General features: G+C 50.5%; 3 protein-coding genes across 4 annotated transcripts; all 3 read right to left on the bottom strand.

Moving 5' to 3' along the window:
- Positions 1 to 6,478: 6,478 nt before the first annotated feature.
- Positions 6,479 to 22,348, bottom strand: UBAC1 (UBA domain containing 1). Of its 2 annotated transcripts, none has more exons than XM_063409265.1 (10): positions 21,964 to 22,348; positions 17,953 to 18,073; positions 17,666 to 17,739; positions 16,883 to 16,990; positions 16,207 to 16,324; positions 15,454 to 15,562; positions 14,086 to 14,317; positions 13,183 to 13,269; positions 12,354 to 12,492; positions 6,479 to 10,147 (listed from the first exon to the last, which is right to left on the bottom strand). In XM_063409265.1, the coding sequence occupies exons 1-10, from the start codon at positions 22,099 to 22,101 to the stop codon at positions 10,032 to 10,034; spliced, it is 1,242 nt and encodes a 413-aa protein (XP_063265335.1). In that variant the 5' UTR covers positions 22,102 to 22,348; the 3' UTR covers positions 6,479 to 10,031. The 2 variants fall into 2 exon arrangements, with proteins under 2 accessions (XP_063265335.1, XP_063265336.1); XM_063409266.1 differs by having other exon boundaries at positions 16,207 to 16,309; positions 21,964 to 22,347.
- A 15,640-nt stretch (positions 22,349 to 37,988) lies between these two features.
- On the bottom strand, positions 37,989 to 94,178 carry NACC2 (NACC family member 2). The gene is made up of 6 exons (XM_063410142.1): positions 93,984 to 94,178; positions 56,853 to 57,776; positions 47,930 to 48,097; positions 45,343 to 45,448; positions 44,693 to 44,790; positions 37,989 to 43,073 (listed from the first exon to the last, which is right to left on the bottom strand). Exons 2-6 carry the CDS (start codon positions 57,712 to 57,714, stop codon positions 42,568 to 42,570), a joined length of 1,740 nt encoding a protein of 579 aa, XP_063266212.1. The 5' UTR covers positions 57,715 to 57,776; positions 93,984 to 94,178; the 3' UTR covers positions 37,989 to 42,567.
- A 15,983-nt stretch (positions 94,179 to 110,161) lies between these two features.
- On the bottom strand, positions 110,162 to 114,175 carry TMEM250 (transmembrane protein 250). The gene is made up of 3 exons (XM_063409670.1): positions 114,017 to 114,175; positions 112,694 to 112,864; positions 110,162 to 110,853 (listed from the first exon to the last, which is right to left on the bottom strand). The coding sequence occupies exon 3, from the start codon at positions 110,788 to 110,790 to the stop codon at positions 110,326 to 110,328; it is 465 nt and encodes a 154-aa protein (XP_063265740.1). The 5' UTR covers positions 110,791 to 110,853; positions 112,694 to 112,864; positions 114,017 to 114,175; the 3' UTR covers positions 110,162 to 110,325.
- Positions 114,176 to 127,636: the final 13,461 nt, after the last annotated feature.

Below are 127,636 nucleotides of genomic sequence, written 5' to 3'. Positions count from 1 at the left end.
ACATTGCAGGAAATCAATGAATAAGTGAAAGGCAGGAGAAACAAACAAGAAAAAACTCTGATTGGATTCCAAAATGCAACATCTTCCCCCTGCTCCTGGCTGTGCAAGGTGCAAGAGCCCAGAGCAAGATGGAACATACTCAGCATTGCCATCCCAATAAATCCCGTTGGGATTGCAGAGCAGTACAAATCCCTGGCACAGGAATAGCCTGGCATCCATCAGCATGGCACAGAGCCCTCCTCTTGCCATGAGCTGGCACGTGGTTATCCCCAAAAACAACACCCTGATCCCCTGCTAAGCATTACCTTTGGGAGTTCACAGCCAGCTCAGCCAACCCTTTGCAAAAAGCTGTTACGACACGGAGATTTCACCAAAATGTTTTACATCCATCGCACAGAGGGAGGGTGCACGAGGGAACAAATCCGGAGCCGCCTTGTTCCAGGTCCCCCAGGGGATGCACAAAGGCAAACGCTGCCTGCCAGGTCCTGGAAAATCCATCCCAGCCACAGGGGGGATGTACCTGACCCAGCATTTCCCATTCCCTGGGGCAGATTTGAACTGTGCAATGCAGGAGATCTTTTGAGGACAGGGCTGTCATTTCTGGATTTTAAGGCTTCTTCCTCCACAAATATAAACCTTCAGCCCTGGGCTGAGGGGCCAGCACAGAAACTCGCTCTGGGTGATCTTGATATGCTTCAGTCCATCAAAAAACTGCCTCAAAAGCAAATTAAAGCTCTTCTAATTCCCCCACGGCAGGCTCTGGTGGGGGCGGGCAGTGGTTTCCCACTGCATTTTGCCTCGTTCCCAGTCAGTATTTTTAGCTCCTGCTCTTCTGGTGGGATGCAGCTCCCGGTTCCCCTTGCTGCCAGCTCTGTGCCACAGCCAAAGCCTTCACCTGGCAGCCGTGTCCCCTCCTGCCCTGCCTGCAGAGAGGTGCCAAAGCAAACACTGCCCTCCTCACCCGCTTGGGCCCCAGCCAGCTTGCACATGCTCCAACACTCTTAAATCTGCAGCCAGAGAAACAGGGGAATGTACAAACTAGTCAGAGGGATTGAAACATCTCCATGCTGCTCATCTGGGTCTTATTTACAGCCAGAACTTGAAGACTGTAAAATTGAGACCCCAAGCAGGAAACCAAATCCTGCCAGAGTCTCTGATCCACCGCAGCGAGCTCTGACTGATGGACTTCAGAGCAAACTCCCAGGATGAGGGGTGGGCAGAGGCAGAGATGCCACAGCCCAGGGGCACACGGTGTGTCCATCCCTATGGCAGAGCTGGGCACACAGGGTGTCCTGCCTGCCCTGGGGTGCCCATCCCAGATACTCCCCACAATCCCTTCCAGTGGCTTTGGCACCTCCCGAGGCTGGCAGAGCTGTGGGCGGGACACAGCCCCACACCAGGACGGGTCTGAGCGAGAAGAGTGACCACGACACCATGAGCAGTACCCGGGGATGAAACACAACCTGGCTCCCGTCCTGCTGGGACAGGGGTGACCCCTCTGTCCCCATGCACAGTGCTGCTCCCTTGGGCCACGGGGTGTGGATGCTGCCCACCCGTGTGGGGCTCTATGGCCCTGGTGGCCCCGTGCCCTGCCACCCCTGCCCAGCACCACCCTGCCTCAGGCTCCATTCCCTCCCTGATCTGGCTGAGAGCAGCCCGTACCTCTCATCCGACCCTGGGAACTGGGCGAACTGGGCTGATGAGACCCCCAGGGCCGCCAGGAGCCCGTGGAGAAGAGGACCCTGCAAAGGACGCCCACACCCGCGGGGCTGGGGCACTGCGTGTCCCGCTGTGCAAACACACGTGAGACCCCATCCGCCCCAAGACCCCCGGAGCAGCCCCCGACTGGCTGAATCCCCCAGCACTCACTCACCGCTGGCCGCCGCCGACATCCTCTCAGCCTGGGGGGTCGCCGGGGGCTCTGGGCAGCTCCCCGCGGCATGGGAGCCCATGGCACGTCCCGGGGCTCAGCGCCGCGGGGCTCGGTGCCCTGCGCTCCCCGGGAAGCGCCGGGGGCAGCGGGGCAGCGCTGCGCTCCCCGGCATCGCCGGCATCACCACGGCAACTGCGGCTGACTCACGCTGCCTGCCACTGACATCAGAGCTGCGGAGGAGGGGGCTGCGGGGCGATGCCGCCAGCAGATATTCCCGCTTTGGTTCTGGTTAAAGATGGAAGGGTTTGTGCAGGGAGAGCTTTCAGGTGCAGCCCCGCATGGCAGAGCCACGCCGGGATCTTGGCGCTTTGTTTTGCGGGAGAGTCGCGGAGTGAGGACGGGGGAAGATGCTGGAGCCCATCGGCTCTGAAAGCTGCCCCAGTGCTGGTGGCAGGGCGGGACTGGGACACAGCCAGACGGACAGATGAGATCCCGCTCCCCCGTACTGCCCTTGGACTTGAGTTCTGTTCCAAAAAAATCCCAGATTAAGGAAACCAGTTGAGAAATTACTTACTTTGGCTTCTCTGGTACCAGGAATGGATGAAGAGGGGATGCATTGGGCCCCTCGTGTCCAGGCAGATTTTTCCTGCACATCCTCCCTCTGGAACAGTGCCCTGCAGTGCCGGCATGGTGGGAGCTGAAAAGGGACCTCGCTTGGAAACCGGTCAGGAGCAGGCAGGAATGTTTGCTGGGCACACACACAGGGGGCTCAGGACCAGCACAAACCAATGCTCCACACACAGACAGTTTTCAGAGGGATTTGGCAGCACATTTTCTCAGAGCTGGGCTTGCTCATGTGCCATCTGGTAGCCACAGCAAGGAGCACTGATGGCTCCATCCCCTCCACTCACAGGCTCTATTAGACTGAGCCCAGTGAGGCAGAGGAATTATTTTTAGTGGCATGAGAGTCCTGCACGAGGCTCTGTGCTGAGCAAGAGTGATGCAGCAGCTACATCACCTCCAAAAAATAAACTTTTATCAACCCTCCATGGGAGCAGCCCCCAAGGCTCACAGCCCCAGGCAACACCCTCCACCAGACCCCTCCCGGGGGCTCCTGGGCATCCCTCCTTCCATGAGGCTGGGATCAGGGAACCCAACACTCAGGGCTTTTATTTTTAGCCCAGCAAACTATAAATACAGCCCACGGTAACCCATGGGAATCTGAGGGACTGCTCAGCCTGGGAAGTGACGGCACCAGGGGATGCCAGAGCTGCACCACCAGGGCTCCAAGGGAAAGGCTCTGTCCTGTTCCAGACACCTGGGCTGGATGGAAACACTTCAAACCACTCAGGGATTGGGCTCCAGGAGGAGTGGGCTGCTGCTTGTCGCTGACAGGAGATGGGAGAGGAGGCATGGGGAAGGTTCAGTGGAGGCCAAAGCACAGATTTCAGGGGGGATTATACATTTTTCCTTTTTTTTTTGGTGAATGTTCCCGTGTGGGAGCAGGGGAGGAAAGTGCCTGTCTGTGAGGAAGCCAGGAGTAGGGGGGTAGAGGCAGAGAGCACCCCATGATTCATCCTGGGCAGCCTGGCAACCAGCTCCTGTGCAGGGGAAAACACAGATGGAAGAGGGATGCTGCAACACCGATCCAACAGCATGGGAACAGCCGGCTGGTGTCCTTGGAAGGATGATTTTGGAGGTCTGGACTATTCCCTTCTCTTGCACACTTCATGGAGGAGCTGTGTGGGGCTTCTGGGGGTCCAGCTCTCCTTCCTCTCCAGCCCAGCACAGGGGGAAGGGGCTGACATTGTTCATGGCTGAAGCAGCAGGGTCAGCACAGCCCTGGAGCCTCACAGTTCCAGGGGTTGTCCTGCACAGCCACACCGAGGAGGAGCTCAAAAAATAATCCAGCCAAACTTGGGGTGCGTGGGAGCTGCTGCGGGTACAGGACTCCCGGGCACAGATTCCCTGGGGAGCAGCCCTTCCTCAGAGGACAAACAGAGGTTCATGATACATAAATGTGGTTTATGCCCGAGTTAGGGCTCATAAAAGCCAAGAAACCACATCATGCATAAGCACGGCAAGTCTACCATGAATAATTCAGTCTCGGGGTGCAGCAGCAGCCACACACCTGCACAGCCCCAAGAGGCTCTGGCAGCCCTCACGGGGATTAGGAGCACATCGTGCACCCAGAGCCTGGCTGGAACCAGCTCCTGCTGCACAGGCTGCTTCCCAGAGAGCTCCTTCTGCAACTCCTGGTGGATGGGTAACAAAACCTGCTGGGACTCTCCCTACGACACTGGGGAAGCTGCACTGCTGCACCCTGGGCTGCAGGGCTGTGCAGGACCCCACCATGCAGGGTTTGCAACCCACCTGCAGCCCACTGCTGGATGTGCTGCTGGGGTCCAGCACCCAGAGCCACCCAGTGACCTCCTGGCATCACAGCTCCGAGCTCAGGCCTTTTATTTGGGCACCAGCTCCTCTGCCAAGCATCTGAATCACAGCCCTGGCTTACCCTGATCACCTCTCCAGGTTTATTTCAGTCCAGCGTGGTGTGGTCCAGCACATCTCGAGTTACTGGAGTCCCTCCCCCAGCTGCAGCAGTGCCCGGATTCCTGGTGACACAGGATCCGTGGGGCTCGGGCTGTGCCCAGCTCAGGTCACACTCGCTGGCGCTCACACCAAGCTCACACACGTACACTGCTGCCCTGCCTTCTTCCCAGCCATCTTCCAGGACCCACATCCAGCTCACAGGTCCTACAGTTGAAGTGAAAGCTTTTGAATTACAAGTAATTTCTCCCTTAATTCTGCTCCAAACCCAATTTCCCTCTACCAAACCATCCCTTGCAGCTTCCAGAGCTGCTGCTTCCTTTGGCCAATTCCTCTTATAATAAAATCAATTTTTAAAAAAGGCATGATCAAGCAGAGAGCACATGACAGGATTGTCACCAAGGGGACGGCAGCCTGGTCTGAGCTCGCTGGGCTGTCAGGGCACAGGAACTCCCAGGGGAAGCATCTGCTGCTTCCATCTGTTTCACAGAATCACAGAACAGTTTGGGGATTGGAAGGAACCTCACAGATCATCTTGTTCCACTCCCTGCCACCAGAGCAGGTTGTTCCAAGCCCTGTCCAACCTTGCCTTGCACACTTCCAGGGATGGGGCAGCCACAGCTTCTCTGGGCCGTTGCTGGAACCCTCTCCAGGAGGATCTCCAGAGGAGCTGACGGGTACAAAATATTCTGCTCCTTTATGGGACACTGGGACCATGACCACAAATTCATGGGAGAGAGTGGACACAGGCAAGGAGAAAACCCAACCCAGGCGCTGGGATGGCACCAGCAAACCACCCATGGAGGGCTGGGAACGACTCCTGCCACACCACTGTGCTGTCAGCAATGGCTCACCCTGCCCACACCACGATGCTTTTCCACAGCCAAATGCAGCCTGTGCTTCCCTTCCCCACACTCTGTGATGGGTTTGGGCCCTGCTGGAGGCGCCTCCGGGGCTGGAGCTGCTCCTCATCCCTGCTGGAGCACCCCGGGACACGTCCCTGTGCCGAGGGCACGCCAGTCACAGCCCAGCCTGTCACTCACACAGCAGCACTTCTTCATTTTTAAGGTGTGGATTTCTGCCCGGACCTGCTGTACCAGTTTAGGTTCAGAAGTGTCATTATGTGATGATACATCCCAAGCTGCTTTAAGGTAATTTTTTTTCTGTTTTAATTTTAAATTAGTGGAGAGCCGGACCTTTGAATTGTCCTGCTGCTGAGCTGTGCATTACAGACATCATGAATTAGGGCCTGACACCAAAACCATCTGCATTTAACACCACCACATTTACCAACGTGATCTGAGCAAGCAGCATTTTGATGTCTCACACTCTAATCCTCCATCTCTCACGGGACACAATGAAAATCACTCTGAACTCCTCAGCAGTTGCTGGAGCTGCTAAATAAACAGGCTGCTGGCAGGTTCCTTGCCCTGAACACGGAAAAAAATGCTAATTAATTAAAAAACCCAACCGCCAAAAAACCCCAAATGAACTCTACAGATTCTCCCTCCTTTACAGAAATAAACTCACACATTTACACATCAGCAGTTGCCTCCAAGGCACCCACAGAGGGGCCAAGGCTTGGAAGTGTTTCCCAGATCCCCCCCAGCAGCGCTGGCACCACGACAGCCAGATGGGAATTTTGGTTACATCACGTGCAAGTTGCTGCATCCCACCAGCTGCTGCCTGCTGGAGCTGCTTCCCTTAATGAGGGTTCCCTTGTTGGGAAAGAAAAGACTTCAATTTGTCAGTCAACAACTGTCAAGATAAATCCATCTTCACTGGCATCGGAACATCCCAGGGGATTGCCAGATTGTGCTTCACAAAGCCCTTGCAAGGGACCTCCCCAAGTGCAACTTTTCCTGAAAAATAGAGGAATAACTTCCAGGTGCAAAGCCAGCTGCTGAACCAGGATTTCATGCACAAACTCTGCATGACCAGCTCTCACACCCCTCGTTCTGAGAAAGAATTCCAGCAACCTGCAGGTCCAAGGAACACTGAACAACATGGATCCATAAACCTTTGCTGCTCCTGCAAATGATGGTTCCGAACACCTTGTAATAAATCAAAAAACTTTATTTTGAAGATATATTATAAATGTACAGCACACACAACATCAGTGTCTGGGGTTATGTGTGAGCAGGTTTAAAGCCTCAGCATTCATTCCAGCCCCGGCCGTGGGTTCCAAATCTCCACACAAAACAATTCCAGCCTGAACAGGTCTGGCTTTGCCAACACTTCCCCCTGACTTCCAGGAATATATTTCAGAACAGCAACTGCTTAAAATGATCACAAATTAGCAGCATTCCTTGCTTTAGGCCTGGAACATTTCTGCAGGGAGTAAATCCTGCTGGTTTTCCTGCTCAGGGAGAGGTGAGCGACCCACGCGAGCGTGGCCAGAATGAATCCTGAATTCCACAGGCTCAGGGACGTCTGCCCTAGTTTAAGCTAGATTTAAGAAAAGTAATGTTACACCTTAGGAAGAGCTGTGCATGCCACACACCGGCATCAGAGCCAGATCAGAGTTATCCTATGTGGTACCTAATTGTTGTATACACAGGTGAAATGAAAAAATGGGAAGTCAGTACCTTGCAATGTAATTTTACTGGTGCTGCCTCGTGGGAAGTGCTGGGTAGCAAATCACACTCGTGTACAGTTCATTAAGCCATGATAAAAATATGCAAATTAAAAATCTCTACAGGCCTCTGTTACCTGCTGCAACAGAGACACTTGGGTTTGTGGGGCTTCATTTAAAACGTGATCTAATTTCCTCCCTCTCCCCAGAGCCCGATATAAAACTATACCCAAATTCAGTAAGAATTGAATGCATTTACATTTACCAAAGTTCATGTGCTGCAAACAGGATCTGCATTGAAGATCTTCAAATCTAGGGCAAGAGGTCCTTAAAAAAACCCCCTTTTGCTACACCTGGATGTGGGGATGGAGGTGAGAACCACCATGAGAACATTCACGTGGATGCACAGCCCGTGCAGGGAGGGGTGGATTGCTCCCCTGCCCTGCCACAGCACAAATCCCTCTGAGGAGCTGTCCCAGAGAGGGGGATCCAGGCAGGATCTCCAGCCCCAAAGCTCCAGGACTCTCCCTCGGATGGAAATACCAGCTGGAAGCGCCGCTGTGCTGTTTGTTCATAAAAATGGTATTTATTATTCCAAGTAGAAAACCAGGGCTGTTACTTTGGATGAAACACTGGCTACCCTGGGCACAAGCCTTTGGGAAAATTGCCTCTGGAGCAGAGATCACAGTAACCTGTGCCTCTTCCACAGGCAATGTTTGCTGACAGCGTTGCCATACATTCGTTTGGTGCGATGCTTATTTTGGTGTGAACGTCTAAAAAAATGAAATTGTAACAGTCCTAACTAAAAGGGATTTCAATAACCACTAAAGAGTTGCTTGGATATGAAAATCAACCTCTGAAATGCAAGTTTGGTTGCAGGAGAGGAGGAAAGAAGGGGAGGGTGTCAAGGTTTGGGTCAGGTCTGTGACAGGGGGACAAAGTTTGGGTCAGGTCTGTGACAGGGGGACAAAGTTTGGGTCAGGTCTGTGACAGGGGGACAAAGTTTGTGTCAGGTCTGTGACAGGGGGACAAAGTTTGGGTCAGGTCTGTGACAGGGGCTGCCGAGAAGCAGCCACGAGCTGGAGGTCTTGGAAGTCGTGCAGGAGAGAACCTCACACCTTCCCAGAGGAGGAAAGCCCTGATGGCTGCTTTGGGAACTCTGCAAGTCCATTTTCCAGCTGCATGGAGAACACAAACGTCCTTGGAACGCTGCAAAGCCCAGGTTATAATTTCATATCATGTTGTCAGTCTATTCTTAGCAGGAGCCCACAAAAATGGTTTTACTGTCCAATTTGAACAGAAGAAGCATCTCTATAAAGCTTGAAATTTCTAAATGCAGAAGTAAATATTTCAGCAGCCATCAACTGTAAAGCTTAATATGAAATTACAAAATAAAAAAAAAATAGAAGAATCCTGGGATAGTAAGACAAGATAAAATCTCAGGCTGTTTTGATTTCCCCACCCTTCATATTAATTATGAGAAATTGGCAACTTCAGTGCCTCAGCTGCATAACAGCACAGAGCAGATGCCAAGTTCAGGCCAAAACTTGTTGTAGGGTTTCGGGTTGCATCTTGCTGCATTTTTGTTTAAAAAAAACTCCAACTGCACATGAATCCCTCCCACACCTCAGAGGTGACTTGCAGAGCTGCAAAGGAGCTCCCTGTTTGACAGGACACCTTTGTGCTGTTCAAGGACAGCGTCTCCACCTGGTTTCTCTGCAAGATTTGCCTCTCCTGCCTTTCCTGCAGGGCTGTGATGATGACAGATGTCAATCATGTTTCACTGAGTTGAAAATAAACCCCTTTTTTTAGCAGACTGCTAAAAAAGTAACACCTGCAGAGCCCAGTCATAAACACCAGCTGGATATTCACAGTGAGTTCTGTTCTTAATAGCTCAGAATTCCTCTCTGAAATCTCTCATCTTCTGGCAAAATAGGAAAGACCCAGCCTGACATTCTTGATATGACCATAGTAAAAATAAGTATAAAGAAAACCCACTTCTAACTCAAAGACAGCAATTTCAAGCATGCTTTAAATACCTTAAACAAGACAAAAACCAATGTGGTTCTGCTGCTTTACAGAACACCAGCAACCCCTCCATGCAATTCAGCTGCTTTTGCTTTTTTTGTAAACAGAATAAAACCCTCACAAGCCCCTTGCCAAAACCGTGCACATAAAAATGGGGAAAAAAACCACTAAGTGAACAAATCCCTCCTTGCAATGGGATATGGCAGAGTGTGAGCTCAGGAACTGCAGCTTGGGAATCCAAGTCTTGATGTGGTGAATGCTGTGGTGAGAGAGATCCTGCACCTTTCTGGTACCTGACAGAGAACCTCCTGCAAGTACAACCCCAGTGGGACTGCAACAACACTAACGCAGCAAATAAATAGGAAAAAGTAATGCTATTTATTAGAATTCCATCTCTGAATGATTCTGCTTAAATTAAAATGCCAGATAAACAAGCTTGGATAGAAATGTGCTTGCTCTCCCAAGATTTGGGCTTTTAAAAAACATTTCCGAAGAATCAATTCATTTTTTTTAAAAAAGCAGTTTTGCAGTTTGATAAAAGCCATAAATTAACACTGTATGGAGATGATTAATATCCTATGCTAGTGGTCAGTGACCTTTTGTAAACACCAGCCAGATCCTAGCAGAACTGGCCAGAAAACTGTCACAGGCCTTTTGAACGAGCAATATTTCTTTCCAACAATCAGATTCTTAAATGTTTTCACAAAACCTTTTTCCTATTTTTTTTTTTTTTTACATATATACTTTATTTTAAACCTAATACCTGAAAACATAAACAACCCCTCAAGCCTCTTCCACTAACACTAAAACCCACAAGGCAACTCACTCCTGTTGGCCGTAACTACGAAAGCTCTCATGTGAGAGAACCCCTCCAGCCAGGATCTCCCCCCTTCCCTCCCTCCCTCCCTTCCATCCACCCCTTCCCAGCCATCCAGGCACCCTCCTGGGGACGTGGAGGGGCAGTGAGGGGCAGGGGGAGGTGGCACAGTGCACTGGCAGCTCCCTCTACGTGCGGTTCAGCGTCTGGAAGATTCGCGAGATCTGTAACATCACCGGCCCCGTCTCGGGATCATTCATCCACTGAGTGCTGTTCAAGGGGTTTTCAAGCATATCCTCGAAGGCTGCCAACAAAGAGGGATTGCAACAGTCAGTCCTGCAGTGTTTGGGAGGTTTCAGGACAGTGAGAAGTGGCTGCAGCTCCAAGGCAGTGCCCAAAATGGGGGTACACGTTGTGCATCCCCGAGGGTGAAGCTGCAGGCCGTGTGCTTTGCTCCTTCCTCAGCACTAAACTCACTGCAGACAGTGATTAAATACTCAGCCTGGATTACAGGCCAGCCCACAAAACCTCAAGGACGTGGGGTTGAAAAGGTAAAGCCTTAAATGCGGCCAGGCCTCGGTTTCCAGGATCATGGCACAGAATTTATCCATTCCTGAACACTCTCCTGCAGCTCCTCCTCTGATCAAAGCTTTTCCCACACCCCAGCTTGGATTTCTTGCCTCAATCTCCTTTTTCTCCCTGGTACTTGACCAAGACAGCTCATGGAGAGCAGAGTCACCCTGCCTGCTCCCTGTGCTGTCCTTTGGCTGCCCCATGGATCCCCTGGAGAGGAAATCCAGCCAGCAGAAGCAGCAGCAGATGTGCCAAAGGCTGCACAGAGCCAACAGTGTAGCCCCTTAAGCCTCCAAATCTCAGCATTTTGTATTTTATTAAAGGCTCCTGAAGCCACCAGGGAAGCAGCATCTTGTTTCTCCTTCTGGAGAGTCAGGGATGTCAGGGAGGCAGCAGGGGAAAGGCTGTGCGTGCAGAAAAATCACCTCAATTTCTTTACAGGGACAGTGGTCTAAATATTTCATTAATATTCTGTCTTTACAATAAGCTTTGCTGTTTGTTTGCCTTTTTGTTGTTTTCTTTTCCTGTTTCTAGTTCTGACTCTTCTACTCCTGCTGAAGGAAGCAGAACAGCCACTGCAAGAGTGGAGCTGCAAATGTGGCAGAGGAATGGGCCAGGCACTGATTGAAGCCCTTTGAGCTGGGCTCCTGGACATTTGGAGCCAGACATCACAGAACAGGACAAAAAAAGCAGCTGCACAGTCACCAAAATGTCAGTGCTGTGAGAGCCTGGCCCAAGGTCAGGGTCAGCTTTCCCAGGAGTGTCAGTGCACAGAGCTCAAGTGCCATTAGTGGGAGCTGGAAATGCCCAGCACCTCTGAAAGGCTCCTCATTAATACCTTGCTCAAGGTCATGCAATTTGCCTCCAGGAAAGCCCAAAATAAAAATCCACATCTCCCCTTTTAGCACTTGAACTATTTTCTTTCACACAGACTCACAAGCTTAAAACTAAAGATTTATCGATATTCTGTGAGGAACTCATTAAATGCAAACCCTCATTATTAAAACCTGTGACATAAGCAATTTGCAGATGTATCATTAGGAATATATTCTCTGATGTTCATCCAAGCCCCTATAATGGCATTTCATTTTCTATTTATATTCTGAGCTGCAGTGTGGAACCCCTGTTGGAAGTGAAGAGACCATTTGTTCAGAAATCAAGAGTGGGAAGGTTCTGCTCTTGAATTATTTAAAGGCTTCCAAACTCTCCTAATTACATTTAAAGTAGTATTTTTAAAGGCTCTCGTGAATGAGCTGTGCACACAGCCTCTATTTAAAAGCATTGCTTCAAATAAGTTTGGAAGCCAAAGATTAAATGCAAAACTTTTTTATATCTACGTGACAGAGCCAGGCATTGTTCTGTGTTGTCAAAAAGAGCAATTCCTCAGGGATTTGAGGCTCTGTCAGGCTCCCCAGCTGTGCCCACAGCCCTTCTGACCCTGTGCACACAGACTTCACCACAGAGCTCAAACCCAAGCAAAGGGAAGGGTGTTTTCCCATTTTATCTCCATTTTGATAGGCAAAGCCTTCTTGTTTGGACACTTTTCCACCAGTTCCCTTCTGTCTCAGTGATCAGCAGGAGACAGCCTTGTTTTCTCTGGGAAATAATCAGAGTTCTAGACAGACATTCCTGATTTTTCCCCTCGTGGCCAAAGGGAGCACACAAAAGGTCTCCTAAATCCACAGAAGCATTGCAGCCAGCAGCTATCAAAGGTCTGAGTTCAGCAAGTGTAATCCTGGGGAATTAGAACCATCTCTGGGACAGCCCCAAGGCCTGCTCTGGGTGCAGCTGAGCTGCAGGATGAAGCAAACAAACAGCAGAGCTGCTGCAAGTGAGGAAAAGGCTCCAGAGCTGCCCCTGTCCCCCAGAGGGGGCTGTCACCATCAGCTCTGCTTTGATTTCCTGGCAAATCCAGCAGGAACCCACACAGGACTTACCTAGTAGAGTTTTAGGGTTGGTGAGCCCTAATTGTACCACTGGGTTTTCTAAGATGGCTTGGAAGAGAGGGCTGTTGGTGTCAATGCCCTTATCTAAGTCCTCTGGAGAAGGTTTTCTGTCTCCCAGCAGCCACTCACACTGCAAGAAATCAGCAGAAACGTCAGATTTTATTAGAGCCAAAGTGTCTCTGCTCAAAAGTTTTGCTAATGTGGCATTTTAAAAATATTTTTCTCCCTCCCTGTTAAAGCCTGAGCTGTACATTTCTTTTCATACATTCATTTGTACCATCCAACCCAACATCCTCTCTCCAACAGTAGCCAGCGTTTGAAGAGAGGATTCCCTGGCTGTCAGCTGTCCATAAAATTTTCCTTAATTTATAGCAGGGGACTAATCAATCTTGGAAAAACTTCGTGTTTTCTGATTCCAGAAACTGTGGAAGCATTGCTGCCAAATGGTAATTTACACACTGCATTGAATGTATCCTGGATCATTTATTCCTGTCCTAAGCCAGTCCCTATCCTTGGGAACACCTTCCCCTTTCTCCTGACAGCACAATCTCTTTTTCAGGCTGTGCTGAGGGACTTTCTCAAAAGCTTTTTGAAAATCCAACCTCAGGCTCACAGACCCCGAGCTCCTCTGAGGAGTCCAAACCCTTTGGAGTCATTCCAATTTTTATTTGTTTATCCAATTTCAAGGAGGCACAGAATTTGTGCTCCTTCAGTAGGAGCTGACTTTAGGACAGATCCAAACATGATCTAGTTTAAGGATGAGAAGCATCAGTGGGCCAGACCCTTGGAGCAGCAAGGAGCAGGAAGGATTTGTACTCACAGCTGCGTTTTGCTGGTTGTTGTTCACTCTGAGTGCATCCACCACTTCCTTTTCATCAAATCCCATCTCCATCAGGGCAATGACAGCCTAGAGAAGAACCCCACAGCTCAATAAATGTTACATTAGAGCAGAAATGAGAGCAAGCAGATCCCTTCACCTTCTGTGCACAGCTTTATGTGAGGTAAAACCCCCTCATTATTTCCATATGCAGAGCACTCAGTAATTTTATTAACAAAGTTTTCAAATATTCTTTATCAAAAGTCTATTTATTATGGAAGAAGAAAAATATCTTAGGAGTGAAGGTAGTTCCACCCTCAACACTGGAATGCAAGGCAAAGAGCAAGTGTACCTGGAGTAAAAAAGAGAAAGAAAATGAGGGAAAACCCCCTCATTTTGGCCCTCCTCTCCTGTCACAAAGCTCTTGTTCACATCTCACTGACAGACCAGCCTTCATGTGCATTTGTGGTTCCATTCACTGCATTTAATTTCACTTCCCAGATTTATTACACTGCTGGTGAGTGTGATGTATTCAGACAAACATACCAGGATAATGGTACAAGCATGTTTCATTGTTTAGAAATTGCACCCAGGCCATCAAACACAGTGAAAACAGCAATGCCTGGGGTCTGGAGCTCACTTCAGTCTCCTCAGAGAGGTTCCAGGTGCAGAAGGAGCAATGCCTTTCATGGAGATCCTGAAATCCCAGACAGTATTGCATCCCTGAGGTAAAATCCCTGAATTTACACACTCCCTAAACACCTCCACTGAAATACTGCCATGCCAGCACAATACCCATCTAACCAAAGGCCCCATTTCATTTATTAACTAAACAGTTATTTGGATTTCACAAGCACAAAATCCCTCCCAGTCCCAGCAGTTCCCCAGGGGATGAGCAGCACCCACCCGTGGGTCAGGACGAAACTCTCTTTTCCTCCGGATCTTCTTGAAGATTTCCGTCAGCTCATCCTTGGCCTCTTCCCCGCCCTCCTCCGGGCTGGGACCTGCAGCTGCCTCAGCAGAGGAGGCAGCAGCTTCAGCTGGGGCTTCTGCAGGAGCCTGGCCTGGCAGAGGAGCATCCACAGCAGGGTCATCAGCATGTTCTATCAGCCACTCCATGGCCTGGGTCACCGACATGCTGCAAAACACAGGGGAACGCCGTGAGGAACGCTCTGGGACAGCACAGCTCCACATGCCTTCACTTATCCCCAGGGTGGATGCACCTGAAGGGTAATTAGCACCTCAAAACTCATAAATAAAGTTTTGGGGTAAATCTCAGAGCACCTCAGTTCTCTGGGCATCTGAAATCGTGTCTGAATCCGGGCAAAGAGAGGCCCCAAGTCCAGCTTGGATCTGTAAGCCAGGTTCTAAAAGGCATTTCTGAGGGAGTCGCCTCACTCTGCAGTATCTGCCTTGTTTCCCAAAGAAGCACTGGCTGTTTGCAGCTGTGGACAGAACTGCCACCAAGGCATGTTCCAAATTCGCACTGGAGCCACATCTCAGGTGCCCAGAGCTCTGCTCCTCAGGGGGAGGGAGCAGGACACCGTGGTGTGACACCATCACTCGCTGTGCAGTGCAACTAAGGGATCCCCAGAGCTCCCAAACACCTCCTCCCAACAGGCAGAAAGGAAAAAGCAAAGATAACAACAGTGTAAGGAGTGTGTAACTCCATTTGACACACAGGAATTGTTGCACACTCATGGAAGGAAAGCCTTTCCTTCTTTGGCTTTATTGTTACAACATGAAAGCTGCAGGACAGCAGGGGAGAAAGTCTTCCTGAGATACTGGAAAAGTGTGACTGGGATATGCTGTGGACTCTACCACCAAAATTTTTCAAGGATGGCCTAACAAACCCCTCTGAGGAATGAGGCAGCACAGCTGGCTGTTCATGGGGCATGAGAAGAACATAACCTCCTATTTTACTGCAGGAAAAAGCAAAGATAACAGCAGTGCAAGGAGTGTGTAACTCTGGACTTCACAATATTCTTGGAATTTTTTAAAGATCAGCACAAAGTATATTTCTACAGCTGAAAGGCCAGTGCGGATGGGCTAAGTTTGCCCTTTCCTCTGTCAAATCTTTGAAAGCTGAAGAAAAAGTGAGTTTGGTTCTTGGGAGCAGCGGCAGCCTGGCAGCCCTGTGCCACCTGCACTGCGCCCGAGGCAGCGCTGCTTGGAGCCAACCCGACTGAGGTGACCCAGAAAAGGAGACAAAAAAGCTGCAGATCTGTGTCACAGCACAAGCATTCGGTGGCAGGGGGGTGCTGGAGCACTCACTGGTTCAGGCGCAGGGCTTTGACAGCTCTGCTCTCTGGGAAGCCCATCTCGGTGAGCTGGCGCAGCGCGATCTCGTCCACCCTGTCCTCCTCATCCTCATCCAGCATGGCTGCACACACACAGACAAAACAGAGCTCAGAGCCACCCCGGCCTCACACAAACCCCTGTGTCAATGCAATGGCATGTGTGAAGTTCAATCCTCATTCTCTCTCCCAGCCCTTCTTTTGTTCCTGCCCCCAGTTTGCCACCTCATCATGTAATTTGCTGCACTCAGCTTGCCTGGGCTCAGATTGATTCTTCCAGGACAAAGACTTTGCCCAGATGTGTTCAAGATCTCAAACAAAAGGCCAATAACTCCCACATGACCACAGGATTTCCACACAGTTGAATATATGAGATTCACTGAAGATCTATTAAGCATTTCTCTAGAAATTAAGTTGGATCTGGCCATAGCAGATCTCAAGGATGAGCATTTCCCACCAACTGCCACCATTTCTCCTCATTTTACTGCATCCTTGTGAATTTTCCATTATTCCATACCAACCCTACTAATAATTTTTAAATGGAACTTCTCACCCATCCCAAAGAGACCTTTTATATCCATGACTTTTATCCACAAGGTGAAACTTTTGCCATAAAGTTTTCAGCAGCTTTGCTGCCACATCAGTGCCTGAACTTCACTTTGAGCCCATTCCTACACTCCAAAAACAAATCCCCAGGATTGAACTAGCAACTCTAAAGATCTGTTCATACCATTTGCCTTCTTAAACAGTTCAACTGCATCAGGGTTCAGTGCCAGCAATTTCTGTGCAACTTCTATGAGAGACACTAAAATCTTCCGGAGCTCTGTCTGGAACTGCAAGAAAGGAAACTGTCAAAGCATTTAGACATGAAGTTACCAGCCAAAAGTGAATCTTAATGTATTTAGTGTTAGTAACACAGCAGCAGCCTGGCCCTCTGGACACAAAGTTGCTTTCTTAGGGCTTTATTTTCATTGTTTAGTCTCTCAGGAGGCCTGGGACCTTCCCCTGAAGTGTTACACGGAAGCAAAAGCTCGTGGGCAGAAAAGTCCTTTTATTTCTACCACACCCCATGGGCAGTGGTCAGGGAAAGGGAATAAACCTCAGGAAAGCCCTGAATTATGTAAGACTGAAGAAATAAACCCCCATAACTTCACATTTGCCAGATCTTGGATATGCTCTGAGGCTTTTTCCAAGCCCAAACAAAACATTTAAAATCATAATTTAGGACGGTATTTTACCATCACTAAATACCATGAGCTGTGTCTAAACCTTAAGCTATTTAACACACATTACAGACATCTGAATTTCTCTCACAGAGAAAAGAGAACTGCATTCAAAGAAAAGAAATAACACATAAATATGTGTTTGGATAGTGGTGTGTGAGTTAAAGCAGCTGCAGGACTTACATCCCTCATGTTGTGGTGGGTCACGGTGCGGTCCACGCTGCGGGCGGGCAGGTTGGCAGTGGCTTTGAGGATGGCATCCTTGTCAGGAGCCTTCTGCTCCTGCTTCCTCTGCAGGGAGGGGAACACGAGCAGGTTTCAGAACAGAGAACACAGCACAGAGTTTTGTGTTCCACCCCAAGCAGTGCCCTGTCACTCGTAATGCCACGGATTAACAGCTCCAGTGTCATCCTGCAATTACAGAGCTCAGTTGGGCTGCCCCACCTTCAGTCCTGAGATCTAAACACGCAGGGAAATTCCAGCATAAAGAGGGACAGTGATGTATCCCAGAGAACCTGGAGGCCTCTGAGTTTATGTGATACATAAACACCATCGTGACCCTCAGGAACAACTCCAACAAAATAAAACAGTGAGGGGCGACATTCCAGCTCTAGAGGCTGGTTACAGGGACAAGCCACACAGAACTAAAGGCAGAACACAACTGACAGCAAGCCAACACATCTCTCTGGGTTTTCTAACAAACTAAGGCACTTGCAGAACTGTATTTTAGTTATTAGACCTTTGTTCAAAAATTAAATCTGTAACATTTTCACTGAGTGTTACTGCGTGTCTTATTTTAAGGCAAATGTTCTCAGAATGACAGTTAAAAACGCAAAATCAGCCTCCTGTAAGTTTGGAAGCAATTCCTGTAGGATTTAACTGGCAGCCTCTCCGAGGACAGTACATCCCAGTAACCCTTCCACACAGCATCAATAAAGGAGTTAATCCAAAGTGTTTCAGACTCACCTTCTCCTCTGCAACCACATCTGCCATCTTGGGCAGCAGCGTCGGCGCGCGCTTCTTGACCAGCAGCAGCACATCTGTGAGAGAAGGACACTGCCACGGTTAGAGAGCACCTCCTGCAAGATACCCCTCAAATTCAGCTCTTCCTGGAGGTGAATTTTGTGTTGCTTCCATTTATTTAGCTTCCCGTGGCAAAGCAGAGAGAAAATCTTAAAAACGTTTGGAATTTGCCAGACGAAACCCAAGCTCCCGCTTCCAGACTGGTAAAATTCAAAGCCAGACAATCTCACCTCTGTCCTGAATGTTCTCCTCCAACACTGTTTTTGTGTCTGTCAGCACCTTCTCAGAAGTAGCATGGATCAGCTTATGATGTGTCACAGTTTTGGGATCCTCCAAGCTGCCAGGAACACACTGCAGGAGACAATAAATACTGCAGATCACAACACAGGAATGAGGCGCTCAGGATTCTCCACATACAAACTGGGCATCATTTCCTGGCTTCTCCAGAGCTTAAGCCAGAGGTCAGTGCACATCAAGCATTTTATTACAGAAAATGAGGCTTGATTTGTGCCTGTGTGAGTGGATTTGTGCTCTCTCACACTGAATTCTGGAAGTGTTGGAGATTTGGAGCAAGGATGCTCCAGGACCCAGTGCTATGGTAATTCTGATCACTGAGGTCTCACACTCTTGGTGAGCAGCAATTGGTTTCACCAATTGCCAATCTAATAAAAATAAAATAAAAATGCCAATCTACCAAGAGCAGCAGTGTTTTACAGGAGGGAAGGCTGGAATGATGAATGTTCTCATGTGGAGTGTCCAAACAGGACAGACTCTCTGCTTCACCTCATAATTATTATTTACTCTCAGAGTAAACAAGGCACTGCCAGCAGTGATTTTGGTTTATCTGACCTTAAACTGGGCAGTTTCTGCACCTTGTTTCAAGCTGAAATTAAGAGATTTGGCTGCTGGAGCCCTAACCTGGGTTCCTGCTGAAAGGGCTGAACTGAAGTTCCACTCACAGCTCTTCCTCCCAACCATAAATAATTAGAATACAATGCTTTTTTTTGTGCTCATTCCCTTATTGCAGCTCTAAGTTGCATGTCAATTAATTCTCCAGGAAATCAGCTCAAATCCTAAAAAAAGAGTGCTCACACAAGCCTCGAGCTGCCTCCTCCTCACACCAGAGTGGCTCCAGATGCACAGTGAGAGATTTCAGGAACATTATTCCATCAGTGCATCTAGAGGCTTCCAATTTGTTTGAGTGCAAAAAAGAAAGCAAAGTGCTTGCAATTCCAGAAAGGCAAAATCAGAAATAACAACGTGAAATTGCTGCTGCCGTTCTCACCACAGAACACAACATTTCACACTGACCTTGCCTGTTCTGCTCACAGCAAACACCTTTCAGTGACACTTCTCAATGTTTCTACCAAGCCTCTTCCACCACGTTCACCTTTTGTGCAACAGAGCCATGGAAATCCCACTGAAATCCCAAATTCTGGTGGAGCATTTAGTGCTGTTCCAAAGGAGCTTTTTTAGTCCCTCACCACCTTTCCTGCACACTGCAGCTGATGGAGAGCTCAGCTCTGCTGTTTTCCAAACAAAACATTTTTGTTTCCAACGCGGATTCCAGTCCCTCACCTGAACCTGGTTCTGATGCCTCACTGAGATTGAGGGGAGAATATCTGAGCCCTGCTTTGTCTAACAGGAGCTGCTCAGGCGCCCTGCAGCTCCTCAAGTGCTGAACCAAGGCCAAAGAACACATTAACAGCTGGGAGCACCTCCTGAAATGGATCTGATAAGGTGCCCGGAATGCCTGGGGGCAGCAGGGAACATCTCTGCAGGCAGGCTCAGAATATTCCTGTTCCAGGTCCTGAGGGTAAGAGCAGCTGAAAAGAGCAGCTGGGGTGGACACACAGCCCCATTTCCATTTCCCCCAGCACATATAAAGGAGAACGTGGGGAAACGTGGGATTTTCATCACACAATAAATGTGGGCAGTAATTGATCATAATCAGGTAAAAGTTTAAGCAAGAAAATTAAAGTTCTGTGGGCACTAATTCTTATTTCTCTGTTGTTCCAATCACTCCAGTAACAACTGCAGAGAATAATGGGCACTACAGACACTGAAGGGGCTGCAGAGTGAAACACTTGGCTGATCTTCACATTTTAAATGCCCTGGAGACAGAAAAAACACCTGACCAGCAGTGCCTTTACTCATTCTCACCTTTTCTTTCTAATTCTGGGGTTCCCAGCACGCTGCTCTGCCAAGCAGGGGACAAACTTTTGTCACAGGTGCCCCAGCAACTGCTGGACTCCTAAGCCCTGGTGATGCCAAACACCTCGTGCAAAGCTTGCAATCCTGGTAAACCACAAGGCTTTGTTGGTTTTAAAATATAAAAACCTTTTTGTTTTGTTTTCTTTTAATAACAGAAACATTTGAAAATAGCCCTGACACTCCCTCCTATTAAACTTGGGTGGCTTAAACCATCTGTTTCAACCAATGTTTCAGGGAAGGGGAAAAACCAGTGGGAGAGGTTTATTTCTTTGTCTAACAAAAAGACCCCAAAACATCAAATTAGGGGGAAATAAAGACATCAAGAGTGACAATTCAAAGATCAGCCAGCATTTGAAGGTCATGGAGGGAAAAGTGGTCACTTCCCCAGCCACAACCTGTTACAAACATCTCCCTCTGCTTCCTGGAAGAATGATTTCAGACTTTCAGAACAGAATCATCAGTCTCTTGAAAGAGGTGCCTGCAGAAATTATCTCAAGGTGTTATCAAGATTCAGTCCATGAGCAGGAACCATGATTTTTCCAGGTCTATTTTCCCCCTCCATTAAACTATTTGTGGTCCATTGTAGTTATGGAAATCCACCCCAGGATGGATTTTTGCACACAGCAGCAGAGATTGAAATCAAATATCACCCTGAGCTATCAAATAGTCTCTAAACCTGCTCTCTGTCAGTGTGAAGCCATTCCCCCTCATCCTGTAAAACTCCATCCCTCGCTCCCTCTTCCTGTGCTGAAAAAGGTTTTATTTCCTGGGCAGTTAAAGGTTTTATTTCATCCAGGAAATAAAACCTTTAACCCTTCCAACGGGAGTTAAATGGTTACAGATTACAGGGATCTTCTCCTATTGCACAGGTTTTATATAGAAAAAGTGTTTGCAAGACTTTAAAGGCAAACTCCCCCCAACTAATAAATGTGATTCGGTGGGTTGTGCTCCAAAGGGAGGAGCTGAGGCTCCAGCTTTTGCCAGCTCCAGGGTTCCAGGGAAGAAATGCAGCAGGTCAGGAGTGCAGCTGCCAGGCCGGGCTGTGCTGGCCCTGGGCTCCTGGCCACGGGTCACGCTGCTGCTGTCAGTCAGGGCAGCAACACCCAGCTGTGCCCGAGCCTTTTGGACATAAAAAATGGACAGCAGGAGAAGATCCCTGTCATCTGTAACCAGCTAACTCCCGTTGGAAGGGTTAAAGGTTTTATTTCCTGGGTGAAATAAAGATGCCAAGGAACCCTTCCAGTGCAGGAACAAGGAGAGTTGGATGGGGTTTTACAGGATGAGGGGAATGGCTTCACAGCTGGGATTTTCAACACACCACAGAGCCTGGGCTCTGCTCTGCTCCCACAGCCCGTGCCTTGCTCTGGCCACGTTTTCCCTTCCACACAGCGACAAACGAGTGAGCCTTTGGCCACCTCCATCAAGATCTTGTTTAAAGCACAAGGAGAGCGTTAGAAGAGGTTTTACCTCCTCCAAAACACACCTCAGCTGCTCCAGTGCCAGCACAGGGTGAGGCTGCGCTAAGATTTTAACGAAACAGGTAATTCCTCCTCCTCCCTTCCTTCTTTGTTCAGACACAGAAACAAACCAGGCTGGAGTCCAACTCACACCCAGCAGCACGGGCAGAGCTGGGATCCCTAAAGAACACAGGCCAAACTCTGTAACCAAACGTTACCGAGGGATTCCTGCCCAAATCCTCCTTTACCAACACATAAAACTCTCCAAAAGGGGGTTTCACTTCCGTAAGGAACAGTTTCACGTAATTCTAGGAGGGGAGGGAGCAGACACAGCAAACCAGGACACAAAGCCACCTCTTTACTCGAGCTGATTTCCCCCCCTTCTTTCCAAGGCCATTTACAAGGCGTTGGAAAAATCACTTTTCCTCACTTGGGGCAGTTCTCCATTCCCCCGGACTGTTAATCCCAGCCGTCCCCTCGGTCCCCGGTGATTCCCAGCCCCATCCCCGCAGGTTTGGGGCGCTCCCGGAGGCTCAGCCCGGTGCCGCCGCCCCGCTCCCTGCTCCTTACGTGCTTCAGGCACCGCTCCTTGAGCTTCTCCACCGTGGTGTCCTCGGGCACCTCCTCCAGCCACTCGGCACCCTCCATGGTGCACACATGGAGCCTCAGCACCTTCCCCGTGAAGATCTTCTCCTCCTGCACGAACATCGCCCCCCGCTCCCGCTCCCGGTCCCGGCGCTCCGCCCCCGCCGCCGCCGCCTCAGCAGGCCCCGGGCAGCTCCCGCCCGCCCATGAAGGTGACCCCGCCCGGCCCGGGGGAGCGGCGGCCCGGCCCGGGCGGCGCGGGGAGCGCGGCGCTGGCTGTGCCCGGCCCGGCCCTGGCCGCTGTCACCGCCGGTGTCACCGCCCCGGCCCCGCCGTCCCTCCGGGGACACGGCGGCGCTCCCGCCGCGCTCGGAAACGGAAACGCCGGGCACCGCCGGGGCATGCTGGGAGATGTAGTTCTACCGCCGCGGACTCCTCCGGAAAGGAAGGCGTAGAAACCCCCCGCTTCACACCCCTGGGCGGGCAGTCGAGTTTTTCATCTTTATTAAACCTCTAATAAACCTTCAACAAACGATTAATGACACTTAATGGCGCTTAACGACGTCTAAAACCGTTTATCAGCGGCTCCTCTGCAGTTAACATGGAGCTGCCCCGATGCATTGTGGGGTCGCGGTCTCCCCGCCCGTCCCGGTGCGCGCTGGGACTGCGGCGCCGCCCGGTGCACGCCGGGAGTTGTAGTTCCGTCCCTGAGGGCTCGGGGGGTCCCTGCGGCGGCCCGGGCAGGCCTGAGGGGTCGCGGACACTCCGGGGACACCGGGAGGCACCGGGGCGGTGCTGCTGCCCCGGGCGGGGCGGGATGGAGCGGCCGGGGGCAGCGGGCGTTCCCCCGGGGCGCCGTTAGAGGGGGCCCGCGGGCCGCCGCTTCCCGGCCCGCCGCCGTCCTTCCCCGTGGGATTTAAATTCCCGGCCACCGGGAGTTATTACTTTTTATATTTTGTTATTAAAACTTTTACCGCATCGTCCAAACCGTGTTATTTCCTACGGTTCGTGGCCGAGCTGCCCAATCATTCGGGTTCGGGTTTAGCGAGTGTTACAGTGCAAAGTTTCCACGAGTTTAAAGTACCTGTTTATTTAAATTAAAAGCCATAAATTCGCCCCAGAAGTGGCTCTCCGGCTTTCCAGCTGCAGAGGTTAAGAATGTGGGTTTCTGGCTCCGACAGCCCCAAACCACATCTGTCCCAGCTGTGCCACATCTGTCCCAGCTGTGTTGGACTGGGAATTCTGCAAAGCAGCCACAGAAAGCACCAGGATCTGTCTGTGCCCGGCAAAATCAACAAAAATCCCGGCATAATCCATTAAAAAAGGCTGGCCGTGCTCTCTGTGCACTCCACACGTGCTCTGACTTGTTTTCCCACTCTTCCCTGCAGCCTGACACCTGTGGGAGATTTTTAGCTTTAAATGCACATTAAAGCGGGCTTGAAATGGTAAAAGGGCACTGGAGCTGCCGGGGGTTTATGGATTCATGAGCTGGAGCTGTTGTTCCGAGAACGGGAGGAATTTGAAGTGTGTTCCCCCTGAGAGCGAGCCCTGAAATGCCCGTGCTGCACACGGGGTGCGGAGTTGGTTAAACAGCAGTGGAAAGAAGAAATAAATCCTGAGACAACAAACACAATAAAGTGTGGTGTGAGCAGGAGCTGAGAGCTTTGGAGAGCCCAAACTCCATCCCATCAAAGAGCAGAGTGGATTTGGGGCTGCCAAATGCTGTCTCATGAACCCAGGGATTCGTGTCCGGGGGTCTTCGGCCTCGCTCCGTGCTGGACCAGAAGCTCCCAGAGCTCAGTCGGGACATTGCTCAAAATGGCATTTCTCAAAATGACATTTCTCAAAATGACATTTCCCATCCCGTTCTGCTGTGCCAAGCTCGGCCGCCAGCCCCAGAGCCCACGAGAGGGAGCAAATTCCTGCTCTGGCAGCTCTCCTCCAGCAGCAGCTCCTTTTGGAGATAACCACGCGAGTTTCCCTCCCAAAAACGCAGCCCCGGAGCTCCTGGGCTGGCAGGAGGGGACAGCGCAGGTCCTGGGGGTGGCAGCGGGGTGACCCCAAGTCCTGGCAATGCTCGATCTGCCCGACACCTCCCGGCCACCAAATCCACCCTGAACGCTTCTCTTTCCTGCTGATTTCCCGGTGGTTTTGCTCCCTGCAACTTTTCCCTGCTCCGTGAGGGAGCTGAAGTCTGGGACTGGCTGGGAAGGTGCCACTCGGAGCCCCTGGAGTTGGGGACAACCAGGACAAGGCTTTGCTGGGAGTTATTTTGAGCCAGCCAGGGAGCAGGGAGTGATCTTCCAAAAGGATAAATCCTGTGGTGTGGAGCTCTGGTGTGCACAGGACCCTCCACAGCCATAAAGGGGCTCCCAGCAGTGGCTGCTGCAAAGAGAAGCAATATCTGGAGATGAGCTTGGAGAAGAGGCAGGGAAAAGGAAAAAAAAAAAAGAGATTTCTGCTTTCTGGCCGTCTCTAGCTTTGAAGCAGCGCTTGCCTAACAAAAGTGGAATACTTTATTTCCGTGCTTTGAATGCAGCTCCTGTGTGCTTGATAAAATGAACCCATAAAATTGCAAATACGAGGCAATTTGACTACTGATGGCTAATGCATCATAAGGGCCCGGGGAATGGGAACATTTAAAAATACCCCATCTAAACATTGGGCACTGCCTCCTTGCCTTGCTCTACAGCAGAATAAATAAACAATATGTGTCTATTACGTTGATATTGTCCAAAGCCGAAAGAATGAGTGCACAATGTGTTACTTGCTTTTTATGGCTGATCCATTATGCCCAGAGACCAACGTGGGAATGAGAAAAGGGGGAGGAAAGGCTTCGAGGAGAGGAAAGGCTCCTCTTGTTTCACATCCCCAGGGGAATTATTTTTCCTTGTTGCATCCAGCAGCGAGATCCTTCCCTGATACCCAGCCTTGGCCTGGGGGCTACTCCAGTTTTGGGGGAACAGCAGAGCCAGGGGAGAGGGGACAGAGCCCACAGCACTCAAACACCCCCTGTAGTGCAGGGAAATGGCTGGAGAGCAGCTCCGTGTTAGGGTTGGTTCCTGCAGGAAACAAAAATACCAACAAGGAACATGGAGATTTTTCACAGGGGTGGAGTGCCAGGATGGGGGGAATGGCTTCAGAGAGCAGGGTTGGGTGGGATTTGAGAAAGGAATCCTTCTCTGTGAGGGTGGGGAGGCTCCGGCATGGATTTCCCAATCCCTGGAAGTGTCCAAGGCCAGGTTGGACGGGGCTTGGAGCACCCTGGGATGGTGGGAGATGTCCCTGCCCATGGCAGGAGGGAATGGGATGAGTTCTGAGATCCCTCCCAGTCCAATTCTAGGATTCAAGGAGCAGAGGTGGGAGCAGCACCTGGGCCCTCCCCAGTCCCATTTGGGCTCATTTCTTCTCTTGCAAGGGCTCCAAGGAGCTGATCCCAAACCAGGCAGTGCTGGCACAGTGGGAACACCCAGCTCGGGGGAATCCACACCAGCAAACCCCGTAATCTCTGCTAAATTGTCTGAGAGTGGGAGGAATAAAAGAGAGTGAAAATTACACCCCCCCCTCCAGCTTTTGCAGGGCAATCTCAGAATTTATCGAGACAACTCCTGTGGGATGCTCCATCATGTCATCCAAGACTTGTGTATCGACTCTTTTCCTGCTGCTGCCGAGGGAAGAAATATGATAACGGGAGGGATAATGAAGCAGACATGTTTTCTCCAAATCAAACCCGTTCTCTCTTCAGCCGGGAGAAAAGGGTAAAGAACTTCCCCTCCACGATATTTTTCTCGGTAATGTGTTTTGACAATTTAATTTAGAAGTCATAGAGTAGCGAAGACAAAGTCACCCGGTGGGTGGACATCGGCGAGTTCAGTTGCCTTTGTGATGAATTGGTGATAGTACAGAGATGACAAAACAACACAGGGGGACAAGAGGGAGGCTGGCAGCACTGTCGGCAGCGTGCACAGGATAAATTGAACGCTACACTTCATCCAGGGGCTTCAACATTCCCGGGCATCCCGACATAATTTATGAATTGCAATTAGCATTTTATTACAGCTCGTGCCCGAGCTGTGCCTGACACTTGGCTTCAGGTTTTGCAAGAGTTGCAGAGCAAAGTTTTCCCGAGTTTAAAGCACCTGTTTATTTAAATTGAAGTGCTAGCACACTCACGAGTTTGCTTTGCTGTTCAGAGGAGGGGAGTGTGGGTTTCTCATGGAGAGGTTTCGGGGCTCTGGCAGCACACACGTGTTCTGCTTGTGTGGGACAGGCTGTCCCAGGAATGCTGTGGGATTGGTGTGGGATTGGTGTAGGATCATCAGCAAAGCAGCCCCGGGGAGCAGCAGGACCAGGCTGTGCCCCACAGCCCCAGTTTGGGGTCCCAGCTGTGCCCCTGCTCCCCGCTGGGCTCTGAGTCTTTGCTGGGCAGCTCTTGCAGAGCCCCATCCTGATCCTTGGGGTCTGATGGCTCCCAGATTTATTTCTCCTTTTCCTGAGACGTGGAAACTTCTGTCTCTTCCCTCTGGTGACTTCTCCAGTCGTCCAGCAGAGGAGCAGCCACTCCTCCCTCTCCCTGTTCCATCCCGGCTGGGAAGCAGCGTCCTCCTGCTCCCCCTGCCCTGCCAACAGAAAATCATCCTAAAAACCTTTCTGGAAAGGTTCTTTTAAGCTGGAAACTGGAGGAATTTGCGGGCAGTAACCACCAAATTGCCAACACTGCTTCAGGACCCGCAGCGCCCCGGGAGGGTGCCCAGGCAGGGTCAGGGATCCCTCTGCCCACCCAGCTCCGCCTGGAGCCGATATCGCCATGCAGGGACACAGATCCACTGTACAATTTAACTCCAGAGTCACTCTGAAAGGCCCCCGACTGTGTTCAAAACGACTCTGCAGGTTGTTATAAATATACAAAGCTTTTTGTGGGGATATTCATGAAATTCTATCACCACTTACCCTGGCTGGTAATGGCCTTGTTTATGTATGGGCTCTCTACCTGGCTTTGCAGCCTCTCCAAACACAATTCCATTATGGTGTTTAACTGCTCTATCAGTGTAGTACTTAGCTCTCTCTGCTTCCCAGCACAGCTCCTTAATGGCCAGGGAAGGTATTAGGCACCGCAGTTTGTGAGTATTCAAAAGAAAGTTCAAATCTCACGATGTCTTTATTTTAAAATTCATGGAATTTCTAAGTACCAACTTGTAAGCCATGACCAAACAGTCATTTCTTTCTTAAACAGCTTTCTCCAGCTCCCCCTTCCTCTTTCTCCTCCACCAGTTAACTTGATCTCACCACAGCTCTGCCAGTCCCTCCTTGTCCCACTGCAGTGTCCCCAACACTCTCGGGGGTCCCCAGCAGCTCCTTCCTGCCCCAGAGCAGCCCCAGCCCACCCCAAGCAGGGGGACATGGCCCTGAGGGCACTGTGGGGTCACTTTGGGGGTTTGCAGGTGGGGCAGGGGAGCAGCTGTGCCCTCCCTGAGGAGCGCTGGGAGGAGCAGACCAAGGGGGAAAAGGGGATTTGGATTCAGGAGAATGTTTAAAAGGATGTGCAGTACCTGTGTGGGAAGGGTGGCGGGATCAGGGGGTGCTGGGGACACAGCAGGGCTGGGAATTGTCCCTCGAGTCCTTCCTCAGCAGCAGCTGTGGTGGGGTGACCCCAGCTGGGCTCCAGGTGCCACCAAAGCTGCCCCATCACTGCCGTCCTCATGACCCTGCACCCCCAAACCCTTTCCACACAAACCCAGTACATCAGAACTCTCCTTTTTGGCACTGCACGGATCCAGTCCCCAAATTTCTCCCCTGAACTAAGAAAAAAACCATTTCAGCTTCACATCTCAAGTCCCAAAGCCCCATTTCCCACAAGAACAACAAATCCCCACCTCCACCAGGCACTGCCTCATCCATCAGGTGCTGCTTAACCTGCCACTGTCACCCTGGCACGGTGGCATCTGGGTGGCAGGAGGCAGCTGGGAGGATTTGCCTTCTCCTTCCAGCTGATCAAGAGCGTTTTCTCGTTTCCCTGTGTGTTTTGGCAGAACGTCACAACTTAATTGTTGGAAACAAGAGCAGGAAATATTAGCAGCACTGGCACAATAGGATTTTAATTTAGCTTCAGGACAGAAATGGGTCTCTAGCAGAGTGCCAGGCTCCAGGATTGCCTGTGAGTACGAGGAGCCTGGAGTTTGCCTAATAGTTTGCACAACTGGGGTAATTCTGTGGGGATGCAAGGGACTTAATTGGGCTCATGCTTAAACACCCTCGTAATGCGAGGCACACTGCGTGCTCCCAGCATCGTTATTAAACAGCCCATTTCACTTTTTAATGATCAGCCTGGATCGCTGTAACAGCGATCAGCAAACAATCCCGGACAAATAAACATCTGTCTTCAGTGCTCCCACAGCTGGGGCTGCTGCTGGGCTCTGAGTGAGGCTGGGATGGAGGGACAGCAGTGCCCCCAGCCCCAGGGACCCCAAATAATCCCCCTCTGCCCAGACTGGGGGGCTCACAGGTTGGGGTGGGCCCTCAACACCACCCTTGGGCCACCGCTGTCTGCTCAGGCAGGAGGGGTCCCCCCGCCCGCCCTGACATTGAGGTAAAATATGGGGCACCACTAAATTATTCACTTGGCGAGAGGGGCTCTCAGGACGGTGTGTTGCTCTTCTGCAGTGTAATTAATAGTCTTTAGATTAAATATGAAATCATTCCTGCTCATTAATAATTCAGCGGCAGCGTGGCGATCTTTGGAGAGCAGCAGCACTTCATATTCCTCTCAAGTCTGGTGCCTGGAACGCTTCTGGGGGAGGCAGCCGCCCTTTCATCCATCTCAATTACAGCTGCTGAAGGCTCCTTTCCTTCTCGGACGTTGTTTTTGCAAAGGTGTGAAACTTTCCTGCTCCTCTGGTGCCAGCAGTGTCCTGGGAGGGGCCGGTGCTCTGTGACCCCTGAGGTGCCAAATTCTGGAGCTTCCCGAGGTGTCTGTGGCAAACCTGGGCAATGCCAGGCGGGTTTGGTTGGGATGAAGTCAAACACACCTTCACCTTCACCTTCACCTCCATCTTCACCTTCACCTTCAGCTTCACCTTCACCTTCCCCTTCACCTTCCCCTTCCTCTCGGTGTGCCCTGGGTGGGCTCTGAGTGTGCTGCCCACATTCCAGAGGGAGGGAGGTGGAGGGATGGGAAAGAGCTCCCCGTGGCCGAGGTGCCTGCCCTGCCACTCCTGCCATCCTGCTGGTGGCCAAAATCACCAGCGGCAGTCCCAGCTCCCCAAACCCCTGGAATTCCCAGAAAACAGGAGCTGCCCCTCCTGCCCTCCATCCCTGCCAGCCCCCAGCGCCGCCGCTGTGCTTTACAGGCAGGATGGGGATGGAGGTTTTTGCTAATGCTGACAACGACCGTAATTTAGCTTTACGCCAGCACTAAAAACGGAGAACAAATTCACGTCCTGGGACATCTGTGACAGAGCTGCTGCCGAGGGCGGATTTATGGGCGGCCCCTGCAGCTCCCTGCAAGGAAAACACTCCGGTGCACAGCCCTGGATTGACTTCAGCCGTGGAATCAGCTCTTCCTGTGGGGGCAAAGCCCTGCTTCAACTCATTCCAGCGTGGTCAGCGGGACAGGGGAGGGAGGGAAGGCAAATCCATGTCCTGGGGGTGCTGCTGGGCTCATTCCCGAGTGCTGGACCTGCCGGGCATCCACAGCCCTGCCGGGATACAGGAATGCACCAGGGCATGCACCAGCAGCAGATGGATGGCTAAATCCCCCCGAAGATGGCACCTGGAGCAGCAGGAATATTTTGGGATGCCAGGCTGCGGGGCCGTGCCAGCAGCAGCTCCGGAGGGTCCCTGCTTGTTTGCGGAGTGCCATAATTCCTGTTCCCAAACAGCAAACAAATGTTAGACAGCTGCCGCAGGAAAATCTGCAATCAAAGCCAAAACCCCGGGAGGGGAGCGGGGCGGGATGAGGCTGATCCCAGCACAGGGCAGGGAATTGCAGGGCTGGCTGGAGGCAGCAGCTCCGGGGGTGCTGGTGAGTCCCAATGCAGCGCTGAATGTCACCTCTCCCAAGGAGCCCCAACATCCACGTGGCTGCCGTGACCTTTTCGGAGCCCTCGCGGTTCCCCCCGAGCTGCTGCAGGAGGATAAACTTGTTTGCACACCTGGCTGGGTTTTAAATAGGTTTAATTCCTTGGTGACTCAGTGAGGAGTCAGCTGGCGGAGGCTGGAGGCGCCGGCTCCGAGCTGCCCCCGCAGCCGCTCCCACCGGGAAGGGTGGGATGGGATGGGATAATGGGATGGAATGGGAATTTGGGATGGGATGGGATGGGATAATGGGATGGGATGGGATGGGAATTTGGGATGGGATGGGATGGGATGGGATAATGGGATGGGATGGGATGGGATAATGGGATGGGATGGGATGGGAATTTGGGATGGGATGGGATGGGATGGGATGGGAATTTGGGATGGGATGGGATGGGATGGGATGGGATGGGATGGGATGGGATGGGATGGGATGGGATGGGATGGGATGGGATGGGATGGGATGGGATGGGGTGGGATGGGATGGGATGGGGTGGGATGGGATGGGATGGGAGCTGCCTGGGCACAGAGGGGATTGGCCCAAAGGGCCGTGTTGCACCCGAAATGCTGCATTCTGTGGGTGAGAGGATGTGGCGTCATGGGAGAGGAGGGGCAGCAAGAGGTCAGGGACATTTTGGGGGGTTAAAAAGCCCCCGTGGGCCTGGGCATCCTCCCGGGAGGGGTTGGTCCAGACATTCCCCCTCTGCTGCATTATGGGATCCCCACATCCCGTGGGAGAGTGGCTGGGGTGACCAGGGGCAGTTCTGGGGCTGGATCCATCCCCAGCTCAGCCTGGAGGTGCTGATGTCCCCAGGCTGGGTGTGAGTGGAGCCGGAGCTGGAGAGACCCCGAGCATCCTGAGGTACCCAAGTGGTGATTCCTCATTAAATTGGACCCCAGACCAGGCAGGGATCACAGAGCAGATTTCCTGCTTCTTCTGGAGCCCCTTCTGCATGGTCCAGTGGGATAAAAAACCAGGGCCATGAGGGAGCATGTTAATGAATATGGAAACCTTCTTTTTGGGTAGTGCACGCTCATAAATGAATCCACTTTATAGAGCCATAGCAGAGAGGGAATGACTATTCGGAGCCTGATTTATCTGCTCAAATGCTTTGTAGTACTTCAGATTAATAAAAATATTTAATAAAGAATCAAGTTGGTTTATGCAAAGAGAATCACATCCCCTGTATTTTTATTACTGTAAAATTGGAAGCGGGAAGGAATAATGATATAAGCTACTGTATAAATGACAAAAATACCCATTCTAGTTATATGCATTGCTGTACAGTCTTTTTCTATCCTATAAACATAATATATTCTTATGCCTATTTCAACTGATTCAGTAGTCATATGCTGCATTGTGCAGTTTAATACCATCCCGTCCTCAACAGCTCTGGCAAGTGATTAAATAAGAAATAAATTTTGCTGTCATTGCATTTAAAATCAAATCAAGGATCATTTGTTACCCCAAACGAACCAGTTATCCTGCTCTGCTCGTAAGGAGGCTGCTGTTTGCTGAAGCATTTAGAAATGTATATATAGTAAACTCTTTGCATAATGGCTTGTACTGTAATATGATCTTTATGAGCCTCCCGCTCCGGAGACGCTCGGCAGCGCCAATAAACAGCACATTGCTTTTTTAATTTAAAGTTATAGGTATGAGACACTCCAGATTCTCCTTGTGCTCCTCCCAGCCTTGCTGGCTGTGCCACGGGGCCGGGGGCAAAGCTTTGTGTCCCCCAGGGTCCCCGTGTGGCACCGCGGTGACAACCCCCAGCCTCTCCAGCAGAGAGGAGAAATCCAGCAGTGCTGGACCCCAAACACCCAGGGAATGTGCCCAGGAGGGAGAGACAGACTGCCCCACTCACCAAGGACATTAAATTTAATGTCACCGCCTCGTTAATGGCCCCTCGCGTTATAATGTGTAATATAAACTCACAAATTAATTGCGATACCTTCGGAAGCTCCTTTAACTGCTGCCGGAATGAAACCTGCCTAATAACCATCATTTCAAAGTCCATTCTTGTTAGAAGAGTGTCTTGTTAGGAGACCAAACTCCTTTTGTTGGCTCATTATTTTAATTCCTCTCCTCCCCAGGAATTGCCCTTTTTTGGCCACCTCCAAATCCTCACTGAGATTTACCTGAGAGCAGCTGCTCTTCCCTCTGGGGTTTCATCCACAGGTGAACCACCTGCCTTGTGCTCCAGGTGTGAGCAAAGCCCGTGGGGAAACCTCTTTCTTCAGAAAGAAAAAAAAATCGAAGAACTTGCATTAAAAATGACCATTGTAAGGAAAAGGAGGTTCCCTGTGTGGGTTTGGGCATCACCAGTGGCTCCCAGCCCTTCTCCATCAGCCACAAACCCACCACGGATCCCGCCAAACCCACTGGGCAAATCATTAGTTGCAAATTATTTGCTCAGCTTTAATTATCAAGTTTTGGCGCCCATTAGTTAAACCGGTTAATTTTATTACGGAGAAAACAACAAATCACACGGCTGACAATAATGAGGATGAACAGGCATTTAATTATCCTCGTTCTAGACAGAACAATTATTAATTTTAAACTGCAAAAACTCATTTGAAAAGTTTGGAGTCTGGAGAATTACGGCGGGGAGCGGGATATGGCTGCGGCCAGCGGCTCCATCAATACCAGGAACTCCAGGAAATCAATTCCTGCACCAGCCTCTTCCTCCCCCTTGGAAAGGGCAGGGATAAAACCAATAAACTTTTGTGTGTGGGGTTCTTAAAAGAGATTTAGAGTTGCTCTTGTGGGGTCTTGAAAGGTTTGGGGTCCCTCTGCAGTCAAAGGCTCAGTGAGGAGGATCCTCCTGAATTTGGGACAGCACAGATCCCTCCCCTCAGATCCTTCCTCAGAGCATCCTGGAGGCTCGAGGAGAAGCAAAAACACCCAAAAATAAAAGTTGGGGGGATGAACCTGAGGAGGGAAAAACAACTGGAATCTCATCGTTCATCCCCAGTGGTCAGTGGCACAGATAACATTTTTCAAAGTGTAATTGCAGTCAATTGTACTTTCCCCCCAGTGCCCGTCAGCTCAGCTGGGGTGATAAATGTTGGCTTTTAAGCAAGAATGGATTGATTATTAATAGCTTAGATACCAGTTACAGGAACTGCAATAAAACTAGATTTTAATTTCCCTCTCTATTAAGGGATCTCATGTTTCATTCAACGTAGAGGGAAAAGAGGGGGTTTTGAGAAGATATTAGATTTACTGCCACCATAAAAGATCATTGATGTGCCCAACTCTGGGCTACATTTGACTGATTTTTCAACAAAAGGCAGCTCAGAGGGGCTCTGAGTCTCCCTGTGCCCAGCCCTGGCATCGGGAGCAGAGGATTTCATGGAAATCCAGAATGGTTTGGATGGGAAGGGACCTTAAAGCTCCTCCAGTGCCACCCCTGCCATGGCAGAGACACCTCCCTGCTTGCTCCAAACCCATCCAGCCTGGCCTTGGACACTTCCAGGGGCAGCCACAGCTTCTCTGGGCAACATTTCCACATCTCCAGTGCCCCTGATCTTCCAAGCTCCCTCCTGTGCACTCCTGCTCCCCATTAAACCCAAAATCCCAGCAGAAAATCACTTAATCGGGCTAGGGATGTTTTGGTTGTGATTTGTGTCTAAGTCAGGAGCAAAAGCATAAAAGCTGCCTTGACTGAAGAACAGAGTTGTGCATTTTAATCTCTTATAACTTACTTTTATGATGTAATTCTGAATTATGTTATTGCATTTGTATTTAGAGAGCACACCAGATGGTGCATGCAGTAACACTTTAAATTAGGGTTTCCCAAATACACATTAAATTTAGATTTAATAAGACAGTTATCACATGGGAATTAAATACCAATTGATTATTTAGAAGGTGCCACAGCTCAGCAAAGTGTGCAGCTCCTTGCACTGCAGCTGGCACAGGGGAGGACCTGGAGGGAGCGCCCGGGGGTCCTGCCCTGCCTCCTGCCAGGGCTCTTTGTCACCTCCGTGGTGACACTTGGCAGTGGAGGGTGGGCACGAAGGGAGGGACACTGCTGTCCTCCCCCAGCCAGGTCAGTGCTGGCATCCCAGTGTCACCCATATGGGGACAGTGACACTGGGATCCAGTGGTTTGTCCAGACCAGCATCACCCCTGGGTAAATTAAATTAAAGCCCCCCACGAGGGCACCTCCAGCCACATAAACCCATTCACAGCCCTTTGGCCATGCCCAATTCCTGCAGCCCCGTGCCCACTTTGGGGCACAGGAGTGGGCTTGGTCCCTCCAGAGGCTCCTGGTGGCACAGGGGTCCCTGGGGACATGGGACAGCCCTGCCTGGCAGTGTCCCAGCACAAGGAGTGGGGGATCCAGCCCTGTTTCCATGTGGGAAGTGATCACAGCTCAGTCACTGCCAGGTCCATAAAACATTTAAGATCCTTTGCTGCCACTGATCAAATTATTATTATTATTATTATTATTATTATTATTATTATTATTATTATTATTATTATTATTATTATTATTATTATTATTATTCCCGACCACAATGTGCTGCTCATAGACTGCGGGTAATTTACTTTTCTAATCAAATTGATTTCCATTCAAATGAATTCTCTTGTCCGTCTCCATTCCAGTAATGTTATTTTCAGCGTGAGCTCTGCCTTGGTACAAATGTCTAATCAAATGGGGAGATGCAGAGGGCAGCCTGGTGTGTCCTGGTGAATCACTCACAAGTGAAATTAGAGATGCTTTTAGGTGCAATAATTTATGTATTGTAACTTCTGGTGAGGCCCGGTGAGTGAGGTTACATTGCCCTCCTGGATTTAGCTGCCTTGGTTTGTGGCTTGGCATTTCTGCCTTTTTTCCCCCTCTTTTTTGTCCTGTCACTGAACTGGACTGATTTAATTCCTCTCCCAGGGCCCCAGAGGGATGAGGTTTGGTCCCACAGGGCTCTGCCCAAACCCGGCAGGGACCAGACCCACCACGAGGGATTTGGGTACCAAAACACCAACCCTGCCTCACCCCAGCCCCGGCACAGACAGCCAAAAATCAAATTCCTGCCTCACCTGAGCAACCCCTCATTACCCCCATGCCGGTGGCAGCATTCCTGTCTGAGTGTCTGCATTGTCACCGTGCCACTTGTGTCACCACCCCAAGGATGTGGCCGTCACTCCAACCCATCCCTGCCATCCCTTCACCATGGAATTATCATTCCTCTCATTATTACCCTTCAGCTACCCCAAAATAACACCAAAGCTCCCCCTGCAGCCCTGCCCGGAGCTGATGGATGTGCTGAATCCTCTGGAGCGGCCCCGGAGCGCGGCAGGCACGGCAGGAATGATGCAGCTCCTACTCCTCACCCTTTATTTGTATTTCGTGTCCTGCACGATCCATCTGAGCCGTGGCTGGCGCTGGAGTGCCGCTCCACAGTCGATTATAAAGAGGCTCAGTGCAAAAGATGAATATCAATAAGAGCAGCCCCGGAGCGCGGGGCTGTGATTTACGGCAGCTGCTCCAGGGCCTGCCTGGCATCAATCCCCACGTCCCTCACATGGATGGGGCAGGAGGGGCAGTGGGGGCACCCCCAGCACCCCCGGGCTCGCAGCAGCCTTGGGAAAAGGGGATGAGTGGGATGGAGCCAGCCCTACATGGGGGCTCTTGTTCCCTTTGCATCCCCGGCTGCAGGGGCAGGGACCAGCATCTCCTGCAGTGGGCAAGGACTGCAGTGGCCAAAGCCACCTGCAATGGCCAAAGCCACCTGCAATGGCCAAGGGTTGCAATGGCCAAAGCCACCTGCAATGGCCAAAGCCACCTGCAATGGCCAAAGCCACCTGCAATGGCCAAAGGCTGCAGTGGCCAAAGCCACCTGCAATGGCCAAAGGCTGCAGTGGCCAAGGGCTACAATGGCCAAGGGTTACAATGGCCAAAGCCACCTGCAATGGCCAAAGCCACCTGCAATAGCCAAAGCCACCTGCAATGGCCAGTGTCTGCAATGACCAGCACTTTCAGCAATGGCCAAATCCTTCTGCAATGCCCAACCCCTGCAATGCCCAGAGTCTTCTGGCCCTGGGCTGGTGATCTCCGATTGCAGTGTCCCTCCAATTTTGTCCCTGGAGGCCCACAGTGGGGACAATCTGTACCTGCGACACCCAACAGTGTGGGTGAAATGAAGAGCCAGATCCAGAGAGTTGGAGCAGGTGCAGTGCTCCAACATCTCCCCCTCTGGAGCAGATCCCAAGGAAATGAAGGCAGGTGGAGTCCTAAGAAAACACCAATAACCAGTCACCTCTGGGGAGGAGTGCACCCATGGGTGCCCCATCGCCTCTCTCAGCCACCCCCTCTCATTTTGGCGCTGCCAAAATCACGACCCCACTGAGGCCAGGGGGAAAACCACCAGTGTTATAACATTAGCAATAAAAATAATAACATTAATGCAAAGAAAACCCCCTTCTCATCCCCCGCGCGCTCGCTGCCGCAATCCCAGGGCCCAGCCGGTGTGAGCCAACCCCCCCTGCGCCTTTTCCCTCAGCACATTTCTACAGCAACGTCGTTTACTTGGTTAAATAACTCATTTATCTTTTTATACTCTCTGCAGATCATAATACACCCACTCTGACAATACCGCACACCAAAGACCTAATTTTAGCGCTGGTGTTTAGAAGTAATCAGTTTGAAATATTGGAGCAGGCGTACGATGGGGTTCGGGTTGGGTTTTTTCTTTTTTTTTTCCCCCTGAAACACTGACGTTTGCAAGAAAGCTGCTCATAAGGAAAATTCTGATTATAACAACTCATTTAGAATAAATCAGTTTGAAATGGTTTATGTAACGCGGCGGAATGCGCCGCACGCGAGGCATCCAAGTTTCTGTGTTTTTCCTTTTCAGTGCGATGAGATTAAATGAAACCCCAAATGCAAGTGGTTTTTGGGCACTTCTATTTTGCTAAGCTGAGGAAATTGCAGCTTCTCAGCAATTTTATGGCCAATTGGGTTGGGGGGGAAAAAATAAAAAAGAGGCAAAAATTACAGAGAGGAGAATTACCACCCTGACAGCCAACACCCCCAGCCCTCCGTGGGACCCTGCTCCAGCTCAGCCTCTCTGGCTTTGAAATCTTCTCCTCCTCCTCATCCTAAAGGCAACAACAGCCCCACAGCAGCCCCATCCTGGGCAGAGCTGGGAGTCCTGGGACACTGCCTGGAGCTCCCGGTGCTCCGGAGCATCTCCCCTGCCGGTGCCTGGGTGCCTCCCCCGGGGCAGGGCTGGCATCCCCCGGAGCATCCCCCGGAGCATCCCCCGGGGCAGGGCTGGCATCCCCCGGAGCATTCCCCGGGGCAGGGCTGGCATCCCCCGGAGCATCCCCCGAGCATCCCCCGGAGCATCCCCCGGGGCATCCTCACCCTGCCCCGGGGCCCTGAGACCCCCAAACCCGTCCCACTCCTCCCTGGGCGGGTGGCAGGAGCCCTCCTGGCCGATTTTGAAGCTGGGTAAGGTTTTTTTTTTCCGTGAGGAAGAGGAGGGAAGCTCCCAGCAGAGCAGGGGAGGGGGGATTTCAGCTGCTGCCGCATCCTCCGGTCTCAGCTCCACTCTCTGGCAAAGCCCCAGATTGATTCGGGAGAGCTGCAAATTCAGTTTTAAATAATGGTAATAATAACAACAAATATTAGGGTTTTTATAAGTAGTAAGTGTGGAGGGAGGGAGGGAGGGAGTGATGTCCAGGTAAAAAAGCCAAAAGGTGTCCAAACCACATCAGATGAGGCGGGGAGAGAGCCCAGGGCAGTGCAGGGAACTCCAAACCCCCGAAATTTGGGCAAAACCCTTCGATTGACCAAATCTGGGGTTGTTTCATACCTTGAAATGGAGCCTGAGCCATCAGAGCCCCTTCAGCACCTATTAACAACCCCTGCTCAACACTACCCACCACCCAGAAAGACAGAAAACAGAGCAAAGAAAACCTCTTAATTGTAATTTACTTTATTATTTTGTAAATGTGAATTTTACAAAGCGTTTTACAATTAATGATCACATCGGGTTGGTTTTTTTTTTGTTGTTTATTTTGTTTTCTAAATGGATTTTTTTTCATCATATGAAAACAGCTATGAGCACAGTTCCAGCTCGGGGAGGGGGGCGGTGTCTTCATCTTTTTTCTCTCTCTCTCTTTTTTTTTTTGTTTAGTTACTGATATATCGTGTCAGCCATGGCTACAAAATAACAGTCTGAACTATACAGAGTAAGAGCACATAAATACTGGTGAATAATGCACGATAAAAAATAAAATAAAATAAAAAAAAATAAAAAAAAAAGAAGCTAGCATCGTTCGTGGCTGAGACAGTTGAGGAACATAATTCAGTGGTACTGTGAGATTTCCTTACAGCACAGAAAGTATTTTTAACAGTCATGAATTACAGTACTACTTAAGACCCTATGAAGACGCTTTAAAAACAACCTTGTACTTTAAGTCCTTTTTTTTTTTCCCCAAACATTCTGTCCAAAGGATTAATGTTCTATTTGAATCAAGTGCCATCCAAATGTTCAAGTCAAAAATATTTATACATTTATACTCAGTTGTTTTTTATTATTTATTAATTATCTTCTTTATTTCTTTTTCTTTATTCTTGTCTGCTAAAAATAGTATTGCAAGTTTTGGCTTTTTTTTATTTTTTCTTTAACTTTGACATAAAAATCACGATTTTTTTTTATTTTTTTAGATTTTTTTTTTTTTTTGTGTGTGTGTGCAAAACGCTTTTTAACAGTGGAAGAAACTCAAGGAGGAGTGGAGGGGTTTCCAATGTGAGCGTGTCCCACTCGCCCCCTGGATTGCTCCCAGCACGGTTTGGAACAGCAGGAACACTTGGAACAGCAGTTGAATCCCGGGATGGCTGCGGACTGGCCATGGGGGGCTGAGGGGACAGCTGGGGACACCTTGGGGACACTCTGGGGACACTCTGGGGTCACTCTGGGGCTCAGCCCGGCGTCCCACGGGTCCCTCTCCATTCGCAGCGAGGCAATTCCAGAAAAACGAGGGATGTGAGCACAACCCCGGGGGGACGAGGGCTTGGGGACACCCCTGGGTGACACCACGGAGGGGACTCTGCCCCCCAACCCCGCGGGCAGTTCCAGTTTCGGGGCGCTGGGTGGGCAAGGGGAGATCACAGCTCCGAGGGTTCAGCCACCCCTCACCGCCGGGAAAGGCGGCGAACGTCACCAGATGTCACCAAATGTCACCCGTGGGACCCCGGGGGTGGCAGAGGGTCATGCAGCCCCTCGGCAAAGCGGTGTTTAATTAGCGCTAACGAGGAGGAGAGGAGCTGGTCCTATACAGGGAACTCGGGTGCTTTTACACTCTGCGCTCGTTAAAGGTGCTTGGTATAACTTTAGATATAGAATATACAGGTAATATTGCTAATAGTCAAGCATAAGAATAAAGGTGCAGACATACCATAAATACTGATGCTCTGATTTTACACTGTCAGACCTAGATGAATGCAGTTTCCTATTCACATTATAAAGCAGCCCCAAAATTCTAGAATTTAAAATAGTGTCGTAAACAAAGAGGAGGAAGGAGTCGGTTATGATCTGATCTTCTTAATCTGTTTTCCTTGGAAAAAAAATGATCAAAAAATTCTAAGGCACTCAGGAAAGCCGCATACAATCGATGGACTGCTCTGTTCTCACCTTACATTCAGTTTTAAGGGTTATTTTTTTTTTTGCCTTTTTTTTTTTTTGTTGTTTTTTTTTCTCGGAAGAATACAATCATCACCACATAACATTTTCAAACATATCATTAATCCTCCACACACAGGAAACATTAGTGCAAAATGCTTGCCCTCATCTACCAGATAAGGAAAAACCCAACGCCCTTCACATTTTAGAAGTTTGCCTTCCTAATAATAATAATAATAATTAATAAAACAAACCCAAATCAGGAAAAAAAAAAAAAAAAAAGGAAAGAAAATAAAATGAAAGAAAAAAAAAACAACCCCAAAATATACAGGAAGTTGTGCTAGGTATAAAAATATATTTTTTCACTGTGCAACTTGACTCTCTCCAGACTCTCTGTCCTAAGCCATTCAAGTACTTTGCTGCTGCCCCCCCGGTGGCCCCGCCGGCTGTCTGGGAACAGGTTTGGTCCAGAATTAATCCCTCCAGCCAAGAGCAGCCCCCGGCCGGGGGGCTCAGCCTGCTCCCCACCCCCAGCAAGTGCCAGAAAGGAGGAGGGGGAATCCTCTGCAATAGCTTTTCTTTATATATTTATATTTATATATATGCACACAGACACACACACAAGGGACGACTTTTGATCTCGCTCCCAGCTCGCCTCAAACTTTTGGCAAACCCCAAATTTGGGTTTGGGGGATCAAGAGGGTGCTCAGCCAAACGTGAGCCCCACCAAGCTGGCTGAGCTGCCCTCCAGCAGCACGGGGACACCCCAGGGCCAAGGAATTGCTCTTGTCCCCGGGGATGGCTGGGGACAAACCCCCCCCCGAGCTCAGCCCGTGGTCCCCGGGTTTGTTTAGTGACGTGGGTAAAGTGCAAATAGAGCCGTGCCCATTCCCACTCCTCCGAAGCATCCCACACCTCTGCACCTGCATCAGCCCCCCAAAACCTGGTCTGGGGCATCAGTCCCCCCAAAAAAGCTGTGCCAAAACCCGACGTGGGGCAGGACCCCCCTCCCCATCACTGCTTTGTTGTGTCAGGAGCAGCGGCACAGGCTGGGCAGCCTCGTTATTTACGATGCAAAAAAAATCTGCTTCAAGTATCAAAGAAAACGAAACAAATGGCCAAAAGTTGGGTTATCCTCTCCCCGCTCCCCCTTTCCCAATGGAAATACAAAGAAGGAAGAAAACCCTGAGCAAAGCGCTGTCTGGATTAGGGAATCAAAGCAGGAAAGAAAAGAGGAGCACAGCCACAGCAGCCAAAAAGTGACTCCTTGTGCACCTTGTTCCTAGTCCCAAACGTGTTAAAGAACAAGCTGCAAGTGCCATTAAAGCAGGTCGTTAAGTCACAGTAAAAACAATCATCATTAAAAAAGGGAAGGAAAGAAAGGGAAAAGCCAAACTCGGCTTTCACAGCACTGTCCCCATCGCCTGGGGGCACCCCAGCAATGCCACCCCCGTGGGTCCCCCAGCCTGGCCCCAGCACCCCGGGGTCTGTAAAGGGACAGAGCAGGTACCTGCAGCCCACCAGGCTCCAGGGACATCCACAAGTCCCTGCCCGAGGCCACCAAAGCCCCCACAGCCTGGGGACAGGCATCAGCCCGCAAGAACAAAAATAAAGACAAGAACTCCACATTGGGTTTTCCCCAGAAGGGGCTGCGGGAGGGCGAGCAGGAGGCAAAGAGCCTCCTCCTCCCCAAAACCTCTTCACAGAAGGGCACAGAGCTCATTTTTTTAGTTTTTGCAACTAATACACTCCAAATTTTTAAAAAGAGAGAGCCTGGTTGGCCTGGGGAGGAGGGAGGGGGCAGAGGGTGAGCTCTGCACGCACTGAGCTCTGCCTCCGGCGCGGATGCTGCCAGGAGCCAGCACCAGCAGCTCCCGACTCCTGCCCTTTGGAGCAAGAACAACGCGCTCTCCATGCTCAGATTCCTCCCTAAATTCCTTCACACCCTGAGGGGGGCTCCTCCCCTCCCAGGGGGTGCCCCAGCACCTGCACGCCCTGGGGTGCAGAGGGGTGACAGAGCCCGGCTGCCAGGCGTGGGGAGGTGAAGGTGCAAACACGGAGAAGCAAAGGAAAAGGAGTCGCTGGGAGGGAGAAAGGGAGAGAGAAACCAACCCCAAACCCAGCAGTTTTGGCTAAAAGCAGACCACGGCCACCACGGCGGCCAGGCTCTCCACCTGCACCCCACGCTGCCCTCCCGACACACCAGCCTGAACCATCCCCACCCCAGGGATCCCCCCGGGACAGCAGCACCCACGGCCAGGGCTCCCTCTGACTCCAGAGGGATCCGGGCACCAGCACGGTCACGATTTCCCCCAGCCCATCCCGAGACAAACACGGCCACTCACAGCACCTGCACCCGAACACGCCTCGCTTTCCTGTTCAGTGACAAAACTCTCCTTAGAGGACAAGGTTAACCATGGCTTTACTTCTGAGCTGAGTGATGGATGGGGTGATGACGGGGTGGTGGTGGTGGTGGGTGGGGGGTGGCTAGCTTTTCTCCTCCCCTTCTTAAAACAAACAAACAAACAAAAAAACAAAAACCCAAAAGAAAAAAAAAAAAAAGGAAAGGAAAAAACAAAAAAAGAAAAAGCTACAATCTTATAGACTAACCTCAGGAATATCAAAAAAGGAGCCCAATATTTTTTTTAAGTAGGTCGCCACAGACCTAGTCGTTTACAGTATAACGAATGCGATTATTTCCTTCATAAATTTTAAATACAAGCAGAATAAAAATCACATTTTTTTCAGGCAACAGTAGCAGTTCAGTAGGTAAGTGGCTTGATCACATTTTTTTTTGTTTGTTTTGTATTAGTAACGCATGCAAGCAGCTTTAGTATTACAGATCCCTTATAGGTCATGAAATGTTTGCTCTCTTTATAAAGTCCCTCCATAGGTACCATCCTGTCTCCTCACGGGGGTTTCGGGCCGGCTCGGGGAGCCCGAGCCCTGCTCAAAAGGCTGCGGAGTGCTTTGGGTTTCCGGCGCCAGCGCGTCCGTGGCCGCTGCCGCCTCCTGGATGACGGAGCCGGCGGAGCCCTCGGCGTCCTCGCCCTGCTCGAAGGACTGGCTGGAGCCGTTGCTCAGCTCTACATTCACTGTGTTAGTTCTCAAGGCTACGATAGTCCCCGAGTCGCCCCTCCTCTCTGCATAGATGCGCTGCTCGAAGACCTGAGCGGCGTTGGGCTGGAAGTCGGGCTCCAGGGGGACAGTGTTTGTGGAGGAGCCCATCACCGTGCGGTACATCTCCATCCCCTCGGGCAGCATGGATTTGATCTTGGGCAGCCAGCGCTTGCGCACGCGCCGCGCGTTGGTGCACATGTCGGCCGCGATCACGTTCATCTCGCTCTCCTTAAAGCTCGGGGCAAAATTCTGACAATACACTGCAAAGACAGGGAGACACGGGGCTCAGGCCTCGGGGGAGAGGCACGGAGGGGATTCCGGACTCCCAGGTGGGAGCAGAGCCTCACCCACGGACCTGAGCTTCACCCACGGACCTGAGCTTCACCCACGGACCTGAGCTTCACCCACGGACCTGAGCTTCATCCCTGGATCTGAGCTTCATCCCTGGACCTGAGCTTCATCCACAGACCTGAGCTTCACCCATGGACCTGAGCTTCATCCCTGGACCTGAGCTTCACCCATGGACCTGAGCTTCATCCCTGGACCTGAGCTTCATCCCTGGACCTGAGCTTCACCCATGGACCTGAGCTTCATCCCTGGACCTGAGCTTCACCCACGGACCTGAGCTTCATCCCTGGACCTGAGCTTCACCCATGGACCTGAGCTTCATCCCTAGACCTGAGCTTCATCCCTGGACCTGAGCTTCACCCACGGACCTGAGCTTCACCCCTGGATCTGAGCTTCACCCACGGACCTGAGCTTCACCCACGGACCTGAGCTTCATCCACGGACCTGAGCTTCACCCACGGACCTGAGCTTCACCCCTGGATCTGAGCTTCACCCACGGACCTGAGCTTCACCCACGGACCTGAGCTTCACCCACGGACCTGAGCTTCACCCACGGACCTGAGCTTCACCCACAGACCTGAGCTTCATCCACGGACCTGAGCTTCATCCCTGGACCTGAGCTTCACCCGTGGACCTGAGCTTCACCCACGGACCTGAGCTCTCCACACAGACAAAGCTCCTCAGCTGCAGACATGAGCAGGAGGGGATAAAAGCAGGAGGGGATAAAAGCAGGAGGTATAAACAGCCCAGGTGGCAGAGGGAGGGCCCCTCACTCCGTGGGGAGCCCCAGAGCAGGCACCCCCAGCCACAGCGTGCGGGGATGGCCAAACCAGAGGCAGGCACAGAAAAGATCCCTCAGATTCCCCAGCAGCAGCTCCACTGATGGCTCCTAAAACCACAGCCCTGCAGGAAATGTCAGAGCTGAGGGGTTGCCCCAGGGATTGTCCTCTGTGTGTCCCTCTCCAGGATAAAACTGCTACCAGGGAGCTGCTCAACCATATTCAGCCACATCAGTGACCATCTGCCCTCGTATCCCTTTTCCCCAGATGTCACAGATCTCCCAGGGCAGCTGGAAGGCCCTTGGATTTAACAATTAGAGAGGGGAAAGATTTCTCTTCCAAATATTAAAAACTAAACTTAAAAAATTGCTTAGAGTTTTGTTTTCCAGCACAGTAATATTTACACAAAGATTCACTGCCCAGAATTCAGCCGGGGTGAGAGGACACAGTGATTTCCACTGCATACAAAGCCCACAGCAAACAGATTTTTCTGCACCCCTCAGGGTTTCCTCCAGCCTTTACCTCCTCCCTCTCCAGCACCTCCTGTCCCAAAACACTCCAGGTATCCACAGGGGACCGCAGGGGAAGTGGTGATGGAGAGCAGATCCCACCCACAGCTTCTCTGGGCAATCAAAAAATAAATCGATTTTCCTACAACCTAATTCCACCATTCTCACACGGCAGAGTGGCCATCCCTGCCTGGGGCTGGGCCACGCTGTCCCACCCCAGCAGCAGAAACTCCCTCTCCTTACATTTGACTGCGTTGAGGACCCTGCTGTCCAGGGGCTTCCTGCTGGGATCACTGGTGGAGGACCGGATTCCAGTTCCGCAGCTGTTGGCAAGAGTGTTCCTGTGGGGGAGGCAAGGGGACATCCTTGGAGAGGGGATTGGGGACAGCCACTGCCCTGCCCTCCTCCCCTCAGGCTCTGCTGCAGAGATCACCAGGATCGGGAAATGTGCACGGAAATGGAATAAAGTTTTCAAGCATCATTAAGAAAATGCACAGAGCTGAGCGCGGAGGGTGAAGCGCTCGTGACACAGAGTTGAACCCCTGGAGGTGAAGGGAATGAATCCCTTGGAACAGCACCTGAGACAGGGTAAAACCCTGGAGGTGAAGGGAATTAATCCCTTGGGACAGCACCTGAGACAGGGTAAAACCCTGGAGGTGAAGGGAATGAATCCCCTGGGACAGCACCTGGGACAGGGTAAAACCCCTGGAGGTGAAGGGAATGAATCCCTTGGGACAGCACCTGAGACAGGATTGAACCCCTGGAGGTGAAGGGAATGAATCCCTTGGGACAGCACCTGAGACAGGATTGAACCCCTGGAGATGAAGGGAATGAATCCCCTGGAACAGCACGAGGAATGAGGAGCAGCAGGGCTGGATCTGGGTGGGACGTACCGATCGAAGAAGGTGGCCAGGAGACGCCTCAGCAGGACCTTGTGTTTGACACCAGCACACAAATGGCAATTCATCAGCTGCCCCCGGGTGATGTAAACGCCTGAGCCTGCAAGGGTGGACAGGAACATTCCAGAATTAACCCCTGGCACAGCCACAGAGCCACCCCTGAGCCACCAACAGCTCTTCCTCACTGCTGGGAACCTGTTCTTCACCTGCTGAGACAAGGGCACAGGGATTTCTGGAAAATCCTGGCAAATCCTGGGGGCCTTGGCGAGTCCCAGGCAGTAACAACTCCTCATTTTATCTGCACAGACAGAAAGTCTGTGGAAATCAAATGAAAGGATTCTTATTTTCTCACCAATGCACACAGTGCGAGGCCCACACTGTGATTTTATATGTACAGATCCGATTATTTATTCTTTCTGAAACGAGAAAACCCCAATCCATTTGGCCTTTTCTTTTTTTCCAGTGCAAGACTGTAGACCACAGAGCTGGGAATGACAGAAAAAACCCATCCAGCACAGAAAGAGGTACTTGGTTACAGATCTAACTGCTTCCAAAACTCCAGCCAATCACCTCTTGATACCTCTGGTGAGCAGGGAATTTTCCTTCTAATGCACAGGAGCTGCTGCCTTTGAACATGCTGCCTTTAAGGATGTTTTCTGGAAGAAAAAGAAACCCTCTGCAAAGCAGCTGGACACATCCAGAGGTCTGGCAGTGCTTTAGAGCAGGTTTTATATCAAACCTTTTCACTCTGCTCACAGACCAGACTGCTCCTGCCTCGGCATCGCTTCCAGGGAGAGGTTATCCCATTTTTCAAGCATTCTGTTACATGAGAGGGTTTTAGTATTTGCTTTTAATTAAGATTAAATAATGGGTCATAGCTGGATCCAGAACACACTCTGTTCTCAAGATATAAAAACATCTGCTGGAGAAGCAGTGTCTCCTCCTGGATTTCCAGGGAAGATGATTGTCCCTGACCTTCGGGATGAGCTGGAGCTGCCCCAGGATCCAGCATCCCTCTGGATTTCTGAGCCTTGCCACATCCCTCCAGGAATTTTCCTCGTATTCTCTTCCATCTAATGAGTTTTTCTGGGGTTTTTTTGAGTAACAGCCTCAGTCCCTCCCTCAGATGTGCTGTGGTGACTGCAAGCCTTGTTAGAGACTCTTTTTCAGAGAGGGCTGCTCAAATCTGCTGAACCAATTGTGGCATGAAAAACCAGAAACAAAAGGAAAACTTTCCCACTTGGAGGGCTGAGGAAAACTTTCACAGCAGGATCAATCCCCCCCTCCAGGTCTGAGACAGGAATTAGGGGGGTTCATTTTGTATTTTAAGAGATAAGGCATCAGAGCAGACACCAGCCACCACTGAGGGGAACTTCACTTTAATAAATGAAAAATAACCAGGCAGCCACTATTGGTTAGTGATATTAATCTACTTTTTTTCCAGATTGAAAAATGTAAATCAAGCAGAGTTGCCTCAAGCCAATTTGCAGCTCTCACTGTGAAAATAACCTGCACCACTTGATGGTTTTAAGAAGTCTCACATTAAATGGAAATGGGTACAAAATGAATATTCCAGATCCAAAATAAATCCTTGTGGTTGTACGCTGTGCTTTGCCTTCCATCAAAGGCCCATCCTCTGTCAGCTGCAGACCTTTGTGGGCATCCCCTGAAATCCTGACTCCTTCTACAGACTGGAAAGGAAATCATGCTGGTCACCAAGAGAGAAATGAGTGGAAGGGAAGAAGAACAACTGGTTTGGATGGACTGTGCTGCCACATGTCCCTTGTGGAGCAAGGGTTTTGCAGGGATTAATTAAACCTCCCCACCTTTCCTTTCCTACAGCCAAGGGAAAAACCCACAGCCAGGACACTGCAAGGTAAAGCTGGGGGAATTTCTAAAAGCAGAATATGATTATTTCCACTGGAATTTGACTTGGTCACTGCAGTTCAACCCTTCCTGTGCAGTCCTGGGGATGCCTGGGCTGGCACAGCCACCTGGTTTCACTCTTTATCCAGCTCTACACTGTCTAAACAGCACCATCTCCCACCTCACACTGGCCAGAAATGTTTCACAGAGAAGGAATAAACTCCCTCGGCATCGTAAATTCCCCCCAAAATGAAAATAAAGACAAAAGAAATTACCAAACCCAATTCCTTCTCCTCCTGCTGCAGCGTTTGACCACTTAGTACATTTATAAAGAAAGTTTTACAGGTTTTTCAAAGCTTGTTCACCAACACAAATTTTATCTCCTTTGCTTTGTAAATCTTATAATGTGGTAATTTTTTGGGGGGGAGGTTTGGATCTGTGATTCTAGATGAAAACACACTCACTGCAGCCACACCGAGCAGGAAGAACACAAGCTGCAGAATTCAATTAAAACGCTAAATTAATTCAATTGAATAAATCCCATTAACAACACATTTTTCTATCAGCAAATTAAAGAAAACTCGGGACTTTTCCAAAAGACATCCGGTGATGAATAATCCAGAAAGACACAGCAAGGGCACACAAGATGCACCAACACAAGAACACAACTCCAGGAGGGGAAGAGCAGCAAAGCAAAGGTTCCAAGGTGAGTTACCTGCGACAAGCTCGAGTTTCTCGCCGGGGTCCCCCTCGGAGTAGAGCTTTGGGTGGCAGCGGTAGCCGATCTGGCTGATGAGGCTGGCGGGCAGGGCCACCAGGTCCCGGCGGATCAGCACACACGAGCGGTTCTCCAGCGGGATCTGCTCCGGCTTCTCCTGGGCAACTTCAGAATTGAAAGGGAAAATTGTTAAAATAACTCATCACGCAAGCACAGCGCTGCTGACAGCAGGGCAGGCTTTGGTTTCTTCCTGCAACAGTTGGAAATATTTTCTCCTCTGGACCTCCAGACACATCCAGCCATGGGGCAGGTGAAAAATCCCCTGGTCTCCCCCTCCACGGCAGTCTCAGGTTCTGCAAGAGGGGTTTATAGAATCTAATTATGATTTAACTTCTCCTGAGTTAATCATTGGTGAGAATGGACAGCTCTGCACGGCTCTGCAAGGAGCTGCTGCCCCAAACACCTCAGAAGGGTGGCAGGAACTTCACCAGGGGGTTCTAAACAGAGGAACACCTGCAGCAGATCCATCTCTCCTTCTCTTGATGGTTTTTCCTGCTGAAGTCCAAATCCAGACCCTGCAGACACCTCTGCTCTGAGAAAGGTCACCAGAGCCTCTCCTGAGATGCAGCCAGCAGCCACCTCCTCCTCTGCCCTCAGCAGCCAACTCTTCCCCTCAGTAACAAGAGAAACCTCCACCAACAAGGCAAAAAATGTTATTAAGGTGTAGCTTCAAACCCAGAACAGCAGATTTCCCCAACTCGCTCTGGTGCACCATCTCCAGAGCCCACCACTGCCCAGGAGCAAGCAGCAACATGGAAAAGCTGGAAATGCTGGGCTGTCCTTCCAGCACCTCCAAATCTGGGTATTGGGGCACACAGAGGATTGGTTTCTAAAGCACATTTACAGTTCAAGACCACCAGACTGCTTAAAATGCCAATTTTTGACAGCAACGAGGGCTGACCACAAGCATCAACCTCAGGACACGGTGGGAAGTTCAGGACATGCAGCTCCAGGGCTGAACTGCAGCCCAGCTCTGCCATGAGCCACCTTTTTTCCCAAAACTGTTTGATAACGTGGCAAGTGCCACAAACCCAAAGCCAGCTCTGTGCTTGAACATCTGAGAGAGGCAGAAGTGCCAGCAACGAGCGCTTCTGAGCTCAGAACGCCTCCTGCTCCAGAGGTGCCTTTTCCTGCGATTATCCCGGAGCTCTGGGGGCCACTTTTTCCTCTCTGCAGATAAAATAACAAGTTTTGCAGACTTGTTGCTGCAGTAACCGGGGGTGATGGCTCGGGGACAAAGGCAGCAGTGTTCTAAGTAGGACATGCCCCGATGCCGTGCTGGGCCGTGGCATCCTATCGCAGGCTGCGGGAGCATCCCCACCCTCGGGGCTGCCTCTGGCCCTGGGGAACGCCAGCAGGGATCCTGGAACACCAGAGCATGGCCCTTGCTCAGGGGGCCAGGACCCAACTGCAGCAGAACCACTCACAGGGAGTTTTTAAACTTCTCGTGCCACCCCGGCCCTGTGATCTGTGCAAAATCCGTGCCACTGGCATGCCCGGCTGCAATATTCCCACTTGCAATATTCCCAGCTGCAGTATTTCCAGCTGCAATGTTTCCTGCTGCAATATTCCCAGCTGCAGTATTTCCAGCTGCAATATTCCCTGCTGCAATATTCCCAGCTGCAGTATTTCCAGCTGCAATGTTCCCTGCTGCAATGTTCCTGCTGCAATGTTCCCAGCTGCAATATTCCCTGCTGCAGTATTTCCAGCTGCAGTATTTCCAGCTGCAATGTTTCCTGCTGCAATATTCCCAGCTGCAATATTCCCAGCTGCAATATTCCCAGCTGCAATATTCCCTGTTGCAATGTTCCCAGCTGCAACATTCCCAGCTGCAATGTTTCCTGCTGCACTATTCCCTGTTGCAATACTCCCTGTTGCAATGTTCCCAGCTGCAATGTTCCCAACTGCAATATTCCCAGCTGCAGTATTTCCAGCTGCAATGTTCCCAGCTGCAATGTTCCCAGCTGCAATATTCCCAGCATTCCCAAGCATCCAGATCCCAGATCCCACTGGAGATGGGGGTCTACTCCCCCTGAGGGACAATCTCAAAGACCAGCTCTATTTTGAGGCTTTTAAAGAGTGATAAGCAAACCATGTCCAATTAAATACTGATATTTTCCAGCTCAAAGAAACCAAAAGCAGAGGGACAGTGGGTTTGGAGGAACCAGTCCTGCTCTGCTGTCCCTCCCTTTTGGCTTTTTGTCTCGGGCAGCTCAAGGGGAGGAAGGGACACCTCAGTCAGCTCCCAAAATTAAATATGCAACCCCTAGGAGCTGTGTATGTGACCTACAAGCCCACCCCAGCACAGGGCTCTGCCCAGGTTATTAAAATTGAAATTTGAATATTTCATTTTTCCTTTAACCAGTGACTCAGGCCAAAAGCACCCACAAAACCCATCAGCACCCAAAAACCCAGTGGAGCTGCTGAAGGGAAGCAGAATCCTGCATGGACTCTCGGATTAGAGGCCTCCAGGTATTTTTTAAGTGATATAAAAGGCTGCAGGTTTCCAGGGAATGTAGTGGCAATCAAATGAGACAGAGTTCAGAGCAGCCTATGACCCAATATTGCTGTGAAGGGAAGAGGAAACCTCGGCCTTGAACCCTCCTCTGCTTTTCATCAGGACTCTTCCTCAAGGCTGAAGAAATTAAACATCCAGAACATCCAATTGGAAACAGCTCCAGTGGACAAGGACAAACCCACCTGCTCTGCCATATTCCACAGGCAAACATTCCATAAAACCCCAAATTTGGGGGCCAAAGGGACCCTACAGCAGCACTAACGAGGCAGGAGAGGGAAAAATCAGCACAAGAACTGTGTTCAGTCCCCCTCCCTGAAGGGATTTTGAAGGATTTGGTGTCAAACCTCTGTCCTGAAAGCACAGCAGCTTCTCAGGACAGGCTGGGGACACTCCTGGCTTGAAGAAATTCTTTGATTCTAAAGACATTTCACTTTCTACACAAGAAGCCACGGAGAAGCTTCTATTCCTTCCTGTGAAATCAAATACTTCATAAACCAAACGCAAACTCAGCTAAAAAGACCAAGTGCAACTCAACCCGCTGCTGGATTTTGGTTCCATCTGTCCTGCTGGCTCACTGTCTGTAAATCTCTTATTAAACATCATTTTGGGGGACTTCATTTCCATCCAAGCATGAGCACAAAATCAAGCGAACAAAAAGAGGTTTGGGGCTTTCAGTGGCACCTCAGCTGAGCAGATAGCAATCAGTTATGTAAAGGAGCAGGACACAAGAGCCACTTTGGTCCCATGTTTCCAAAGAAAGCCACTCTGTTTGGCCTTTCTGCTCCAGAGAACAGGAGAGTATTCGCTTCTAATTAATTTGTATCTTCAGAGGGCAGCGGCTCCTTCCCTTTGAATGAAAGGGCAAACAATGGGAAGTATTGTTAAATACAGTTTTGTTCCTGCACAAAAAAAGAGCTCCCAGCCAGCAGAGAGGGGCAGGAAATCATTACAGAGGAAGCCACCAGAGCTGCCAGCCAAACACTGGAATATTTTATTTCTTTGGATATATGCTTTTATCCCAAACTTAGCTGGATGCTGCAGCTGCAACAGGTGGCGCAGAATGGGAAATATCCATTTTCCTGGATTTTTTTTTGAAGAAACAGCCTCAAACTAACTCACTGTGCAGGCTCCATGGCTCCAGGCTCTGCATGATGCTGGGGCACGTGTCCCTCTTGTCCCTAAAACACACTGTCACCTCCAGAGGTCCCTTGCAGAGCCTCAGTGCTGAGCCCAGGGTGGTTTGGTGACATTGGGATTTTTGCATGTCCCACCTGAGGTGTTTGGGGCCAGATTTGCTGGGGTTGGGCTGCTCAGGTGAGGGTCTGGGAATTGCTGGACACACACCTGGCCCCAGCACTCCTTTATCTCCTCAGTTCCTGACAATCCTAAGAGCAGGGCTTCAAAATGAGTCACGAGCCCCCAGTTCCACCAGCCTGGGCTCTCCAAACTGCACACAAACATCAGGGTTCTCCTGTGGGTAAGAAACAACTGTTTCTGGTGAGGAATGGGATTTGGGGACACAGAAAGATCAGAGGGATGGAGCCTCACCCAAAAACTGATGTTCACAGAGCCCCAACACGTAACCACACCTCTCAAGCCCTGCAGGAAAGGCTTGAGAACCCATCTCCCCCTGCCCCACCACGGATGCAAACACATGAACAGCTCTTCCCTGCTCCCTACGTGGCCAGAAGTCTCTGTTCAAACAGCAATATTTTAACAACCTTTCTCTCCCATCAGCCTATTTTCCACTGGCAGTGGGACCACCCCAAAAATATCTTCCCTCCACAGCCTCAGCATCAGCAGCATCTGCTGCAGATGTAAACCTGCAGCAGAGGACACACGCAAGCACCACGGGATAGATCCATCACAGAGTCCCAACGGGGAGAGTTTACATTTCCCAAACAGTTCATTTATACCAACGTACTGAAACGTAGCCCTTTGATTTGTGACCTATTTATACAGGGAGGTAATCTGGAATTAGTATAGGAAAAATATTACTGGTTTATAAATACCCCTATCTTGCCTTCGCCTCAGATCTCAGCCAGGAGTGAAACATCTGCCAGCCTAAAATTAAACATCTGTGGTTCAGAGGGAGGAGAACGGGGCTGGGAGTTTAATGCCAAAAAAGGCCAGAGGCTGAGTGCCCCCGGCGTGGGGCCGTGCCGGGGTCAGGATGGGGCAGTGCCACCACAGAGCCACCCAGGCTGGACAAGCCCTCCAAGCCCATCCAGCCCAACCTGTCACCAATCCCCAGCTCGTCCCATAAAGACACAAACCCTGCCTTTGCAGCAGCCTCCAGGTGTTTGAATCCCTCTGCAAAAAGCCAAAAGCACTCCCGGGATAACCTCGACCGCTTCACTTCCTGACATTCCACGGGCTCCTTGCTGCTCAGCATCCTCCCTGTGCACAGCCTGGCCAGCACAGGCACCCGTGGCACCTGGCAGGGCCGTGTCCCTGTCCCTGCAGTGCTGCTGTCCCTGTCCCTGCTGCTCCAGCCCGCTGCAATCCCCGCTGTGATTTACGTCGCTGCAGCGCGCCGTGCCCGGGCCCTGCTGCACGGGCTGCATCATTGGGGATTCTGGGTTGTTCCTTGCCCTCTTTCCTTTACTGTCAGGAATCAGAGGCCAGGAGAGAAAACTATTCTCTCAGCTAATTACCACAACTATTCTATAATGGCTATTTTAGATGAATTTTTAATGAAGCGTGCTCTTGTCAGTTCAGGATTTCGTAACTTTTGAGTCCAGCCCTTTGCATTCCAGCCATTTGCTGCATAAAGATTTTTCCCTTTTCCCTGCAAACCGGTGCAGCAGGAGCAGGGGAGGAGGACGGACCCTCGCACAACTTCGCTGGTGCCTGTCAAAATTAAATTAACTGCATCTGCTCAGCAGAGAGCTGACTGACAAGAACGTGGCTCGGTGCAGAAAAGCGCCGAGCATCTGCAAGTCCTGCTGAAACCCACTTCAGCTCAGGCCCACGACGCTGTAATTAACAGGGATAAAAATACTTTGCTTTTGTTTAATATTTTCTGGGGTTGTGCGTTCCTCGGATCAGATGCTGGAAACCTCATTAAGTCTCGCTCGTGTCCTCGAGGCCCACATGTTCTCCACAACCAGACCTAGTTCTGGATGAGGAGCCATTTTACCGCAGTGCCGCCAGCCTGGCGCGGCGCCGGTGACACCAAACGTGGCCAAGGGCTGCGGGGAAACTGAGGCACCTTTTCCTACCCCTCCTCAGCCAGCTGCCACCCTGCCTGCCAACACCTAAGCCTGACCCTTGTGTGTTTAATTCTGGCCTCATCCTGCAGGTCCTTTTGCAGGTCCAGCACTGGTCCCGGTCCCTCACACCAGTGCCACCACTGCAGGTGGCATCAGCCTCTTCTGCCAGGTTTCCTCCAAGAGGAAACGGCCTCAGGTTATGCCAGAGAAGGTTCAGGTTGGACATCAGGAGGAATTTCTTCATGGAAAAGGTGTTCAGGCATTGAAGGGGCTGCCCAGGGAGGTGTTGGAGTGCCCATCCCTGGAGGTGCCCAAGGAATGTCTGGATGTGGCACTCAGTGCTCTTGGTGGTGTTTGGTCAAAGTTTGATCTTGGAGGCCTTTTCCAGCCTTAAGGCTTCTCTGATTTGGAGATATGGCTCTGATCCAGCTCTGGAGATTTGGAATGGTTCTGACTACAAAAAGGGGTGAAAAAAATAAATTAAAACCCCTCAGCCTCAGGGTAAGAAGAGGATTGGTGACCCCTCCAAGGGTGGTGGGTGATGCTGAAGGCAGGTGAAAAGCATCAGCCACCAGTGCCCCACCACACCCTCACCAGCACCAACACTTCAGACGGGGAACAAAAAAGCAGAGAAAATGAAGGAAAAAAAAAATCCAGCAATCCTCTCTGAAATTCAGAGCTTCGTCTGCTCTGCTCCTCTTTGGCTTTGTTTTTGTTTTCACAAACAGGGCTCTTGGAAACCTTGGCAATCCCTGTTTTAAAGGGCTCCCCCCTCCCCCAGGCCTTTGTGAGGCTGTGGGATCTCCATGCCAGGAGCAGGATTAGCTGCCTTCTCTCTTCCATCTTACGCTTTCATTATTCCGCACCTTTTGAGAGGGCACAGTTTATCCCGAGTAATTAAAACACAGTTAGCTCTACAAGTCCAACCCAGAATGGAACAGCTTAGGTTTTGCTTTTTGTAATCTCTCTTTTCCAGAAAGGCTGATACCTATAGGTGGCTTATTTCAAACAGGAAACTCCCTTGAAAGGTGCAGGTGAGGAAGAGGAATTCCAGCAGAAATTTGGGATATTTAGAGCCTTACAACCTGCCTCTTCCCTGCATGGCCTCGGCATCACCACCTGGTTCTCCTGACAGAAAAAAAGCAGGAAAACTTGGCAGTGGGATGCCCAGCTCTGGCACAAGGGCTGCAGCACCTCCAGCGACACCTGAGAACGGCGCTGGGATTTTCACTTTTCCAGCTGGGATGGCTCCTGCCCGACAAGGATCAGGGACAGCCTCAGAGCTGCTGCCTGCACCATCCCCAGGCTGCTCCTGCCCTTGCCTTCTGAATCGGTTTTGTTCTGTTCCTGCAGGAACTGGCCCCGTGACAGGGATGGAAAACACAGTCCAAGGGCATAATCCCACTGCTCCGAGGAATAACGCTGAAGGCAAACCCACATTACTCACCACAGCAGGGAAAAGCAAAATAAACCCAAAACAAGTGGGCAACAGCACAATTCCTCTTCAGTCTGGCTCCAACAGAAGCCATGGAGGAGACCCTGACCTTGTCCCACTCCTCACCTGCCCCATCCCAACCACTGGGACCTGAAGCAGGGCAGGGAGAAGCACTCAGGCTTTTGAGGCTCATTTCCTACAACTGCTTGTCCACTTCTCCTAGCAAATATTTCTAATATTACAACAGTAACTTTACTGTTTTTCCCCTTTTTCATATGGCTTGGTGAAAAAAAAACCTTGTAAAATCCTGCTTATCTGCTTGCTGTCTGGCAGGGGAATGTGCCAAGAGGATGCTGAGCTCCTGGGATGGGATGGGACAGGGTGTAGGGATGAGCTCGTTCTTAGTGCTAAGGAAGCCTGGCTTTAGGTAATCAAAGCTGTCTTATTTGCCAAACCTTGCTCCTTGGTGAAGACTTAAACCAAACAGCTTTGAGGAAAGCTCATCAATGAACCAGAGTTCAAATATTTGCAACATCAGTGCAGCAATTCCAGGAGCCAGAGCAGGGGAAGCAGCTCCAGGCGAGGATGCTGCGTGCGGCTGGAGCCGGAGGGGAGATGTCCCTCCCTGGGGAGCTCCTGAGGATCAAAGCTGCTGCCACAAACACCTGCAGCTCCCACGGGGAGGCCACTGCGAGGCTGAGCTTCCATGTGGGATGCTGCCAGCTCCACCTGGGCTGGGTTCTGGGAGCTGCTTCCACACAGGACAGCACCCAGCAGGCGTCTCCCCTCTGGGAGTGAGCCCCTGGGTCTGCACCCCTCCTGTCCTGGCTCCTCAGGAGGGTCTGAGCCCTGCAAGGTGCCCAGGGAAAGGGGCTGTGTGTCCCAGGAGGTGGAGGGAAAGGACCTCTCGTGTCCCTGTGCCCACCTTGGGGATGAGCAGAAGCTCCCAGCCAAGGAAAGTGCAGCTGCCTCCTCTGTCTGAGGCCCACTGAAGGATTCACACTCATCCCTTAATCCCAAATTCTGGAAGGGCTGGGGAGGGATTTTACTTAGTTCTGAGCACTGTGTTTCTAATGGGGAAATAAAAGAACATCAAGGCCCCAAACTGCTTTTCCCTTTCTGGCAGTGATGTTGGGACAAGGCTGGCAAAGGAGAGAGGGGCACTGCAGGCAGCAGGGAGAGAAGTCCATCTTCCCTTCCTCCTGCAGATATTCCTAGTTAACTTCTATAAAAATTATTTCATTGGTGTTCTTCTCCCTTCCTTCAAATACCACATGTTCATCACTTTTTTGGAAACTCTTATTCTAAAAAGCCAGGACAGAAGACAACCCCCAAAGTGATCACCTTGCCCTGGGCCAAAAGGGATGACCCTGGGCAGGTGAGCTCAGCTGTCACCTGGGGATGGATGTCACCACCACAGGGCTCATGCCAGGCTCCTCGCTGGCAGCCTCAGCCAAAAAGCAAAGGGCTGAGCTGACCCTGGTGGGTGATGCAGCCTCTCATCCACAGCATCTCCCAGCTGGGGAGCCACAGCACGGGGCAACCTGGACATCAGCACCAAGCCCACCACGCGGGCAAAACCCAACAACGAAAGACAAAACCCTTTTGTGAACAACCCAAAACTGCCCACGTTGGCTGGACGAGGCCCACACAACACCCAAGGAGAGAGACAGAGAGAGAGACCTCCATTACCAGAGTATCCTCCCGAAGACTTGATGTACATCTGCCCGTACTGCTCCTCCACCATGGTGTCGTAGGCCTCATCATCCTCCTCATCCTCCTCGTTGTGGTAGGACGTGGGGCTGTCGGTGGTGGGGATGCTGCTGGCGCCGGGGCTGGTGCGCTCCCCCTGCGAGTACTGCACCTGCTGCACGTTGGGCAGCAGCGTGGCCAGGTTGGGCACGCCGTAGTAGGAGACGCGCGACAGCTTCAGGGGCGCCGCGCTGGCGCCGCCGGCGCCGCCGGGCCCGTCCCGCGCGCCGGGCTCCAGGGGCCGCTTGCCGGGCAGGCCGGGCAGGGCCTGCAGCTCCAGGTTCTCGTGCTTGACGCGCGTCAGCAGCGGGATGGGCATGGAGGGGGACATGACGTAGGGCGCCGAGGCCGACTGCAGCTGGTTGCAGGGGCTCTGCGGCTCCGAGCTGGGGTCTTCGATCATGGTGGTCTGAGAGTCACAGTGGGGCGAGCTGACCTTGAACATCAAGTCCGTGCCTTTCTCCACGATGTGCTGGATCTGCAGGAAGCCCGCCGTGTACATCACCACCAGCTGCTCGCTGGCTGCCATGGTCAGCTTGCCGGTGTAGCAGAAGGACAGGATCTGCTGGAAGCAGGCTGGGGGCACGGTCCCCGGCAGCTCAAAGGCGTTTTTGCTGTTGCCACTGAACAAGTCTCGGAAGTAGAGGCTGCTGGCGGCCAGCACGGCCCGGTGAGCCTTGAAGGCTTGGCCCTTCACCACGATGGAGACATCGCAGTAGAGCCCCAGCAGCCGCTGCTCGTTGAGGCAGCCCAGAACGGTGTTCCCGAAGTTGGGAATCTCTATGTGCAACATCTGCGACATGGCTCAGGGTCGGCTGGAGCTCCTCAGACATTCAATGCAGGGATATCCAAAGTAGGGCACATCTGAAAAACGGAGAAGGCAGGGGAGAGAGGAACAACGTTTTTAGGCAGGAGCACAGGAACCCACCTCACCCGACACCAAAGCCTCCAAGCCCAGCTCTGAGAGCCAACACGGAAAAGCAATCGCTTATAAAAATTACTTATCGAAGGTTTCGAGCGGCGTTGGGAATGCTATTGGTGGTTGGCAAAGGATATTCCGAAAATGCAAGTATTTCCTTCAAGTTGTGGTCTGTTTAAATAAGCACCACTGATTTATTCCCCCGGGGGTTTTTACTTTATGCAGGAAAATCTGAACGATAATGGGAGAGAACAGTAAAGCAAAGGAAAGGCAGTCAGACAGATCTCGGTAGCATTATATAAGAAACACAACAACCAGCAGCTCTGTTGAAACTACAGAAAAGATATTTATAAAACAATGTGCCATTCTGCCCGAAATAAATACAGGATTCTGCCGGAGCGAGAGCTCCCAGGAAAAAGCACTTTGAAAAGCAATCTTCCCATTTGCACCAGAAAGAGGGAGCATTTCAACAGTTAAACCCCTTCTCAACAGATTTATCCTCCAACAAAACGAGGCTTATCTCCAAATTAAGCCAGATATTTGAGCCCCAATAAAACAAACCAACGTGCCTGCCGCAGCGAGACGCCTACCAAGTTGTCTTCTTATTTTCCTCCCCCAGCTCCCGAGCGGGGCAGGGGGAGCCCCAGCCCAGCCCCCGGTGCAGGCAGAGCCCCCCGGCCCCCAGCCCGGTACCCGGAGCGAGGATCCTCCACGGCTCCGCATCCCGCTCCTCGGGGCCGGCTGTACCTTTTGGCCACGGGCAGAGAATTCCTGCTTCCACCTCCCAAAAACAAAATAAAAAACCCAAGCCAGAGCGTGGCGTTGGAAGGGAGCTGGTGCGCAAAGCCGGAGCAGGTAGAGCTGGTGCAGCCTGAAACTCCAGAGGAGCAAATCACTGCGGATTCACCGAGCCCAGACCCCCCCGTGCGCCCTCCCCAAAGAGTCCAGGAGATTTAAAATCCTGTCTGCCTGTAACACCACTGAAGAAAAACTACGTTTAACTAATACTGAAAGCTCGGAAGAACGATATTTAAAAAAAAAAAAAAAAAGGAAAAAAATGGAAGTTTATCTGAGAAAGATTTAAAAAAAAAATCTCTGGAAAGAAAATAATAACCCACAAAGAGCTGCTCTGTTCCCATTGCCGAGAGGAAAAAAAAAAAAGAAGAAAAAAAAAAAAGTCCTATCTGCAAGGCCACGGGGTAACAGGAAGAAAAGGGAACACACTCGGAGCCAATTTAATTGTATCTGCATGGTTTAAAAAAAAAGAAAAAATTTCTTGCAAGCTGGGGAAGTTCGCGGTGCCTTCGCCTGGCCGGGAGCGAACGTACCTTGAGAGCGTCCCCGGCGCAGCCGCTGCCGAGGGGCTCCTGTCCCCCGACCGCCGAGAGCCCAGGGGAGGGGGAAAATAAAATATCGTATCGAGCCCTGGGTTTGTATCTGCTGGAGCTCAAGCTTTTACCAAGTCAAATCTCCCCGGCAGCGCACAGCATCTAAATGAATAGGCCGGATGCAGATTAACATTCAGGCTGCTCTCTGCAATGAATAGAGCCCTTTGATTAGGGACCTGAAGTAAATGCCAGTTTCAAACCGAAGCTTTAAAAACAGAGAAATATCAGTGCCAGAGGAATGCTCTCAGTGTTGGTACAAGACAGACTTTTGATGAGTCACTGCAATGCAAACAAAGATGGCAGAAATACTGTACTGTATGCTGATGAAATGCTTAGTGGTGCCACGGCAACTGAGACAGGTTTTAAATTTATAGTGCAGTTTTGCATATGAATTACGCTGTAAACTGCCTCCCCTGCCATCTAGTACATCCAGAGTGTCAAAGCATTTAAACTATTCCAAACAGTCTGCAGAGCTGGCACTGCTGCTGGTTAACTCCTGCGGCCAGGGGAAGGCACGGAGCAGGGGTGGTGAGCATGCCCTGCATCCCCCCAGCAGCCTCCTGCACCCACAGCATTCCCCGTAGCCCCTCAGCATCCCCTGCATCCTCAGCACCCTCCTGCATCCCCCCACACCCCACCAGCATCCTCCAGCATCACCCCTGCATGCCCTCAACGTTCTCCTGCATTACCCCCACGTGCCCCCAGCACCGTCCTGCATCCTCCTGCATCCCTCCAGCATCCTTGGCATGTCCCCTGCATGCTCCTGCATCCCTCCAGCATCCTTGGCATGTCCCCTGCATGCTCCTGCATCCCTCCAGCATCCTTAGCATGTCCCTTGCATGCTCCTGCATCCCTCCACCATCCTTAGCATGTCCCCTGCATGCTCCTGCATCCCTCCAGCATCCTTGGCATGTCCCCTGCATGCTCCTGCATCCCTCCAGCATCCTTGGCATGTCCCCTGCATGCTCCTGCATCCCTCCAGCATCCTTGGCATGTCCCCTGCATGCTCCTGCATCCCTCCAGCATCCTTAGCATGTCCCCTGCATGCTCCTGCATCCCTCCAGCATCCTTGGCATGTCCCCTGCATCCCCTCAACAACCCCTGCATCCCCCCAAGCATCCTCTGCATCCCCTCAACAACCCCTGCACCCCCCCTGCATCCCACCCCAGGAGCTCCCCAAAAGCACCTGCCCTAAAGCACAGCTTTGGGAATGCCCCAATCTGCCCAAAATAAAGGTGCCCCTTGGGCAGCCACAGTCCTGCTTCCTGCCACCCCCCAAAATCCTCCCCCCAATACAAGAAAGCCTTTCAAACGCAGGAAAAATGTTTACCCCTTGGGGAAAGCTTCTTTCAGTCTGTGGCTGAATCCACTAAAAGCAAATCCATTTGCTTAAGTAATGAAATCCCAGTCACATTGTCTCCTGGATTCAGATTTTAAATTACCTTCGCATTTATTGAGCATGTTTGGTGCTTTTTTCTGGGAAAGAGGGTGGGGCCTCCCTTTGCTTATTTCTCCCTTGCCCAGAGGATTTTTCCTTGTGCCATTGGCCTCGGATTTGGCTCAATTGCTGCGCTCGGAGGGTCACACAGAGTTAAAATTCCAGGATGAGAGGATGAGCACAGGGCTGCTGATGCTCCAGCCTGACCCTGCTCACAGCTCCACAGCCAAAGGGATCCTTGGTGCATTCAGTTCAAGCCCAGGGCAGGGGAGTGCTGCGCTCCCAGCACAGCTCCCTGAATTCCACAGAGCCTGGAGAGCCCCCCTGCCCTGGGAATGCCCCCCACACTCACCCAAACCCCTCAGGAGGGCACTGGGGTCTCTGCCTGGCACTGGCGCCAAGAGGGGACCAAGGTGTCACCCCCTGAGGAGCTCAGAGGTGGCACCACCACGACCCAGCCTGAGAGCCCAAAACCTCTCCCAACCCCAGGCATCCCTGCTGGAGAGAGGATGGAATCCACCCTGGCAAACAAAGATCCACTCTGGATCTGTCATAATTACTGACAAAAACCCGAGTTACAGAAAAACCATCGCTGCTCAGGCACCTAAGGAAGCCTCATCCGTGGTGAGGGGAAGAACACGGGTGGAGAAGGATTTCCTGCTCTTTCCTTCTAGGAAGGGCTCCCTCAGAGCTGGAGAAGACACCAGGGAGGCCTTGGATGGACCTCCTTGCACCCAGCAGGGCAGTGTGGGACCAGCCAAGGACAGCTCGGTAGCACAGAACAAGCCAAACTTAAAATAAATATCAATTATTAATATGACTTAGAATTTTCTCTATAAACGAACAGGCTTGTCAGGAGCAACCCCTGTCTCTCCCTAAAAACCACCAAACTGTGCTGGTTTAGGGTATGTTTAAGCCAAAGAGGAACAACAAAGTGCCCCAGCATCCCAAATCTTTAGCAAATCTCAGATAAAACCTCCCAGGAGAGTTTGAACCAAGATGCTCCACACAACTGGTCCCTCCCAAAATGCAGCTCGCAGAGAAATGGGGGAAATAATATATAATAATTGTGTTTGTTTAGAATTGTGTTTGTTTAGAAAGAGCATCAAGGAACAAGGGCAAAGCCACACAAGGAAGCTGCAAAGCCCAAACCACCCCAATAAACCATCAGCCAGGACTGCTGGAATTTTCTTCTTCTTCCTCCCTCTGCCCCTTCCTTTTTATGACAAGAATATATATTAAAAAAGCCTCCCAAAACCCAACCCCAAACCACCAACAACCCCAAATCATGAAGAAATAAAATAAAACAGTCTTGAAAGGCCAGGAGAACCTGCTCACCACCAAACCTCACGTTCCCTAAAAACAACAGCAACAAAAAGCTACTGTGATTAGACAGCAAATGCAATAAAGCTTGATAATTTCTAACTTTAAAATTCCTCTATTAAACGTGATAATTTTTATTTTAAATAGAGCACCAAGTGACTTTTGAGGGGTCTGAAATGGCTTCAGCCCATCTGACACAGGAAGAGCTGCGCTGCAGGAGAAATGACCTTTGCAATTACAGATGTAAACTGTATTTTTCCTATCTCATCTCCCAAGCTGAGCTGTGTCCCAAGGTGCAGGAGGAGCCCCCAGCACGACCATCACCCCAAAAAATCCAGTCCCCTTTGGGCTGGAGTGTCCTACAGGTGACAGACTTCTCCAAATGGGAAAACATGGATAAAACTGGATTAAAACCAGACAAGCAACCCTCACCTGGATCATTTTACATATGTGACCATTCAAGCAAAACATCACTTTGTTTGCTGATGGCAGCCTCTTTTTCCAGCTCTTTTTTGTGGATACAGGAGGATAATTTGTACGTGTCTGCCTGATTTTTGTAAAGTCATAGCCTTTGTCACGAGATGTTCATAAAAAATGCAGCCGTTATTTGAGACAACTTCCAGGAGAGTTTGGGAATTCTCAGTTTCTGCATTCATCTGCTTTGAAAGAAAAAAGCAGGTTTGCTCTTTTCCAAACTAATTCCCTGCTCCGAGGCCTGAAAGGTCAGGGTGAGGCGACAGCAACAAAGGAAAAAAGCATCGACCTAGAATGAGATGCTGCCATCAGAGCTCCCCCAGGAGTAATCAGAAATAATTAGATAATGTATTTAAATTGTCTATTTTCTTAGCCAAACAACAGAGAGGCTCAGTGGAGAATCATTCCCCCCAAAGCCCCCAAATATCCCCCAAGCCCTGCAGCTCCCCAGGAAGGTGAGCTGGGCCTCAGCTGGGACAGGGACAAAGGGACAGGGACCCTCCGGGGGTGGCAGACAAAGCAGCCAAAGGCTTTCACCCCCCAGCCAAAGCCCCGGGAAAGAAAAGAGCTGAAAAGTCCTGCCCTTGAAGGCCCCAAAGGGTCAAAGGAAACTTCCCTTTCTTCTGTAAATGAGGAGAGAGGGGGGGAAAAGCCCACCCTTGGATTTGAGGCTGGCAGGGGGATGTCACCCAGCTGGGCAGGGGGTCCCCAAAGCCACCCAATCCCTCAGGCACGGGGGTGGCACCTGCCCTGCTCTCACTGCAGTTATTTCCCCGTTTTTTAATGCAAAGGAAATTCATAAACCCAGGGGAAAATATGCAACAGCTCACTGCAAACTCAGTGGCCAAGTATCATTCCCTGAGGCCGGAGATGCTGTAATGCCTCAAATAAAAGAGTTAAATAAAATAGAGTTAAGTAAACTAAAGAGTTAAATAAAATAAATAGCTAAAAAAGCCAAATAAAATGCACTTCAGGTCTAGGCTGAGCATATTCCCCCCACCCCTGCATCGCAGGCTGTGCCAGGGAGCCAAGAACCCAAAATGCAAAATCTTGGCACCCCCTCACCCAAAAACTGAGCATCCCCTCTTCGAGGTGAGAAAATCCAGGAGAGGGATTGGGGCACAGGTTTGGATTCCTGCAGAGTGTCTGGCAGGGGGAAGAAAACAAGGTTAAGTTCAGTAATCAAACGGCAGTGAGGCTCCTCTCCTGCAGCACTGGTATCTGCAGCTCCAAAGTATTTATTTTTGAAATGCTGCAAGTGGCAAGCGGCGCGGACCGACCCTATTTTTAGTGTAGCAGCCAGTGGCAATGGGTGAAAGAAGATTATTTCTGCCTTATTAAGAGCAGAAAGTGAATTTGCAAATATTACTCAGTAACACACGGGCAGCCCACACGCAGCAGACGTGCAGCACGGAGCCAGCGCGGCTGCAGAAGCCTCAAAGTTCGGGAAGCACGGACCTGGGGCAGGGAATGGGGGGAAAGGATGGAAAAGTGCACTGAAATGGAGCTGGTGGTGCAGCTCAGGAGGTGTGGGCAGCCCCAGTGCCAGGGCAGCCTGGGGATGGGGTTTGAGTGCTCAGTTTGGGACCCTGGTGCTGTCCTGGGGGCTCCTCTGGGGACCCTGGCACAGCTCCAAACATCTCCCTGTGGGACCTGGCACTGCCCCAAGGGGTCTCTGAAGATGCTGGCACAGCCACAGGGATGCCAGCACAGCCCCGAGGGGTCTCTGCCCAGGGACCCTGGCACAGGACTGGCATCTCTTTCTGGGGACCCTGCACAGCCCCGGGGTCTCTGCCCAAGGACCCCTGAAAAGCCCCAAGCATCTCTCCATGGGGACCCTGGCACAGTGCTGGGGGCTCTTCCTGGAGACCCCAGAGCAGCCCTGGGGGCTCTTCCTGGGGACCCTGGCACAGCCCCGAGGGACCTCACCCCCACCCCAGCCCCGAGGGGTCTCTCCCAGCCCCCCTGCACAGCTCCAAGGGGTCTCTTTATGGGGACCCCAGCATTGCCCCGAGGGGTCTCTTTGTAGGGACACCGGCACAGCCCCAGAGACCCCAGCACTGCCCTGAGGGGTCTCACCCCAATCCCTGGCACAGCTCTGAGGGGTCTCTCCCTGATCCCCCTGCACAGCCCCGAGGGGTCTCTTGGTGGGGATCCTGGCACTGTCCCAGCACTGTCCCGAGGGGTCTCTCCCTGATCCCCCTGCAAAACCCCAAGGGGTCTTTGTGGGGACCCTGGCACTGCCCTGAGGGGTCTCACCCCAATCCCTGCACAGCCCCAAGGGGTCTCTCTGTGGGGACCCCAGCACTGCCCCGAGGGGTCCCTTTGTGGGGACCCTGCACAGCCCCCAGGGGTCTCACCCCAATCCCCTGCACAGCCCCAAGGGGTCTCTGGATCTCTTTATAGGGACCTTGGCACAGCCCCAGGGACTCCTGCACTGCCCTGAGGGGTCTCACCCCAATCCCTGCACAGCCCCAAGGGGTCTCTGGATCTCTTTATAGGGACCCTGGCACAGCCCCAGGGACTCCTGCACTGCCCTGGGGGGATCTCACCCCAATCCCTGGCACAGCCCTGAGGGGTCTCACCCCTGTCCCCCTGCACAGCCCCCAGGGGTCTCATTGTAGGGACCCTGGCACAGCCCCAGGGACCCCAGCCCTGAGGGGTCTCACCCCAATCCCCTGCACAGCCCCGAGGGGTCTCTTTGTGGGGATCCCAACATTGTCCTGAGGGGTCTCTTTGTGGAGACCCCGGCACAGCCCCAGGGACCCCAGCACTGCCCTGAGGGGGTCTCACCCCAATCTCCTGGCACAGCTCTGAGGGGTCTCTCCCCTGTCCCCCTGCACTGCCCCGAGGGGTCTCACCCCAATCCCCTGCACAGCTCCAAGGGGTCTCATTGTAGGGACCCTGGCAATGCCCCAGGGACCCCAGCCCTGAGGGGTCTCACCCCAATCCCCTGCACAGCCCCGAGGGTTCTCTCTGTGGGGACCCCAGCACTGCCCGAGGGGTCCCTTTGAGGGGACCCCTGCCCAGCCCCGAGGGGTCCCTTTGAGGGGACCCCTGCCCAGCCCCGAGGGGTCCCTTTGAGGAGACCCCTGCCCAGCCCCGAGGGGTCCCTTAGAGGGGACCCCTGCCCAGCCCCCTGTCCCCCCCGGTGCCAGCACAGCCCGTCTGTCCTGCTGCAAGGTGAGTCACCGGCAGCCCGGGCGCGCCGCGGCTCCTCGAGGTCACCCACCCGGCAGCTCCAGAAAGCGCCGTCATTCAGCCAAGGCGAAGCCTGTTAGTGCCATTATTATTTAATTAGGTTTTTTTTTTTCTTCTCTTTCCCCCTTCCCTAACACTGATCTTAAGAGCTCTCAAAGCAAGGAGAAGCAAAAATAGAAAATGCAACATTTTAATTTTTTTTTTTCGGATTGCTGCAAGGGGAAGGGAGAAGGGAGAGACATGGCTAGAAAATACAATTATTCTGCAGAACGGAGTATTTTGCCATCTAATAAAAACTCAAGACCCCGAGTAAGTTATGGCTATAGGAAAGCACAGAGCACCCCATCACCCTGCCTGCAGCATCCCATCACAAGCACTAATTCCCATCCGTAACACATCAAAAAAGACAAGTGCCATGCTGAATCCTATTCTCCTCACTCCTAGTACACAACAGCAGAGCTAGCAATATATAACATGCATGACTCAGTCCTAGCACCGTGCCACTACGGAACAGAAAGCTTTAAAATAAAGTAAATAGCTTAAAAGGTCAATTAAAAAAAGCTTACAAAACATCAGACGCTGCTTCTTGCTAGAGCTCATTACCTAGTATGGTGGAGCTGCCTGTGTGTTTTTTTTTCTTGTGCAAGTTAGTCTGTGAGTCAGCATTAACACACATGAGAACATCAGGAATACTGCCTAGTTCTGATGCAATGGAGGTTGTAAAAAAAAAAAAAAGAAGAAGAAGAAGAAGAAGAAGAAATCGCACTCGGTTTGGACGGGAGCCTGTAATTCAATTGCCTTTACTTTTCAATTACTGCATAGCCTACCCTGACCAACCTGCAGAGGGGAAGGAAACTTTGCTTACATCTCTGTCTTAAAATTAATGACTTTTACTTTTGGCTACAGCTTATTCTCCCTGCTTAAAAAAAAAAAAGAAAAAAAAAAAGAAGACATAATATATTTAACCCCTCAAGGGCAGCTGAGCCCGTGCAGCAATGGGGATCTTTGTGTTTTTGCAGGAATTTCAGGGCTGCCAAAAAGTTCTGGTGAAGGGAGACATTTATACATTAAACTTTTAATACTCTATAAAGCAAAGCTACAATTGCATCTGACTTTGATCCTTAATGGAAATAGAAGCTCGCAGACAAGGGAAGGCAGAGACTGCAGAAATTTAACTCTGCGCTTCTGGGTTCAGACAGGCAAACACGAGACTGCACAGGAGGGGCTTCAAAAATGAGGGGCTTGGTCACTCAGCAAAAACCCTGAGAAACCCCAAATTGGTGACATGAGGTGGCCACCCCAGCCTGACTTTGCAGGTGGAGGCAAAGCTGAAAACCTGTATTTTTAAAAAAATATTGCACTTTCTGCTTGTACTCCAGCAAAGAATTCCCTGCCTCCCCTCTCCCTGGGGAAAAAACCCCTCCAGACTGATCCCTGCTCCCAGGACCAGCGAGTGCAGGAGCCTCAACGCTGACTTTTCATTTCTGCCTCCTCTCCTCCTGCAGCAAAACCCTTCAGGGGGGCAACAAACTGTGCCCAAAGCTTCAGAACGTGACTATTTCTGTATCACACCCTAAAACACCCCCAGACAACACTGCAGCCCAGAATATTGCATTATATATATATACTGCTGATGATTACATAGATGATATATTATAATATAGACGATGTATGATCAATATATTATTTTTTTATATATATATATATATATGTTAAACTATGTCCACCATCATCTGCCAAGTTCTGAGCTGCTGGTAGAGCTCTGATGGTGCCCAGCACAGAAATTCCTTAAATCTGGGGGATTTTTAATCTCTGCAGCAGAGAGGGGTCAGAGGTTGGGGAGAGAACATCTCCCCAGTGCTCACAACCTGAGTTGGTCCCACACCAACAAACACTGACCAACCCTCAAAAATAGAAATATTTTAGGTCTATTATATCTATAGATTATATATACATATACATATAAATTTATATTAGGTCCATCTAATTCATATGGACTCATAATCCAGTGGATCACAAGAAATGCCAAACCCCAGTTCAGTCTGCTGGTTGTTTTTATGAGTAGACACAAACACTGCAAAACTCTTTCTTTTTTTCCAAGTATAAATACTTATTAATGCTGATTAACCAACAGAGAACTGCCCTAATATTAGAGATCAACCCCTTCTGCAGCCTCTCCTGCAGGCAAGGCTCTGTCTCAAACCAGTATGAGCCTGGTGGGGTTATTTTTCCTTAAGCATGTGGGATACTTGAATACAGATGAATTGAGTTTTAAAGGAGAAAAAAAAAAACAACCAAGCAGCAACTTCTGGGCCAAGTTCTTGTGTGCCAAACTTTTCAACTGCCACAGCACAGCTCGACAGTGTTTCAAAAGAATTTAAGCACTGTTTTGAATACTGCTGACAATCTTCCTCATCAGAATTTGTAATTTAAATACCTCAAATCTGAAAAGCACGCTCCCTGGGGCATGCTGCATTCCCCCCTCCCCACCTCCCACCCTCCTCAAGCCCCATTTGGAATTAAATCCGTCGCTTTCTGTATCTGGTTGGGTTTTTCCCCCTCCTGCAGCCCCCCAGCATCAGCTGCACCCTGCAGGGACCCCAGAGCTGGCTCTGCAGGGCAGGCAGGGATGGAGCCCCTCTGTGCACCCCAAAACGCAGCCACCTTCCTCTTTTACAGCTCTTGAGGCTGGCTTAGAGGTAAAACCAGCCACTGGTTTAGAGATAAGATCAGTCACTGGTTTAGAGGTAAAATCACTGATTTAGAGCTAAGCCCAGTTACTGATTTAGGGCTAAAACCAGTCACTGATTCAGAATTAAAACCAGTTACTGATTTAAAACCAGTGGCTAAAACCAGTGACTGATTTAGGGCTAAAACCAGTCACTCATTCAGAGGTAAAACCAGTTACTGACTTAAAACCAGTGGCTGATTTAGAATTAAAAACCAGTTACTGATTTAGGTCTAAGACCAGTCAGTGATTTAGAGCTAAAACCAGTTACTGATTTAGAGCTAAAACCAGTTACTGATTTAGGGCTAAAATCAGTCATTGATTTAGAGTCAGAATCAGTTACTGATTTAAAACCAGTGGCTGATTTGGAATTAAAACCAGTCAGTGATTTAGGGCTAAAACCAGTGACTGATTTAGGGCTAAAACCAGTGGCTGATTTGGAATTAAAACCAGTGACTGATTTAGGGCTAAAACCAGTGACTGATTTAGAGTTAGAATCAGTTACTGATTTAAAACCAGTGGCTAAAACCAGTGGCTGATTTGGAATTAGAATCAGTGACTGATTTAGGACTAAAACCAGCGGCTGATTTAGAATTAAAACCAGCGGCTGATTTGGAATTAAAACCAGTGACTGATTTAGGACTAAAACCAGTTACTGGTTTAGAATTAAAACCAGCGGCTGATTTAGAATTAAAACCAGCGGCTGATTTCAAGCTCAGCCCAGGCTGTGCTGCCTCCCACACGCAGCGGGGTCACCCCAAGGCGCCCCCTGCCCACCCTCCGCTCTCCAGCGGGTCAGACGTGTCCACAACCCCCCGGACAATTCCCAGCCTGACCCAGGAGGAGCAGCCCGGGAATTTCTGGGGTGCCCGTGCTGGAGGAGCAGCAGCTCCATTTTGGCAGGGAGCGTGTTTAGATCCCCTCCCGGCGCTGCGGAGCACCTTGCAAGGTCGGCGAGCGCCTTCGCATCCCCGCCGCAGACGGAACGGATTGACCTAGACGAGAAGCGCACCGGGCTCCGTGCGATATAATCCATCACCGCCCCTCGGCAGCCGCAGCCGCCTTTGTCATGGGAACGCCGGGGATTCTCACCTACCTCCTGCAGCCGAGCAGGGGCTGGAGAGCCTGTAAATCCCAGCCCCGCTCCCCCGGGATGTAACCAAAGCCGGAGCTGCGCAGCGCCAAGCCGGCAAATACCTCCATATTCCAGAGCCTGTGCCCATTACCGAACTCATTAAAGACAGTGATACTTTGTAACACGCTCTAATCTTTAATATTCATGGCTTGCTTCATTTGCATATCATGCCATAAATAGTTGAAGCAGAGGTAAAACACAAAGCGCTCCACTTGCATTTCTAATTACGCCTAAAATCAAATGTAAATCACAACACATCCAAGACACAGAAAATATTAAAATTGCTGGCTCTCAGTTAAAAATCTTTTAAACACATCCCGCACCCCCCCTGCACCTCACCCCTCAAACCACGCTCACAAACCCAATTATTTTTAAAAAGAAAAATCAAAGGGGCTCACGTTGTCTGTTTTTTGAAGAGGAGCTGACACATCCCAGCCCTGGTGAGGGACCCAGCAGCGTTCCCAGCTCATCTCCCCAAAACCATCCCTAAAAACCTGCCCTTCCCACGGGGCTGGGCTGCAGCTGCCCGTTCCACCTTGGCCTTTGGAGGAACAACAGGAGTTTTTTTCTCTGGGGTGCCTGGAAAGCTGAATCCCAGCAAAGGAGGTGAATTTGAACATCAGTTCAGGTGTGAGCTGGTGCTGGGCTGGCTGGAGGTTGGGACTTTGGATTTGGGAGAGGCCCTGGGGCTGGGAGCTGCTCAATCCCAAGGTTTAACAAGGAAAGTTTTGGGGTGCTGGCACTCAGCAGCTCCGTGTGGAGAAGGAAGCAGCTGATTCCTGCTCACGACACATCAAAAGCACGCAGAGGCAGCACAGGGTGTTTTTCTCTGCTGTGTTTTCTCCCAGAACATGGAAAAGCCCTTGGAGGCAGGAGTGGAAAAGGCTCAAGACCCATTCAGCTGCTGCTGCTCTGCCATGGAAAGGTCTGGCACCAGTGAGCTCAGTTGACATCCCAAATACAGATACATATCCCGGATACATCCCAAATATCCGCCCTTTTTAGAGGAGCTGCAGCAAATTCACCTGCCTGCCCCAGCAAGGATCCTGGGGAACTGTGGGGTGCTGGCAGTGGCTCATGGGACTGCAGTCCCCAAGCACCACAATCCTGGAATTTTATCAATTTATCAGCTTTTAGGGAGAAGTGTGGCATCAGCCGAGGAGCCAGGCTGCAGCCTTGGGGGAAACAGGGCTGAGGTGATGAACTGACCCCACCTCCCTCAGCTCACAGAGGCACCAGGAGACCTCTTATCTGCAAAGCACCTCGGTATCCCTGGATAAAAAGTGTTATTGGTACACTGCTGCCAGTGACACAAAGAATTTCCCCTTCTGCAGCAGGCACCACACAATCCTGATTTTATGGAAAGTGTTTATGGAAATCCTCTTGATTTTATGGAAGTCCATCACCACCACCATGTGAAAATGCACATTTTTAGTTCAAGAGCACTGCAGCCTCAACCCAAGCCTGCTCCTTGCCCACCACACTGGTCCAACACTGCTGCTGCTCCCAGGGAGCTCAAAACCTTCCTGATCTTCATCCATCTCCCCACTCCTCCTCTTCACCTCCCAACAAACTGCTCACAACAGAGAGACACAGCAGCCACAAGACTCAAAGTTTTACAGATTTTTGCCCGAAGACTGAATCAAAATAAAATGAGCTGGATTTTACAAAAGCAGGACAAAACCCCCACTCTTTGGGAAGGCACGAGGTGCCCTTGGAGCGAGGAAGGCTGGATGCCACATGGATCTTTTCCCACTTTCCTTCCCTTTCCTGCTGGGGCTCCAGCTGCATAAACCCACCACATCTTAGTGGAAGGCTGTCCCCAGGGAAAAAGGGATTTTTAAGTCACTTGAACCAGCCTGATTTTGAAGGACTCAGCTGAATCCCACCCAGTGAGCCGGGCACACCGCGGCCACCCCGGCTCCAGCCTCTCCCTCCTGAGATTTCTCCCACTTACCAAAAGGCTTAAAGAGACCTCTGAGAATGAAAAGTGGAAAGAAAAAAACAAAAGACATATTATCACTGCCATATTCTGCTCCTATTTGTACTCTGGTTTTCCAGGGTCCCTAAATCCCACCAGAGGTCCAGACCTCCCCTTGCATCCCCCCCATCCCTGCCCTCCCCTGGTGCTGCAGCTCCCCCTGCCCCTTTCCAGACTCGAGCCCAGCTCAGCAACTCCACTGCATCAGTTCTAAGAGCGAGTGAAAAGATTTTTTTCTGCTGTATCAACTTCCAAAGAATTCCAGGGACATGATTAAATTCAACCCCAAAAGGTGAGCAACCGCCCCGTGCCCAGGGAGAAGTGAAAGCGAGCAGCTCACAGCCTGCAAAGCCTTTCTGCTCCTCGTATGTACCCTGGCATCTTGCCCAGACCTATTTTTAAGCCCATTTACTAGAAATCCCACAAATTAAAGGAAATACGGATAATGTTGTAAGAATCCTTTGGGCCAAATAAAAGCTACACATAATTTTCCTTGTGCATCAAGAGTAAGATCCTTAACCACAAAAACCAGATTTCCCCAAAGCTCTTTTGCAACAGTGAGAGAGAATCTTGTTTTGTAAAAAGTTGCTTTGATTCACTCCTGGATTACAGGGAGCTCCGCTGCCTCCCGGCCAAACCCGGGAGTGATTCCTGTTATGAAACAGAAAGGTGTTAGGAGAACACAAATAAATTAAACATCTCCAGCTCTGGAGTGGGGACTGCAGTGACAGCGAGGCACAGAGGGCTGTGGGGAGAAGCTGGGGGATGGCTGTTGGGATTTTTTCCCTCTGCAGAGGAGGTTTGGGTGGGTTTATCTCCCAGTTTCTCCCCAGCTGTGTGCTCACAGTGCTGGGGAAGGGTCAGTGTGCTGCAGAATTTCCAACCTGCCCTCCATCCCCAGTCCCCATTCCCAGCTGCATCCCAGTGCCACCCCCAGGATGGGGACAGGGTGGTGCCACCATGAGCTTTGCATCACCCCACTGAAGGATCTCCACAGCATCTCCTTGGGGATTTTTGGAGAAACAGTGATTTTTGTACAAAAATAAATATTTTTGTATCTGTCCCTGCATCTCTGAATGGTGACAGTGGGGTCTCTCATGGGGTGAGCAGGAAATAAAGGAGCATCCACCCACAGCAGGGCATTGGGAAGGAGGGCAGAGCTGTGTTCTACACAGCATCCACGATTTAAACTTTAAATAAACTCCACTAACAGCTCCTGGGCTGGGGTAGGATTAAAAAGAAACCAACAGCCAGATCTGTGTTTCACTAAAACTCATCAGATAAGCAGGAACAGCCCCAAAACGCAGCGAGTCAAAGCAGAGTTTGTGGTTAGTCCTGGCAGGGAGGGAATGAGGGGAAGGTGCTTCCCTTCCCCATCCTCACTCTCCTTCATCCCCAATGTCTTCCTCACAAACATTCCAGCTTCCTTTTAAAAAAGGAAAATAATTATGCGGGGGAATATCCCCTTCTCTCCTACAAACACACAGATATGAACAGTTAAACACACAACTTCGGGAACTTTTCCAAGATTTATATGTTTTGCATGGAAAGCAAATGTTGGTGGTTGGGTTTTTTTTTTCTCTCCTGCCTGGGAAAATATTTAAGTGCTAAGTTTATGGAGCCAAGTCCATTTATTCCTGGTTTATGCTGCTGCTCAGACAGAAGCAAATGAGTGATTTAGGCAGCACTGGGGGATGCAGCGCTGGCTGATGCCCGAGCCCCCAGCCTGGGGCTGTGTCAGCTTTGGGGATTCTGCCCAGTTTTACCCATGGCACAGGGTGGCAGGAGTGGCTGCAGGATGGTCACCCTTCCTTGGAGCACCCCAGGAGACCCCCAGGTCCCTCACAGCCCCACCAGTTCATCGCTGCTGTGCTTTTTGACGCAGTACAAGTCCTTTCATGGAAGCAACAACACTCGATTTGCATTTTCCTGGCCCATTTTACACCGAATCCCTGCCTTCGGATGGAAACTCCTCCCCGTGCTCCCAGCTCAGAGCAGCTCCCAGCTCCATCAGTCCCATGAGCTGAGGCTGTCCCATCCCTGGAAATGTCCCAAACCAGGTTGGACAGGGCTTGGAGCATCCTGGAACAGTGGAAGGTGTCCCTGCCCATGGCAGGGGCTGGAATGGGATGAGCTTTAAGGTCCCTTCCAATAAAAATCATTCTGGAATTCTATAAAACCCCCAAATCCACTCAGTCCCAAGCCTCAGCCACTTGCTCAGACCCGCAGACCTCTTCACAAGGCCCTCCAGCTTTTTGCAGCAAGCCAACCAGTGATTTTTGCCTCTACATTTCCACTTATTTGTGTATTTTTGCAAATCTTTCTGGCCAGTTAAACCAGAACCGTGGCGATTGCGAAATCCAGGAAATTTGCTGCAACGCTCTGCAACTCTTGCAAGGCAATTAGCCAAAACCTCACACAAATAAGCTTTTTTGCCACACCGTTCTAACCACCAAGCATTAACCCATTTTCTTAGGAAACGACATCTGCTGAAACAACTTCCTAATCTAGCAGCAGGCATGGAAAAAACCCACTGCAGTATCTCCAGTGCATGGTAAAGAGAATTAGCAGGAAGATTTGTCCTGCTCAGAGGGTGCTGACCCAGCCTCCTCTCACAGACCCTCTCCCTGGAATATTTATTTATTCCCTGGGGCAGGAAAAGGGTTAAGGTTGAAGGTTTTCCTGCAGCACTTACGTGTTTTAAAGACAGAGATGATGGGGGAGCAGCCTGGGGGCTCTGGAGCAGGGTTTGCATCCCTGAACCCTAAAGAATAAACAAACTACAGGGCAAAAGCTGTTTTACAAAATAAAGTAACAGTTTCCATTTCCTACCCTGGCATCTACACAGCTTTTTTTTTCCTGGGAAAATGGGAATATAAAGCCAATTTCCATGATTTGCCCTAGGAAAGACTGAAACCTCCACAGTGCATCCTTCTCCTCACTCCAGATTAAAACGGCAGCTACACTTCTGTGCCACTTGTTAGAACTCAATTCCTCCCTTACTCTCTGTCCCTGCTTTCTCCACCATCCCCAAATATAAATATAAATATAAATATAAATATAAATATAAATATAAATATAAATATAAATATAAATATAAATATAAATATAAATATAGTAAAGTAAAATAAAATAAAATAAAATAAAATAAAATAAATAAAATAAAATAAAATAAAATAAAATAAAATAAAATAAAATAAAATAAAATAAAATAAAATAAAATAAAATAAAATACTTTCTTTTGGGACTGAAATGGAAATAACACTGCTCCCATCTGTTGATAAGTCCAAGGGCCTGCACGGGGAGGAAAGAGGTTGGAAAGCTGAAAGGAAGTCAGGTGTTTGCATGGCTTTACTGAGAAATGAAATCCAGCTTTAAACACAGTAAATCGGAGACTATTCTGAATCACCTCTTGAATTTTTTAATGCTGCTCCTGGGAGCACTGAAGGTAAATATGTTAATTTGACTTCAATCATGGTGCAGGGAAAAAAAAACCAGCACACTGTATTAGTTTAGGGTACTAAGTCTTAAAACTATTCATGCATTTCTGCATATTTTATACTCAGCAAATAAAGTTCCAAGGTTCTATAAGGAGGCTGCAAAATTATTCTGAGTAAGCAATAATGAGCTGTGCATTATATAAGGCTGATACTAATGGTAATCTATTATTAAAATTTGAGAGTTATAGCAGCCCCATAAGAGTCCAAGAGCAGGTTTTCCTCCCTGGGAAGGGAGAGCAGCATCTGGAGCAGGGAGCTTGGCCAGATTTTAGGTTTTAGGGGACCCAAGCTGCACCCCAGGTCTTTGGGATAATTTGTCTCATGTGTAATTAATTTTCCACAGGTAGAACCCTGTCCCACTGCACAGGGACCATCCAAGCCACAGCAGGTTCGTGTTCCCAGCGTGTTTCATCCTCTGCCTGAGCGTAACAGAGCTCCCAAAACGCACCAGAAAATTCCCAGGACTCAGGTTTGTGTATCTGAGCCACCCCAGAGCCAGCCTGGCCCTCAATTCCTGCCGTGATGCCCCAGCTGGGCTGCACAGAGGGCAGGGACGTGTCCAGTAGACCCAGAGGGCTTTTCCTACCTGTCCCCTCCTGCCAAACCACCCCCAGGGCCTCCACAGAGCACCACCACACCCAGGGTGGCACCTGGGCTGGAAGGGGGCACATCCCAGTATCCTGCCCCAGGGGAAGGCTCCCTGCCCTGGGAACAGGGCTGGAACAGGACAGGCTCTAAGGTCTCTCCCAGACCAAACCATCCCATGGTTTTACAATGCTCAGCATCTTCAAGCCAAGCTTTGCTTGGTGCTGGACTTGTCCTGCTCCTCTCCCAGCCCCATTCCTTCCTGGACACAGATGCTTTCCTGGGGACTGCTGCCTCAGGATCCCTCCCTTGGTTTTGCATGGAATGCAAAATCGCCTTTTCCTGCGTTTCAGAGCGCCCAGCCAAGCTCCTTTCCCTCAAATGAAATTCTGCAGGAAGTGCAGATCCCGAAGGCAACGTTCTGCCCAGACCAGAGGATCACCAAGCATTATAATGATAATAATTATTATAACTCCAGGAGAAGCAAACTTAGCCTGAGACCTCTCTGCACCGAGAAGGATCTGAAACAGCCACGAGCTCTTCGCTCTCTCCACGCTGGTTAAAGGCACTGGGAAGGAAACCAAACCAGGGCAGGTCAGATCTGCTGGGTGTTCCTGGCACCCTCCTGCTCTGTGCCCATTCCTGAAGGAGTTAAGAGCTCCTCTGGGATGTAACAGGAGCTGGAGTTACTCACCCAGGCATGTCCGGATTGGTATCAACCGGGAGCTGCCTCTGAATGAAGTTGCCTTGGAGATGCAGCCAAAACCAATGACCAGATATTAACTTCTCACCACGGGCTGCCAAGGCAGGCAGAACGTGTGAAACCAGCAGGACACAGCTCCCAGCCAAGCTGGAACATCCGGATGCAACGTGAGGAGCCCCTGAGTCCCCCTGGAGGAGCAAAACTTTGTGTCTTTGCCCAAGAACAGGAGAAATTTGCCCTTGCAAGGCCAAGCAGGCCAAGGGCTGGCAATAAAACCCAGCTCTGGGACCTTCTGGAATGGGTAATTAATGTCCATAAGCAGGGTGATGCCTTGCCTTGGTTTAATTTTAAAGCTGATATTAAAGATAGCAGCTCACTGCTATTAAAGATACCAAGCTCCTTAATTCTTTCTGGAATCAGCTTCATAAGCAGAAAAAGCAGCATGGGCACCTTACCCAACGCAGCTGAAATGAGACATCACGAAACAAAACCATTAAGAAGGAGTTCAGAGGCTGGGCTGGAGCAGGATCACACATCTGCCTAAGGCACTTCCACTTCCAAGGGCAGGTTTGGAGGTGGGTGAGCAGGAAGGGGAGGCTGCCCCAGCCACCTGCTGCCTCCCAGGGCAGAAGGAAACTCAACTCCAGGCAGAGCTTTCTCAATCTCAGCTCAGAGCTTCCCTCTGTGCCCTCCTGAAGGTGCTCAGCCACTTCCCAAGGGGACGTGCCAGGAGGACAGCGGGGCACCAAAGCAACGCCAGCAGGCAGCACCACCAGGAGAGCATCACTACAGCCCACGGGTGGAACCCACCTCAGCTGCACCTCTCCTCCCTCCAACATCACCAACACAAGGGAAAAAAACAGCTTTCAACCATGGCAAGGCTCGCTCTGCACGAGAGAAATCAGAGTAGCCACTCCACGCCTGACATAGAGCCAGTGGAGACGCCACAAACTCTGATTTCCAACCCCAAGCCCTGATCTCCAACCCAAGCCCTGATCTCCAAGCCAAGCCCTGATTTCCAACCCAAGCCCTGATTTCCAACCCCAAGCCCTGATTTCCAACCCCAAGCCCTGATTTCCAACCCCAAGCCCTGATTTCCAACCCCAAGCCCTGATCTCCAACCCCAAGCCCTGATCTCCAACCCCAAGCCCTGATCTCCAACCCCAAGCCAAGCCCTGATCTCCAACCCCAAGCCCTCATTTCCACCCCCAAGCCCTCATTTCCAACCCCAAGTCCTCATTTCCAACCCAAGCCCTGATCTCCAACCCAAGCCCTGATTTCCACCCCCAAGCCCTCATTTCCACCCCCAAGCCCAGCCTCTGCAGGGGATGATGCTTTCCAGCCCCTGCAGTGAATCCACACAGGGCTGGACACCAAGCCCAGCCCCACCAGCAGTGCCCAACTGGTGAGACTGGGCAGTGAGGCCACCCTTGGGGCTGTGGGGGACATCACAGACCCACAGACCCAAAGAAAAATGGACACGTTCCCATCAGAACAAACACTTCCTTCCCATCCACACGCCAGCCCCTCGGTATTTTTTCCCTGAAGGAAAAACAGAAGATGCTTTCCATAAGCAGACGATTTCAGCAGCTAATTTTACCATCACTTATGGTCGACTTTATGACTAAGATTTCATGCTGACTATATTAATCCTGTCAAATTTCAGAGTGAGAGAGAAATGATACTGTATATTTTATGGCTGCAATAACTTCTAAGCCATTAGACATGCATGCTGACATGAAAGTAATCAAATTGATTTTTTCCTCTTACAATGAAGAACTTTGTATGAGCAAATAGTCTTTCTGGCACAGGAATGAAACGCCAAGAAGCCTGTGCTCACTCAGGAAATCAGGAAATTGCCACGAGCCATCGTTCAGAAATTTGAGTTTTCTGCTTACTCACATTTTATTGTCACCAAAGCTGAAAGGGATGTGTTAGTCAACCCAACGATCGACAAAAGCCAATGCCAGGGATAATCAGAGGGGTTTGAAGCCCTGTTAAATGCTGCAGAAGCTGCAGCTAATTGTTTTCCCAGCATTAAAGGCTCCCCTGTGCCTTTTTTAGCCTCATCAGACACGTTCTTCCCCTCGCTGCTCCTCGCTGGGTGGGCAAGGCAGAATGGATCAGGGGAAGCTGCTTTTGGCAAGTCCTGGAGACCTGGAAGTGTTCATGGACATCCCACAGGGCCAGAAGGTCAGCTGAAACAATTTTTAGATGCAAATAGGTCTTTAATCACAAATTCCACTTGCTTGGTGTTTGTTGAGGGTTCCAACACCAGCTCATCTCCACACCTCGACTCTGCCTCCCTAAAATCCCAATTTAAAACCCTTTAATCTGACCTGTGCATCAAGTTCTGGAGAAAGTCAGGTCAAAACAGAGCCAGGGTGGGCAGACAAGTGGCAGGGCAGAGGTGCCAGCCCGGGGTGTCCTGTGTGGACAGGGGCACACCTGGGCAGGGCAGGGGCTCTGCAAGCCAGGCCTTGCAGGGATGGCCCAAGAGGGCACACCTGGCAGGTGAAAAACCTGTGAAAAACCTGTTTTCTTCCCCTGCTGCGTGAGAACAGTTGGGTGTGAGAGGACAAGATCACAGAGGCTCAACATCTCCAAAGGCTCAGCAAGCAGAAGCAATTAAGTGCTGATAACACAAATAATGCAAGAGACTCACCTGGCACCCTGCGGGCACAGCCACGGCTCCTCTCCAGCCAAAAAAGTGTGAGATTTCCTTTCAGTTTTCAGTGGTTTTGTAGAATATTGGTAGCAATCATTAAATAATGCCAGATCTTTCAGACCAAGCCACCAGAAGGAAAAAATCTGGCACAGGGACGTGCTAGAGCTGCCTGAAGGCTCAAAGAAATATATATATATTTATATATATATACATATATGTATGTATGTCTTGGGTGAGCAAAATAATTACAGTTTTGGCCTGCATTTAGTTGCAAATTAAAAATGCTTTGATGGCTGTCTATCAATAACATTTATTTTTGGTTATGTTTTTCTTTTGGCTTTTTCTTTTTAAAAACAAAAAGAATTTAGAAATAGAAAACTGTAAAACAACAACTACATGGATCAGCTCATCCAAGACTTGCAAAATAGCAATTTTAGTGAATTCCGATTTTGGTGAATTCCAATTTCAGTGAATTCCTTTGTCCTTCCACACCAGATATTTGTAAAATAATCAGAAGGGAACCTTCCACTAGACCAGGTTGCTCCACCCAATGTGGCTTTAAGAAAAAAAAGTGTTTTTTGGGGATTGTTATTTTTTTTTTTAAGTTGCATCCAAGCAAAGCTCTCCCAGGAAAACCCAAACCAAAGCCCATCCCAGCACACTGAGCCCCACTATACAAGGCCCCTCCTGCTGCCCCTGGGATTCAGAAGATCCCAAATTCCAAATTGGTCCCGTCCTGACGTGGGGTGTGGTGGCCAGGAGAGGACCACAGTGAGCCACCAGCCCTTCCCTGGAACCCCCAGCAGGAAAGCAGCAAAACCCCGCCGAGATCCTGCTCCAAAGTTATTCCCCAAAGCCTCACAGAGGTAGGAGAAGCCTCCCAGGAGAGGCACAGAACAATATCCACGAGTTTCTCATGACCTTACGGAGATTGCCATGACAACACCGCTCCGATCCTCCAAACATGGGTATATTCATTTGCACTGGTGTGATTGAGAATAATTAGAGTGAGATTCCCTGAGCCGGGGAGTCACAGCCGTGCACGGCTCTGGCAGCAGGGCCCAAGTTTCAAGGGAAGCAGCCTCAAATTTAAATGTAAAAAAGAAAACCAACACAACACTCCTCAGAGCCGCGTGACCTAATTCATTATAAAGAATGTCAGTTAGCAAACCTTTTAAATAAAACATTAAGCTAGAGGTAATTTGAAGCCTTGTGGATTTTGTTTTACTCAATTATTTTCTAATGCTTCAACTTCAAGAATAAATATGCAGGAATCAAAAAGAGAAGAAAAAAAAAAAAAGAAGGGAATGCTAAGGGTTTCATTTAATTCTTTTTTCAGAAGAAATGAAGACATTCATACTAAACCAAAATACCCTCAACCAAGCTGGATTTTTAATTAAAACTTTTATGTCCTACAAGATTCTTCAAGGTTATAATATCTGCTCCCACATCGTGAGGCAGCATCACGCTCGCACAAGGGCGAGCCCGTCATCCACGTTAGAACAACCTGTGCTTTGCATTGCTGTAACTTATTTCCAGGACATCCACTCACAAATTAAAGCAGGTTGGAATGCTGTTTCTTCCCTGCCCCATCATTTCCATAACCACTTGCAATTTTCACTGTGTTGGGAAGAGTTTCCCTGCGGCAGACAGAGGCAGGGGATGATCACGCTGGCCTCTGCTTTGGTTTTGTTAATGCCTGGTGGTGAGAACACGGCTGGGGTGAGGCAGGTGGGGATGTAAAACCTGCAGAGGGTAAAAGCTGCTGCTGATGCTCACAGCCTGAAATGGGGTTAATTGGGAAAACAAAGGGAATCACAGAATCCTGGAGTAGTTTGGGTTGGGAGGGACCTTAAAGCCCATCCAGTGCCACCCCCTGCCATGGGCAGGGACACCTCCCACTGTCCCAGGCTGCTCCAAGCCCTGTCCATCCCAGCCTTGGACATTTCCAGGGACAGCCACAGCTTCTCTGGAAGGAGCTCGATGGACACTGCAAATGCTCCTCTAAGAAATACAACAAAACCAAAAAAACCAGCCACAAAGAGGCATCCTTTGAAGCAAAAAAAAAAAGAAGGTTTAGAGCTAAATATCTGATTTGATTTTGACAGCATCACTCTTTTCCAGAGGCTACCAGAAAGAGATTTGCAGGAATGTGCTTGACACTGCTCTGCTACAAGTCTGTGCTACAAAACATTCCAGAAACAAAGAAACCCAGAAGATAGAAAGATTCCTTTCCGCCACACTGCTCAGAATAAAACACCCCCTACTTTGATTCAGCCTTCCTTGTAATGTTTAAAGAAAATAAAGCCAGCTTTTCCCTGTAATTCACCAGGGGGTTCCAGCAGGGATCCCAGGATCAAGCAGCAGCTCCCACCCTGACCCCAGGAGATGCCAGGGGAGCAGAGGGCACAGCAAACTCCTGTAACCCCTCACTGCTCTGATTTCCACCTCCCAGCCACACCCTGGGGCCACTTTTGGGGTGTTAAAAGTTAAAAGTGTCATCGGGATAAAGGATCTGGTGCCGGTGGAAGGTGTGAAGGGCGGAATCCGGGCGCACATCGCACCCGCCCCGGCCCCGCTCGCACCCGGGGCTCCTTCTCAAGGAAGAAAACTCCAAATAAATCCATTCCTCTGCAGCAGGGAACAAACAGGGATTAGCATTCACCCGTTCATAACAGGGAAACCCTGCAGCTAGAGGTGGAGTCAGGCAGTGCCGGAACATCCAGCCTAAGTTGCTTGACGAATGCTAACTATGACTTCCAGCTTATTTATCTAATTTGGGTTGATTTTTAAATATTGATTTATCTAAGCAGACACAAAAAGAGAGCCTGAAAATTTCCCGTGTTGGTGAAAACTCTCCCCGTTGCTGTAATTCAATCTACATGTCTGGATATTACTGACTTTTCTCAATCACATTTGTATTGAGAAAAATTCAGGACCTCTGAAAAAATTCAGGAGCTCATTTTCTCAAAATGGTGTTAAGTGCCTGGAAAACGGGGTTCTACAGCAAATGAGCCTCTCCAAAGCTGACTATGATGCACAGCTTGCAAGTATTTTAGTCATTTACAATATTTATCAGGCTCTATTTTTGTCAATCAATCCATAACAAGAGCAGAACAGCCAATACCTATAAAACAATCCGCTCGATTTCGCCACGGTCTGGTTTCTGTGCGAGAAAGGGGCAGCTCTGAACTGATACAACCAGCTCATAACACACACAAAAAAAACACATGGAGAGGGATGAAGTCAGTGGCAAAATCCTCAATGGCTTCAGCTGGGCCAGGATTACCTCCAGGAACGTGCTGATGCCTGGAGAAACACAAGGAAGATGCCAAGGCTGGAGAGAAGGAGGCTCAGGGAAAATCTGAGTGCTCTCCACACCCACCTGACAGGAGGGAGCAGCCAGGGTGGGTCAGGCCCTGCTGCCAGGGAACAGGGACAGGAGAAGAAGAAGCAGCTCCTCGAGCTGTGCCAGGGGAGCTCAGGCTGGACACCAGCAGGAATTTCTCCATGGAAAGGGTGGCCAGGCATGGGCAGGGGCTGCCCGGGGAGTGTCCATCCCTGGTGGCACTTGGATGTGGCACTCAGGGCTCTGGGGATGGGTCACAGGCTGGGCTCGATGGTCTTGGAGGTTTTTTCCAGCCTCAGTGATCCTGTGAGGGCTGCAGGGGCAGGACCACCCATCCCACCACCCGTGCCTGGGGTCCAGCCTCCCACCACCCCTGCAGGGTGCTCTGACTGCTCCCAGTGATGCACAGGCTGAAACTGGTGATGCTGGGCTCCTGGGGAGTCTGTCCCTGGGAAATCCATCCCAGTCCTGCTCCCTGGAACTGCTGCTCGTGCTGAGGGCAATGCTGAGCATCCCCAGCCCCTGGAACACAAGGCACCACCCCACAATTTCAGGGAGCACCAAAGAGCTGAGACTATCAGAGCCTGGAATCGCCATCAGGACGGATTTGAAACAACAAACCGAGCACAAAAACCCTCCCTGCCCATCCCTGAACCCACGAGGTACCACGCACTCCCCCCAGCCCCAGCCCTGCTTTTAAAATTCAGCCTTTATCAGCTTGAGTTGAGCAAATCCAGTCAAAAGGCAGAAACGGATTGTGCTAGTAAGCAGAAAAACTGTTACATCTTCTGAATGTAATTTTGCCAAAAGCCTCTGCACAATTTTTTTTGTCACGCTTTGCATTATGAAGGAAATTTCTTTTTAGAAGAACAGGAGAATGATTTGCATAATATTCTTTGCAAGTTAATATCAGCCTCTGATAATGATCTCTGCATAATGCAAAAACGTTTGAGAAGACTGTTACAACACTAAGTAATCATATTTTAAATTATGTTTCCCTTTATAGAAAGGTGTTGCAAAAACACACAGACATGAAATCTGTCTGTTGAAGTCCCAAGAACCACCTGACCATCTTCCCACTATTCTACTGTTACAGATTGCAACACTGCCTTTCAAAATCTTACAAAACAAATTACGCTGCAACAGTCTGGCTTCACAGAAGGCAGAGCTTTTTCCTGTGCTGCTGCTCCAGCACATTACATTTCACAAGAGCCTCTGATGTGCTGCACGGGTTAAGCAAGGGCCCGGGGATGGAGCTGTAACACAACCCAGGAGGGTTCCCCCACCTCACAGTGCCACCCGGCAGAGGTGGCAGTGCCAGGGCATGCCACCAGAGCAGGGGACACTGGTTTAGCTGGGTGATTCCTGCCCTGGCCCAGCTGGCTGGCAGATGGAGCGCCGGGAATTCGGAGCGTGGCACCGCTGCAGGTGTCCCTCCCCGCAGGCAGGGATCTTCCCAAAGCTCTGTGAGGGATGAGGGGCTGGATGCAGCCACGAGATCCCTGCTCATGCTAATGGCTCGTGGCTAATTAGGTCAGGAATTAATGACAAAAGCAGAGGTGCAGGAGGAAGCCATTTGTCCAACTCTGCCGGGCAGCGTCCTGCTGGATGTGGCATCAGTGATTTCCCTCAGCCCGTCTCCAAAGGGGGATGTGGGTGGGAAGCTAATGCACAGGGATATTAAACACTTAATATGTCACTAAGAATTAACAGCCACAGCCAAGTGGTTTAAACCTGAGCTAACCTTCCCTGAGCCCCGAGGAACCGAGGGAGGCTCCCGGGACAGCCCTCGCACGAGGGGATGGAACCCAAAGCGGCGCAAGGAGAGACATCCTGGGACCAATCGTAAAAATGATGTAACTCAGATTTGGGGTGAGGCATGGAGCAGGGTCCAGGGGGTGGGCTGTGCTCCCAAGGGCTGTGCCAACACCAGAGTGTGTCCCAGAGAGCCACTGTCCCCAGGCTCTGGCCGTGGCACGGCGGGTGGCAGCGCGGCCAGCGTCACCCACACCTGTGACACGTTCAACAGGGCAGCATTCAGCCTGCACGGTGGGTGGTTCTTGTCCCACCTACAAAATCAAGACTAAAATTCAAATACCAGATCTAAACAGCCGAGGCAAGGAGAAAAGAGCCTCTGGGGATGTCAGTCTGAGCTCGCTGAGGCAGCTCAACCACTGCCCTGGGTACAAAACCATCCCAGACTCATCAGATCATTGCTCCCCTCAACAACTTCTGCTGTCTTGGAGAGTTTGTCCAATTACATCAAGCAATGGGCAGGAGAACAATCCTTCACCCCACCCCATCTCCCCTTTTCATACCTTTTGAAACAAGCTCCAAGCAGCTCCTTGCTACACCTCATCCCAGGCTTCCTCAAATGGGAAGTTGGGTTTTTCTTCAAAAAAACACCAGCAAATCTCTCCCTTTTTTTCCCCCAAATTGACATATCCATCCATACTGGTGGGTGGTACCACCAGACACAATTCCAAAGCTCCCAACCCACCTCCTGTCACCTGGACACCAGGAGGGAAAACTCCTCCCAAGCTGCAAACACCTCAGCACATGCGCCGGGGCGGGCACCAGGGTGTGGCAAACGCCCGAACCAAATATTTCCATTGCTCACGCTGCACCTCGGGTCTTACACAGCATTCCTGAGGCACACACCAGAGGTCAGGAGCAGGCTGCAGGGTGGGGAGGGGACACCAAAGAGCACAAATCCCTGAGGCACAGCCGGGGAGGCTGCAGGAGCAAGGCTCCGGCGGGGCTGGCACTTGGTGATGCTTCATAAATACAATTGAGCTGTTCTACAGTGCTTCAAGGATTTGAGGGGAAATACCACTTGGGAGCTGTGAAAAAGAGCCTAGAAATCATGACTGTCACTTGATAAAACCTTACTAGAAGAGTAGTAAAAGCCACTGGAATATTTTTGTTTCAAGTCACTTGCAACACTTTGCACTGTGGACATCACCAATGTGCCACTGTGTTTTGATGACAGTCAAGCAAAAAAAGATTAAGCTCCATGCTCTGCCCAGCTATGCTGGGGTGACAGCCTGGACCAGACACACACAGCCTGCAGGTCCTCTTGGTTTCTCCACCTCCTCCAAGTTGTGCTGCCCTCCTGTCCCCCTGCAAAGAGTTAAGTCCTTCCTCCTGCATCATTTCTCCTGCCAAATGCAGATTAGTCAGCAACTACTGCAGGATACACCTCTCCTAAGGCACTCACAAACAAAGCAACAGCCTGCTTGGGACCTTAAAGGGAACGTAAACGAGGAAACTTCCTAAACCTGATTGCAAAAATATTCATGAAGGTAGCCTGCAGCTGCTCTGCTGACGCTCCCACTGGCTCCCGAGGGAATGCAGAGGTGTGATGGACACTAAATCAGCGCTGCAAGCTGGAATTAGAACCCTCCAGTGGATCTGAAAACACCCAGAGCCAAACCCCCAACCTGGTGACACGGATTGCCCTCACTGCCCCACCCCGGAGCAAACCTTGGGATGGAGGCTCCCACTGCCAAAGCAAAGCACTGCAGGTACCCTGGGCTCGATCTGCATTTTTACAGATGCACAAAGAGACCAAACACCCAGCAGCCATCTGAAAGGCCAGTTATTAGATCACTTGAAACGAGCTGCAATGAAATTCCCACAGGTTTTATTGGACTACTGAGCTATTGATTCTGGTGTGCTTCTTGCTCAGCCTGCAGCACAGAAACTCACCCTGCTAGAGATCCCACCTGTGTGCTGGGCCAGAACATTCACTGAGAATATCCAGGGCTGCTTTTCCTTGCTCCCTCTTCCAGGGCCTGGAACTTTCCCTTCCCCTAAGGACATTTTAACTTGACTGGCACAAATGCTGCTGGTTTCACCCAAAGGCACAAACCCTGGGGTACCCCTGTGCCAGAACCCTCATCTGCCCAGCTGAGCTGGGACTAGGATGGCTCACACTCCCCCATTCCTGCCATAATTTGACAATTTTGGATCCCCAATTCTCTCAGGTTATAAATTCACGCGATGCCTCAACACGAAACAACGCCATTATAATTTTTTTTTTTTAATCCCACATAAAAAGGGAGTAAAACAATTAAACCCCAGGCTGTCTGTGTGTGCAGAGGCACCCCAGAGCTCCAAGGAAGCCCTTCCACAGGCTGCCCAAGCCCAGGTCCCTGTGATGTGATGCCAGCAGCACGCTCTGTGCTTCACGCCTCGCTTCCCACGGCACCAGCCCAGCCCCGGGAAAGTGCCAGCATGTTCTCCCGAGCCCTGCAGAAGTTTCAGCTCCAGTGGGCTCCCTGGCCAGCCCACCAGCACCCAGCCCTGCTCTCCTGCCCACCTCGGAATGCCAGGAGCAGGGAGAGCACAGCCTTGGGCAGGAGGCAGCTCTGCGGCTTCCATGGATCTGTTCAGCTATTTTCTTTTTTTTTTTTAAAAATATAAATAAATAAAAATTCATGCTTGCAGCATAAACACAAGCTGGGCTGGTGCTGCACTCCTCCCTCGGCGGGATGTGCTCATGCCTTGACTCCCAGCTCAGGCAGTCCTGAGGTGCATCCCTGCCTGGACAGAGCACACCCACCCTCCCAAAAACCCCAACGCCGCCCCACGCCGGCAAGGAGAGCTCCTCCCTGAAGGACCTGCCCTTCCCAACTCATCCAACAGCCCACACGAGGTGCAAAGTCCTCGGGCAGCACAGGCAAAGCTCTGGAGAGGGTGTCCAGGAGGGTGTAAGGCTCGGAGTGACCAGCACAGAGTGTTCTGGATGGGCTGGAGCCTTGGCGAGGCTGCAGGGCTGAGCACAGCCCATGGCCCTGATGCAGCCATGGCACGGATCCTGGGAGCTGTGTGGTGAGTCAAGTCCTGATGTTGGATTCACTACACAGCCTGGGAATTAGTCAATCCTCCTCTTTCGCCTGGGGAGGGGGGCTGGTCCCAATTCAAATATTGTGTAAGCCGAAAAAGAGCCTCTTATTTTAAAAAAAACCAACAAAACAAACCCAAACAGACAAAACGCAGAAATACTATTTTGGAGGGACTGGGGGAAGCTGAAGCAATAATGACAAACGATTCCTTGCTGCTGTCCTGTCCCCTTCCTCCCAGAGCCCTAAAAAGGCTTCTCACCATCCTGCTCCAGCCCTGCTCACGTTACAGGGATCAGGCAGAGCCCGGGGCTTGTGTCCTGCCCAAGGTCACGGTGACAGCCGAGCCAGCAGCACCAGGCTGCAGCTCCCCAGGCTCTGCCCAGCCTCTGACCCCGGCATTCCCAAATTCCCAGCCGTGACCTGGGGGAGAACACGGCTGGGCAGTGATGGAGCAGCAGGGCTGGGCTCTGCCGGGCTCATCTCCACGCAGAAATCCAAGGCAACCTTCCCAATTCCCCCTTCTTCCCCATTTCCCCTTCCTCCCAATTCCCCCTTCTTCCCAAGGCTCCTCTCTCTCCCTCCTCTTCTTCCCCCCAGTTCTTAAAATCCAATTATAGCACGACTCTCTCAGCAGGGGTCAGTGTGGAATAAGAATCGCCCGAGTTAATGGACATGAGACCAAGAAAGATTAATGCCTAAATGGTTTCAAAAGTTGTATGATGCCGATTTCATTAACATTTTAATTGTAATGTATCTTTTTAATCTTCTTTCACACTAATGGTTTTTATATGCTTCAAAAAAGAAAAGAAAAAAACTGCTGACAACAAAAATATCAACATACCAAAATTACCAGACGTAACTGAGTGCTGTAATGGGAACTGAATGAAACGCAGAAAACCATGTTAATGATGCATTAAGAGTAGAAACTGTGCTCAGACAAGAGTCAAAAATTCAGCCCTACACTTGCACGCCCTGACTTTGAACAGGGGCACCTTTCCCCAGGTGCTCAGCACGACCCCAGCAGCTTTACCAAATGCAGAGGTTTATCCAAAAAAAGAAAAAAGCTGCTGGCAATTAATCTAATTTAACCAGGGTGACAGAGAGGAGCAGCAGGTTCAGGGGAGGAGGAGGATGCTGTCCATCCCCTTCTCCATGAATGGCACTGCTGTGGTTGTCACCACTCCCTGGGCTCAGGGACCTCAAGCACAGCAGAATTCCCAGACAGGAAAGATGCTGGTTCCAACCGTGCAAAATTTTATTTTACTTAATTAGAAGACAATTAAACCTAAGCAATAATGTTTCATTAAGCATGGGCATGTATTGATGATGCTGGCATGGATAAACGGAGGCACAGAAGGAGCAGATAATTGGGGAGCAGACAGATGAAGTTTGAAACAACTTTGGTTAGTAGAAATGAGTGAGAGAAATGGTTCTGTCACCTGCCCTGAGGCCAAGCTGCAGCTGCAAAAGCCACAAAGTTTTCCTCCCCAGTCTATCAGAACTTCTTAGAAGGGAGAAGATCCAGTCAGAGGGATTCAAAACCTCCCCGTGCCCATTAGGAAATCATAATCCCTAAGGCTGCCATGAGTATGTGATTCCAGCCACAACAGAACAACCAAAATGCACATTATCCTGCTCAGGTTTAGTCCTTTAAGGCTGCTGCAGCTGCTGAGACACTGAGGGAGGTTCCCAGTGAAGGGACACCTATGGAGAGAGGTCACTCCTGCTTGTGGGAATTTCATCCCACAGGATCTCAGCCATGGAGCAGTGCCTCTGCCAGGAGGGGTCTGTACTCCCCCAGGGCAGCCAGGCTCGTGCATCCCACTGGAAGTGTCCCAGCAAGCCCCATCTGCCTCTTCCCTTGGGAATCAAATCCTTTCATCCACCTTCAAATGTATGAATCCTCACCCCCCATCTCCTTTGGGCACCTGGCCATTGCCTTCTGCATGGCACACCACGAAACACCAACCTTTATTTATGCCTCATGTTAACCCTCTGTGGAGCATCATCCCACCAAGCCCAGGAGGGCCAAAACCTTCTTATTATCACCCCTTTTGCCCCATCACTGCTGCCCAGCCTCTCCTCCAGCCTCCCTGCAAGGATTGATGTTCTCTCCTGCTCCCCTAACGCTTCACATAATCCCAGCGTAAATGTTTGTCCTATGACAGGGAGAACTGGCATGTAAAACATGTCCCCCCACACAAAATGTATATATATATATATATATATATATATATATATATATATTTCCCAGGCTGCCATATGCTTCCCAGTGGATGCCACGGCGGGAAGGCGCGCGTGGAGCGGAGCCAGCGCTGCCACCCGCACGCAGGACCCTGCTCCACCTCAGCCACTCAACCCCAGCTCCTGGCACGGGCTGTGCTGCCCAAATCCAGCCCCAAAACACCCAGGGGTGACAAACACCTGGCTGCTGTCCCCCGGTCCGGACATCCAGAGCAGCCCCGAGATGCTGCAGGGGGGAGGAAAAGAGGAATTTTCCTCCTGTTGGTTTAATGAACGATGAATAGATGCTGCCGATGGCTTTATGGCCGTGGGGATGACACCGGGGAGGTGAAGGGTTTAATCTCGTCCTGGTGACTATATATGGTCACTGTGATGGAGCCACCTCCCTCTGCTCACGCTCTGCTGCCCTTGGCTCCTGGCACTGGGCTCGCTGCAAACTGGCAGGGCCTGGGCACGGCGCCGGCGCGCCAGAAGTCAGCAGACTCCCCACGTTCCTGTGCTCTCTCTCCCCCTTTCCCAATTTTTTTTTTTTCTGGCTTGCAAAAAAATCTTTTATCGGTCAAAATCCAGAGACAATGCGCAAATACTCAAGGAAAAAAAAAAACAAACCTTAAAACATTTTAGGAGTGCTTTATAGGGAATTGTTGCACAAAAAAACCCCACAACCTGTCAAGTTACTTATGCTTAAATGTACATTTCATGTACATAATCACTTATGAAAAAAAAAAATAAGATGGATCTTTTGGTGAAAAGTGTATCTATTTATTCAGCCCACACAGGCTGGTTTGTTAGTGCAGGCTAGTTCGTGGCTGCCATTCCTGCCCCCCCATCCGCCCACCTAGGGGAAAAAAAATGCACTGAAGTATTTGTCTTCATAGGAAACGCAACGCCAAAAAATGTACTTGACAGGCAAAATGCTGTGAAAAGTCTGCCGTGAGGACCTCTGAAAAGCCTGAGGCCAAACTGCGAGCAGCCCCGGGAACACACACAGCACAAAACCTGTGCCAAGGGCTATTTATCTTCATTTTATCCCACGGAGCCACGAGCTTGCAGAGGGTCTTGGTCACCGTACCAAAGAGCTGCTCTGGTCACCGCTGTCCCAGCAGCAGCAGCAGCATCCCCCATCCCTCCTGCCCAGCCTGGATCCGTGGGATCCTCACCAGGCTGAACCCTCAGCAGGGAGCAGGAGGAAGCTCCACAGGCTGCTTCCATCCTCTGTCCCAGCAGAAGGATTTTTATTACCTCCGTCCCCATTTAGGAGTAACCACATGACAAACCCGAGCGCAATCCCGCCCGGGGAGCTCGCCTGGGATTGCCTCTCCCTCCCCGGGAACACGGCATTTTAGCAAGTTTTCTCTTCACAGCAGAATTTGTGGCTACAAGGAATGTAAGATTTAATATTTTTTTTCTCTCAGATTCCTGTTCTGCCTCCAAACATTCACTTAAAAACAAGTTGAACTTAAAAAAAAAAAACCCCAACAAAAAATAAACCGCTAATGAATCACAGTTCCTAGCAAATGAGCAATTGCAGTTGACACAATGAATTATGCCTGAAGCAAGCTGGGAAACATATTTTGCAAATGATCTCATCCACAGGCAAACCTGGCATGACACTTGATTTGCTAAAAAAGACACAAAGCCTGTCAAAATTCCTGTCACTCCGCAAATAAAGTCAGGTAGAGAAAACCAACAGCCTCACCCTCTTTTAAGCACGCTTCACCTATTTCTCAATTGCTCTACAGGCTTGATTTAATAAAATAAAATAAAAAAACTCCACACGCCCTCCTGAAGGTGTGCCTGTCCCAGTGGGTGCTGAGGGCGATGGGATCTGCTGCCACTTCCCTGGATGAGGGATAAATGGGCTGGGAAGCTGCTCTGGGGATGCCAAGCACAGGCTCAGCTCGATTTCAAGCCTAATTGCAGCAAGATACGATGCTCGCTCTGGCCATTAGGTATGGCAGGGAACTCACAATTCCCTTTCATTTCCTCCAGCTGAATGCCTGGGGTTTATTTTTTTTCACTGCGTTCAAGTAAACTCAAAGGTTAGAAAAGAGAGGGGGAAAAGCCACCCAAGTGCAGCCCCCCTGCTCCTCAGCATCCCTGGAGCTGTCTCGGAGCAGGTCCCTTTGGCCCAGCACATCCCACCCTATTTCCCCACCTGAAAAGCTGCTGGCTCAGAAAACCTGGAAAAATTCAAAGCCATGGCTGAATCCTCCTTCTAACCCCATTTTGTCAGGCTCGAGTATTTTTAAACACAGAGCAAAGCAGGAGCCGAGTCCCAGCACTCTTTCCCAGGTTGTTCCATGATGTTTGTCCCCAATCCATGTCACCCCAGTGGTGCTGTGCCAGCTCTGACCCCATCCCTGCCAACCCCACAGCCCTCCAGAAGGGCAGGGACCACGGGCTGTGTAACAAAACAGCCTGAAAGAATTATTTCCCTTCCAAGGTGAGCTGGGTTGTGTCCCCAGCCTGGAAAGCGCGGTCTGGAGGTTTCTCCCAAGCCAGCCCAGAGCTCCCCGGGTGGATCAGGCTCTGGCAGGAGCTTTGTTGCTGTTTCTTCCCTGGCCAGCAATGCTGCAAAGTGGCCTCGCTCCTCCTGACACCTCCAGCTGGGCTCTGAGCCAAAGCCCAGTCCAGAGGGACTCACCTGGATGCTCCAGCCAGGCTCAAGTTCAAGGAGAAGGGATTTTCCTTTCCTGCACTTACAAGGAGTGAGGATGTGTCCCCTCGAGTGTGGGGACGCTGCCCTGTCACTGGCACCAGCTGAGAGGAGCCAAAATCTGCCTCCAACTCCAGCAGGCTCCCTCAGGAAAGCACAGTCATGGCTGGGGGAGCTAAAAGGCTTTTATATTGCCAGAGGTCTCCAAAAATATCACTTCCAAAGCGATCCAGCATCAACGCACGCATCGTGGCTAATGGCATCCATCTCTCAGAACAAAGCGGGGCTCTGGGAAAAGCTTGGGGAGCCCTGGACAACATTTTGGGAGCACTGCCCTGCCCAGCCACGGCCCCACCAACACACAAACCACATCCCTGGCCCCTGTGGGACCCCCTGCTCCTGCCCTGATGCCCGGCTTTACTCTGCTCTCTGTAATTGCAGCCACCTTGGGAGGGTTTTTTTGACAGATTTTAAGTTTCAGAAATCCATCCTTACCCTCCAGTGTCCCAGTACGACAGCTTTTACCCAGTGAAGCCTTAATTAAAAGGCCTCTGCGGGAGGAAAAAGCCCAAAACACAGCATTTACAGCCACAGGAGGACATTTACTCTCAGGAGGGAGAGGATGAGACCCCTAATTTTTTTACACTTGCCACTTCAAATCCAAGCATTACCACCTCCATCATCCCCACCTCGGGGTCACAGCCTTGCTGGGCAAACCACAGCGAGTCAGGCCGTAAGGAACAGCTCAGCTTTGCTCTTTTTAGTTAAAAGCTTTCAGAATTTCAGCGCGGGCTGTGACTCTGGCAGGAAATTCGGGGTGAGGCGCACTGGGATGCTGCACTTTGGAGCAGCCCCGGCTCTCCCGAGGACCCCACTGGCAGCATCCCCACGGAGCAGCAGCAGCAGCAGCAGCAGCAGCAGCAGCAGCAGCAGCAGCAGCAGCAGCAGCAATCATCCCGGTTTGTTTACCGATCCCAGCTTCTCCTGCTGTTTAATATTTCAGCTGGAGAAGGTGAGCCGGCACGCCAGCCCCTCAATTACGCAGGGCGAGAGGCAAACACTTGGCAGGCAGCGAGCACATCAAGCTGCCCACAAGCCTCGCAAATGCCTCCGGAAAGGAGGAGGGGAGAGGGAAAAAGAAGAAAAAAAAAAAAAAAAAAGGGAATATTCAAATTAATGAGCCGGCGGGTAATGGAGACTTGGCTGGAAGTGATCCTGCACTTCGCCGTGGGCCGGGCCGGCGGGGCAGCAGGCGATGCCGCTGGCTGGGCTCTCCTAGGGCAGCGGGGATGTTTGGAGAAGTCCTTGAGCGCTGGAACTCTGCGGCTGCGGCGGGCAGGGGAGCCCAGCCCAGCGCCCATCCCCGCTCCCGGAGCGGCTCCGGCCCCCGCGGGGTCCCCGCTGGCACCGGGCACGTCTCACCCGTCCGAGGGCAGCCCCCCGAGCCCCCGCCAGCCCCCGGCTCGGGGGTCCATCCCCAAATTTCAGGGTTCGGCCGCGTTTGGGGTTTCAACCTCTCCCTTTTCGCAGCGTTTCCCTCCCCTGGCAGCAAAGTCGGAGCCTGCGCTTCCCTGATCCCCCAAGCGCGCCCCGCAGCCCCGGGGGCTCCCCGCACCCCCCGGTCCCCACCGTGCCGCAGGAACCCCCCGAGCCCCCGAGCCCGCTCCCCACGGCGGTACCGGGGCACGGCCCCGGCGGTGCCCGCCCCTCCCCGCACCCCCCGGCCGGGACCCCCGGGACCCCCGGGACCCGCGGGGCTGCGGGGAAGGGCGCGATGTGCGTGTCCCCCCCAGCCCAGCCCGGCCCAGCCCAGCCCGGCCCGGCCCGGCGGCGATGCGGGCTCGGCGCTGTCCCGGGCGCTGCCGGGGCCGGTGGCGGGGCCGGGCCGGGCTCGGGGCCGGGCCGGGGTCCCGGGGCTGCGCTCACCTGCGGGGCGCCGGCCCCCGAGGCTGCCCTGGGCCTGACGCGGCGGGGCCGGGCGGCGGCAGGAAGTGATTCCAGCCGCTCCTCACATGGACTTTCCCTGACCTCGCCCAGCAGCGCCGGCAGCCGCCGCACAGACCGGCCCGGCGGGACCGGCACCGGCAGCGGCTCCGCGCCAGGGCCGCCCGCGGGGCGGGGGCGGGCGGGGGGCGGCCCCGGCCGGGGGCACCCGCGGGAGGAGCCGGGGGCGGGACCGGCCGCGACACCCCCAGAGCCCCCGGCCCCGGGAGGGGCGGGCACGGCCCGGAGCGGGGCGGGAACCGCGGGGCTCGGGCTCCTGCCTTCGCCTCCGAATGGGCTCTACTAACTTTATTTTATTTTATTTTATTTTATTTTATTTTATTTTATTTTATTTTATTTTATTTTATTTTATTTTATTTTATTTTATTTTATTTTATTTTATTTTATTTTATTTTATTTTATTTTATTTTATTTTATTTTATTTTATTTTATTTTATTTTTTATTTCTATTTTTTATTTTATTCTATTTTATTCTATTCTGTTCTATTTTATTCTATTTTTTATTTTACCTATTTTATATTTTATTTTATTCTATTTTATTTTTAAAATTTTGGTTTATTTTTATCTTACTTTTGTCTGTTTTATTTTTATTTCAGTATATTTTATTTTTATTTCATTTTATTATTGCTTAATATTTCATCTCTTTCTTTTCTTTTCTTTTCTTTTCTTTTCTTTTCTTTTCTTTTCTTTTCTTTTCTTTTCTTTTCTTTTCTTTTCTTTTCTTTTCTTTTCTTTTCTTTTCTTTTCTTTTCTTTTCTTTTCTTTTCTTTTCTTTTCTTTTCTTTTCTTTTCTTTTCTTTTCTTTCTTTTCTTTTCTTTTCTCTGTTTAATTGTCAATTTCCCATTGCTCTTTCAGTTTTTAAAATTCCATTTATTTTATCTGTTTAAATTTTATTTCTTTATTTTTCTTTCCTTTAATTATTTCCTTCCTGATTTCCTTTTAATTTCTTTTTTTTTTTCTTTTTTACCTGATAATTTATTTTTTCTTTTTATTTTTTGGCTTAATTTATATTTTTTCTTCATTCAACCTCATCCCTGTTTATTTTTATTTACCTTTATTACTCTAATTATTTCATTGCATAATGAGCTTCCATCCCCAGGAAAACCCACCGGAGTTTTGGTTTTTATCCCAGCCCAGATCTGGGGTCACAGGGAGGTGCCCTGGGCTGCCCCACAGCTCCAGGGCTGCTCCTCTCCCACCCCCTCCTCCCGCAGAAAAAGCCTTTAAAGCATCACAAAAAGCAGAGTGATCTCAGCTGGGACTGCTCGAGCCTTGTGGGCACATTTCCATTCCAAATTTCATCCTGTAGCCTGAAAAAATAAAAAAAAAAGTCCTTTTGCTTTGTTGCCTCCCTAAGCCCAAAATATTAAAATCAGCAAATTTGCATGATGAAAGTGTGCAGCGTTGGCCCTACGTCTGCTAAAGGAATTTCAAAGGACTAACAAAAAACCTCTTTAAAGCAGGAGCCTCTTGCTGTCTGCTTTGCATGCGAGATTATGTCGGAACTTCTTTGAATCTGGAAGTTTCTTTCCCCTCACACCCGTGAACATTCATCATTTCGAGGCTGCCTTAAAATCCGCAGTGAAATATCCCCATATTTTAAAAATCAGCATTGAATGCCTAGAACTGCTCAAGGCTGAGGAATTTCATTAGCACTTGACACTTTAAAAAACAGTGTCAGGTCAGGACAAACACATTTGCTTTTCTGCTCAAGATAAATTTGGGATTTTTTATTTTTTTATTTATTTTTTTTTTAGAAATGATGCATGAGAAATCTGTCCCCAAACCTCATTCTGAGGCAGAGCAGCCGTACAACCCTCCTGGTGTGCCAATCCCAGCTCCTCTGCCTTGGCTCTCACTGAAGCATCCCAGCATCAGGAAAAAGTGATAGGAAAAGGGGGAATGGTTCCAGCTGAGAGAGAGCAGGGTTAGAAGGGATTTTTGGGAAGAAATCGTTCCCTGGGAGGGTGGGCAGGCCCTGGCACTGAGGAGCTGTGGCTGCCCCATCTCTGGAAGTGTCCCAGGCCAGGCTGGACAGGGCTTGGAGCAACCTGGGATAGGGACGGGTGAAATAGGAGAAATATCTCCTGCAAGAACTTCCCTGGCACAGGAGATGCCCCAAGAGTGCCCAAACCACCCTCTGAGGGTACAGCAGGGGTAAACCCCCCTGTGGGGTGACCAGCACTGTCCCCTGTCCCATCAGAGCATCCCTGTGCCCCAGAGGACAGGGGACACCACCCAGGGAGCTCCTGTTGTCACACTGAGCAACTCTGGGCTCTGCCTCATGGGGATGTGGGGTTTGGAAGCCCCCAGCACCTCTCAGAGGGTCTCAGAAAATCCAGCCACATCCACGGGGAGCTGCAGGGCTGGAAAACTCCTGCTCTCCCTCCAGTGCTCCAACAGGAGAGAAAATCGCAGCGCTGTGCGTGGCCCAGGGCCTCCCCAGCTCTGAGAGACAGCAGAGCCTGCTAATGCTCCAGTCCAGGAGCATCTCCCTCCCTCCAGCCATGGACGCTTTAAAAATGTTCTGTGATGGAGAAAGAAACATTTCTTAAGTACCATTTGATGTCTTGGAATGGCTCCGGGGCTAGAGAAAACATGTTTATTTACTACTCTGCTGATTTTAATGCGAAAGATTGGTTCAGTGAGTAGAGGAAACAAACCAGGCAACATTTTCCATAATGTCTGTAAAGTGTTCTTGGGCTGCGGAAATATTTTCTTTCTTTCTCTCTCTCTCTCTCTCTTGCCTGTGCGTTGGTTTTTTTTTTTCAATCTAGCATTTCAAATTGAAGAATGGCTTGAGGGCTGAAGAAATCACTTGATAAAATACCCAACATTTACATTCTTGCAGGAGAAAAGCTAACTTTTTTTTTTTTTTCCCATCTGAACAGTGGTTTGGTGAAGTAGAAGAAGCAATCCTGCAGCATCCCAAGTCCCTTTAACCCTTTCTGGCTGCAGCTCTTCAGCTGAACTTTTGCTGCTCACGGCAAAGCTTTAAGGATTTTGTTCTTTCTTGAAATTCTGGGCTCTAAGGCCACTGAAAGTGGATAAAAACCACTCTGCAGCTTCATTTCCAGGTGTATTTCTGGATGTCTGTGTGAGGGAGCCAGCCTGGCTGAGGACCAGCCCATGGCAAAGCATCAATCCCTGCACCCATCTCTGATTTTCTCCATGGGGTTTTCTCCTTGCCAGCTTTGGCAGGGGTCTGATGGCTGCAGCTCCACTGCAGCTCCACTGCAGCTCCACTGCAGCTCCACTGCAGCTCCCGTGGTGTCAGGAGGAGAGGGAAGCACTGCTGGCATGCTCTGCCACCTCCCTGCTGCGGGCAGGGCTTTCCCACCATGAGGGAATGGGATGGAATCCGACGTTCATGGAATCCCAGAGTGGTTTGGAAGGGACCCTAAAGACCTTCTCAAGCCAAGGCAGTGACACCTTCCAAAATCCCAGATCACTCCAAGCCCTTTCCAACCAGGCCTTGGACACTTCCAGGGGTGGGGTGAAGTTAAAGCTGTTATTTTTTATGAATTACATAAATAAATCTCTGAGTTCTTTACATGAAGTCTCCACACAAAGCTCGAGCATCTCCCTGTGCCACGCAGCTGACACGGTGCAGATGTGGATTGCTCTGACTGCAGCCAGGCTTATTTGATTTACATTAAAATGATTAGGAATAAGTTAAAACAAACAGAAATTAGATGTCTCTGAGGCAGCTGCATTGTCCTGACCAAACTGGCACAAGGCTGTGTGTAAAAAGGCTTTATTTGTTAGTAAATAGAGAAATCCTTCAGATCCTGCCGGGAGAATTGCTCCAGAAGCTCAAGGCACTGCTGGTTTCCAGCTGGGTCCCCCGAGGTGAGAGCAGGACAACAACAGAAAATCGTGTCTCATTGGCCTGTTTTAGTAATTATTTATTATATAATGGTGTGGTGCCTGTGAGAGTGGGAGAAGAGAAAGCATTGAGAAACCCTGAGAGGCATTTTCTGGCTGTGTTCATTGGTGGCAGGTACTCAGAGCCTGCCTCAGCTGAGGCTGCCAGCCTGGGAGCCTCTGACCTCCCTGGACGCAGCCTGCAGACTGTTTTTCCCAGGAGCAGCATTAAAATAAATTTCCATGCAAGTATCTGCTTTCATCTTAAAGACTCGACGTGCTGGTGGATGGAAGCTCGTCTGGTGAATGGTGTTGATGTTTAATTGCCTCCACAGCTCAGAAATGGTATTTAAGTCAATTCACAGGACAGCACCAGCCTTGCTGTGGCTGCCTGAGCTCTCTCTGAGCTCTGCCCATGATTTCTGCTCCCCAGATGAAGCAGCTGACCCTGGGCTGTGGGAGCAGAAGTCTCCTTGGTGCCAAATCCAAGGGCTCTGCCAGGCTCTCCAAGGGACTCACTCCTGCTGCAGCTTTGCACTGGAGCCAGGGTTTGCTTTAAAGAGTTTGGGAAGCTGGAAAGGAGCTTCTCTTTCGGGTGTGGCAGAGGAGGTAAAGCTGCCCCTGGGCACTCCTGTAATGTGGAGGGGTGTCTGTGGCCAGCCTGGGGGTTTGGGGACACCGAGCAACACCTCATGATGTATCTCAACCCAAACTCCCTGCAGATTCTCTCAGGCCTCTCATTTCCTTGATACAAACATCACTTTTTCACAGCCCTTCTTGGTTCATAATTTTAATTCATTTAAAGCTGACCACTCAGTTGACCGCTGAGGCAGTAAATGGTGCCCAGGCTCTCCCTACAGAGCCTCTTACACCCCTCACTGTTTCTGATGTAGGTGCTCAGAAACACAAACAGGATGCCTTTAAATCAAGATGCTCAAGTCACCCTTGGAGGGCAAATAACTCTGGCCAGGTGGAAAGGGGAGGAGGTGGCCACGTGTGTGCTCTGCAGGAGGTGATGATACCCTCGATGAGAGCGTGAAACAGCCAGAGACGGAGTCAGGCATTTGATTTTTCTCAGCTAAGCATGTAAATGAGCCTGGCATAATCGGTCTGTGTTTCCCCTTCCTTTCTGTAGAGGAATATTTTGGGTTGAAGTGTCTGTGATGTGACTGATGCAGCGAGTCAGCGCTGTCAGAGCCTGATTCACGAGTCGGTGCTGCAGTGCTGGGGGTGGGAGCAGGTAACCTTGGCTCCTGCTCCTCCTCCTCCTCCTCTGGGAGCCCCGGATCCGGTGTCACCGGCTGGGAGCGGCTCTGCCCCCCGGGAAATGGGCTGACACCCCCGGGGAGAGCTTTCCTTGCCCGTGGCAGCTCCTGGACAGCGAAACCAGCAAAGCTGGGCTCATGTCCTGGTCACTGACAATGGACCAGGCAGGGCATGGAGCTGCCCAGATGCCTCCTGAAATATTTCTGCTGGATTTTTACTGTGAGGGATTGAGTGACTCCTGGTGCTGAAGTTCAGCCAAATCTCTTCACATTTCCCACAGACCTCGGGTGTGATCTTATCACGGGAGCTGCGGTGGGGCCTGTGCATTGGCACAGCTCCTTTGCTATTGTTGAGAAAGTCTCGCTCTGAGAAAATTTAGAGTCATAATGATCCCTCCTGAAGCCTATTGTTACTCTTTATTCTGTGTTTGCCCTGGTAGCTGCACCTTTAAAGCAGAGAGGGCACCCCAAGGAAAGCCACAGCTTCAGCCCACCCAGGACAACACTCCAAGAGAGGGGAGAGAGCTTTGCCAGCCAAAGATCTATTGGAAAGAAGCCTTCAGCTGATTAATTTTCCAGGTTTGCCACAACAGTTTTGGGAGCTTTTGTTTCCCATTGTTATCAGACAAATTTCTGAGCAACTCTTCACGGGGATCTGGGCAGGGATGTGATGTCCTGCCCGGTCCATCCATCCCCAGGGATGTCTCCCTCCTGCTCCTGCTGGGGCTGGGCTGGGCTCCTGGCACCAGGCAGCAGGAGGAACTGGAGCTCCAGCGACTGCACACAAAAGCATGGGAAAAAACCTGCTGTGATTTACCCACACGGAGTTCAATAAACATTAGATCTGATGGCATTCATCGTTTTTTCATAGCATGCTCGATTACTGCTTCAGTTATTGCTCAAATGACATCATTCCTGGCAAAGGAATTGATTGATTTTTTAATGAATATTCATATGGCATTTCAGCCAGGAGTAGGCATTAATATTCTAAGAAAGAAGAATGAAACGTACATCCTAATTTAATGAATGATTGTAAATATGTATCTGATGGATAATGTGGCAATGAAAGCATCCACAGTCACCTCGGGGGGCTTTTTTGGGAACAAAGGGGCAGCCAGGGTGCAGGCAAGGCAGAGGGCTGAGGGGTGGGCTGGGCCACCTGGTCAGAGCTCACCACGGCTCTCCTGTCACTGGGACTCTGTAATGCCCTGAGATAAATCATCTGCTGATAACACCCGCTGATCCCAGGCGATGCTGGGGCCGTGCCGTGGAAAACAGCGATGGGAGCGAGATGTGGAGCTGGACAAAGACACAGGAGGGGCAGGAGAGAGCCCCATTTCCTCCTCTGCCCCTCTGTCCCACCCCAGAGATGCCGGGGGCTGGTTGGAGGCAGGTAAAGCATCGGCTCAATCCCCCCGTGCAGCTCTGTCATGTTCAATTCCCTTCATCAGACTGCGGCTGCGAGGCGCGTGGTCCCCGAATGTACATATATTTGTCAGACATTCTTAAGATGTCTCCCCGTTCTGAGCACTGATCCTTTGTGAAGGCAACAGTTGTAGTGTTTAAACAGCGACAGCAGCCTCGCTTCTCCCCCTCGTGCCATCCCAGCTCTGGAAAACGCTAAAACCCCGGGCTTAGAGTGCCAGTGCTCAGAGCCTCTTAAACAGGCGTTTAATTTAAATGCGCCTCGGCTCCCGAGGGGAGAGCACACACCTGAAGCATCCTCAGGGAGCCGGGATAAATCAGGGCATCGCCATTAAAGTCACCGAGGTGCCAGGCACGAAAGGCTATTTATACCCGGCGGCGATCTATTGTGCAAGGGAGAGAGCAGAGGCCCTTCTGCTGACAAAGCACAATCCGCCCGGGCCCCGCGGGAGATGCAGAAAAACCATCCCCGAAATTCCCTGCAAGGCTGGAACTCGCCCCGACACTGAGGAGCGGGGACCTCAGAGGGAACAGAGCTGCTTTTCCTCTCCTCCTTTCCGATCTAACCACGCTCCTGGAGCCGGCAGGGAGGAGGGAGAACCTTCGGAGGGCATCTCTGCTCTGCCCGCCGTGCCCGGGAGCGCAGCCCCGCTGCTCCCGTTCGCACATCCCCGTGCGTGGGACCGAGTTTGCCGATAAAAATACAGCCGGAGTTATGCTTGGTATGGAACAAGCAGGCAGTAGCTGCCGAAGACTTCACAACATCCCGCTTTTGGCCGGCCTCCAAAGCACCAAAACAAAACAAAAATTCGCTTGGCATTCTCTGCGGATTGAAGCGAGTTTTTCTTTTCGCTGCGATTGCTGAACAAACGTTTCCATCCTTGTGCCGCCGCCCCCGGCCCTGCTCTCTCCCCCGAATCATGTGCTGGAAGGATGGGAAAGATGCTCAAGGTCGTGGGCATGCTGTGAAGGGAATGACAGGATCCCAGAACCACCGAGGCTGGGAAAGCCCTCCCAGCTCATCGGGTCCAGCGTGTGACTGATCCTCACTTTGTCACACAGCCCAGAGCACTGAGGGCCACCTCCAGCCCTTCCCTGGACACCTCCAGGGGTGGGGACACCACCACCCTCCCAGGCAGCTCCTTCCAGTGTTTCACCACCCTTTCTGTGAAGAAATTCTTCCTGGACAAGCCTGCTCATTGCCCGTCTCCATCCTCAGTGGCCTTGCTGCACTTTTTCACCCATGTGGAGCTCAAGCCACACATTGTGGGTGCCCTGGCCCAGCAGGACCTGCAGCAGTGGGGTGGCTTCTCCAAACCACTCTCTTGTCATGCTGGGGGCTTTTGGACCCTCAGGGGGGTGCAGCTTGTCCACCTGGGCTGAATTCAACCCCCTGTGCCTGCCCTTCGTGTTGGAAAAGCAAATTCACCTTCCTCCCATGCATGGGCTGCTCCCTTGCACCAGCCAGAAAGGAGCAGCAGCCCAGGAATCACAGGGAAAAATCCCTCAGCAGCAGCCTGAAATGAGGGAATTCATGGTTTGGCCTCATCTTTCTTGTGTGACACAGCACACAAACAATGTACATCTTCTGTAGGTTTGAGTGTTGCAACTTGACCTTCTGGGCTCTGCTTTCAACTGGTTTATTTATTTCCCCAAGAAGAGGCAGGCTTGTTTGAGAGGAAACAAGGTGAAACCCTGACCTTGCTGAAAGTGCTGAGAGTTTGCCATTGATTGCAGCAGAATTAGACATTTACACAGAGTTATAGCCAGGGGTTCAGCTTCTTTGGTGCTTGATGCTTTAAAGGAAGAGCCTAAAAATCCTCTATCCCTTCCCTGCTTGCCCACCATTCCCAGCAGCACCAGCCCTCTCCTGCCCTCTCTGGAAGCAGCTCCAGTCCTTGAAGCATGAAATTTCCCTGTCCTTACTGTATCACATCGCTATCACGTCGTTACTGATCAGAAAAATGATCCTGTGTTCTCTCTGCACCCAGCCCTTCCCGAGGGCGTTCACGATGTGTGAGCACGGGCACAACCGGAACAATCAATCTCTGTGGAAGCCACCCCCCTGCTCCTGTCAGTGCACTCCCCTGGCTCCGGGCAGCCAGAGTGCAGAAATGCATCAATTTGGGTGATTTTTGACCTGCAAAGCCCCGACAGCACCACCCCCCCAAACGCTGCAATAGCGACTTTGCAACCCAGACTCCCCATGCACCCAGAGGAGCTCTTTGTACAGTGCCTTAATCAGTACATAAAATGCTTTCAGTGAAATGCTGCCTTCTTCTGTCTATTTGTCACAACTGATGCTCTGGTGAACAGTAAATAGGAAATTTGTTGGCAAATCAGCACTGCCAGCTCGGTTTGCAAGGAAAGGCTGGAGCACAGAGCTCTGGGCAGGTCCCTGGGGTTCCTGGAGCTGGACCCTGAGTCCTTGAGGCTCAGCAAGTCCTGAATCACATAAATCTCTCCTCAACAACCCCGCAAAACCCAGACAGCTCGCGGTTATGTAATTCCCAGCACTTCTGGTGTTATTAAAAGGGCTGATTAAAGCAATGTATGCACAAGAATTCCCCATCAGTTTTACAGGGAGTGCTTCACATTGAAAATCCCTGCCCTTTTCACCGCCCGTGCTGCTCCCCGCCTCCCTCCCCTCATCCCCATCCCCGTTGCACAACGCTGGTTTCGTGTTTGCCACCAGACACTTTGCAGTCAGCCTCACATGGAAAAGGAGGAAGTAGCAGTGCCTACATCGCACAGAGCTGCAAGCAAATGCCTTTCCAAGAAACTATTAAGCAGTGCTCATTTGAAGTTTAAACGAGAAAAAAAAAAAAGAAGACAAGCTTGGAAGGATTTTTCTTGGCTCGGAGCTTTTTATGAAATTCAGATTTGAAGCGAAACGTGGCCAGGCAGCAGCAGTGGGGCAGCACGGGCAGAGTGCAGGCAGGGATGCGCTGACACATCCGAGCCCTCCTCAGTGCCACCCCCTTCCCTGGAAGTTGTCCCCTCCCAGAGTGACCCGCAGCCCCTGGGGCACAGCCTGGCACGCCACACCTTCCCTCTGACCCTGCCTGCCCCCCTGCTCCATCCTCCAGTGCCCGGGGTTGGTTTTGGCCCCGGGGCCGGCGGGGCTGGCGGGGGCTGAGTGGGTCCCTGTGCCCGGGGATGCTGGCGGGGCTGGCGGGGGCTGCGTGGGTCCCTGTGCCCGGGGATGCTGGCGGGGCTGGCCGGGGCTGCGTGGGTCCCTGTGCCCGGGGATGCTGGCGGGGCACCCAGCGGGACCCGGCGCTGTGAATCGGCCCCTTTGTGCTGCACACAGCAGCGATTGTTCCTCGGGAGCTTTGCAGGGAGCAGGCTGCTGTCCCCCGGCGGCTTCAGACACCCTTGATGTCGGAATAAACGAGCAGGCAGCATTAAAGTAACCGCGCTGGGCTTTTCAAATATACATCGCTGGGATTTATGTTTTTTAAACCATTGATCATTTTTCGAGGCAGGGAGATAAGACTTCTCTGGAAAAAAAAAAAAACCCAAAGAACCTCTTTGCCCATCTAAATTCTCCCCATTACCGAGCAAATGGTTTGCAGCAACAAATTTATTCCACAGCGTCTCCTGCACTCTTTTTTGTTTGAAAAAGCCACAAACAGATTGTGATTTTCTCTAACAGATTCACCATCTGGGAAATTTTTCATGCAACTCCTTTCCTCACTGGGAGCAAGTTACTCCGAGGGGAATTCCCAGCAGAGAGCAGACTCTGAAGGGATGGGTCGTTCATTTAATTAGCATGCATAATCTGGATGTCCTTACTCAGGCAAAACTCTCACCAGGGCCAACGGGAGATTTATTTCTTTTTTTCAAGAACCAGCTAAGGACTTTGGTATTTGTCTCTTGGTGTTACATCCAGTGTTTTCCTTGCAGGGAAAAGTTGGCTTTTGGCTGCATTAGAGGCTCTGATTTACTACAGTCTTGTGCATCCAAGGTCAGGATGTGACCCTCGCAGGCCCTGTCACAAGGCTGAGCTCTGGCAGGAGCAGCTGCCTTTCACACACTTCCCCAGCCCCGGGAACATCCCAGATTTTGGGAGCTCATTCCCGCCAGCCGGGGCGCTCTGGGGTGGAGGTCAGCGGGGGAAGAGGCTCTGCAGACCCCACCGTGCATCAGCACAGAGAGGTGTCCTGTTCCTACAGCCCTTGTGCAAGGGGTGGGGTGGGGATTTTCCCCCTCAGCAGATGAATTTATCACTTGGGGAGATGCAGGAAGAGCAGGGATGCTCCTTTCAGCTGTTCCCTTAAAGCTGCTCCTGTGGAACATCAGCCCTGGCTGCAGCCTCCCGAGCAGAGAGCTCGGAGCAGACCCCGCTGCCCGGCCCTGCTCCCACCTCAGCACAGCTCTGAGAGCTGCACAAGGAGATCTTACACTGAACAATTTTCACTGGCTCATTACTGGACAAAACTTCGCTTTGAACTGACGTTTTCTGGGCACGACGAGTGCTTTGAAGCAGGGAGACAAAATTAGTGCAGAGAGTTGGCAGGTGAAGAAATGACAGGGTGTTTTTTTTTCTTCTTTCCCCCAGCAGCAGAGCTGTCCAGGAGCTATGGAAACCTTGTTTGGCTAAATAAAAACGCAGAAAGATAACAAGGCTTCATATTTTCCAGCAACGTGTTCGCTGGAACAGCGTTCTATCTGTGTGTGCTGGAGGCTCCAGAACAGCCAAAGCTGTTCCTGGAGGGAAATGTGCTGTGCTGTTCTCCACAGCTGGGAGCAAAGTCTGTCTCCTACCTCCCCAGAAGGGAGGGAAATCAAGTCAGCGATGTAGGAGAACCCTGGGAAGGATTGCACTGAGCCTTCAGGCAGGTGAGAGGCTGGTTTCTTCTCCAGTCTGTTCCTGGTGACCTTTTGAGACTTGCAGGTGTAAACTGGGACAAAACTTGGCCCCAAAGCTCCCTCTAGGAACAGGGCAAACAAGGAGATGGCAAGGGTTTGATATTCACATATTACTGGAAGTGAAAACACATCCACCCTTTTCCAAATCCTCCTCTCCCTCAGAAATCTTCCCCTTCAAGTTCTCCCCTATGACCCCTCAGCTCTTGGGATAACAGAAAGGAGCATCTCCAACACACACGGGGATGGTGGGCTGCTCCATCCACACAAAGGTGACTCCAGTCTGCTCTGTAATGGTCCATACTGGTTCTCCAAAACCTGTGCTCCATGGACTCCAACTTCACCAGTCACTGAAGGGAAGTCCTGTCCAGCAGCTATTTCAGGGTTTCATGCTGTTGAACATCACTGTAGTACTTTCCACACGAGAATAACAGGAATGACAGAGTGCACCACAGCAGGAATATTCCTCCCTTCCCATAGGAAGCATCACAGCTGTGTCCTGAAACTTCAGCTCTGCACAGCAAACTCGGCTCCACCAGGAAAGGAGGAAAAAGCTGGGAATTAGCTGCTGTGCCCCTCAGTGGGAAGTGACAGCTCCTTCCATCCCCTCTACCCTGCACTGCCCTGTTTTGGAGAATCACAACGTCATTAATTTTGGAAAAGACCTCCAAGATCAAGCCCAAGCTCCAGCCTAAACTGTGCTCCCACCCTGCCATCAGGACATCCCCACAACACAACAACACCACCACGAGAAGAGGAAACTCTTCCTTTTCCTTCCCAACCCATCCACCAACATGTTAACAACCCAAGTTTAATGTAGGTGGCATGTTTCATACAGAATCTTCCAGGCACCCAAAACACCAGCTGGTGCCATGTTCTGAGGAGCTAACGAGGTGAAACTCCGACACTTCAGTCTCCTTCCAACACTCCCAGACTGAACAACAGGCCCAAGGCGGCTTCGCCACCGCGCGGCTCCTCGGGGATGCCCCTGTCACCCAAGCACCTGGAGAGCTCTGGAGCCAGCAGGATTTATTCTCCAAAGGGTTTGGAAGAGCTCTGCAATGGACATACTCCTCCAAATTGGTATTTCTAGTATTTTTTCTTAATTAGTCTTAAGGATGTTTTTAACTCATGGTGTAGAATAGGAATGTTTAAAGACCAAATATGGAAAGAAAGGAAAAATCCAAACAAACCATCTGCTCTCGCTGTTCAAGATGGAATCTGCAGGAAGGAATGCAATAATTTTAGAGTTAAATCCATTTATATCTTTAATAGACTTAATTTGTTTTGGAGCCTGATCCATTCCTCCCAGCACTGAATTTGGAAAGAGTGAAACACCCAAAAGAACAGGAACTTCCTCAACGAGGCACAGTTTGCAAGAACCTGCTCAACATGAAATATTTCTGGCAAATATCATTATAAATGACTCTTGAAAAGGAGAAAGTTCAACTTCCCCTGTTTCCTTACTTGTATTCTACAATGTTTTGTGTGTCCCTTTATTAAAAATGCCAGGTTTTCCAATTAAATTAAAAGGGTGGGAAAAGCTCAACTTAATCTTTGCATAAACTTAATACAACATTTAGTCTGCCTCTTTCTCCCTCCCTCAGTTGTGGCTTGGCTCCCTTTCAGCTTCTAAGAAACTTTAGGAATCTCAATTCTGCAAGAAAGAAATACTTTGGCAAAATAATCCTAAAAGCTTTTTTTAAAAAAATTAAAACCAATGAATTTACATTCTGAACCATTCCCAAGATCTTACTTACTGTGTAACCTCCTGGGGATGTTGTGAGGTTTAATTAGCTCCAGTTGGAAAATGCTTTGAAGAGGAAAAGTGCCAAATATTGCTCCACTCAGGTAGAGCTAAAATGTCTAAATTATTACATCATAAAACAAATAATTTGAAAATTAATTCCTCTTCCTTGCCAGCATGACTTCACAGGGACTTCACTTCTCCAGTGTGCTGGTAGGATCACACCACCAAGGTGTCCCAGTGCTGGTAATGACCAAAAATCAGATTTTTGAACATCATGGTGCCTTTGAGGCCGCCTCAATTCCTTCATTTTGGGGTTGTCTCACTCTGTTTGCCAGAGGAGACCTGATCTTCAGGGCATTCTCAGTGCAGGCACCTTTGTAGGAGATGCTGGGGATTCACTGAGCTACAGCAGCTCAGCCCCAGGTCCTCTTTGGAGGAATATCTGGCAAAGGTTGATTTTTGTGATTTAACAAGGACACGTCCTTCCTCCTCAGAGTACAGGGCCAAGGTGGGTTTATTGAAGGAAGGTGTAAAAGCCAGGCTCAATCTCCTACTCCCTGCACCAAGGACGTGATAATGACCCAAGGGTCCCAAGATGAGATTTTAACACTCTGTGATAACGAGGTTCTGCTCAGCATCACTCACTCACCCACATCTGCACTTGGCAAGGGGGCTCAGCCTCCAGCAGTGACCTTGGGAGGCTCCAGCTCAGGGCAGATCCCCCCATCCCGCAGCTCAGCAGGGACAGCTCAAAAAAGGCTCACTCAGGCTGTCATATTTATGGAATAAAGCACTTGGCTCGCAGTCAAATTACAAGTGATGAAAAAGGTTGTGAGACTCCTTGTACCCACAAGCTCCTTTGTTCCTTGACCAAATTAGCGCTGGAAGAACCACCTGCTATTCATGTGTTAATCGCATGATCGCTGCTTGCTTTACAGGCTCACACACATCAAAGCCGCGAGTGTCACCCTGTTCCTGCGGGGGTTTTCAAAGAACACCGTGAAACCAGAGAAGTTCACGACCTGCGGACAGCCCAGACCTTTCTTTCCTTCCGAGCAGGAACCAAACCAGCCCAGGTTTGGCCGAGTGTGCCCATCACAGGGCACCGGGCAGGCACGGGGCCACAAATCACCACAAATCACCACAAATCACCACAAATCACCACAATCACCCTTTTACCCAAGGAGTGCTGAATTCAGCCACTCCCAGGTGAAACAAGGTCCCACCGCCCAAGGAGGATCCCGGCTGCCGTCCCAGCCCACACCAGCGCTGTTTGCTGGGGTTGGGACAGGATTTCTGCAGGAATTCTGCAGCACAGCCACCCTGAGAGCATCCCCAGTGCTGCGGGCTGGGCATCCCTGGGAGCTCTCTCTGCTCACAGAGCAGGCTGGAGCTCAGACCCGCAGGACACGCAGGATCTGGGGCTCACAGAAACATCCCAGAAAAGGCTCTGGGGTGTCTGCTGGGAGGAAAGTTCCAGACGCCTCTTTGTGACAGATGCTGATGCTACATCTCTGCAGCAGAGCGAGCCTTTGGCTCTCTCGGGGCTAATCTAAAGTTCACACCACCGTGGCCATTCTTTATTCAGCTGTTTTATCTGTAACACTCCATAATGAGAGAATTTCGGGGGGTGCTTCAGCTTTGGGCTCCACACAGAAGCTTCTCTATTTTCTACCCATCAGCCTCCAAACCAAAATATGTCAGCAGAAGACTGTGGCACTCACAAGCTGAAATGGGAAGGATCTTTCCCTGTGTGCAGCTGGAACTCAGCTCTGATCAAGGAGTTGATAAAAAACCAGTCACATAATTTCATTCTTGCTTATTTCCCTATGACTGACCCCAAAGATTTTGTGGAGGGAGGGGAAAAAGTTCTGCACAATTTTTACCAACTTGTTTTCCAACAGTTCCTTAAAGAATGCAGGGAAAAAGGCAATATTCCATCATAAGGCAAAACAAACAAACAAAAGCAGAATAAAAATAAACTTTAGGCCAGCTTCTGGGCTCCATAAATAGAGTTACTTGACTGACTGCACAGTGACATCTCAGCTCAAGACCAGCAGAACTAAGCTTAAATTCATCAGCCTTTTTGAGCTGTTGGTAATGCTTTGCAGTGACCCTCCCTCTCCCTGCTGCAGAGGCAGAACAATTTGTGTCATTTCAGGGAACAATTATTGCCAGCTCAGATTGCACTCTGCTTCCAATCCTAGGTAAGACAGTCTCACCTCATTGTGCTCCCTGAGACAGAAGAATCTCTGTGAGAAAGCTGGAACGAATCAATTCAGGGAAAAGTGGAACCAAACGCCAGGATCTGAACACTGAGGATCATTGCCATGGGTCCCCCCTAATCACTGCAAAATGAGAACATATTTGCCGTGACTGGGAATTTCAGGAGCACATGACAGCAAGCCCTGCTCCCATCCCTCCCGTGGATTTGTGCTATTAGGGAAAGACTCAATTACTCAGCACTAAATGCCTGAAAAGGACAAAGCCACTCAAAGCTCCATAATCACCTTAAAGTGGATGAAACAGGAGAGTGGGGGGAATGTATGTCTTGCATAAATCTAAAAATTAAAGAGGAAAAAAACCCCAAACCCAAATTCCTACACTCTGTTGAATTTTGGGCCCAGATTCTTATTGGGAATGTGCAAAATGAAAATCTACAAGAAAGATACTTATTACATGCCTGAGACATTAAGGAATATTTTTAGGAAAATGGTGGAGATGGATTAAGAGTGTGGAGTGCAAAATAATCTGGCTTCTGTCCTCATTGTGTTTTTCATGGCCACAGGAAAATAGGCTCTTATGGATTAAAAGAATCTTACACTAACCTGCACTGTACAAAGAATAAACCACCCAACCAAGTGTTGCACTTTGATAATCAAATCGCCACCTCGACCTTCAAAGAGATACAAACTCCAGAGACGAGCATGTCAATTTATCCACAAAAATTAGCACTGTGAAATAAGTTAATTTATATTAGAAAAAAAAAAAGAAAAAAAAGAAAAAAAAAGAAGACGAGGATATCGACACATTTCTGGGCTAGAAGAAAAGTCACCTCCTGATCCCACATGCGCTTGGTTTTATTTACATATCCACGAAGACCATGAAACACCAGCCCAGGCCCCCCACCAGCAGCATGGTGACGTGGATCCCGTAGATGAGCAGTTCATTCATCAGGCTGAAGTCCACCCGCCTCCGGCCCAGCAGGAGCAGGATGATGGAGAGTTTGTACTGGAAGCGCAGGAAGATGCGGATGCCGAGGTACTGAAGGCAAAACAAGATCGAGAGAGCCACCCAGAGGATGGAGGTGAAGAGGCTGCAGCTGAAGTACAGCAGGAAGCGGATGAAGCCGTACATCCACCGCGACTTGAGATAGATGTCGAAGTTGTTGTACTTGGTGCGCACCAGGTGCGTGGTGCGCACGGGGCCGCAGGCAGAGTGCAGGCAGGTGGTGTGCGGGCCGTGGAACGAGCGCACCCGCCGGGGAATGGGGATCACCGGCATCACCGGCGCCGCGCCGCGCTGCCCGCCCCGCCGCGGGGCGCTCATCAGACGGCGGCGGCGGCGCACGGCGCGGCTAAGCCCGGCCCGGAGCTCCGCGGAGGGGGACACCTGCGGGGAGGCACAGAGAGCACGCTCTGGGTTGGTGCTGATAGATAACAAAGGTAATAGGGATTTTCGCTAAATTACAGGCAATAAAAAGTTTCGGTTCTTCTCGATCTGCTGAATAAAGAGACTTATCCTGGCCGATTTCAGTACTGGCGCTCACTTACAACTGCTTCCCAAACCTCAGCCTCTTCCCTTAAAACATCTCTGTTCCCCACACAAACACACTCTATTTCCACACCAAATAAATTCCAAATTTTCTGAATTCCAAATTATTTTCCCCAGCCGGCACCAGCTGTAGCCCGTTATAAACTTTATCCACTGTTAACGCAGCAAAGAGGTTTGGTCTGAAATTATCCTGGCTAATTCATGAATCTTTCCTTATCTAATCTTTCCTTACCCTCCCTGCAAGAGCCCACCCACCTGAGCAATAATATTAATGTGAGAGCAGTAATATTAATGTATGTGTTTGCACTGGGTCATATTTCCTTTAAAAGCAAAAAAATAAAAGAGTTCTCTGAGTACTTTCACAAGTGGATCCCAGATTTGTGCTCATTTCCAAACTTGGCAAAGCTTCACCAAATAAACAAACTGAAAATAATGGAAGGTCTTGGAAGAACAATGAGGCAATCGTGTTTTTCACACTCCACAGGATGTACCTCCCCCAGCTCAGGCCAGCCTTGTGCTCTCACTGTCACTGCAAGGCCAGGCAGCCTTTCAAAGGCATCCACCAGTTTATTTCTCCCCTTGGGGACCTGCAGAGATAAGTGAATTTATCTTGATCTTCTGCAGTGTTTAGGATTTATAATCTTAACATCCTTCCACACGCCCATTGTTGTTGTGTGAGTGATGAGCAGGAGCCTGTGAGCTGCTCTCTGCTTCACCCCAGGCTTCTGATGTGCCAAATTCCGGGAATTATGAAATGACAATGCTCTCATCAGATAATGCTGGAAAACAACAGGGACTTCCCCAGACTCCTCACACACCCAAGTGGTCACATCCAGGCAGATCTTTGCTTTGTTGAACCAAAAATCTGACTGTTCTTCAAATTAAAACTAATTCAAGAATTCTTTCGTTTCGTTACTAACAGAACTAAGCAAGTTCTAAAGCTGCAGGAAATTGTATTTTTGATATCAAAACCCTTCTCTGATTCAATGTGTGTATCAGTGGGGAAGTCTCTGCCTTGCTTCCTGCCTCAAATGGAAATGGAAATTCCAGTTCTGATCTCTCCTGCTCAGCCCCACATTCCAATTCCTTGCTCCTTACAGAAATATGGGGCAGTATTGGCTCTACCTGGATCAGGGACTACCAAAAAGGAGTGGGGGCTCAATTATGATTTCAGGAATTTAGGAAACCAAGGGTTCTCCTCAGTCATCACAGACACCCTCATCATTTTAGGTGCCTCTTGCCCCATTTCCTGCCTGGAGCCAGGAAATGCCAGTGGGAAGTGTGGCTTTTGCAAGGCACAGGAATTGCTCAGACACTGAACCAACACTGCCCAAACCCAACCCAGCTCTGTGCCTGCAGCATGTGACCCCTCACACTTCCCACATGATGGGCATGAGCTGCTCAGCGTTTGCTCTCAGAGATATTTTTGGAGGACTAAAGCAAGACAGGTCAGAAATCACATGCTGGGGATTCAGAGCACTCAATTCCTGATGATGCAGCCTCTCCTTGCAGCTTCCTTCACCAGGACACAAAGTTTTCCACAGTTTCCACAAACTCTTGCACAGTTACTGTGCCCACCACGGGAACAAACAGGCTTTGGTGGGTTCATGCTCTTTGGATGAACTCAAAATATCAACACTGGAACATTGGGAGGACAAAATAAACTCTGAATTATTACATTTTAGGGGTGCTGCCATCCACTCAGCAGGTCGGGGCTCCGCTGCCGCTGTGGGATGCCACTGAATTCTTGGAACAAAGGAGTGAAGTTTTCCTGTGACACCTTCTAGGAAGAGGGACAGAAACTGCAGAGGTGCTTCATAAACTCACAACTCTCTGCACAGGAGCTGATCTGAAAGACAAAACGACACAATCATTTTCGATTTGCTCATTTTGTGCATGAAATGCTCCCAATTACCAGGCTTCTCCTCAAGCATCAATTTTTAAGCCAATAAAGACTCCAAAAAGAATCCAGCACTCAGCAATGTATGGATTCCAGCTTCCTGATCCATGCTGGGAAGAATCAGTGAGCTGCTATTCAATGCCAGCACAGAAAATCCCAACTGGTCACCTTCTGCTGCCACAGACTGTTCTGGGGCACATGAAACACGACACAGGGAGCACAGACTTTCCAAACTGAATATGGAACAGCAGATCCTCCCCTGTGAGGGTGGGCAGGCCCTGGCACAGGGTGCCCCTGGATCCCTGGCAGTGCCCAAGGCCAGGTTGGATGGGGTTTGGAGCACCCTGGGACAGTGGAAGGTGTCTCTGCCCATGGCAGGGTGGGATGGGATGAGCTCCCTTCCAGCCCAAACCCTTTGTGTTTCTGTGATCATCCCCCGGTCTGTGTTTTGCACGTGATGCCCACAAACAGGTTTGGATATCCACTCTGTAATTTTGGGGGCCAGCTCGGTCTTTTCGGGGCATCATCCCACAGCTCAAAGGATTCCAACCCGAGGCCGCTGTCCCCCACAGCAGCACCTTGGCGGTGGGCTCGCCAGGACGTGAAAAAGGCGAGTAACTCTTCGTTCGGGCGAGTTTTTCCCTCCCTCTCCGTTGAGAAGGGAGCGCAGGGTGAGCGGGGCGCGGCAATCCCGCATCCCTCGGGCATTCCAGGCAGCAGCCGCCAGCCTCGGGGCACTCCCCATTCCCGGAGGAGGAGCGCTGGCGGCACCGGACCCCGAGGGCTCCCGGAGGGGCCGCACGGGGTTGGGGACAATGACAAATAAAGGTTAGAGCCGAGGGGCGAGCGGCGGGAGGAGGGGAAACGCCAGCTCCTCCTCCATCGCACCGATCCCGATCGGGGAAGGAGCTGCGGCACGGAGCTCGGCCTGGCCTTCCCCGGCAGCCCCGCACGGCCGCGACTCGCCCCGGGGACAGGGACCCCCGGGCCCGGCGGGCAGTGACCGAGCGCTGCCGCACCGCCGGGCCCCGGGGCGGAGCTCCCGCCGCCGCAGGGCGAGGCCCGGGCCCCGCCGCCCGCCGGGCCGTGCCCCGCACTCACCGTGGTGCCCATGGCCGCGCCGGGCCCGGGCGGAGCGAGGCCCGGGCCGCCGGGCGCCCGCTCTGCGCATGTGCGGGGGCGGCTCCGGTTCCTCCGGTTCCGGCGGCGGCGGCGGGCGGGGAGCGGCGGCGCGCGGTGATGGCGTCATCGCGCCGCGCCGGCCCGGCCGGAAGTGCAGGGGACGCGTTGCCCTGGCAACGGCGGCGGCCGGGCCTGGTCACACCGGGGGTCACTCCAAGGGTCACACCGGGGGTCAGTCCATGGGTCACACCGGGGGTCACACCGGGGGTCACTCCGGGCCTGGTCACACCGGGCCTGGTCACACCGGGGGTCACTCCAAGGGTCACACCGGGGGTCACACCGGGGGTCACTCCGGACCTGGTCACACCGGGGGTCACACCGGGGTCAGTCCATGGGTCACACCGGGGGTCACTCCGGGCCCGGTCCCACCGGGGGTCACTCCAAGGGTCACACCGGGCCTGGTCACACCGGGGGTCACACCGGGGGTCACTCCGGGCCCGGTCACACCGGGGGTCACTCCATGGGTCACACCGGGCCTGGTCACACCGGGGGTCACTCCAAGGGTCACACCGGGGGTCACTCCGGTCTGGTCACTCCCGGGCTGAGGTTCCGTATCCAGCGTTACAGGAGCAGCAGCCAAGGGTTGTCCAGACAATCCCCAACAGACCCCAAAAATTCCTAAAAAACAAAGCAGGCGGAGAAAGATTCAAAACAATGTAAAGGGAAGGAAAACAACTTCCTCCCCGCTGTTTTCCCTTAGATTTAATTAGGAATACTTCTTCATAGTGGAAAGAATACACAACTTTAGCATTGGCTCCCTGCCCCACTTTCTGTTTGGGCTGTGCCACGGTGGGAAAACATTAAATAATAATAACTGGGGCCATCTGTCACCTCTCAGAGCTGCTGCTTGCACAGACCACTGGTGCCTCCCGGAGCTCCTGCCGGGCCCGGTTCCTCCCCTTCCCCTGCCCTGCAGAGCGGCTTCATCCTGAAACTCCAGAGGGAATTGTGGAGAAGGCAACAACTGGGGAATTCTCCTGGAAAATTGGCATCTCCACATGCCCCACGCAGCTCCTGGTGGGAGGGAGAAGGGGAAGTGCAGAGCTGATGAATTTCCCCAGTAGCCTGGAACTGGGAGTATCTGTTTGGTGCCTTGGATAAGCAGCAGAGCCACCCACATTGCATTTATTTCCCTCTGCCGTTCTTTGGGACTGGAGCCACAGCCCAGAGATGGGAATTTCAGCCCGAGAAACAAAATTCTGAAGGCACTTTGTCTTTCCAGTTTTGCCTTGGGGAATCTGGAGGATGCTGCTGAATGGAGGAGCGGCAGCGGGGGCTCCTGGCGTCCTGCAGGAGCCCCTTGGGTGGGAAAGGTCTTTCCTCCCTCCAGAAAACCCCAGGGAGTTTCAGAGTGACCCCACAACCCAAGCAAGTGTGTGCACCAGTGCCAAGGCTGACCCTTTTAGTGTTTTAGGTCAGGGTGACCTTCAGCTCAAGGCCAGGTTGGCCTGGGCTAGTGGAGGCTGTCCCTGCCCCTGGCAGGGGGTGGAATGAGATGAGTTTTTAAATCCCTTCCGACCCAAACCACTCCATGGTTCTGTGCCAAAAATCAGGACAGCCCCGTTCAATTTTCTGCCTGGCACATTTTGACCTCTCTGCCGCTGAAATGCTCGTGGGGCTCCATAAACAACAACCTGCCCTGGGGTCAGGCACGAATCGAAGCTTTGACATTCAGAGAGATCAGATCCTGAGGGAGGCTCCGAGCAGAGCCCGCAGGGAACCCGCCCACAGCCCTCAGGGCTGTATTTCTTCCCCGTGCTAATTTTACTAAAGACACAACTCATATTCCTGTTGATTGAACAGTTTTTGTGTTGACAGCGTTGAAGATTTGTGATGGAACTCATCATCAGCCCCGAGAGCGGGCCATTAGTCCCCGTCAGCGCCGCTGGCGAGGCCTCGGGTATTTTATGGCCCACTCTGAAGACAAACATATACATTTATATGTCACTTGTTGCAATATAAATGCTAACTTGTACTTCTTTCAAAACTTTTAATGAATTGTACACATTTTGCAAGATTTATAGCGAGGAGCGGACGGCTCAAAATATTGCTTTAAACATATTTGTCACTTTGGCAACAGAACAAAAAAAATCTGGAAGATACTGCCTTTAGAAATAAATCATAAATATATGCGTCCTAAAAGAGTTTATTTTGGTCATTAATAGCTGATGCTCCCTCCCCCACCCAGTGCAGGATTTAAAGTTAAATTATGCAAAATCAAAAACAAACCTTATAATACTTAATCAAACATGCATAAAACTGTCAGGGCCAAATAAATTCTCTCAATTAACTTGCTTCAGATTGTGATTGCATTTACTAATTTAATCAACACTAGAATAATTTGGAGACTGGCTAATGATGAATTGCTGTGGCGCTGCACGTGAAGGGCCGCTAAGGTGGTGTACTGAGGCAGGAATGCAAGAAAAGCCTTCGAGGCTGAGGGCAAAAAACTTGCAGCTGAGTCGTCACAATCATTTTATAATGGAAACATCTTTTTCTTCCCATTTGGAGGGGAATTTTTACCAGCAAACGCCCGTCATGGACAGCCCTTGTTGGATGAATGGCTCCAGTGTTAGTCCGTGGAGTCAATCTCATTTCAGTCTGAGATGAGCGAAGGATTCAAACCTGCAGAGATTTTCCTTCCCCATTTTTGAGTAATTTTGTGAATGTGATCTTTCTCTGGGGGCAGTGACCTCCAGCCCTGCTCAGGTCGTTCAGGCTGGAGCTGGAGTAACAGCCCTGTAATACCGAGATGTCCTTTAGCTCAGTCCTTTTGCACTTCAAATGGATCTGCACTTAAAATAAAATGGGCCTGACCCCTGCCTAGGAAGGCTTTCAATACTATTACTTGTGGAGAGCTAACATTACACTTCTGCAGGCGTAAGCAAGGTTTTATGGAGAGGTTCTCATTTACAGGTTCCTGTGAAGGAGGCTGTGAGGTGTATTCAGCCTTATAAAATACCTGAACCTCAGAAAAATCACACCCATATTTGGTCTTTAACCTTTCCACACCTGTTTTACAAAAAATAACAATGTCCATGTAGCTGCTGTGGGAATGAACTCATTGCAAGGCTCTCTTCCTCTCTCTTTTTCCTTATCTCTGAAAAATATATTTTCCACAGCCTAACTGGCCATTTTGGCCACTTTTTATTTGAAATGGGGATTGTACTTTATAAATGTCTGACACTCAGCACCATTTGGGCCCCAGCAGAAATCAGTAAATAAAAATCCATGTGCTGAAGAGAATATCCAGAAAAACAGTTAACAAGTTTCCTTGGGTGACCCAGAAATAATTACTTCCCCAGCAATTCCATAACCATGTAGACATCCATAATTCTTCAGGGCTTAAAGATAATCAAGTGTTAACATGGTATTTTTCAAGCATTCACTGCTGCTTTCCAGTCATATCCAAAAGTACCATTCAAAACCACCATTAAACTCCCATGGGTTTTGCTGAGCAAGAAATAAAACAAATGGAGGAATTAATTCTTTCTTTTTCCTTAAAGAAGATTTAAGATTGAGTCTGGCCCTTAAATTTTAAAAGTAATCGATCCTCCCTGGAAATCTGAAGTGCAAAAGCTTGTGAAATAATTTTTCCTTATTACTTCTTTCCAGATCTCATCTTGTGACTGGAAATGTCAGCTTTAATCAGTTTGAGGAGATTTGAATGTGGTAAATAATAATGTAGCCTATTAGACAAATCAAATAAAAAGACATGTAGCAGAAAGTGGAACTAATTCCCAGTTCTGCAGCCCTGCAAGCCCCAGGGCAGTGCTCTGAGCTCCCAGCTCTCACAGCTCCCCAGGGCTGCAGAGTTTTGGGGTGTTATTTGGGGTTTGGCAGTGTGAAAAAGGCATATTGTATGTGTGGCTCTACGCAGATATTTATTATATGTAATCTGATAGATAGAAAAGTTATACTATATTAACATTAGAATAATGTAGTGAATGTAGTTTTGTAATTAACAATAAGTCATAGTACAATAGAAGCTGTGTATGTGTGTTATATTTTTTGCTCAAGAAGAAAAATTCCTCAGCACAGAGATAACATTTATAGGGGCCCCTAAACCTTACAGAGGCCCCTAAACCTTCTAGTGAAGAAGAATTTATGGCCTCTTATCCACAGAACCCAACTTTCTCAAGGACGTATGCTCTCATGCGTTCTTTTAATTAACAGAAAGCTTTTGTGACAAGAAACAGCTGAAAATTACTTGTTTTACGTAAGATATGAATAGTCATAAACTGAAGGCTTAAAAAAGAAGACTTCTCTTTGTTCTGGGCCCTTCTCCCTCTAGTCTTTGTCTGGAAGGGGGGAGGTCTTGGGTGGCCCAGGCTACCTTCTTTGCTTTTATTGTCTCATTATTTGTCCTGTCTCTGAAAACTTTTTTGAACTTTTATTATTGTATTAATTTTTTTGTAACCAATTTTTATTCTTTATTAAATTTTCATAAATTTCAAAAAAGCAAGTGATTGGCAGCTTGGGATCCCGAGGGAATGAGGGATGTAGAGTGCAGCAATCCCTGCCCTGAGCACCCTGCAGGCTGGGGAGCAGCAGTGCCAGCTCCACACCGAGTGCCAGCGCAGATGGTCGGGTTGTGGAGCTCAGCGAGGCCAGGCTGCCACGTCCCTGCAGGAATCCTCCTCCTGGAAGGGTTTTATGGATATATATTTTACAGGTGACTTGCGAAATATAAAACTAGGGCAGTCTGCAGTTTCTAAAGAAATAAATGATTGGTGTGAGGCTCGCTGAGACAGTAATGTTTGATGGATTCCATCTACGTGACACCTCAGGCTGCTTTTGGGCATAATAATCTGCTGCTGGCAGCCTCTGCTGCTCTAAAAACAAACCAGAGGATGCTCGGGGGGCTGGGGACTGCCTGCCTCCCCTCTTCCCCAGAAAACTGCTCCTTCCCTGCTGCAGGAATCAGGACAAGGAGGGAAAGTCCAGTGTTGGTGTGGCTTGGATCCTAATGAACCCACAAAAGGTTGATGCACATAAAAAATGAGTGTTGTCCTATAGCAGGGACACTTGACTACCGCAAAAGACAGAGCCTCACTAGGCTGGCTGTCTCCTCCACCTCTGGAGAACGGGAAGCTGGTTATTTTAAAGATCCTGGAGTCAGGGAAAGATTCCTGCTGACCTGCTGGGACTGGAGCAGGAGCCAGCTGCACACATATGGTGAGTGAGTAACTGTCTCTAAAACAAATGAAAATAGAATCGGATGCTTTGCCAGGGACAGAATTCCTGCCAAAGCTTGTTGCTGCATCATGTTGGCGAGTCCTGATCTGGCTGATGTCAGAAACTGCTTATTATGCAGAAAACTCTCGAGGAGAAGTGTCATTACTGCCTTCTGTTCCTTTGTAGGCTGGGTCTAATTTGAGCAGGAGGCAGTAAAACCCAATCCATCCCTGCCTCGAGGAGCTGAGCTTTGGTGGGACAGATGAGGAAGCCTCCCAAATCCTGTGGTTCCGCAAAGGTCTTCTCCTAAGGGTGATATTTCAGGTCAAAGCAGCAGCTTTTCTCTGGGAATCTCAGTTCTCTGTTTTTCCATTTGTCAATACTATATCTCAGTCATCTCATGTGCAGATGGGTCCTCCTAAACTCATTGCATTGATCCATCAGGATCCTCCGATGTGGATGAGATTTGTCTGCTCTGGGGTCACTTTAGCCACAGAAACTCTTCTTGTGCCAGGCCATGCCATGCTTGTGTGACAGGAGAGAGCAGAGACAAAGCTTCACTTGGCCAAGGGGTTTGTGCCCGAGCTCTGAATCAATGAAATCACCTACCCTGGGCATTGGCCAAGTGCCACATTTAGGGACAGCATTCAGTTCGGTGGGATCAATGGAAAGCTGAGCTTGCCCGTGTTTCTGAGGCTTCATTCCAGAGATCAGTCGGTGTCAAGTCCTCACCGGCTGGGATTAACTGTGATGGCATCGTTGTCACCACAAGAGTCCACTGAGCCAGGAATCCAAAACACTCCGTGCTTTTTGATGGGGTGCTCTAAATACATCTCTAATAACCTAATTTTAATGTGCATTACTGTAAGAGCTCTCTTTTAAATTATTATGTTTCAAAACCAAGAGGGAAGAGCAGGTGAGCACCCCAAACTCCCCGGGCAGCATCTCCCGTGTGGGGCGAGGGTCACAGCCCCGAGTGGCCGGGGCTTTGGCAGCCCCTGAGGGTCCCCGGGGCTTGGGCAGCCCCTGAGGGTCCCCGAGGGTCCCCGGGGCTTGGGCAGCCCCCGAGGGTCCCCGAGGGTCCCCGCGGCGGGGGCGAGCCGGGGCTGTGCCTGCGGCCGCATCCCACGTGGCGGTGCTCCTGCCCCAGGGATGCTGCGGCTGCCGCGCCGCAGCCGCCAGGGAGCGGCGGGGAGGGGGAAAAAACAACTCCGAAAGGTTGGGGAGCTTCGAATTCAGAGCGAAAGCGCTTCCCCGAGGCTCTCTCGGTGTGAAGCAGGCGTGGCCCCCTAGTCTTGTGCCCTGGCCCGTTCCCCCGATACATCAAAGCTGCGGGACGAAGCGATGCTCGCGGGAAGGACCAGCAGCGGGAACCCCCAGCATCCTCTGTGATGGATCCTCCATCCTCCGCTGCTTCTCCACCTCCGTTTTTGGGGGGATACACCAAACTCTCACATTTCTGTGCAGCAAACTGCACCCTTTGTCTCTTTTGCTAAGTGGAATTTTGTCCCTGTGTTCCCCGGGCAATCGGCACTGACAATCCAAGAGGTCTGGTTTGGCTGCAATTTGGAAAAATGCTTTGCTGACAGTTTGAGAGAAACTTCTGGTGCTCAAAAAGCTTTTCAGAGTCTTTTTGATATTGATTATGCATAGACTGTGTAGTGCAAAGGAGAAAATGGCTTTACAGCATCAAATGGTAGCAAAATCCATATCAATAAAAATCATCACGAAAAAGGAACAAAGTGTTTATAACACGAAACTGTCTTCAAATTTATCAATGATTTTCAAACTGGGGGAAATTAGAGCAATGAATAAAGCTGATTTTGGTGTAGATCACAGCACTGCCCCTCTCCTTATGTGGGGGATGTGGATCTCCATAGCAAAATTGCCCCTCCATCAATAATATGATATATATTTTATCACCACAGGAAGCACAGGGATAAAAGCTGAGAACATTGCTTCCAAAAATGCCCCACTAAGGATCACCCAATGGATGTATTTTGCTGGAGTGTCTCTGCCAGGATGAATCCTGCTCCTTGCTCCCTAACTTTCTGTAATTCCCTTCCAGCCTGTAACTTACTGGTGCAACATTTTGCTCGGGAGAACATGAAGGAGGCAAAAACCCAAAGCCCTCATCAATCACAGCCTGGCTCCTGGTACAATTAGCAAGTTCTATTATCTTAAGAATGACACTTGTAGCACGGAGCAAAGCCAGGCGCACCCAATATTCTAATTCTGCATGGAAAAAAGGGAAGGCTTGAATTGCATTAGCATTGCATTAGATTCCCATGACTTTTTATATCAGCACTTGTGAGTTATTTATGAATTCATTTATTTACAAGGACAGCCCTTTCTGCATTCAGTTGCCATGGTTGCTTTAACTCCTGTATCCTATTAATTCTGGATGTTATGAAATAGATATAGATCAGACAATCATTGTGTGGTGGCGAGGGTTTTTTTTATTATTCTTATTTTACTGTTTGATTCCCTGTATCCTGACCAGAAAGGCTTTAACACCCATCATCTCTCCAGAGTATCCACTGCCAGCTGGCTGGGGAGGTGGTGTTGGGGCAATTCCCAGAGCTCTCCCCGTGCCAATCCCTCCTGGCACAGAGATGCAGCCTGGGCTGGGGGAAATGTGGCAGCTGATTCCTAGCACAGAGCCACCCGCTTTGCTTTGAGGCAGCAAGTGAAGAGCAGAAAGGAGAATTCAGGAAGGCCAAGTGCCAGCCTGTCTGGGTGCCACAGGGAGGCACGGGGCACCCTCACCTTTGGGAATTGCTACAAAACCTGTTGTGATGGGGATTAGGTTTTCCAGCCTTCCCCCTGCACATGATCTGTTTGCAGAAACCATGGTGAGACCCAGCGTGCCACAGCAGGCTCAGCCCTAGGGAGAATCCAGAGGGTTTTGTGTCACCTCAGAGAGATCAGAGCGTGTTTGAAAGCACAAAGCTCACATGCAGCTCCTCTGAAAGGAGGAGATCAGTTTGGCTGCTCTGCCAGCTGAGGGACAGGGAGAAACTCCTCTGACAAGGGAGAGCTTTGAGGTACAGCCTGTTCCAGCCAGGACCTCATGCCCACACCGAGCAGGAATGTCCTGTGAGACTCTGGGACCTGCTGGGCCGAGGATCTTGGGGTTTGTCTGTGGGAGAGGCAGAGGTGCTGCTCAGGGAGGAGGATGCTGCTGTAGATCCCAAAGCCAATGTGCTGGAAGTGTTTTGTAATAGAATTCCACAAGAAAATTAAATCAATTACTGGGTCTAATAAAGCTCTCAAGGTTTTTAATTAAACGAAGTTTTAATTAAGGCAGCATGAGCCCATGCTCTTTTGATATTCTGCTTCAGACCCTAGAGGATTGTGACTCCTTTTTGTAATTTACACGGGCTGGATCAATCACCAGAGTCACAAAAATGTGAGAACTGTGTCAATTTTATGGGATAAAGTACTGTGCAGGAGCCTGGAAACTCCAACAGCTCCGGCTGAGAGAGGTTTTTAGCTTGGGATCACCTTCCCTGCCATGGACAGAGCATCAGCCTGAGCTGGTCTGCTGGAAAAGTCCTCTCCCAAGCAAAACTCGTGGCATCTAATCCAGGAGGCTGTTGTTAGTGGGAAGTTACATGAACTCAGTAATTCCCTGTTCCACACCGAGCTGGCACTTTTGCCTCCCACAGAAACCTCTCCCTCTTCCCTCAGCAGAGCCCATCCCAGGCTGTAACTCTGGTTCAGGAGCCAGGCAGGAAAACTGCAGGCAAACCAGAGCCACGTTTTCCAACCTGGACATCTGGTAAGTGGCCCCAGAATGTTCTGTCTCTATTTTAGTCTTGTTTTGTACACAATATGCCCAAAACATGCTTTATTTCTTAAGGAGATAAGGATCTTTATGTAACCCATTTTTCCTTAACGCTAAGTCCTTTGTCAGGATTAAAGAATCCTAAAACATCTGTACAGGCTTGGGTGGCAGATGTATAGAACAAACAGCCTAAAATAACATCGAATATTAACCTACTAAATGAGGTATTAAAAAAAAATAAAATAAAAGGACCCTCTTGCATTCTTAGTTACAGCCAATTCCTGACCCCAGCTACCATGGTGGAGGTGGATAATAAGTGTGAAATGGGGATTTTCATCTGAGGAAGAGAGGAGAGAGGGGGGACCTTTGCTCACTGTCTGCAGAGAGGGCAAAGGGAAACCTGGCTCCAGCTGTGCCCTGCAATGCTGTGGTGGTGGAAGCAGGATCCTGGTGCTGTTCCTGGACAAGTGTGCAGAGCTGGGCTCAGAGCCTGGGGCTGAGGGGCTGGCAGGGAGCCCCTCTGCAGTGCTGCTTGCCCTTGAGTCCAGGGCCAGTGTCTGAGAAAGGCTGGGAGCTGTGGAGAGCACAGGAACTGCCCTCTGCCAGCTCCATGGGTTCTCCTTAGCTTTGACAGCTCTGCTTGGATGGATGGACAGGGGTGTGGGTGGATGGATGGCTCAGAGCACTCAGTGAGCGCTCTGTCAATACCCAAGATCAAACCTGATGCAGTTCAAAGTCTCCAGAGCAGGTCAGAAATCCCCTGCAATGCCTTGGCCAGTTAGAACCCAATGTTAGCAGCCTCTGCCATCCTCATCTCCCGGCCCATTTCCAACGATCCATACAGGTCCCATCAGTCCTGGCCACAGCCAGCTCCCTCCCAGCCAGCCAGCTAAGGCCATTAGTGTGATTACTGGAGGTCATGAAGTTCAAACCAAAATGTCAATTTTCATTTGGAAGAATGGTCCCATTTTAGGAGCAGAGGGAATTTTTTTCCTCTCTCAAAGAGACCCCGACTGTGGAATCATTGCTCCCCAAAGACTTGCAAATTTCTGGCCAGCGAAAGGTGCCAATAGTTGCTGGAGCCAGTGAAAAGATTAACAAGGGTCACCAGTGCTTTCCTCTTTGCCTGCACTCAAAGGCTCTGGGGCCTATTTGGAAGATATTAACCACTGCCTTTACCTTCTGCACGTTCATCACTGGGTTTGGGGTCTTTATGGATTTATTGACAGGACAGTGCCCATTAATCTTCCCCTCAGAATGCCAGCCTGGGAGTCACTCGGGTTACATCATCCTGCAGACAGGAGCCTTTAGCCAGAGTTTTAAAAGGAAGATGTAAATGAGGTGAAGTAGGTGGTGAGTGAAGCCAAGTGCTGCTCTGAGAGGCCCTGGGAGAGGGAGAGCACCCATCCAGCAGCCTCTGCCAGTGTGTGAAGGCAAAACCTGACCTTGGGGAGGCTGCTGGGCTCTGCTCATTGATTCAGCAGGGTCAGGATGATGCCCCTGTGGTCTGGGGTTAATGATCCACCTTTGGGGATGATTCAGGAGAGCCAAGAGATGGCGAGAAGATGGGTGCTGACCCCACTCAGAGTGTCCTGGGCAGGGCTGGTGATGTCATTGGAAGTTTTGGATGTCTCCTTTCTCAAAATTCAAAATAGCTCTAAAAGGCCTTTCTCACGTGAGGCTGCTGCTGGGAACACTGGCTGGGCCATTGGCACTCGGGGGTGGCACATGGTAGGGCAGGGTGGGCTCCTGCCCACCTAGGAGATGTCACACTTTTAAAGTGGGTTTTTTCTTCTGTGTCATTGTGCTAAATAATTAAGTCTGTTCCATCTTTACCTACTGACAATGTGGCACTTAATTAAGTAGTTTAATTAGAAGCTGGCAGCTTTAATTAAGTTTAGGACTGTAGAGGTGATTGGGAGCCTCCAGCCGAGTCGCAGAGCCTTTCCCTGGGGATGCAACGTGGTGGGGGAGAAACCTTTGCTCCCTTGTCCATCGTCCTTAGACACACCAGGGAGGGAACCAACACCCTGCTGCAGCCCCCAGCATCTCCCAGCCACTGAGGGAGGGGTGGTTTGAGCACCATTTGGGAGAGCTGAGGTCACTGGGTGCATGGAGCAGGAGGGGTTTGGCCAGGAGGATGGGTGGGACAGCAGGAGGGTGTCTGGAGCCACAGAGGGTGCCCAAGCCTCCTCACCCTGGCTGAACCTGCTGAACACCTGGGAAGGGTGACTCTGAGCAGGACAGGTATCACAGGGTGAAGGCTGTAGTGGGCTCAGAACAGCATCTGCAATTCTACACCATGCCCAGGGCTGTCTAAAAGATGTATTGCTTTTTAATAATGTAAATATGTAAATATTACCGAGGTGCCATTAATCCTCATTGCCTCAACATGATACCACTCTTAAGAACAAATGTAATAAGAGATTATTAATATGCAAAGCAATAGTGCATTAACCTGACTAACACCAATAAATTCCCAGCTTAGCACAAAGCCAGAGGTTGCTCACGGAGCAGCCTGAACCCCACTTGCCTTGGGCCACCTCCAGCAGCACCCCAGGATCTGCACCACAGAGGAATCCCATTTTTCCCTGTAGGATCCCTTGCCTGAGGGACCCAAACAACTGGGAAGGAGCAAGGAGGCCCTGGGAAAGGAGGTGGGCAGGAGCAGGCTGGGCTAGGCAGACCCTGCTCCTTGCTTTGGAGCCCTAACTGCTCAGGGTCCTTTTCCAAAGCCTCACATATCCCCAAGGAATTTCTTGACCCTTTCTCGCAGCAGATTCATTTTAAATTTTAAATGTGTTAGGAAGGAGAGTCTTACTGGTCCCAGAAGCATGGGAGTGAACCCAGGCTTTGTGCCAGAATTCCTGGCTGGACTTGCTAAGACCTGGCCAAGCCTCCATCTCCCTGATGGCTGGAATTTTGTCCCAAGAAACTGCACCTCTATTCACAGCCCTAAACCCCAGCTCTGTTAAAGGTTTCCAGCCCCCAAGCTGGGTCCAGTGCAGCCCCATTCTCACTGCCTGCCTTTGCTGGTGTGTTTCTTCTTGAAATACAAGCACAGCCAGGGATTACACATTGGAACAAATGTCCCAGTTTGCAGGTTGCTGTCACCTCTCCTTTGCCCTGGCAGGGCAGCCTCTGCCTTGAGCTGTGTGAACGACAAGCGGGATCAGAGGGAGGACACACAGTAGACCAAAAGGAGCAGGAGAAGCCATAAAGTCTGAATTTAGGGCTTGAAAAGGAAATTATTCTGTGCAAATGGCTGCTTCAGTTCAAATCAGCCCTGCCTTGTAAATCCTGCTCATCCCTCTCAGGAGGGAAACCAATATTTCAGGAGCACAGACTCCCAGAGACCTTCACCTCTCAGTGTCCCCGAGCCCCACACCCAGGCACGGGCCTGGAGAGCAATTCAGGCATGAACACGGTCATGGTTTATGCAAAAATTAACCTGTTGCCCTTACTTGGGTCAAAGTAATTCCGTTTAATTTGGTAATCTGGGCTCTTTATCATTAATGAGTCCTTGGGGGGTGGGGGTCAGAGCATCTCTTTTTTGGCTGAAGAGAGCAGCAGAGATTACTGTTAATATTCAGGCTGTTCAATAGAGCAGAAAGACCTTTTGCTATTGACAGTACTGCTGGTTTTCACCTCATTGGTGAAGGGAAATTGCCAAATTAATCTCTCATTGGATCTGAAATTAATCCTCTATTTTGTGGTTAATGAACCTCAGAGCCACAGATTTACCTGGGTAGAGTATATTGAGAAATTGTACACAGTAGTTGTGTGCAAATAATCAAGATAACATCCAAGGAAAAGAACAAAACATAGTTTCCTTTCTGTGGAAGAATTAAGTGGAACACAGTAAAACCATCAGGCTGATTATTTTTCCCCCCAGAGCATTAAAGGATGATGGAACTCACTGCTGGAGGATCTGTATAAGTTTTCCCTATGAAGAACCTAAACAAGGCTATGCAAATTCATGCATTATATGTGCATCTACTGCATTTAACCCAGGAGTCTCTCATCAGCGGGTTGCTGAAGGCTGCAATATCAATTAAACCACTCCCAGCTCACTTAAATAATGGTTTAGGCCAACCAGAAGAGCTCCAGTTTATCCTCCTGAGCTGTTTTTGTCTCCGTCCCTCAGCAATGCCCTCCCTGCCAGAGTCCCTGGCGCTCCTTTCTCCCCTTCCTCAGCTCACTGGAGCAGCTGGTTGGAGTTTACTGTGCTCAACTGCACTTCCCTTTCCACAACGTGAACCTTCCCTTTCCTTCCAGGGTTTCTTTCCCGCATCATCATTTTAGCAGGCCCTTTTGTACTGGAAATCTGTTTGCCACATGTTAGCTGGAGCTCATCTGCTAAGATCCTCAGTTAAATATTCATGGGGAGGGAGCAGTTAAACTCAGGTTACACAGCAGAGATGAGAAGGGTGCTCTGGCAGAGGAGACCGACTCCATATCAAGTTAAAAACCCTGTGGAAATGGTTTGTCCCACATAAGGCCTGGGCATGGAGAGGGAGGAAAACATCCTGGTCACACTGTGCTGCTGAAGTGACACCCATAAAGTGGCA

This window comes from Prinia subflava, chromosome 12, assembly GCF_021018805.1.
Source record: "Prinia subflava isolate CZ2003 ecotype Zambia chromosome 12, Cam_Psub_1.2, whole genome shotgun sequence".
Classification (NCBI taxonomy): Eukaryota; Metazoa; Chordata; class Aves; order Passeriformes; family Cisticolidae; genus Prinia; species Prinia subflava.
Note: the sequence above shows the minus strand (reverse complement) of the source record. Positions and strands in the feature narration are given on the sequence as shown.

Excerpts from the sequence above, each read along its gene's own strand:
- UBAC1 (XM_063409265.1), bottom strand. The coding sequence starts at position 22,101 with ATGTTCGTGCAGGAGGAGAAGATCTTCACGGGGAAGGTGCTGAGGCTC. Across the intron at positions 14,318-15,453 it reads AAAGCCCTGCGCCTGAACCA|CATGTCGGTGACCCAGGCCA; the intron begins GTGAGTGCTCCA and ends TGTGTTTTGCAG. Across the intron at positions 13,270-14,085 it reads AGTTTCGTCCTGACCCACGG|GCTGTCATTGCCCTGATGGA; the intron begins GTGGGTGCTGCT and ends GTTCTTCTCTAG.
- NACC2 (XM_063410142.1), bottom strand. The coding sequence starts at position 57,714 with ATGTCGCAGATGTTGCACATAGAGATTCCCAACTTCGGGAACACCGTT. Across the intron at positions 45,449-47,929 it reads GAAACTCGAGCTTGTCGCAG|GCTCAGGCGTTTACATCACC; the intron begins GTAACTCACCTT and ends CCACCCTTGCAG. Across the intron at positions 44,791-45,342 it reads CTGGCCACCTTCTTCGATCG|GAACACTCTTGCCAACAGCT; the intron begins GTACGTCCCACC and ends CCTCCCCCACAG.
- TMEM250 (XM_063409670.1), bottom strand. The coding sequence starts at position 110,790 with ATGAGCGCCCCGCGGCGGGGCGGGCAGCGCGGCGCGGCGCCGGTGATG.